Source organism: Citrus clementina, unplaced genomic scaffold, assembly GCF_000493195.1.
Source record: "Citrus clementina cultivar Clemenules unplaced genomic scaffold, Citrus_clementina_v1.0 scaffold_8, whole genome shotgun sequence".
NCBI lineage: Eukaryota > Viridiplantae > Streptophyta > Magnoliopsida > Sapindales > Rutaceae > Citrus > Citrus x clementina.
Genome location: NW_006262022.1, coordinates 4,243,055 through 4,362,341, shown reverse-complemented (window position 1 = coordinate 4,362,341; position 119,287 = coordinate 4,243,055). Strand labels below are relative to the sequence as shown.

Sequence of the window (119,287 nt, the reverse complement as noted above, 5' to 3'; positions counted from 1 at the left end):
TTTATAATTATTATTTTTAATAAATATGATATTATTTATTTTATTAAATATTATTTTAATTATGAGGGTAAAAAGGGAAGATGGGGAAGTGGATTCCCACTCCCACCTCCCCCCATGGGAGTGGGAATCCCACTCCCCCCTTAAAAATGATAAGTAAACACTGGAGTGAGAGAAATCCACACTCTACACTCCCACTCCAGAAAGTAAACACAATAGAGAATTTTATTTTTATTAAAATTAACTTTGATATGAACAATATTTAAATCTTAAATTTTATTGTATATGTTTTCCTTTTAATACGAAGTCAAAAATAGAAACATTTTTTTTCTTTTTTTAAAATTTTAAAGTATATATGCGTCTTTTATATACATACATACATCTTCAATCAAATGCACCCAAATTTAAGTCGTCAACTTATTAAGACTCGAACGCATCCGCAGCAGACTGGAGTCCCATCACTAAAATGGTCGTAGCAAAAACGCAGATTCCAAAGCTCATGGTCACAATAATTCATGCTTGGCTATAACTGTTGGAAAAAGTAATAATATTTTAGTATTGTTGAAATTTGAACCGAAACAAATTAATTTTAGGAAAATGAAACTTAGACCCCACCAGTCTTGTCCAAATGTGCTATTAGATTTCTGATATTCCAGAATGGATACATAGAGCTCACTGTTAAGTACTTTCATTTGTTCGGAATATCCAACATTTTAAATTTTTTAAAGTTTGCATGATGGCATGATCAGTTTCACAAAATGAGAATGGACAAGCACCATGCGCGGCGTCAACTATTGTGGATCAAATTTGAGAGGATTGATCATTGATGTATCTATTTTTAAAATTTGAGAGTATTGGTGTCATTTTCCCTTGCATTTAACATGTTATATATATATACTTACCTCCTTATTGCAAACATCACAATCTATTGTACTAGAGCTTCTAGATGTGAACAAATAATACTCTTCCATGCGTAAGGTAACCTTTTAATTTCGAGGACGAAATTTTTGTTAGGAGGGGAGAAATTGTAACGCCACAAATTTCCATAATATTAAATTATGGAAATTGGGCTTTCATTGATAATTATGGGTGGCCTATAACTCTTATTAAGAAAGGGATACTAAATTATAAATAGAGGTTATTTATGAGATAGTTTTGAAAAAGGGTTATTTTTTTCTTATTAAATAGGGTTTCTCAAGACTCCTTATAAATGCATACTTTTTCCCCTTCCATAACCCTAAGTCCACGACGTTTATTCTTTTTCTCTACTGCTCTTTACACTCCTACCCAAATCCTAGGATTCAAACATTTGTTTAGGAGAGAATCAAAGCGACGGGTAAGTTATTCTCCCTATTCTCAACAGATTTCTAATCACTCTATCTAGGGTTTATATTGGCATGATTCTAGATGGTTATAGATCATAATGCATGATTTAGAATGTATTTAGGTGTTGTTTAGGGTTTTTTTTTTATTATGAGTTTAGTTAATCAATCCTTAACGTATTAAGCACAGGATAATTCTGGACAACATGAGTATCTTGAATTTAAACATATATTTTCTGAACGATTTTTCTTATAACATTTATATTTCTGGAAACTAGACATGTAGGGCTTCTTGAGAAAATTTTATTTCATTAAATTCGACTTCGTTTTCAATTTTATATGTATTTTCGAAATAGAAACCACTACATTGGAAAACTGCGATTCCAGCATTGCGATCGGATTCACAAGATTATTTGTACCACCAAATGAACTCGGAAAATTCTGAAAGTTTATATGTAGGTTAAAATATGTGTCTGGGATATTCCCAGTTTTAATTTCATAATTTTCTGATTAGTACTTTATTTTATAAAAATCACAAAACCCGTTCTGTTTGGTTTAGATTATGTGAAAACAATTTCGAATTTGTTGAGAAATAAATAGTTTTGAAAATGCTTTTGATATCGAATCCTCTTGCAAATTTTACATGGGGTACTCATGGATGTCCAGAATAGTTTCATAGAATATTATATCATTCTGAGTTTTAGATTAAGAGTTAAAATTCTGAGAATCAGACTTGTACAGGTATGAATTAGAAAATCAGATTCTTAGAATAAGTTATTAATTGTCATATCTTGTATTTGTTTAAGGTATTGAAGGTGATTGAGGCTCTTAGAAGCTTAGAGATGTGTTTATTCAAATTCATTTGTCGAGGTAAGTAACTTCATTCCTAGTATACTGGATATGTATAAGTATTTTGATATTATTATTATAAGTATAAATGTTTTTATACTACTTAAAGGATTAATGTTTTTATTATAAGTATAACCCTTGTTCATAATAATTTAATATTATGGAAATTTATGGCGTTACAATTTTTTGTGGCGTTACAATTTCTCCCCTCCTAAAATAAAATAAAATCTTAACTTTATCTATTTCCTTTCAATTTTTTCAAAAGAACGACATAGAACTCAATAAAATCCGTGAAGATGTGAACAAAGGACACAAGAATTGTGAATTGTGAATTTCTTCCATACAATTTAATACTAATTTACACACATTTTATAAATTAGTATTAGACGTGTGAATTTGTGGATTTTTTTTAATAAGAATTGGAGGTATTTCAGTTTGAAACTTATGAGTAAAGATTATGATTTGTTAGTAACTTCCTTCTTCACGTGCTCCGCATGTGTTAGATTTGCGGTGTTACAATTGTCCCTCGTCATTACTTTTTGCAGATTAAGTCTCTTTTGAGAGGTGCGCTTAGCTTTGAAGTAGTAATTTGCCGTTTCCGTTTGCCATTTGAATAAGAGGAGGAATAGACTCGTGTTTCTATTTAGTTATTTATATTATGAACGTGTAATTTGGAGTTTGAGACTTTTGTTATTATTTTTATGTCTTCGGGAGAGATTATTTAGTATTAGACGTGTGAATTTGTGGATTTTTAAAAAAATAAGAATTAGAGGTATTTCAGTTTAAAACTTATGAGTAAAGATTATGATTTGTTAGTAACCTCCTTCTTCACGTGCTCCGCACGTGTTAGATTTGTGATTTTGGGGATGGATTGGTTAGGACCTTACCATGACGGGTTCTGTGATTTTTATAAAATAAAATACTAATCAGAAAATTATGAAATTAAAACTGGGAATCCTAGACACATATTTAAACCTATATTTTCGATAAACCCTAAATAGAGTGATTAGAAATCTGTTGAGAATAGGGAGAATAACTTACCTGTCGCTTTGATTCTCTCCTAAACAAAGGTTTGAATCCTAGGATTTGGGTAGGAGTGTAAAGAGCAGTAGAGAAGAAGAATAAACGTCGTGGACTTAGGGTTATGGAAGGGGAAAAAGTATGCATTTATAGGGAGTCTTAAGAAACCCTATTTAATAAGAAAAAAATAACCTTTTTTCAAAACTATCTCATAAATAACCTCTATTTATAATTTAGTATCCCTTTCTTAATAAGGGTTATAGGCCACCCATAATTATCAATGAAAGCCCAATTTCCATAATTTAATATTATGGAAATTTGTGGCGTTACAATTTTTTGTGGCGTTACAATTTCTCCCCTCCTAAAATAAAATCAAATCCTTAACTTTATCTATTTCCCTTCAATTTTTTCAAAAGAACGACATAGAACTCAATAAAATCCGTGAAGATGTGAACAAAGGACATAAGCCCGGATTTAGACTTGATAATGGGGATGCATTATGGTTGGGGCAAAGGCTATGCGTGCCAGCAGACGAAGAGTTGAAGGGAGAAATCTTAAGAGAAGCGCATGAATCATCTTACAGTATGCATCCTGGTAGTACTAAGATGTATCGTGATCTAAAGCAGAGTTTTTGGTGGAGGAATATGAAGAGAGATATTGCTGCTTTTGTGTCTCGATGTTTAGTCTGCCAACAAGTTAAGATCGAACATCAAAGACCAGCATGAACTTTACAAACGCTTCCTATTCCTCAGTGGAAATGGGAACACATAACAATGGATTTCGTCTCTGGATTACCTCGTTCTAGGAGGGGATGTGATTGCATTTGGGTAATTGTCGATCGATTGACGAAATCGGCTCATTTCGTGGCAAAGAAGAGTACAGACAATGTAGGGCAACTAGCTAAGTTATTCATTAAATAGATAGTAAGGCTTCATAGAGTTCCAGTCTTAATAGTGTCTGATAGGGATCCACTATTCACTTCAAGATTTTGGGCTAGCTTACATAAAGAGTTGGGGACGAAATTGAGATTTAGCACTACTTTCCATCCACAGACAGATGGACAATCCGAAAGGACTACTCAAACCCTTGAGGATATGCTTCGAGCTTGTGTACTAGACTTGAGTAGTGGTTGGGAAGAGCACCTAACGTTGATCGAATTTGCTTATAACAATAGCTTCCATTCGAGTATTGGCATGGCACCATTTGAGGCATTATATGGAAGAAAGTGTAGGTCCCCAATTTGCTGGGATGAGGTTGGTGAAAGAAAACTTTTGGGTCCAGAATTAGTACAGATTACTGTTGATAAAATCAAGTTGATTAGAGAACATCTTCAAACAGCTCAGAGCAGATAGAAGAGTTATGCAGATCGTCGTAGACGTGAGTTGGAATTTGAAAAAGGAGATTTTGTTTTCTTGAAAGTATCGCCATGGAAAGGGGTGTTTCGGTTCGGGAAGAAAGGGAAGCTTAGCCCTAGATTTATTGGACCGTTTGAGATTTTAGAGAGAATTTGTCCGGTGGCCTATCGCATAGCTTTACCACCAAGTCTGTCTAGGCTTCACAATGTATTTCATGTGTCTGTGTTAAGAAAGTACATTGCAGACCCTTCACATGTGCTAGACTATCAACCGATTCAGATAATTGAAGACATGTCGTATGAGGAACAACCCATTGAGATTGTCGATCGAAACGAACAAGTATTAAGGAATAGAGTTATTCCCCTAGTGAAGGTACGATGGATGAATCTTTCTATTGCGGAAGCCACATGGGAGCGAGAAACAGAAATGTTGGAGAAGTATCCTTAACTCTTCCATGCGTAAGGTAACCTTTTAATTTCAAGGATGAAATTTTTGTTAGGAGGGGAGAAATTGTAACGCCACAAAAAATTGTAACGCCACAAATTTCCATAATATTAAATTATGGAAATTGGGCTTTTATTGATAATTATGGGTGGCCTATAACCCTTATTAAGAAAGGGATACTAAATTATAAATAGAGGTTATTTATGAGATAGTTTTGAAAAAGGGTTATTTTTTTCTTATTAAATAGGGTTTCTTAAGACTCCCTATAAATGCATACTTTTTCCCCTTCCATAACCCTAAGTCCACGACGTTTATTCTGCTTCTCTACTGCTCTTTACACTCCTACCCAAATCCTAGGATTCAAACATTTGTTTAGGAGAGAATCAAAGCGACGGGTAAGTTATTCTCCCTATTCTCAACAGATTTCTAATCACTCTATCTAGGGTTTATATTGGCACGATTCTAGATGGTTATAGATCATAATGCATGATTTAGAATGTATTTAGGTGTTGTTTAGGGTTTTGTTTTATTATGAGTTTAGTTAATCAATCCTTGACGTATTAAGCACAGGATAATTCTGGACAGCGTGAGTATCTTGAATTTAAACCTATATTTTCTGAACGAGTTTTCTTATAAAATTTATATTTCTGGAAACTAGACATGTAGGGCTTCTTGAGAAAATTTTATTTCATTAAATTCGACTTCGTTTTCAATTTTATATGTATTTACGAAATAGAAACCACTGCACTGGAAAACTGCAATTCTAGCATTGCGATCGGATTCACAAGATTATTTGTACCACCAAATGAACTCGGAAAATTCTGAAAGTTTATATGTAGGTTAAAATATTTGTCTAGGATTCCCAGTTTTAATTTCATAATTTTCTGATTAGTATTTTATTTTATAAAAATCACAGAAACCGTCATGGGAAGGTCCTAACCAATCCATCCCCAAAATCACAAATCTAACACGTGCGGAGCACGTGAAGAAGGAGGTTACTAACAAATCATAATCTTTGGGGTGTTACAATTGGCTCTTGAGATGTTTCGGGATCACGAAATGGTCTCCGGATTGCTCAAATTTCAGCCGGACAGCAAATTGGTGCAGAGGAGTAGAAACCAGGCGGCTAGCCGCTTGAAATCTGCTCAAACTCGAGAGCAAGCGGCTAGCCGCTTGCCCCCAAGCGGTTAGCTGCTTGGTCACGGGTTTAAGAGATTTTCCCCCTCTTTTTCATGTGTTCTTCAACCTCTCTCCATTCTCTCTCAAAGCCGAACATATCCCCTGCATTTCCACTTAATATTTCTTCATTTCTCACTCTTTTTCATGGCAAGATCAAATCTTTAAAACCATTGCCCATGTATTTAACCTCTCATTAAACACTTCCCAATCATCATTTCTTCACTTGTTCTTCATCATTTCATCATCATCTCTCACGCGTGAACAATACTTCTCCATTTGTCTCTCAAATTTCTTCATCTTTTACTCATTTTCTTGTTAAAATCAATCATCCAAATCATTATTTATTCATCACTCCTTCAATTTTCGTTCTTAAAACTTTATTTCATCAACTCTCCACATAAAACCCAAAATAAAAAACCTTACTCTACCCGTTTCTCTCTCTTCATTTTCAAGCTTCCTTTAGCCCATTTTTTATCCAATCTACATCATATATTAGCTTCATTCATCTCTAGGATCGATTTTCTTGGCTCAAACAAATCCATTTCACTCAATTTTTTGTAAACCCGAAATTGGATCTTTAAGCTTGTTTTTGTTCCAACAATGGTGGGTGGTGAAAAATCCAAGAGCAAACAAGTTGCCAAGAGACGCAAGGACGATTATGGAGATAATACGGAGTTCATATCAACCCACTTTCAGCATCTACTTCTTTGGAAACGGCTTCACGACAATTTTATGTCGAGGTCGGTTATCGCTCCCTATTTTGTTAATCTTCGTAATTTGAAAATTTTAAAAATTTGTGACAAATCTCTTAGTTATTTTCTCATCGCTATGGGCTGGAAAAATGTTTTAGTTATTAAGGAGCAATACTATGAAAATTTAGTTAAGGTATTTTATTCGAATATGATTATGGGATCCTTGGATAAACTTGTTTCAAGTGTTAGGGGAATTCATATTGAATTTGATGATTGATGATTATATGTGTGTCGCTTGAAGAATTGATGGAGTTGTTGGTTTGTTATAATTGTTTAAGTTTATATGAAAGTATTTTTAACTAACTATGGCCAATGGGCCGTGCCGTGCCTACATTTTTTTCAATTGAGCCCGGCACGGCCCACGGCACGAGCCCGCTCGTGCTGTGCTCATGCCGTGCCGTGGGCTGTGCCCAAAAAAAGCCCACCAACTTTTTCTTTTTTTTAGCGTGCTTTAAAAAGCCCACATGCCTAGCGTGCTTTATTCAAGCCCACGTGCCTGACGTGCTTTTTTAAGCCCACCAACATAATCATAATAATAATAATAATAATAATAATAATAATAATAATAATAATAATAATAATAATAATAATAATAATAATAATATTCACAATCATAATCATATTAATTTTTATTAAGAGAGCAATTAACATTTTATTATTAGTTTATCACAATTTCACAACTATATATTTTATTTCACAATAATCAATCATAATTCATAACACAACAATACATAAATTTAATAATTCCATAGATCATAATAATAATTAATTAAAATTAAAAATACAATCCTCGAATAATCATTACAATAAGTCATAACTACGAAATATTAATATAACAAATCATTTATTTAAACTAAGATTTAATGATTTAAATTAATTTTTAAAAGTCTATGCTAAAAAATATATTAAAACATTTAATTTCATAACATTTTATATTTACTTTTTGTTAAAAAAATTTACTTAGATATATTTTGGCCCACGTGCTATTAATGGCTCACGGGCCGCGTGCTAGCCCACTAATGAACCGTGCTTATTACGTGCTTTTTCGCGTGCCGTGCTTTGGCCCATCTCTAATCGTGCCGTGCTTTAAGGCTCGCGTGCCTAAAATTCTAGGCCCGGTACGGCCCACGTGCGTGCCGTGCCGTGCCTCGTGCCTTACCGAAACGTGCTCGTGCCGTGCCGTGCCCGTGCCGTGCCACGTGCCGCCCGGCCCATTGGCCACCTTTATTTTTAACCATGTTGTGTATTTGAGGATTTGTTTATTTTTAAGGGGAGACTCTGCCGAAATTTTTGCTCGCACAAAATGGGTAATATCTTCATTGAATTATTTTTGATGATCTTGTTTCAAATTGCATATATCTATCTTTTATTTTTCTTATAAAGGGGGAGATAAATATGAAAAGGTTTTGGATAATATCATTTTGGTTAAAATTTTTAATTGGCCATATATTCATGTTTCTCGATTATCCATTAACATATTATCGGTCTTAGCATTAATTTCTAGTAATTTTGATGATGAAAGGGGAGAGATCATGTATTTTGAATATGAAGACATATAATATGTATTTTGATCTTAAAGTATTTGTGCACGGTTATGAAATATTAATGGGGAGTTTACAAATTGTTATAGATAATATATTTAGGGGGAGTTTGTTCTTAAATTTTATTTATAAGTTGAAGTCATGTATGCCATGTATTAAGGGGGAGTTTAATGTCAAAATACATGAGATGTTTGTCATCATCAAAAAGGGGGAGATTGTTAGCCTAAAGGGCTACACATAATGTAATTTTGATGATAACAAACATGTGTCTTAAGTAAAAATAATAAATATTGTATTTCACATTTTCACTAGTTTTTTAAGGATAATATTTATGCAATTGAATCAAGTGAAATCAAGATTGAAGACACTCAACGGACAACGGCAACATCAAGAATATAGTTTAGAGCTCAACGAACAAATTAGTGCGATAAATTCTTGTAAAACTGGTATGATTTAATTGATGCATGATTTAGCATTTGAGAAGCTCAAGAGATTAATTTAATTAAATACTTTTCATAAACTAAAAGACTTTATTTTTATAAAGTAAAGTATTTTGTAAATTTGAGTAATTTGGACTTAAATGCTAAGTTTTTGAAATCTTTGATTTTAATAAGTATTATTATTAAATTTCGAAGTTGGACATTTTTACAAACATTTGAAATTTTTTGGGCCATACTATAATTTATGAATATTTTAGACTAAAGTGAAAGGTTTTGAGAACTTTGAAAAATATGGATATTTGTTGAATAAGACCTTTTTGCGAAATAATAATATCTTTGGGGTCATATCATAATTGCATAAAGTTTTGGTAAAAGAATTATTTTTAAGAATTTCTGAAATTGGACCTATTTAAAAAGTTTTATGACGTTTTGGGCCGTATTATAATTATAGAAAGTTTTAGGCCGAAATATAATTTTAGTGAACAGTGATACTGTAGTAAATTCAAAAATAACGGTAATATCACTGTTCCTGAGCGGCTAACCGGATAAATCAAGCGGCTAACCGCTTGGGCGCGGGAATTTGCCCATAACGGCTAGTTTTCGGGCTTTAACTATAAAAACTCAACTCAAACTTCATTCTCAGAACTAATACAAGCAAATATAAGATCATATAACATATATTGAGCTTCCAAAACGTAAATCATCATTGATTGAATCATTGTTGAGCTATTATTTGTATATCCACTCTTAAAGAGAGTTTTTGTTATAATTTTCATTACTTATCAAATTGTGAGTGTATAAGTGTGAGAAACACTTGGGGTAAAGAGATTGGGGAGATAATCTCTTGATTGTAAAGGTTCATTGACACCTTGGAAGTCAATTGTAAGAACTTGAAGTCTTGGGAGGCTTGGATAGTGAAATAATCGAGCTTGGTTGGCTTGGAGGCGTGGACATAGGCGGGGATTGCCGAACCACGTACAAATCCGTGTGTTTGTTTTTCTCTTCCCTTACTCTTTTATTTTTATGCTTGTTTGAATTTATTGTTTTCTATTTCATTAAGGCGTTAGATTGATTTGTTGTGCGAATTGTATTGCATAATTTTTAAAAACCCAATTCACCCCCCCTCTTGGGTTGCGTTACTTGCATTTCACTATATACGCTAAAAATCCTTCACACCCTTTCTTTAGCATTTTCATTGCCTTAACCATAGAAATCAAACCTTTATGACTTCTATGATTCCCTTGAAAATGAAATTATTCCTCGTCAAGTAGGCGGAAAATAATTTCCTTAGCAAAATAATCTATTGAAACATGGTAAGGTCCTAACCAATCCATCTCCAAAATCAAATCAAAATCGTGCATCTCTAAAGGTTGGAGATCCACAAGGAATTCTCTATCACACAATCTGATCACACATGACTTATAGACATGATCTATTAACTGGCAATCCCCCATAGGGGTACTAATTGTCACGTGAACATCTAGTGGTGTGATAGGCACATCGGCATAACGGGCAAACACACAAGATACAAATGAAATCAATTCTATTAGACAATCTAATTAAACTTTCAAAGAAAGTCTACATAATCCTATCCTAGCGCTCTGATACCACAATTGTAACACCCCAAATCTAACACGTGCGGAGCACGTGAAGAAGGAGGTTATTAACAAATCATAATCTTTACTCATAAATTTCAAACTGAAATACCCCCAATTCTTATTCAAAAAAAAAATCCACAAATTCACACATCTAATACTAAATAATCTCTCCCGAGGACATAAAAATAATAACAAAAGTCTCAAACTCCAAATTACACGTTCATAATAGAAATAACTAAATAGAAACACGAGTTCATTCCTCCTCTTATTCAAATGGCAAACGGAAACAGAAAATTACTACTTCAAAGCTAAGTGCACCTCTCAAAAGAGACTTAATCTGCAAAAGTAATGACGAGGGGTGAGCCGTCAACTCGGTAAGTAACTTCATTCCTAGTATACTGGATATGTATAAGTATTTTGATATTATTATTATAAGTATAAATGTTTTTATACTACTTAAAGGATTAATTGATTTTGATAACAAAATTAGTTTTATGTAAATGTTTTCAAACCTAAATTCTTTTTAACAAAGTATTTTATAAATGCTTTTTAATATGTAAATTATTTTATGACATGACAACTTTTTATGATTTTATCTTTAAAATATTATGCAAGCCTAAATTATTGATATGGACTTTTATGAATTTGATACGAATGTTTTGTACCCATGTTTGATTTCAATTATTGATGATTGTATGAGATTCCTAATGTTTTGGCCCATTGTCCATAGTTATTCTGATTCTGATTCTGATCGTAATATATGATATATCTGTCTGGACCAATACTGGGTCTCTGTTCTGAGTGTGCACACGATATTCTGATTCTGTTTCTGGCCGGGTCACCGGGACTATAGGTGACACTATGTGACGTGAGCTAACATTTTATTTTCTGTATACGTATTATATGATTTGCTTCGTAAGTAAATATGCTTTTGAATATTCTGAATTATTAAGAATTTATGTTATATTATCGTGATATATCGTTTTATGAAAATTATGGATTATAATATATGTTTTAATTAAAAGAAGGCTTGCAATATTTTTGGTATTGATAGGCCTAGTGTGTTAGAAATGGTTTTACTTACCGAGTTGACGGCTCACCCCTCGTCATTACTTTTTGCAGATTAAGTCTCTTTTGAGAGGTGCGCTTAGCTTTGAAGTAGTAATTTTCCGTTTCCGTTTGCCATTTGAATAAGAGGAGGAATAGACTCGTGTTTCTATTTAGTTATTTCTATTATGAACGTGTAATTTGGAGTTTGAGACTTTTGTTATTATTTTTATGTCCTCGGGAGAGATTATTTAGTATTAGACTTGTGAATTTGTGGATTTTTTTTTTGAATAAGAATTGGGGGTATTTCAGTTTGAAATTTATGAGTAAAGATTATGATTTGTTAGTAACCTCCTTCTTCACGTGCTCAGCACGTGTTAGATTTGGGGTGTTACAGTTAAGTACTTTTCATTTGTTCGGAATATCCAACATATTAAATTTTTTAAAGTTTGCATGGTGGCATGATCAGTTTCACAAAATGAGAATGGACAAGCACCATGCGCGGCGTCAACTATTGTGGATCAAATTTGAGAGGATTGATCATTGATGTATCTATTTTTAAAATTTGAGAGTATTGGTGTCATTTTCCCTTGCATTTAACATGTTATATATATATACTTACCTCCTTATTGCAAACATCACAATCTATTGTACTAGAGCTTCTAGACGTGAACCAAGGAGTGGAACAATCAATTAATGTGAAGTCATTTATTCAAAAATTTCATGTAAAATTAACTTTTAGTTAATAATTAATTGTGAAAAATTCTTCAATTTATCAAAAAATTTAACTTAATTTTCCGATGAATCACTGCCTTTTGAATTTTAAGATGATTTTGAGGCTTTCTTTGATAGCTCTAGCAAGTTCTTCATCTTCATTCTGCAACTGCATGTATATATATAATGATTAATTGATTAGCTGATGTTTTCATTAGCTAATAAAAATATTAATTAGCAAAAAAAAAAAAAAGTGATTGGTTAGCAACTTCTCCATGCTTTTTTCCGTGCACATTGAGATCAAGAGCAGAAAGTTGTGTAGCCAATTCGATATCATTGATTTCGGGTCTGTTTGGAATTGAGATTGGACAATTGTAACTTAAAAACTACAGCATTAAAGTGTTTAGTAAACATTAGCTACTGTATATTGAAAGTTATCTTAATATGATTTTTCACTTGTATGATATAAAATCTATTATATCTTTAATAATTTTGTTAAAATTATTATTTAAATATTTTACTACATACTACTAATTTTTACTTCATAATTACATTTTTTTTCTATAGTAACAAAATTTTAAAAGTTACAATACGTCAATTTCAAACAGAATCTTCATATGATTCCTACGATCGAGTTTCAACGGAGAAAAAAAAATTAAGATATTTGAAATCGCACAATTAATCAGCAAATTAAAAGAAGCTAAATCATGAATCGGATCAAATTTTACCACTTCCTAGTGAACAAATTTTATCGCACAATTAATCAGCAAACTAAATGAAGCTAATTAAATTATGAATTGGATCAAATTTTACCACTTACTAGTGAACAAATTTTATCCCACAATTAATCAGCAAACTAAAAGAAACTAATTAAATTATGAATCGGATCAAAATTTACCACTTACTAGTAAACAAATTTGGCCCTGGAAAAAAAATGTTTATCGACATTTTAAAGACTTTGTTAAGTAATAATAATCCAACAGAAAAGGCAAAAATCAATAATAGTGGCGCAGATAAACGTCACGGTAATGGGGAAATTAAATCATAGAGTTAATTTTTTGTCATTGATGTGAATAAACTTTAATCTAGAAAATTTGATTTGCATGTGCATGGAATTAAAAGCAATATCACGTTAAAGAGATTTTTATAAGTTCACAAATATGTAAAGATACATATACAGGCAGTATTTTTTTTCTCATTGAATCTTAAGATTTTTATCATTCATGATTGCAATTGAAAACATTAACTAAACCAAAATGTAAACTCTGCCTAAGGAGAAAACTTAATTAACACGTGTCATATGAAATAGAATGGGATTATAGAGCACATAACTTATAAAAGAAAAAAAATAAAGCAATGTTCACAAATGCAATAACAAAAAATAAAAATAGTTATCCCAATGACAGAATATTAAAAAAACTGGTCGAAAAAATTCATTAGCCCTCATTTCAACTTTGGGCACCAACATTGGACACGTGTTCAATTGTTTGTTCACTGAATGATCGATAGAAACAAATCAGGACATAGCTATCAGAATCCTGTAATAGGTTAATTTTGTGACGGGGTTGTCACGAGTAAGGTTTCCAGGCCTTTTTAATAATAATAGTAAAACAAGATCTTGGATGAGAGAAACCATTGGGCCTAATTCATTTTAGGTAAGAGAGCTGCTATTAGCACCCCCGTGTAATGTTTTTAAAGTCCCAGTTCTAGATATATTGACATTTTTACCCTCGAAAATTCCATTACAAAACAGTGAACGTCCCGTTTTTATTTTTTTAAGATTTCCGTTGATTAAAGGAAAAGGATAAAAAAAAGAAAAGAAAAAAGACTTAGGTGGATGAGATGCCAAAAATAAGATTATGCAAGGAAAGTAGGGCCTCACAATTTCTATCTGTTCAAATATATCCAATATGAAATTCATTAGTATGAATAATAGTATAAGTGAGGATTAATTATTGATGATTATTTCTAAAAATATTATGTGCAAGGAAAGAGAATCAAAATCATTTTCACCGGTCGACATAAGAATGAAGGATATTTGTAGAATAAAAATGCGTATATTTATGAGTGAGTTACTTATGTAACGTTAATGAAATACACTTAGGCCTTGTTTGGTTTAAAGATTGGGTAGAAATAACTTAAAAATTACAGTACTTACTATCGTAGCTTAAAAATAAAGTTGATTTGTTCCACTACTTATATGATGAAAAATCTATAATATTTTTATTATTTTTTATCAAAATTATTACTTAAAAATTATATTTACGATACAATATTAACTTTTATTTTCAAGTTATAGTTTTTTCACAATAGTTATAGTTTAATAGGTCTTAACGGAAGAATTTTATAAGGAATTCAAAGGGTATCAAAAGTCTCACTCTGTAGGAAAATCTTAAAATTGATTTTGGGCACCCATCATCTAATAGTCTAAGAAACCTATAGAAATATTTGCTCAAACAATTGTTAAAAGAAAATGGAGTGAATTTTGTAACCCACGTAGGATTTAAGAGAGTAAGAGACATTGGTTTTAGCCACTTTGATTATCATGAAATTATTATACAATTTTAAAATTGACACGTACCTCTAACTTTGCTGCGCTATTGAGGCATGGCCATGTCCCCATCGAAAATGGTATATTTAATTAACTTCATCTTAAAGGCTAAAGCCCGCAGGAAAGAGACATATGAACTTGAATACTTGATCGCTATATACAACAAAATGTGTGCGCCGTTGAAAATCAAAACAAAACCAACAATTGATCATGTCCTTTATAAACCCCATCCAGCCATCAAAATCTTGATATCTCAAAACATCTTACATTCAAAAACATTAATTCAAGATATCTTCTTCTAAAGATCTAATCAGCAACAACAACGTCTGCGCTTGTGGATATATGGACAAGTGAGCTAGCCAAGCTGCGGGAAAAGGGTCTAACAATTTGGGGAAATAATAACGACTCTAGCCACGGCAATTTTATTAGTGCTTTTGAGTGAGGCAGCAGCAGCAGCAGCCAGGTCGTTTAAGCTAAAGAACACAGCAATAAGTAATTTGGGGCTGGGAAACTCTCTGCTTTTATACAAGAAACGAAATCTCATTCACTTGTATTGCCTTACTCTGAAGCTTAATTTTCCATGCTTATTGACTTCTTTAGCGCTTCAAGATTAAACATTAGTTACTGTAATTTCTTAGCCAGTCCCTATCTACTTCTGCATCCTGTTTCTTTTTTCTTTGTAAAGCATCAGAACTCCTAATAAGATTTTAGTTCAGTGTTGCCATGTGATTGTGATTATAAGAAACCAAAACACTCACAAACAGATCTATATCATAACATGCATGAATCATGTATGCATGAAGTCATTTATATCAATGCTAGGGGTGTTCGCGGATCGGATTTTACGGATTAGACATCAATCCATATCCGATCCACAATTTTACGGATTATAATTTTTTAATCCAATCCAATCCACGGATTGATTAAACTCAATCCAAATCCAATCCACACATCTGCGGATCGGATGCAGATTTGACTCAATCCATATCCAATCCATACGTATGCGAATCGGATGCGGATTTAACTTAATTCATATCCAATCCACCATTTTGCGCATTAGTTTCCGAATTAAAAATTTTTAGTTCTCCCCAATCCATGAACAAATGAAATTAAAAAAAAATCTAATATAAAAATAATTTTACTACCAATTAAATTTAAAATTGAATAAAATTTAAACAAATTAATTGTTTAAATAAAACTAAAATAATACCATTCAAAGTTTCAAAATATAGTACATCGAGATTAATTGTTCAAATAAAGCTACAATAATACGTTTAAAGTTTCAAAATATAACACACTAAGATTAATTATTCAAATAAAGTTACAATAATACATTAACATAACACCGAAATTAATTGTTCAAATAAAGCCACAATTAATTGAAATGGCGAAGTTTCTGAAACCAAACACAATCTGATCCTTCACCAGAGCTATTGCACTTGTCGAAAAGTGGTAATTACGGAGCCGTCAACGATGGGAACCAGGAGAAGTACGGGTGACGATCTTGAAGGTTGTGATAGTGCAATTGTTTGGCTGGAACCAGTGATTGTGAAGTGGCTCGATGGACTCGGGAAAGAAGATGGCTTGCTCTCGCTGGAATCACGCGGCCAACGTCCTTCAAAACGGTGTGAGAGTGTATCGAACTAGTATTGGGTGTTGCTAGTGCGTGTGACGACGGGGAAGCTTAGGGTTTTTTATTTGCAAATTGTTGGTGACTTGGCGTTACGTTACTTTGCTTTTGGGTGACTTTGCAAATTGTTGGTAACTTGGCGTTATGTTACTTTGCTTTTGCCAGTGCGTGTGACTTTGCTTTTATTTTGTTTTACAATTTTTACAAGTTATATTTGTATATTTGATTATTTAATTATTTTTTATTTAATATTATTATTGGGTAATGGCTAAGATATGTTATAGTGCTTTTTTTTTTTATATTAATCACGAGGTATCCTGGGGAGGGCCCCAACTGTGGGAGGCACCTTTAAGCCCGTACCACAACCCAGACTAGAAGTCCCCGCTCGAACCGGGAGGCACAGGTTCTCCCAACAAAGGCTTATGTAACTATGTAATGTCACATTTATAATATTCTTTAATTAAATTTATAATAAATTTTTAACTAAATAAATAAATATATATATATATATATATTGTGGATTCACGGATTTTTACGGATTTACAGAAGTAAATCCATATCCAATCCATCAACTGCGGATTTTTAAATTTTCAATTCATATCCAATCCACGGATCGGATTTTCACGGATCAGATGGATTGAGCGGATCGGATTGAATTATGAACACCCCTAATCAATGCAGGAATCCAAAATATCATGCATGAAGTCACGTTTGCATGCAAAGGGCAATATCATGCATGAAGTCATGTATGCATGCTTGCATGCGGGGGCTTGAACGATAATCACAGGGGTTTTTATATCATATCATGCTGGCTAGAAATTGCAATCACTAACATCATATTACACAAAAACTAAAAATTTCAGATCACATGGGCACTAAGAAAAGACTCAGAAGAGGGCTGTGTTTATAATTTTACAATATCTAATTGTAGAATCACATTGAAATTTATTGATAATATGTACGTTTGGACCTCAGTTTACGCCAATTGCAAGGCTTCTTCACGCTCGATCTCGAACACCTTTTTAAGGACATTTTCAACTGCCTGGATAAAACACAGAGAGGAAAATTATAACAATCTTTAAGTTAAACAGCTAGAAAATTTACCATGAGCAGACGAAAATGATGTAATTAGTTGTGGCATGGTAAATTAGACGTCAAGAATGAAAAAATAAAGTCAAAGTAAGCAAAAATATATTTAGAAATTTTATGCGTCAGAAATTACCTTATCTGGGATGGAGGCACCGGCTGTTACACCGATTGTGATCTGTCCTTTCGGCAGCCAATTTTCTTTCTCCACCAGCTCGCCATGCTATAATAACATAGCACAGGAAATTAATAAAGAAATTCGAAACTTAAAATTACTCTGTTGATGCAAGTGAAATTCAATATGTTCACCCGTACCATTAATTTATGTGCTATTTTGTTTCCGGGACCTATTCTTTTCGCACTGTCGATCCAGTATGAGGAGATTCCACGGTCTTCTGCAATCTTTTGAAGACTTGAGGTAGTGCTCGAGTTCCACCCACCAACAAGCAAAATAAGATCGATTTTTTCCTCAACCAACTTATACATTGCATCTTGCCGCTCCTGCAAAAATTGAAACCAAAATCTTTAGCTTAAATTTTACTTAACACAACTGAATGTTACACAACTAGCTGTTTAACTAGTGGCTGAGTATTGCACTCTTGCGGGCGGAGCAGTTCGGTCAGTGAAAACAAATGGTCAAGTATGTTGTTAGGTTTGGCATATCGAGGTTCAAAATTCTGGGTTTTATAAAGATCGTTAAAAGACATGCGGTGGACAGGAAGTTCTATGACACACAAAATTATAAAAATCTGAAAAGGAAAAGCCATGAGTTAGAAGAAGAAATTACTTGTGCAGCATAAAAAATTGTGTTGAAGCTTATGAAGTGTTCATTGACATTTTCAACTCCAAATTTACGCATCATGGTCTTCTCTACTAATTTTCCTGTAACAATGAAAAATTTCTCAAATACCAGAAGCCAAACTTTCTTGGAAACAGGTGGGGTGACATCAGCATTATGGTGCAACTAACCAATCTCTTCTGTTTCACCGTTGAGCATTGTAGTTTGGTTTGCAATGCCAACTTTTACCAAGTCAACATCTGGATCAAACCCTTTTGAAACAGATTTCTTGAATTTCTGTAGGCAAGCAAATAACTATATCAATATCTGCAAAACTCTCCAAAAATTGTCAACATTCACGGTCAAGTAAGCGACAAAACTCATACCTCAAGGAATGCTTCTTTTGTTGAGCTAGAGCCATTAAGTTCACCCCCAAGAATGTAATCACACACATATTCAGCCTGGATTAAATCATAATTGGAAAAAACATTCCAATGAATATCTCCTAATATCGCTCTACAGTTTCTCCAGAAAATAGAATATAATCCGCCTTCTGAACATACCTCTTTCATATCCTTGACTATGATATACTTCCCTGCAAAAGATGCAGTTGCTACAGTTTCCTCATGAGAATATTTACCGTGAATAATTGAAGTGTAGTCTCCCTTCTTGTGCTTCTCAACCGTGGTCCAGACCTTCACAAAAAAATTTTAAAATTGTATATATTATGTAACATGAAGAGGGAATGAGGGATTGAAGATATAACCAGCAAATGAATAATCATAGTAACAGCTGATCCGTCTCAGCCAAAGGTACCTTTGACACCCAAGGGCAAGTTGTATCAACAATCTGCACATTCTTGTCATTCAGAGTCACCATTTCTTCAACCGGAGCCCCATATGGAGGCAAAACCACAACATCACCCTTATTTACCACATTAAATTTCTTCTTTCCTTCCTCAACAGGTATATTTTTAACTTCCATCTCCTCCAACCGCTGCCATGTATGACTTAAGAGCCTCAGTAATATTTTAGTAGAATATAGTAATAAAAGAATCAAATCATGACTACAGATCTACTCTTTGCAATCCATAACCATGAAAATGAGTAAACGAGCAACTAACTTAACAAACAGCAGGGCAGCAAAAATATTTAAATTGAAAATATTATAAAAGAAGAATTGGTTTTTTTTTTTTAAGACCTAATTAATAGATGGACTGTGAAGGATTATTTCATTGGTAATCCAGATCTTCTCATCGGGAAACTGTTTTCTTGCTTCATAACCAATCTGCACAGCACGCTCAACTCCCCAGCAAAAGCCATATGCTTCGGCCAGCTTCACCGTAACATTTCCCCAAGTATATTCGTTTCCATTCTCCTTCAATTTCTTTATAATATCACCTGAAAGAATTTTCAACGAAATCAACAAAAGTAAAAATCATCACCGCATAACACTAACTCCAAATAGAAACACTAAGATTTAAAAAAAGTCTCTTTTAACATGTGTTAATCACAAAGTGATGATGAGTTCATAAAAAGATAAATCATTGATTGATCCAGCTTTCTTAAATAAAATTGTTAAAAGAAAAAGTTCATTCAATAAAATTGTAAAAAAAAAATACACGAATTTCTTTATTTTTTAATTTTTATTATTTAATATATCCATTTAGGAAGTATAAATTAAGCTGAATAATGAATCACTTGGGAGTGTCACATAGAAAGTGTGAAAGTAATAAGATTTCAAGCTCCCCAAATTAGAGATGCTTTACTTGAATTTGCAGAAGTTAGTGAATATCCCAAAATAAAAAGTGGAGCTAAATGCTTAGCAACATATAAATTGAAAATTTTTGAATTTTGTTAGGTATGACTATTTGGTATGCAAATTGATGTTACCATAAATTAGCTAAATACAAAGTGTTGGCTTCCACTGGCAATGGAGTCCCCTTAAGTGGCTTGACTGGGTTTGCTCCCCAGTTCGAGTCGCAGGGAAGTCGCCTTTGTTGGGAGAACCTGTGCCTCCCGGTTCGAGCGGGGACTTCTAGTCTGGGTTGTGGTACGGGCTTAAAGGTGCCTCCCACAGTTAGGGCCCTCCCCAAGATACCTCGTGGATAAGACCAAAAAAAAAAAAAAAAAATCAACTAAAAGGTCTTACATCTTTTTTTGAAAACTATAGACAAAATGGTTTTGTATCTGCTATGATTTCAGCTAAAGAGATTGCAAATGAAATGGAAATAGAACCAAAATTTCATGAAAAACATATAATTCACAGAAAAAATAAATTTGGTGAGAATAATAGTGAAGAGAAAATTTTGTTTCCTGAAGATTCTTTTAGAATTGATTTCTTATATATAGTAGACCAAGCTATTTCTTCAATCACCAATAGATGAGCAGTTTCAATTCTATGAAAATATTTTTGGATTTTTATTTATTTTTGAAAAATTAAAATCATTAAATGATGAAAGTCTAAAAAATTGTTGTATTAATCTTGAAAATGCCTTGAAATATGATATGTTTTCTGATATTGATGGATTAGATTTATTTTTGAAGTTAAAAGTCTTAAAAGAAGTCTTACATATTGAAAGAAATACTCTATTTGATATGCTTAATTATATTTTAAAAAAATAGATTTTTTTCCAAATGCATTTGTTGCTTGTAGAATATTATTAATAGTACCTATAATTGCTACTTCTGCTGAGATAAGTTTTTCTAAATTAAAGTTATTAAAATCTTATTTAAGAACAATAACGTCACAAGAAAGATTAAATGAATGAACTATATTAGCTATTGAGAAAGATTTGTTAGATAAATTAGAATATAAGATTTTAATTAATAATTTTACATCTCAGAAAGCAAGAAGAATAAAATTTAATTGATTAGTAATTTGCATCATTGATGGCTTGCAACAAGGATCATAGTAGGTAGGAACAATGATTTAAAGTTCATGAACGGGAGAGACTATAGTTGTGGCTGAAGAAGGTTTAGAGTATTTTAAGGAGATGGAATTTGTGGAAGACAAAACTAGTTAATATTATAGTGGAAATAATTAGATATCATTCCTACTATTTTTTCTTTTTTATTTTTGGATCTTGTTGATAATTGTTGTGTAATTCAAGATATTATTGAATGTAATTGAATTTTGAGTTATTTGATGTTTCTATGAGAGTTTTTCGAGATATTTGATATTTTTGTGAGAGTTAATATTTTAATGAAAGAAGGCTTAAAATAAAATTTAACCTAAGGCTTCCAATTGGCTAAAGCCAGTTCTATGAGTCAAAATAAAGAAATTTAAGTAAAAATAATTTCATTTCCTACTGAATAAACAAAAGAAAATCCAGTAGCAAAAAATTAATTTAAACCAAAAGAATGAAAATCTTACTTGTGTATTGTTGATTCATGAGCTCCATAGTCTCTTCTTTGTGGCCAAATCCTCTCCGATTATAATTATCACTTCTCATCAGGTTATGCCGAAATAGTTTCGCGTCAAATTCGGCACCAACAGCCACCGCTGAGCTCGGCAATTCTTGACCGGAGCATCTGACGATCACAGGCTTCCAGCGGCGGAGAGCCAGCCCTCCGGCGCGATTATTATGGCGGGAAGCTATGTCAGTTCGCGTGCATAGACGGCAGAATTGCAGAGTCGTCGCCGTGACAGATTGAAAGAAAAAGAGACGACGCAAGAAATGATAGAGGAATCGAATTTAATTGCTACTAAGCTTATAAATATTAATAATAATTATAAGGCTGACCTTGAATTCCAAAACATGCACGCATCATTTCATTAGCTAAACCCCTAGTTGCTACGAAGCTAATAATAATATTATTAAGGCTGACCTTGAATTCCAAACCGTGCATGCATCATTTCAAAATTAAATGATACACCTGTAAGTTGATTTTCAAAATTAAAATTATGGAATGATTTTCAAAATTAAAATTATGAAATATAGATGTCAGCATGAGACATATAAATGCATATATATCTATATGGTTTTGCATCGAGTTACTTCACAATCCTCTTCCTCCAAAACAATTTGTATTCTCCTTAGTGATGAGCTTTTGACCAATAAATGCTTTTACACACACACATATAATTAGCAGACTAGCTGTAAAAAAAATTATATTTTAATGTTGTTGTAAGGAGAAATGTAACAAGTCAAATAATGTGAACATGAAGACTAGAAACTAACTAGAAACTCCACTGTGCATGGATTAGAAAAATGCATTTAGGTCACAAAAAAACACTAATGGGTAATGGGGTTTTATCGCCATTCTAGAGGTCCCATCATGCCAGCTCTGTCTCGCAAAACAAAATGACCTCATTCAACATCATCTCTGCCCGCTGCAGCAAGAGCTAGTCCCAACAAAATACGACACACCGCACTCTGTCTCTCTGTTTCTTGTTTTCATAAAATTAGGAGCCGAAATTTGACTCACAAAGGGCTTTGCTGCAATGTCTCATTACTCGTTCTTGAACGATCAGCTCTCTAAGAGAACCTCTATTAAGGAAGCACATCTCAGCTTCTTAGTCAAAGATCAGTCAATGCAAAGAGTGATCAAAGAAGCCGAGTCAGTAGAGTAATTGAGAGTGTGCCAGGTCATTGACAGCTCAGCCTCACTAGTGACACTTGTCTATTGTGCTCTGCATCTTTTATTCTGTTGTTTCTGTTTTAGTTCTGCAGTTAGTTAAGCTCACGAGCTGATATAAAAACCGATTGTATTTTCTATTTTTAATACAATAAAAATATTGATGAAATTCAGTTAAGAAATATTTTCTTTTCTCTGTACATTTTCTTTCCATCCAAACAGAGTAAGGTTTTCCTTTATGGTATCAGAGCCAGATCAATATGACTAGCTCCAACAATCCAATCGTAAACACAAACACTAATTCAACAAATTTTTCATTCAACAATCCAGTGAAGCTAGATCGAGCCAATTACTTAATTTGGCGATCTCAAGTATTAGCTTCCATAAGAGGCAACAGGCTTGAAGGTTTCATTAATGGAACAAAATCTGAACCAGAGCAGTATCTCACTCGAAGAACAGCTGATGGATCTACACAGGTGATTGAGAATCCAGAATTTATCACCTGGAAATCACAAGATCAAACACTTCTTGGCTGGCTCTTATCTTCAATAAGTGAAGGTACACTTGGTCTCGTTATTACTCTTGATAGTTCATATGCTGTATGGAAAACACTTGAGAAAAAATTTGGAGTACAATCTAAAGCTAAGGTACTTCAGATCAAGTATGAAATAAACACTTTAAAGAAAGAATCAATGAATGTTGAAGATTATTGCATGAAAATGAAAGCATTAGCTGATAAACTTGCTTGTGCTGGGAGTCCTTTGAATGATAGAGAATTGTTGATGTACATTCTTAATGGTCTCGGATCAGGCTTCCTAGATATAGCTTCTTTTATCACTGCTTGTAAAATGGATTTTGATGATGCATATGCATTGTTGCTCACTCATGAGTCTAGAATTGAGCAACAAGAGCAAGATGCTAAAACTGTTTTCAATGCTAATTTGGCACAAGGCATGTTTAATGCTAATTTTGCACAAACAAAGGGAAACCATAGAAGAGGTGGTTATACAGGAGGTTTTCAAGGCAATTATTTTGGTGGGAGAGGATCTGGTACTGGTAGAGGTTTTCCTTCAAGAAATTTTTCTGGATTTAATGGTTTCAATGGAGGATATTCTGGTTTTAGTGGTTATGGCAGAGGTCAAAACATGTATCAAATGAAAGGAAAACCAATCTTCAATGGCATGTCTCCTACTATGCCATCCAATTTTTTTGGAAATTCACATCAAAATTCTGCTAGTATTTCTGAAGAAGTGATAATATGTCAGATTTGTTCTAAACCTGGACATAGTGCTGATGTTTGCTGGTATAGATTTAATGAAGATTTTATTCCAGCTTCATCTAGAGTCAATAACAAAGGAAAAATTCCAAAGTCTGCTTATATGACTAATCTGGAATCAGCTAATTACATGCCATCTTATATGCCTAATTTTGATGAATATTCTGCTGGAATGTCTCCTGTATATATGCCGGGTTTTCATGCTTCATATTCCCCTGGAGCTGCATATATGGCCAACTTTGAAGGGCCTGCTGATGAAGGCTGGTATTTGGATAGTGGAGCTACACATCATCTCACAAACAACATGGCCAATATGCACATTAGAGAAGAATTCAAAGGTAATGATCAACTCATCATAGGAAATGGTCAAGGCCTACCTATCACTCATGTTGGTAATGCTTCTCTTCGATCTGGTCATACAACTACCTGCATTTTGTTAAAAGATATGCTGCTTGTGCCTTCTATAACAAAAAATCTTTTAAGCATATCCAAACTAACCTCAGATAATAACATCTCTGTTGAATTTTGTGGTAATGTTTGTTTTGTGAAGGACAAAATGAAGGGGCAAGTTCTTCTGCAGGGGCTTGCTGAGAAAGGACTCTACAAGCTGCAACTTAAACCAAGTTCACCCAGCTCACCTAATACTCAAACTCATGAGTCATATATGTCAGTTGTTCATTCAAATAAGCCTTTGTCCATGTTGTCTTTTGTTGATAGAAACAATCAGACCTCAAATAAATCTGATTCTTTTGCCAAGGCTTGTTTCAGTTCTGTTTCATCAAATTGTACTCAAACAGTTGATCAATTAACTTTGTTGCATAGAAAGTTTGGTCATCCGAATTTGAATGTTCTTATACACTTGCTGAAGTTTTATAATTGTGCTAAAGTCTCTCTGAAGTTACTTAGAAATTCCAGTCATAGTGTGTGTGAAGCATGCCAATTGGGAAAATCTCATAGATTACACTTTGCAACTACAGAGATAAAAACTACTCATGTTCTGGAACTTATACACACAGATCTTTGGGGGCCTTCACCAGTTTTGTCTAGGAATGGATATAAGTACTATATTAGCTTTGTTGATGATTATAGCAGATATACATGGATCTATCCCCTCAAGCTTAAATCAGAAGCTTTAGAAGTCTTTAAGCTATTCAAACTTCAAGTTGAAAATCAGTTCAGCACATCTATCAAGATGTTGCAATCAGATTGGGGGGGAGAATATAAAGTGTTTACAGATTTTCTAAATCAAAATGGCATTCTCTTTAGACACTCATGTCCTTATACACATCATCAAAATGGATCAGTGGAAAGAAAACATAGACATATAGTTGAACTTGGTTTAACCTTGTTAGCTCAAGCAAATTTATGTCTTCAATATTGGTGGGATGCTTTTCATACTGCAGTATTTCACATTAATAGGTTACCTACTCCAGTGCTCAAAAATCAAACACCATATGAGAAGTTGTTTAACCACAAAGCAGATTATAGTTTTCTTAAGTGTTTTGGCTGCTTATGTTATCCATTCCTGAGAGACTATAATAGACATAAGTTTGATTTTCATTCCAGCAAGTGTATATTCATTGGGTACAGTCCATCCCACAAAGGCTATAAATGTCTTCATCCTTCAGGTCAAGTATACATTGTCAGACATGTTACATTTGATGAAACTTGTTTTCCTTCAACTACCATTGATAATAAAACCAATACCTCATCTTCTGATCCTGAGTCTGTCAAAACACTGAACCAACAGCAAGTATCTCAATTGTCTACCTTGCCATATATTCCTGACAACAGTTCTGAAGAGTCTTTCTCAGCAGGAACCAGCAGTAACATAACTGAATCTTCATCAGGTTCTGATCATACAATCTCTGTTCAACAAAATCAACAACTTGATTTACTTGAATCTTCAGGCTACACACAAACACCAACTACAAACACTTCACCTGCATCAGCTCAAACTCTCCAACCAGAACCTCAAAATCCAATTTTGCCACATGACATATTAACCAACACACATTCACAAAACCAACAAACTATCCATCATCCTACACACAAAATGATCACTAGAGCTAAATCAGGTATATTCAAACCAAAGGTGTTTTGTGCTGTTCTGTCAAATAGAGAACCAGATACAGTAGAAGAAACATTAGAAGATCAAAGATGGTGTCAGGCAATGAAAGATGAGTATGATGCATTAATGAAGAACAATACTTGGATTCTGGTACCTAACACCTCTGAACAGAAGGTTGTTGATAATAAATGGGTATTTAGAGTCAAGTATAATATTGATGGGAGTGTTGCCAAGCATAAAGCAAGACTTGTTGCCAAGGGATTTCAACAAGTAGCAGGAGTTGATTATTTTGAGACTTTCAGTCCAGTAGTTAAACCAGCTACAGTTCGAGTGGTATTAAGCTTGGCTGCAATGAATGGCTGGAAAATAAGGCAAGTAGATATTAATAATGCATTCTTGAATGGTGATTTAGTTGAAGATGTTTTTATGAAACAACCTGAGGGTTTTATCAATGTTCATAAACCTGGTCATATTTGCAAGTTGAATAAGGCACTTTATGGGTTGAAGCAGGCTCATAGAGCATGGTTTGATAAGCTCAATGAAACTTTGATTAAATGGGGATTTCAGAATTCAAGAGCAGATACATCACTATTTCTGAAGAAAGAAAAATGATCTATGATTATGATATTAATCTATGTGGATGATATACTAATTACAGGTCCCAACAGCAAAGCTCTTGAGGATTTTATCTCTTATTTCAGTTCAGTTTTTGCCTTAAAGGATCTAGGGAGTTTGTCTTATTTTCTAGGAATTGAAGTCTCTTACTACAATGGAAGTATTTTCTTGTCTCAAAGAAAATATATCAGAGACTTACTGGAAAAAGCAGAGCTGCTAAGTTGTAAAGGATGTGATACACCAATGACTACTGGAACAAAACTTCATAAACAAGTTGATGGTTCACTTGGTCAATTTATTGATGATCCTTCAGCATATAGAAGTTTTGTTGGTGGCTTACAATATGTGATACTTACAAGGCCTGAGATAGCATTTGCAGTACATAAGCTTAGTCAATATGTTGCTATGCCAACTTTACAGCATCTAATGGCATGCAAGAGGGTGTTAAGATACTTAAAGGAAACTCAGGACTATGGACTGAAATTTGGAGTTGAAGGGGAGCTGACACTAACTGGATACACAGATGCAGATTGGGCTTGTGACATTGATGACAGGAAATCAGTTGGTGCATACTGTATTTACTTGGGAAACAATCTAATCTCATGGTCTTCTAAGAAGCAATCAGTTGTGACTAGATCTAGTGCTGAAAGTGAATATAGATCTCTTGCTGCAGCTTGTGCAGAGATTACTTGGCTTCAATAATTGTTCAGTGAAATGAATCTGCAGTGCACTTCAACTCCAGTGATATGGTGTGATAACAAGAGTGCTACTGAGCTTGCAAAGAATCCAGTTTATCATTCAAGAACCAAACACATTGAACTGGACATGCACTTCATTAGAGATAAAGTTGTTGCCAAGGAATTGCAGATTAATTACATACCCAGTGAAGAACAAATTGCAGATGTCTTAACAAAACCCTTAACCTTCAATCATTTTAATTTCTTTAGAAGCAAACTCAATGTGCAACCTTGCCCGTTGAGTTTGAAGGGGGCTATTAAGGAAGCACATCTCAGCTTCTTAGTCAAAGATCAGTCAATGCAAAGAGTGATCAAAGAAGCCGAGTCAGCAGAGTAATTGAGAGTATGCCAGGTCATTGACAGCTCAGCCTCACTAGTGACACTTGTCTATTGTGCTCTGCATCTTTTATTCTGTTGTTTCTGTTTTAGTTCTGCAGTTAGTTAAGCTCACGAGCTGATATAAAAACCGATTGTATTTTCTATTTTTAATACAATAAAAATATTAATGAAATTCAGTTAAGAAATATTTTCTTTTCTCTGTACATTTTCTTTCCATCCAAACAGAGTAAGGTTTTCCTTTAACCTCAATTTTCGGGTTACGTATATGGGTTGTTCTCGGTATTTGCGTAGGAGCTGGAATAGTTTTAGTTCTCTTCCTCATATCTCTTTGGTTCACTTCAAAACGCAATAGCAACAACTCAAAACGACAGCTCAACGCTACCAAGTCGTCCTCTCTCTGCAACAACTACAACAGCAGCAGCGGCAACCCAACAATTCCAAACATCTCCAAAGAAATTCAAGAAATCCGAATCGACCTGGACTCCAAATCGATCTCCAACTGCAAACCTCATTCCGCGCCAAATCCTGAGCCGTTACCCGAACCGGAGCCAATTTTGGTTGAAGACAGCCCCGTTAGGGGCCGCAACAGAATTCACATCGAAATAGGCAAAGACCACCGGATTGCTTACCGCCGGGTCGCATCACGGGTCCGGTGATCAGACGATGGCTGCGGCAATTGCGCCGGAGGTTTCACACCTGGGATGGGGCCATTGGTATACTTTGAGAGAGCTTGAGGTGTCCACTAATGGGTTTGCTGATGAGAATGTGATTGGTGAAGGTGGTTATGGAATTGTTTACCGTGGCGTGTTAGAGGATAACACCAATGTTGCTGTTAAGAATTTGCTTAACAACAGGGGACAAGCTGAGAAGGAGTTTAAGGTTGAAGTGGAAGCAATTGGACGTGTCCGACATAAGAATTTGGTGAGATTGGTAGGTTATTGTGCTGAAGGAGCTCATAGGATGCTTGTTAATGAATACGTTGACAATGGCAACTTGGAACAATGGCTTCATGGAGATGTGGGGCCTCACAGCCCTCTTACATGGGAGATTCGGATGAATATAATACTTGGAACGGCCAAAGGGCTGACATACCTGCATGAGGGGCTTGAACCAAAGGTTGTTCTCCGTGATATCAAGTCAAGCAACATTTTTGCTTGATAAGCAGTGGAATCCGAAATTATCCGACTTTGGCCTAGCAAAGCTTTTGGGCGCAGAGAGGAGCTACGTGACAACTCGTGTGATGGGAACATTTGGGTATGTGGCTCCAGAATATGCTAGCACTGGGATGTTGAATGAAACAAGCGATGTATACAGTTTTGGTATCCTTATCATGGAAGTAATTTCTGGTAGAAATCCAGTGGATTACAGCCGCCCTCCAGGGGAGTTCCAATTTCAGGTGAATTTGTTTGAGTGGCTTAAAACAATGGTCACAAATGGCAATGCAGAGGGTGTTTTGGATCCTAGGTTGCAAGAGAAGCCTTCTTCAAGGGCATTGAAGCGTGCTCTTTTAGTAGCTTTACGCTGTGTGGACCCAAATGCTCACAAGAGGCCAAAGATGGGGCATGTGATACATATGCTTGAAGCTGAAGAGTTCCCTTTCCGAGATGAACGTAGAGCTGGAAGGGAACATGGACGCTCGCCGCATTATGGTATTAAGGGTAGGTTGATGGAGAAGGGTGTAAGCGAATCAGGTGATAGCAGCGGATATGAAAGTGGTGTCAAAACCAATAAGCCATTATGGAGAAAGCTAGAACCTGAAGAGCAGTAGCCTTCCCACATTCTGTATATGGTGAATTGACACACCTTGGTTTCCCCCTTAGCCAGGTTTAGTTGGCTTATGCTAATATTATTCTGCCTGTATATGTAATTCACATTTGTGAGCTCGTCTGTTTCTCGATTCTGTGGTATTCCGTGTCCTGCTTTTTGGCATTCTAGTTGATCCCTGATCTTTCTTGCTAATTTCAATGTCTGGAAATTCCGAAGAATGTGATATTGCTGAAATCTTTTTGTTAGTAAAAATAAATAAATAAATAATGTGAATATGAGATCATGAAAGTATGGGAGCATGAGACTATGTAAGATCTGTAAGATCGGTAAGGAGTTTAATAAGTCAATTATGCTCAACTAAATGAGAGTATGAGAGTATGTGAACATGTAAGTATGAGAACATGAGAGTGAAAAATTATTTTTAATATATTTTTAATATAGTCCTTTATTTAATTTTCTGGTTGACTAAAATCCACGTCAACAATTATAATTTTTTATGATATATATATATATATCGCACGGAATGTGTACTTGAACTTTAATTAAACCAAAGCAACATTTTTTTTTTTAAAGTAACCTCGACAAAATGAGAGAGCTTTGTTAAATGTAAGAGGAGTTAATCCAAAGCATCATTTGATTGTTACAAAATAACGTTGTTTTGTTATGGTTTCACTTCAAGTTTGTTTACAAACATTTGAATAAGATGACATCTACATATGTATATCATATTCAAGAAATTGAAGAAAAAATAAAAAGATAAAGTTACGCTTCGGAGATTGACACTACCATATGGAAGTCTATGAGTTAGTCCAAATACAATGACACCTGGATGAACAGAGTATTTGCACAAGTAGTAGATAATAGTTTAAATAAAATTTATGATGATAGATCCCACAAACACACATGAGAAGTAAATTTCGAGAATGTTTCCTTCATTAAAAATATACAAACATATGCATGTACTAGCTCCAAATCTCTAAATATTAATTCAATTTGGTCTTTTGTAAATAGAGTAAGAAGTCAATACATATGTAATTCAGTTTTAAATAGATACTTTAATTTGGAATGGAATCCAATAGGATGCTAAAAATGAAAAGAAAGAATAGTCTTGGCTCCAATATTTTAATCATAAATCATTTATAAGCAGTAAAAACCAAAAAAGAAAAAAAAATCTCGTTCTAGTTAATGTATAAATGTATTACACCTCAATAATTCTTATAGTAGTTTGTTGTTTTGGCATAATTGAAGTAATATAATCACTTTAATTAACTCCTTCCACGTAAAATAATGCAAAAAGAAATAAATAAAATCATTAATATATATTGAAATAGGTACCCCAGGCTTGTTCCTTGGCTTGTATGTTTCCTCATCTCAATTCTTGTTAGTTGTTACCAAGAAAACGGGAACTTGCTCCTCAATTTCCATGCCTTTTTTTTTTTTTTTGAAAAATTGCAACACATTATTTAGAAGAGGTTCAATTTGTTGTGTGCATTTGATCGATGTAGAATAACAATCAGGACAGATTGCTCGACTACCGTTGAGATCAAAATATTCTAAGTTCAATCGCTACACAAAGTAGAAAATTTTATTTTTGTTAAAACTAACTCTGGTGTGAACGAGATTCGAATCTTAGATTTTTTTGTATAGATTTTAGTTTAATATGAAGTCAAAAATAAAAACTTTTTAATTTGTTTTAATTTTTGAAGAGTAGATATATATATTTTTTATGGATCTTGCTAAGTTACAATTAATTTAACTTACAGTTAACTTAAAACAATGCAAAAATCAAGGGGATCCTACTATCATGTTACTCGTTCATGCATGTTTTAGAAGGACCGTAAATTACATTAATTATAATTCAGTAAAAACTTGTTTTTATATATACATATACCTTCAATCTAACGCATCAACAGCAAACTGAAGTCCCATCACTGAAATGGTTTGTAGCAAAAATGCTGATTCCAAAACTCAGGGTTACAATGATTCATACTTGGTGATAACTGTTTGAAAATGTAATAATATTTCTGTATTAACGAAATTTGAACCGAAGCTAATTAATTTAAGAAAAATGACACTTAGACCCCCCAAGTCTGGCCCAAATGCACTATTAGATTTCTAATATTTCTGAAATGGACACATAAAAATCATTGTTAAGTATTTTTCATTTGTTTGGGATATCCAACATATTATATTTTTTTTAAAATTTACATGATGGCATGATTGGTTTCGCAAAATGTGAATGGACAAGGATCATGCGTAGCATCAACTATTGTGACCAAATTTGAGAGAGTTTATTTATGTATTTATTTTTAAAATTTGAGAGTCTTCAGGTCATTTTCCCCTCCATTTAACATGTTATATACTCTATACTTATCTCCTTAGTGCAAATATCACAATCTATTGTACTCGAGCTTCCTCTAGACGTGAACCAAGACCTGGAATAATCAATTAATGTGAAGTCATATATTAAAAAATCTCAAGTAAAATTAACTTTTAGTTAATAATTAGTTGTGAAAAAATCTTCAATTTTAACTTGATTTTCCGATAACTCACTCTGTGTTTTGAATTTGAAGAAGATTTGAGGCTTTGAATTTGAAGAAGATTTGAGGCTTTCTTTAATAGCTCTAGCAAGTTCTTCATCTTCATCTGCAACTGCATAGATATATAATGATTAATTAATTAATTAGCTGATGTTTTCATTTGCCAAAAAGAATAGTGATCAGTTAGCAACTTCACCATGCCCTTTTCCCTTTACATTGAGATCAAGAAGATAAAGCTGTGTGGCCAATTCAAAATCATTGATTTCATCTGGTTCCTACAATCGAGTTTCAATGGAGGAAAAAAAAATTGAGACAACTGAAATCACATAATTAATCAGCAATAAAGCAAGCTAAACCATGAATTAGATCAAATTTTACCATTTGCTAGTGAACAAATTTTGCCCTGGAGAAAAATGTTCATTCGAATTTTAAAGAATTTGTTAAGTAATAATAATCTGATAGAAAGGGCAAAAATCAATAATAATGGCACAGATAAACATCATGGTAATGGGGAAATTAAACCATAGGGTTAATTTTTTGTCACTGATGTGAATAAACTTTAATCTAGAAAATTTGATTTGCATGATAGCAAGATTGCATGTGCATGGAAATAAAAAGCAATATCACGTTAAAGAGATTTTTGTAAGCTCACAAATATGTGAAGATATACATATACAGGCAGTATTTTTTTTCTCATTGAATCATAAGATTTTTATCATTAATGGTTTTAATTGAAAATATTAACTAAACCAAAATCTAAACTCTACCTAGGGAGACATTTTAATTAACAAGTGTCATATGAAATAAAATGGGATTTTCATGAATAAGCTAAATGAAAAAATTTTTTAATGGTGTCAATTAAAATTTAATGGTTTAAATTATAAAAACCAGTGAGTTAGGTTTTAAATCTTGAACAGTTTGCTCACACAGTATCTGCATTTTGCATTGTGGTAAATCAATCATCATACAAATTTAGATAACAAAAGTTTAAGTACCATATTATTACACCAGTTATTGCCTGAAGAATCATCTTGTAGTACAATGGCAGATTTTAAATACATGCATGCAAGTATCCAAGGTAGGCAAAAACTGGTTAGGGTTCATCTCTCAGCCAATTGTTTCCTATAATTCATTCTAAAGCAACATATATTTGCTTTTCAACAGATCAATTGATGTTAACTCGAAAGCAATAGGGACTAATTAAAATGTTCTCATTTTTTTTAACTAAATTTTTGTGCATTGATGTGAATGTGGAGACGCATGATTATCAATATCATATTATTACACCAGTTGTTGCCTGAAATTTAATTTTATTGTTTTCAGGATTTAAACAAGATTTGTTTCGTTGCTTTTGTTATTATAATTTATTCAGACAATAGTTATTAAAATATAATCCGTGTTAGAAAAGCGACATTATTGGCACTGCAACTATTTTAAAGTTTAATTAACAGTTGTTTTCTATTTTTCCTACGTTTCAAAACTTTTGAAGCTGTTCGGGTGCAAAGTGGTGGTTTTTTTTTAAAACAAAAAAAAATATTGTCACTTTCTAAAGTACAGTGATATATTGATATTTTTTGCATTAACAGTAAATGTTGCTAGTGACAAGATTTTTTATTCTGGATAATAAGGTAATTTCAAAAATTTCTAGTGTCATTTATGATCACTTACGTATATTAGGTTGTTACCAATCAGCTTAATAATAGTAAAGCAAGAATATTTGATATAAGGATTATTTTGTTGTAAATAATAACTAAAAGGGGTCAAAAATAATGAAAGCTACTTTAAAGGCTTAATTTGAAAAAGGCATAGGAGTCCTTTTATACTTAATGACTATTAACGGTGGCCAAAGTATAGCTATTCTGATATGGAGGTTACATCAATAAAAATGCATAATCTTTTAATACTTGTGTAATTTAAAAAAAGGGTCAAATTATGTTGGAATTACTCTATTGTGAAGTATTGATGATGATCATACAATTATAAAGATAAATATTATACATGCACTTATTGCTATAATTTGACGGTCATTATCAGTGTTCTATGGTGGAGTAATTCCACAAGAGTAGTGCTAGGTGTAGAGAAAGATGAGAGAATTTGCCTTCTCTCTCTCTACCCACCCACTATCACTCTTCCCTTTTCTTCTTTATTTCTCTCATCTTTCTCTACACTAAGAATTTTCCATTCCACAATATCCACTACCTTTTAAAAAAAAGTTTATGTCCCAATATGTTTTGTGTATTACAATTCTCTAGTGTTGTATCAAATCAAGATATATTATCTATTTAAATTTTTAAGTCAAGTGCTTTATCTTATGTTAATTATCAAATTTATTATTATTATTTTACTTTTTTAAAAAGCATAAAATAATAAATGAGCGTAAATTGTATGGGATATAACACTTTAGATCTATATCATAACAGAACTTTATATTTTACACTATACTACTATTTTTATTGCTATGACATCAGTATGATATAATAATTTTAGTAAAGTTGTAACAAAAGCTGTTTGGGACTTTCTTACCTCTTGGAGATGTTAATTCTTCTAATGTCAAGAGAATGTATGTATTTCTTTCACACCTACCTTTTAGGCAAGGATTCAGTACTTTTCTTTCCTCTAAAATTTTGAAGTTCAGTAAGCGCTTAGTTTGTTCTTCCATCTTGTTAAATTTTAGATCAATGCTTGCTCGTGATCTGCAATCAATAGTCATATATGATCAAGAAGGGAAATTTGCAGGAGTCAGACGACCTAACTCTAAGCTTCCAATTGACATTGATGGCACAAAAATTGTTATTGTTGATGCTATCGGGAGTACTGGTCTTGACCTGAAGGTAACTTTGATTTAATGCATACAGATCAATTTGTAATCGGTATCTATTTTATAAATTAAGTACATTACAATTAATGCATGTTAATTACTTACAGACTGACCCTGGAGTGCCGATCGGGTGTGCTGGTTTTGGTGCCCTAATGCTCACAACTTGCATCAGTTTCTTATCTCATACACAGGTGAAGTTGCAATTTTTGGAAGTATAATTCATTATTGGTTTTATAGCACAAGAGCACAAGCCGTTTTTATTGTCTATACTACGATGCCTTGTGCTATACAATTCACCAATTTCGTTCTTATCGGTGCATCCAGTAGTATAGATTTGAGACAATATGATATAATTCTGAAATAACAATAACCATGGGTAATCAAATGACCAACTTCACAACAGTTCTAATGTATGACTAACATGTCAATTTTCTGGCATTTGCACTCTATAGAACACAAGGCTTTAAAATGATAACTTCTAATGATGTTACTATCAAATGTTATTTGCACCGTGATTCTGATGCATTACGTGATATTTAATGTTCATTTGTTGTCATCTCTTGTCAATCTAAAGATATGGGCCTTACAAGATGGAACTTCAGTGATTATCGGAGGAAAGACTAACCGAGCCAAGGCTGAATTTCCGGACGATATGAATCGTTTGCTTGATCGGGTTCCAGAACTAGTCGAATCATCTCGGTCCAAGCAATCTGATGGCATCAGTGGCTAGTTTTCCAAGGCCATATTTGTCCAACATAATGGATAAGCTCTTAGTTCAGATATTGACATCAAACCAAGATTTTGTCCACCTTGACAAACAAGCAAGAAGCAATGCCAACGCAACTCAATTCATCAGCAGAATCAATAGTATGACGCGGGAGTTGAAATTATACTTGTAAGCATAAAAATGCTTGTTCTGGATTCAAATTCCTAGTGTTTGAGATTATATGTTTTGTACTCTTTATTTCCAGTTTTATTATTCATCAAATATTGTACTGACTATACATTATACTTTGAAATTCAAGACTGAAAGATTAATAGAATACTATACCATTCTTTATGATTACATCTGTCTTTTTGCTTCATTCTTAACACAATTATTCCCTAATCATCAACTTGAGTAACAATTTCATTCTTAACACTATTATTTAATAATAATATATACTTATCTCTATAGTCTTAAAACGTCCAACATTTAAAATATAGATTTAAAATTATATTAGTTTTGTTAATCAAAGTATATAGTTCTGAAGAACTTAATTGAATGGTTTTCAAATAATTTTATTTTTTACTTATTATTTTAACTTGTTTAATAGACCAAAATGCAATCTTAACTTATAAAATTTATGATTTGACCTAATAATTTTGAAAATTATACATTTTACTCCAAATACTTTTTTACTTAATAACAATTTTATTTTTTTAAAAGTAAAGAGGTGGAAAAAAATTTAAATCAATTTTCATATGATTCAAACTGGAATAGTCAATCAAATAAAATTACTTGTAAATCATTCAACAGGCCACACTTCCTGATAATAGAATCCGTGGACAGCCAATCAAAAAATAGTTGTAACAATATTAAGTCGATTTCCGATGTAGTTGAAGAAAAAGAAGGAAGATTTTGATGAGATTCTGCTTAGAAAATGAGTCTATTTTTCGCGCCCATCTATAATTGTTGTGGGTCCCTCACTTTCATTTTTTTTTTTATATTAGTCATGAGGTATCCTGGGGAGGGCCCCAACTGTGGGAGACACCTTTAAGCCCGTACCACAACCCAGACTAGAAGTCCTCGCTCGAACTGGGAGGCACAGGTTCTCCCAACAAAGGCGACTTCCCTGCGACTCGAACTGGGGAGCAAACCCAGTCAAGCCACTTAAGGGGACTCCATTGCCAGTGGAGCCAACACTTTGTTGGTGGTCCCTCACTTTCATTATATTAACGTAGGTTCGCTCGCGAAATTGCAGTAGTTGTAATTTGTGGCTAATTAGGGGAAAATAACTTAAACATATGTGAATAAAATTTAACATCATTGGGAAAAAAAATATACAAATGAGTGAATAAAATTTAAAATCATTGGGAAAAAAAAAATACAAATGAGGAGGTTACAGATGCAATGTACGTGTGTTCACTAAACTCTTCATATATATATATATATATATATATATATTCAGTATATTAAACCATCTGGTATTTGAATTCCAATTAATTCAGATTCGAGTCGGGTAGAACTATTAGGGCGGTAAAATTCTCCCAACAAGTATTTAACGCAGCTTTATTTCCAAGCCTCAAACCGAGAACTGTGATTAAGTTAGAACAACCTCGTTTCAGCTGATCTATGCGCTTGTTGGTAAACTCTTTCACAAATAGTAGCTGCAAACAGTTAAAATTGTTTATTGAGTGTTTGGCAAGTGAGAAAATTGAGAGAAAGGCTAAGAGAATGAAAGAATGGATTGAGAAAGTTCTGGAATCATTATTCAACCAATCTGAATTTTTTTACAGAATGAGAATACATTGCTATTTATATACTCAGCTGAAGTAACAGCTCATTATGTAACTAATTACTAATTAACAATTGCTAATTATAACAAATTAAGCTAGTCTTCACGTGTGCTTGTAACTACGTAACCACCAGGTGCCAGCTGGACGTCCAGATCATCAACTTTCAACCGTATGCTATTCTTGCTGTAATCCTCTGCTTTATCTTCTGCTTTACTTATTGTACAGCAAGCATGATGAGCTTTTTTAACACAAACAAATCCTCACACTCATTAAAAGAAAGAGTACAGGCCGAGAGCAAGGGTGAGAGGTGTTTGATGGAAGAAAATGAGGAAGAGACAGCAGCATTAATGGCGGAGAAGCGCCAGACATTTGAGATAGAGGCAAAGACAAGGGAACAAGATGATGACTTGGGGAGTCACAAAAACTTCAGAGAAAGAAGCTGGAATGAATCAAAGAAGATATGGGAAATTGCTGGCCCTGTGATTTTAGCCTCAGGATCTGAATTCTCAATCACCTTTGTAACCGCTGCCTTTGTTGGTCATCTGGATGAAGTTGAATTTGCGCCACAGCTTTGTATCTAATGCCTTTTTATATCTTTGCAACACCATCTTTAAAGCTACTAAGCCAAGAAAAGGAAATTTCAGAAGTTAATCTAAATGGATAGTTCCGCAACTGTTTGCTCATGCTATAAACCCTTCAATACAGAAATTTCTACAATTGCAAAGCAGAGTTTGGGTCACGACTGTGATTTCGATGGCAGCATTAATAGTTCACGTGTTTTTAAATTGGATTCTGGTGGCAAAGCTCAATTACGGCATTGTTGGTGCAGCCATTAATTGCTGGGGATATTTCTTTATGGCTTACGGTCGTAGGACTAGTAGTTTATGTAACTTCTGGATGTTTTCCCACATGCATGGACTGGCTTTTCTTTGAGGGCTTTCAAGTCATTGGCCAGTTTTGTGAAACTCTCACTTGCATCAGCTGTAATGTTATGGTAATTAATACTTTGAGTTGAGATATTTAGTGAACATTTCACTTGATCATCAAGGGGAATCCAAAATATGCATGGGCTTCGCAACGTGCCATCAAGAGGAATCCAAAATATCTGCATGAAGTCACGTGTGCAAACAAAGGACAATATCATGCATGAAGTCACGTATGCATGCTTGCATGCAAAGGCTTGAAGGATAATCACACGGGTTTTTATCATATCGTGCTGGTTAGAAATTGCAATCACTAACTTCATATTACGCAAAAACTGTAAATTTCGGACACTAAGAAAAGACCCAGCAGAGGCTGTGTTTATTTTAAAATATCTAGTTATCCAATCACGTTGAAATTTATTGATAATATGTATGTTTGGACCTCAGTTTACGGTAATTGCAAGGCTTCTTCACGCTTGATCTCGAATACCTTTTTAAGGACACCTTCAATAGCCTGGATAAGACACAGGGAGGAAAATTATAACAATCTTTAAGTTAAACAGCTTTAAAATTTACAGTCAGCTTACGAAAATGATGTAATTAGCTGTGGCATGGTAAATTAGGAATACAAGAATGAGAAAATAAGGTCAAGGTAAGCAAGAATCTATTTAGAAATTTCCTGCGTAAGAAATTACCTTATCTGGGGTGGAGGCACCGGCTGTCACCCCGATTGTGATCTGTCCTTTCGGCAGCCAATTTTCTTTCTCCACCAGCTCGCCATGCTACATACGGGATAACAAACACAGATAATTAATAACGAAATTTTGAAACTTAAAAATTACTCTGTTGATGCAAGTAAAATTCAATACGTACCATCAATTTATATGCCATTTTGTTTCCGGGACCTATCCTCTTCTCACTGTCGATCCAGTATGAGGGAATTCCACGGTCTTCTGCAATCACTTGAAGGCTTGATGTATTGCTCGAGTTCCACCCACCAACAACCAAAATAAGATCGATCTTTTCCTCAACCAACTTATACACTGCATCTTGTCGCTCCTGCAAAAATTGAGACCAAAATCATTAGCTTAAATTTTACTGAACACAACAGAATGGTACACAACTTGCAGATTAACTAGCGGCTGAGTATTGCTGGCGGAGCAGTTCGGTCATTGAAAACAAACTGTCAACTACGTTGTTAGGTTTAGCATATCGAAGTTGAACATTCTGGGTTTTATTAAGTGCGTTAAAAGACATGCAGTGGACAGGAAGATCTATGACACAAAATTATAAAAATCTGAAAGGGAAAAACCATGACGGAGAAGAAATTACTTGTGCAGCATGACAAATTGTGTTGAAGCTTATGAAGTGTTCATTGACATTTTCAACTCCAAATTTACGCATCATGGTCTTCTCCACTAATTTTCCTGTAACAATGAAAAATTGCTCAAATATCAGAAGCCAATACTTTCTTGGAAACAGATGGGTTGACATCAGCATTAGTGCAACTAACCAATCTCTTCTGTTTCACCCTTGATCATTGTAGTTTGGTTTGCAATGCCAACTTTTACCAGGTCAATGTCTGGATCAAACCCTTTTGAAACAGATTTCTTGAATTTCTGTAGGCAAGCAAATAACTATATCAATATCTGCAAAACTCGTCAAAAATTGTCAACATTCACGGTCAAGTAAGCGACAAAACTCATACCTCAAGGAATGCTTCTTTTGTTGAGCTAGATCCATTAAGTTCACCCCCAAGAATGTAATCACACACGTACTCAGCCTGGATTAAATAATAACAATTGAAAAGAAAAAAACATTCTAATGAATATCTCCTAATAGTGCTCTACAGATTCTCCAGAAAATATAATATAATCCACCTTCCGAACCTACCTCTTTCATATCCTTGACTATGATATACTTTCCTGCAAAAGATGCAGTTGCTACAGTTTCCTCATGAGAATATTTACCGTGAATAATTGAAGTATAGTCTCCCTTCTTGTGCTTCTCAACAGTAGTCCAGACCTTAACAAAAATTTTAAACTTATATACAATATGTAACATGAAGAGGGATTGAAGATATAATCAGGCAAATGAATAATTATAATAACAGCTGATCTGTCTCAGCTAAAGGTACCTTCGACACCCAAGGGCAAGTTGTATCAACGATCTGTACATTCTTGTCATTCAGAGTCACCATTTCTTCGACTGCAGCCCCAAATGCAGGCAAAACCACAACATCACCCTTATTTACCACATCAAATTGCTTCTTTCCTTCCTCAACAGGTATATTTTTAACTTCCATCTCCTCCAACCGCTGCCATGTATGACTTAAGAGCCTCAGTAATCATTTTAGTAGGATATAGTAATGAAAGAATCAAATCATGATTGAAACAAAGAGCGTAACAGTTTCATCAATACAGATCTACTCTTTACAATCCATAACCATGAAAATGAGTAAATGATCAACTTAACAAACAGCAGGGCGCAAAAATATTTAAATTAAAAATATTATAAAAGAAGTATTGGTTTTGTTTTTTAAAGACCTTATTGATGGGTGGACTGTGAAGGATTTCACTGGTGATCCAGATCTTCTCATCGGGAAACTGTTTTCTTGCTTCATAAGCAATCTGCACAGCACGCTCAACTCCCCAGCAAAAGCCATATGCTTCGGCCAGCTTCACCGTAGCATTTCCCCACGTATACTCGTATCCATTCTCCTTCAATTTCTTTATAATATCACCTGAAAGAATTTTCAATGAAATCAATAAAATAATCATCACCACAATAACACCAACGCCAAATAGAAACACTTGATTTCACCAAATCTCTCTAAACATTTGTTATTCACAAACTGATGATGAGTCCAACAAAAGATAAATCATTGATTGATCCAGCTTTCTTAAATGAAATGGTAAAAACCAAAAAAAAAAGGTCATTGAATAGCAAGCAGAGGAAGTAAAAATCACACAAATTTCTTTGATTTTTTATTTTTATTTTTATTCCTGAATCTATCCATTTAAAACTAAGCTGAATAATTAGCTAAAATAAAGAAATTTAAGTAACAACAATTTCATGTCCTACTGAATAAACAAAAGAAAATCCAGTAAAAAAATTGATTTAAACAGAAAAAAATGAAAATCTTACTTGCGTACTGTTGATTCATGAGCTCCGTAGTCTCTTCTTTGTGGCCAAATCCTCTCCGATTATACTTATCACTTCTCATCAGGTTATGACGAAATTGTTTCGCGTCAAATTGGGCACCAACAGCCACCGCCGAGCTCGGCAATTCTTGACCGGAGCTTCTGACGTTCACAGGCTGCCGGCGCCGGAGAGCCAGCACTCTGGCGCGATTATTATGGCGCGAAGCTGTGTCAGTACGCGTGCATAGACGGCAGAATTGCAGAGTCGTCGACATGATGAGAGATTCACAGATTGAGAGAGAAAGAGTCGGGGCAAGTAATGATAGAGAGGAATCGAATTTAATGGTTACTAAGCTAATAAATGTTAATAATAATTATAAGGCTGACCTTGACTTCCAAACCATGCATGCATCATTTCATTAGCTTAAACCCTACGAAGCTAATAATAATATTTTTAAGGCTAACCTTGAATTCCAAACCATGCATGCATCATTTTTTCATTAGCATAAACCCTAGTTGCTATGAAGCTAATAATAATATTATTAAGGCTGACCTTCACTTATTCCAAACCATGAATGCATCATTTTGTTAGATAAACCCCTAGTTGCTATGAAACTAATAATATTTTTAAGGCTAACTTTGAATTCCAAACCATGCACGCATCTTTCATTAGCTTAAACCCTAGTTGCTATGAAGCTAATAATAATATTTTTAAGGCTAATCTTGAATTCCAAAACATGCATGCATCATTTTTTCATTAGCTTAAACCCTAGATGCTATGAAGCGAATAATAATATTATTAAGGCTGACCTTGGATTATTCCAAACCATGAATGCATCATTTCGTTAGATAAACCCCTAGTTGCTATGAAGCTAATAATAATATTATTAAGGCTGACCTTAAATTCCAAACCATGCATGCATCATTTCATTATGATGTAGGAAGCATATAGGAATTGGTGGAATCGGTGGATTTAATGGATGACAGAGGAAGGATTTGTGTATGTAGTTGATGATCATGAAAGCGCAGCTTGACATAGAGAAAGGCCCTGATGCCACTTGTCTGAAACCGACATTGGATATCGTTCTATTATACGTTTTTGAAACTCAAGAAATAATAGCTCTCAAAGAGAGAAAACGTTGAATTAACGAAAAAGATAAACTCAAGGAGAATAATCTAAAATATTTCTTGATGAAAAGCTTAAAAATGTTACAATAAACTATTAATAACAAGCCTATATATTTTTATTGCTAACTTCATCCCAATACTTCTCAAATGAAAGAAATAATCTAAAATTCTAATTAGACTAGAATTACAAATATGACTCAAATAAGCTTATTAAAATAAGATAAATCCTAATAAAATAGAAAATTGACACAAAATCTAGAATTCCTATATTCTATCCTATATGCTTTCTATGTCATATTAGCTGAACCCCTAGTTGCTATGAAGTTAATAATAATATTATTAAGTCTGACCTTGAATTCCAAACCATGCATGCATCATTTCATGAGCCAAAACCCCGCCGGTCATGTACCTGTAAGTTTGATTCTCAAAAATTAAAATAATGAAATATCGAGTACATTTTACAAACATTCAATTAATTAATTGTCTGTACGATGACAATTATATATACACTTCAAAAAAACTTAGTTAAGGTTAAATTAGTAAAGTTAAGACGGATATAGTATTTACATGGGCAAACCATATAGAGCCATTGTTGTCGCGCTTTGCGTCCAGTTACTTGATAATCCTTTTCCTCCAAAATAACTTGTCTTCCCCTTAGTGAAGAGCTTGTGTGTGTGTGTGTGTGTGTCTTCCCCTAGTGAAGAATTTTATGTATATATATGCATACACACACTCACATATATATATAGTAGTTTCCTAGTCCAGAATTTAAAATGCGAGAAAGTACGAGAAAATTTTAAAATCGCACGGTTTTAAAACATTATGAAATTAACACTTTAAAACCGCAGGATTTTAAAGATTTCTCTTACTTTCCCACATTTTAACGCATGTGAAATTATTCCGGTGACGTTAGGATTGCGGTGCTAATATTAATCTAGCGGTTATCTTATAATAAGAATTGTCCACATCTTTTAAAATACGGATTCAATTAAAATAAAATAAAAATTATATTTTAATATTGTTCTAAGAAGAAATGTAACCAGTCAAATAATGTGAGCATGAGACTATGAGAGCAAGTGAGCATGGGAGCAGGAGAGCTCAATAGAAAACTTAATAAGTCAATTAAGCTCAACTACATGAAAGCATGAGAGCATATAAGCATGCTAGCATTAGAGCATGAAAGCATGAGACCATGAGAGATGCAAGCTCAATAGGAAGCTTAATAAGTCAATTAAACTGAGCTTCATGAGAGTACGAGAGTATGAGAGCATGTGAGCATGCGAGCACATGAGCATAAGAGCATGTGAGAATGGGAGCATGCAAGCTCAATAGGAAGCTTAAAAAGTCAATTAAGCTCGGGTACATGATAGCATGAGAGATCAACTATGGGAGGTGAGTATAATTAAAAAAATGCCTAGCTACTGAATCCAACAATTAGGATTAGGTAGTTGGAAGCATTATCTAAGACTAGTAAAAGAATCTACAAGCTCCTGAAACCTAAACCCAATTAAAAAGGGAGAAAGTGCTGAAAATAAGTATTAATATTAGATAAAGCTCAAGTTTAGATGGAGATAATACTGATATTGGACGATACTCTAAATTAAGTAATAAAAGCCGATCAAAACAAGGAATCGTGGAGAACTCAGGAAATTGGAATTGTATTATAAATAAAGAACACTTGATGCATAAGGGGGCACGAGCAAGTAGTTAGACCAAAAAAAAAAATACTTTGTTATAATTTTAATTCAATAGTGAAAAATTACTCTTTTTATAGTACTCATGGACATAAACCAAGTGCTAAATCACGTAAATTCTCTGTCTCATTTTTTTATATCATCCTTTTATTTAATTCTTTGCTAAACCCACGTAACATTTTTTCAAAAAAAAAGTTACCTCGACAAAATGAGGGAGCATTATTAAATGCAAGAAAAGTTAATCCAAAGCATCATTTGATTGTTATCAAGTAACATTGTTTTTTTTTTTTTTTTATGGTTTCAATTCAAGTTCGTTTACAAGCATTTGAATAAGATGACATCTACATATGTATACCATTTTCAAGAAATTAAAGAAAAAATAAATTGATAAAGTTACTTGCGCTTCGGAGATCGACACTACCATATGGAAGTACATGAGTTAGTCCAAATACAATGGCATTTGGATGAATAGGCTGTTTCCACAAGTAGTAGATAATGGTTTAAGTAAATTTCGAAAATATTTCCTTCATTTAGAGCAAAATATATACAAACATATGCAAGTATTAGCTCCAAATATCGAAATACTAATTCAATTTTTTTTCTCTTTTAATGAAAGTAAGAGGTCAATACATATATAATTCAGTTTTAAATAAATACTTTAATTCGGAATAGAATCCACAAGGATGCTAAACAAGAAAAGAAAGAATAGTATTGACTGCAACATTAATCATAAATCATTTATATGCGGTAAAGACCAAAAAAGAAAAAAATCTAGTTAACCTGTAAAAGTATTACACCTCAATAATAGATTTTTATTTTGGCATAATTGAATTAATATAATGACTTTAAATTCTTTCCACGTAAAATAATGCAAAAAGAAATGAATAAAATCATTGATATATATTGAAATAGTTACCCCAAGCCTTGACTTGCATGTCTCCTCATCTTAATTCTTGTAACCGAGAAAACGGGAACTTGCTCCTCAATTTTCATGCCTTTTTCATCGCAGCACATTATTTAGAAGAGGTTCAATTGGTTGTGTGTATTTGATCGATGTAGAATAACAACCAGTCCTGATTGTTCGACCATCACCTAGATAAAAATATTGTAAATTCGATCGCTACACTACTTAGAGAATTTTATTTTTATTAAAATTAACTTTGGTATGAACAAGATTTAAATCTTAAATTTTATTGTATATGTTTTGCTTTTAATACGAAGTCAAAAATAGAAACATTTTTTATTTTTAAAAATTTTTGAAGTGTATATGCGTCTTTTATATACATACATACATACATACATCTTCAATCAAATGCACCCAAATTTAAGTCGTCAACTTATTAAGACTCAAATGCATCCGCAGCAGACATGAGTCCCATCGAGTGCTGCTAAATATCAAGAAGAACGAGAGAAAGACGAGAGAAACTACAATCCAAGCTGCCGTTTTGCCTCCTCTCTCTCTCTTCTGTCAGCTTTTTCTCTCTCTCTCTTCTCTCAGCACATGCTTCATTCTCTCGTCTTTCTCTTGTTCTTCTTGAGACTCAGCATTTTCCATCACTAAAATGGTCGTAGCAAAAACGCAGATTCCAAAGCTCATGGTCACAATAATTCATGCTTGGCTATAACTGTTTGAAAACGTAATAATATTTTAGGGGTCCAGCTATGTTGCAACAGTGGTACAGTATCATTGTTGCTTTCAGCCATTGGATCTTGCTAATACAATTGTACAACTATAAATCCAATGGCTGGTTGCAACTGTGGTACCATACTACTGTTGCAACATAATTTTGCCCATATTTTAGTATTGTTGAAATTTGAACCGAAACAAATTAATTTTAGGAAAATGACACTTAGACCCCACCAGTCTTTGTTATATATGTACTTACCTCCTTATTGCAAACATCACAATCTATTGTACCTGAGCTTCTCTAGACGTGAACCAAGACGTGGAATAATCAATTAATGTGAAGTCATACATTCAAAAATTTCATGTAAAATTAACTTTTAGTTAATAATTAATTGTGAAAAATTCTTCAATTTATCAAAAAATTTATCTTAATTTTCCAATAATCCACTGCCTTTTGAATTTGAAGATGATTTTGAGGCTTTCTATGATAGCTCTAGCAAGTTCTTCATTTCATCTGTGACTGCATGTATATATATAATGATTAATTAATTAGCTAATGTTTTCATTAGCTAAAAAAAATATTAATTAGCAAAAAAAAGTTATTAGTTAGCAACTTCTCCATGCTTTTTTCCGTCCACATTGAGATCAAGAGCAGAAAGCTGTGTAGCCAATTTGATATCATTGATTTCGGATCCGTTTGAAATTAAGGTTGGGCAATTGTAGCTTAAAAGTTACAGCATTAAAGTGTTTGATAAACATTAGCTGCTTTAGATTTGAAGATATGTTAATATGATTTTTCACTTAATATGATTTTTTACTTGTATGATAGAAAATCTATTATATCTTTAATAATTTTTTCAAAATTATTATTTAAAGTTTATGTTTACTATATACTACTAATTTTTATTTCATAGTTTCAGCTTTTTTTCCTTAACAGTTGTAACTTAAAAGTTACAGTATCTCAATCTCAAACAGAATCTTCATCTGATTCCTACGATGGAGTTTCAATGGAGAAAAAAAAAAATTAACATCGTTGAAATCGCACAATTAATCAGCAAACTAAAAGAAGCTAAATCATGAATCAAATTAAATTTTACCACTTACTAGTGAACAAATTTTGCCCTGGTGAAAAATGTATATCGACATTTTAAAGACTTTGTTAAGTAATAATAATCCGATAGAAAAGATAAACATCATGGTAATGGGGAAATTAAATCATAGAGTTAATTTTTTGTCATTGATGTGAATAAACTTTAATCTAGAAAATTTGATTTGCATGGAATTAAAAGCAATATCACGTTAAAGAGATTTTTATGAGTTCACAAATATGTGAAGATATATATACAGGCAGTATTTTTTTCGCATTGAATCTTAAGATTTTTATCATTAATGATTTTAATTGAAAACATTAACTAAACCAAAATCTAAACTCTGCCTAAGGAGAAAATTTAATTAACACGTGTCATATGAAATAGAATGGGATTATAGAGCACATAACTTATAAGAAAAAAAAATAAAGCAATGTTCACAAATGCAATAACAATAAATAAATATAGTTATCCCAATGAAAGAATATTAAAAAAACTGATAAAAAGAAAATTCATTAGCCCTCATTTCAACTTTGGGCACCAACATTGGACACGTGTTCAATTATTTGTTCACTGAATGATCGATAGAAAACAAATCAGGACGTAGCTAGCAGAATCCTGTAATAGGGTAATTTTGTGACGGGGTTGTCACGGGTAAGGTTTCCAGGCCTTTTTAATAATAATAAAACAAGATCTTGGATGAGAGAAACCATTGGGCCTAATTCATTTTAGGTAAGAGTGGTGCTATTACCACCCCTCTATAATCCTTTTAAAGTCCCAATTCTAGATATATTGATATTTTTACCCTCGAAAATTGCTTTACAAAACAGTGAACGTCCCGTTTTTCTTTTTTTAAAATTTCCGTTGATTAAAGGAAAAGGATAGAAAAAGAAAAAAAAGACTTAGGTAGATGAGATGCCAAAAATCAGATAATGCAAGGAAAGGAGGGCCTCACAATTTCGATTGGTTCAAATATAGTGTAAGTGAGGATTGATTGACGACTATTTCTAAAAATATTACATGGATGGAGAGAGAATCAGAATCATTTTCACCTGTTGACATAAGAATGAAGGATATTTGCAGAATAAAAATGGGTATATTTATGAGTGGGTTACTTATGTAACGTTAATGGAACACACTTAGGCCTTATTTGGTTTAGAGATTAGGGGGCAATAGCTTAAAAATTACAGCACTTACTATTGTAGCTTAAAAATAAAGTTGATTTGATTCACTATTTGTGAATCATATTTACGATACAATATTAACTTTTATTTTTAAGTTATAATTTTTTTACAATAATTATAGTTTAAAAAATATAACACTTTAATACTAAATAAGGTTTTAATAGAAGAGTTTTATAAGGATTTCAAAAGATATCAAAAGTTTCACTCTATAGGCAAAACTTGAAATTGATTTTGGGTGCCCATCATGTAATAGTCTAAGAAACCTTTTGAAATATTTTCGCTAACAATTATATTAAAAGAAAATGGAGTGAATTTTGTAACCCACATAGGATTTAAGAGAGTGATTGACATTGGTTTTAGCCACTTTGATTATCTTGAAATTATTATACAATTTTAAAATTGACACATACCACTAACTTTGCTGCGGTATTGAGGCATGCCCATGTCCCCATCGAAAATGATATATTTAAAGGCTAATGCTAAGTTACATGTATGTACCTTACAACCCTCTCACATGAATAGTATCTCACTCACTATTTATGTGAGAGGGTTGTAAGGTACATGCATGTAACTTAGAGGGATCCATATTTAAATTACTACTTCATCTTAAAGGCTAATGCCCACAGGAAAGAGACGTGTGAACTTGATCGCTCTATACAACAAAATTTGTGCGCCGTTGAAAATCGAAACAAAACCAACAATTGATCATAGCCTTTATAAACCCCATTCAGCCATCAAAATCTTGATATCTCAAAACATCTTACAATCAAAAACATTAACTCAAGATATCTTCTTCAAAATTTAATTAGCAACAATAATGTCTGCACTTGTGGATATATGGACAAGTGAGTTAGCCAAGCTGCGTGAAAAGGGTCTAACCATTTGGGGAAATGATAATGGCTCCAGCCACCACAATATTATTAATGTTGTTGAATCAAGCAGCAGTAGTAGCAGCAGCAGCCAGGCCGTTGAAGCTAAAGAACACAGCAATAACTTTCTTGACGCTGGGAAAGTCTCTGCTTTCATACAAGCAATGAAATCTCATTCACTTGTGTTGCCTCACTCTGAAGCTTCAGTTTCCATGCTTATCGACTTCTTTAATGCTTGAAGATTATTCATTAGCTGCTGCAATTTATTAGCTAGTCTCTGTCTACTTTTGCTTTTGCTTATTTAACTTGCTTCTGTTTCTTTTTTTTTCTTTTTTTTTGTAAAGGCATCAGAATTCTTAATAACATTTTGGTTCAATATTGTTATGTGCTTGTAAATATAAGAAATCAATACAATCACAAATAGATTTAAACAATTAAAAGTCATTTCAGAAAAATTGATGGTAACTATTAGAATAACATTTATGGTATCTCTGGGAAATTAGTTGACAACATGGCAAAATAAACAAAAAATAAAAAGGCAACAAAAGAAATTGCTACTAAGCTTATAAATATTAATAATAATTATAAGGCTGACCTTGAATTCCAAAACATGCACGCATCATTTCATTAGCTCATAAACCTCTTTGATCACAGGATTGCATACAGCTTCCACCTCCTTCAGCTTCTCATCAAAATCATCCTTCTCGGCATTCTGATTGTCATCCAACCATTCAAGAGCTTCCTTCAGTGTGCTCTCGATCTTCTCCTTATCATCAGAATCGATCTTGTCAGCAAGCTTATTATTATCTTTTTCGTTGATGGTGCTCCTCATGTTGTAGATGTAACTTTCCAACTTGTTCCTGGAATCAATCCTCTCCCTCGCATTCTTATCCTCCTCCGCGTATTCCTCAGCCTCCTTCACCATCCTTTGAATCTCTTCCTCGCTGAAACGGCCCTTATCATTGGTTATGGTGATGGATTGCTTGTTCTTCGCTGCCTTGTCTTCAGCTGTCACATGTAGGATACCATTGGCATCAACATCAAATGTGACCTGAATTTGAGGAACTCCCCTGTAACAACATTTAGAACATGTTAAGTATCCAGATCAATCTTCAACCAATCGAATGCATATATTGAAATGTAATTTACCTTGGAGCAGGTGGAATGCCAGATAGATCGAATCGTCCAAGCTCGTGACAACCCTTTGTCAAGCTTCTTTCACCTTCGTACACCTGAATTTTAATTTTTATGTTAGTCCAAAAGTAGAAAGAATGAATGTGCAGCATCAGTTTAGCCACGTATGTAATCATGCTCATCACTTGTTATACCTTAATAGTCACTGTGCTTTGCTGGTCTTGGTAAGTGGAAAAAACCTGAGATTTCTTAGTGGGGATACCAGTGTTCCGGGGAATCAGCGTGGTCATGACACCACCCACAGTTTCAATACCAAGACTCAAGGAGGTCGCATCGAGCAAAAGCAGGTCTGTAACAAACAAAAAGCTTTTTATACTTTGCTATTCTAATTATTCAATTGCATCCTGATAAAAGAAAAGATTAAAAAAAGAATAGTGGATGTTTTACCTTTACCCCCTTCGCCGCTAAGAATCCCACCTTGAACTGTTGCGCCATATGCAACAGCTTCATCTGGATTGACTCCCTTGTTAGGCTCCTTCCCATCAAACAAGTCCTTCAACAATTGCTGAATCTTGGGGATACGAGTACTTCCTCCGACAAGTACAATCTCGTCAATGTCAGTTTTCTTCAATCGAGCATCTTCCAATGCCTTCTTCACAGGACCCATTGTCTTCTTAAACAAGTCCACGTTCAACTCTTCAAATCTTGCTCTTGTCAATGGCTCCGAGAAATCAACACCGTCAACGAGTGACTCTATCTCCACTCTCACTTGGTGCTGGCTGCTCAGAGCTCTCTTGGCCCTCTCACATTCCCTTCGAAGCTTCCCAAGAGCCTTGTTGTCCTTGCTTATATCTCTGCTGTACTTTTTCTTTATCAACTTAATGAAATGGTCCATGACTCGGTGATCGAAGTCCTCTCCTCCCAAGTGAGTGTCTCCGCGAGTGGCACGAACCTCAAACACACCATCGTCAATATTCAAGATACTAACGTCAAATGTACCACCACCAAGATCATAGACCAAAATGTTCTTCTCTCCCTCTTTCTTGTCGAGACCATAGGCAATAGCCGCGGCTGTGGGCTCATTGATTATCCGAGCAACATTGAGCCCGGCTATGACCCCTGCATCCTTCGTTGCCTGCCTTTGCGCGTCATTGAAATAAGCTAAATCAACAATCAAAAAAAACACCCATTAGACTACAATACAAGATATGCAAACAGTACAGAACAAGAACGGTAATATGTATATGTACCTGGAACGGTAACGACAGCGTCTTTAATTTTCTTCCCCAAGAATGCCTCAGCTGTTTCCTTCATCTTTTGAAGCACCATAGCACTGATCTCCTCAGGGCTAAAGACCTTGGTCTCTCCTTTCACTTTCACTTGAATATAAGGCTTGCCACCTTTGTTCACAACCTTATAAGGCAAGAACTTTATATCTCTTTGCACCTCAGGATCATCAAACCTACAGCATCAAAAGCAAACAAGCGAGTTTAAAAGTGCTTTTTTAGAGAATTACTTAAAAACAGCTTTAACTCTATTACCAGACAAGCACAAAATCGCCTCCAAACACACACCAACAATAAACTATCGTAAACTAAAACAGGGAGTGTGACTGCTTACTTTCCCCCGATGAGGCGCTTAACATCAAAGATCGTACGCTCTGGGTTGAGGGCCGCTTGATTTTTGGCGGCTTCCCCAATCAGACGTTCAGTATCAGTGAATGCAACCCATGACGGGGTGATTCTGTTGCCTTGGTCGTTCGCTATAATCTCTACATGATCGTTTCTGTATACACCCACACAAGAATACGTAGTCCCTAGATCAATGCCAATCACCGTCTTTAGCTTCGTTGTAGTATCATCCGCTGCAGCTAAACCTGACGAGAAATCTGAAAAAAAAAAAAAAAAAAAAAGAGTAAAATTCGGCCAAAAGAACAGAGCATAAACAAAACCAAATACGATGATAAAGGTTTCTTCTAGCAGAACAGAAAGAGGAAAGTTCTTACGCAAAGCAAAGAGAAAAAAGATAGCTAATGCTTTGTTCTTGATCTTCATTGTTTTGCTTGCTTTTGCGCGTGCTTTCTCTCTGGATTTGTTTTTTGGCTGCTTTTATGAAGCGTTTCCTCTGCTTTCTCTGTTTTCAAGTGGAGCGAAACGAGCTTGAAGGGGCGAGCTATTTATAGTGTTTGTGTCCTTTGTTCTTTGCTATAGTAGTCGAGCCAATGATGATGAAACACGTTGCTTTTGCTTGCCGGCCGCAGCATTCAAGGACTAGGATTCCTTATCTATATTAAATCCTAAGACATACTTAACATGATGAGTTCTTTCGTCAAATCTCACAAGAACTCAAAATTAGAATCGGACTTTAATCAAACACGTAGAGTAGCCAATTGTAGGTCGCCACGTTGGAGGGATTTTCCCGCGAGATCCAAAGTTCGTTAAACGTTAAAAAGAGAGAAATAAGTTTAGGGGCTTTTTTTGGGATTAGCAACATTTGTATCCTCCAATAACAATAACGTATCAAATGTTTGAATCTTGTTGGGTTAAATATTCCGCTTTTTATGATTATGATACAACACATTTAATTGCATGAAGATTCATATTCGATATTATTGTTCTTAAAAATTATCAAAACTGACACGTATTCAATTACACTGTAAATTTTTTTTTTTTTTAAGAACTAGCTTATACTGCAACATAACTGATCATAAAGCATTCGTAAATTTATATTTTACTACTAAAAATAAAATTTTTTTTTTTTTATCTAAAACACTTTCGCTTCGGCTCAGCCTTTTACCCACCCCAAATATATATAGGTGCCAATAATTTAGTTGGCAAAATTTCTTGAGTGGAAACAAAATATATTGAATTTATACCTGCTCACATTAGTGGAAAAAGAAACTAGATTGACTTGGAGAAAATAGATGCACTTGGAACTGCCGATATAAACCTCATCTCAGTTCCATGCATGGCCTATAAAGAAAATTCCTGAAAGCTTTCATATCCTATTGTGTTAAAAGCATTATGGGGGTTATTCTCATCTCACTTCAATTGCATGCATGCAATTGTTTTGCTCTCATTGTTTTATCTTATTAGTTATTATCGTGCTCATTTGCACCGACAGTGCCGTAATGATGAGCGTTCTGCCTTATTGCAATTCAAACAAAGCCTTGTGATTGATAACTTTGTTTCTGCTTATCCTTAAGCTTATACCAAGGTTGAATCCTGGTGCCAGGAGGAAGGAAATGTTACTGACTGTTGGTCATGGGATGGCATCGAATGTGATCATTAGGACACTGGTCATGTGATCATGCTAAACTCACTAGTAGTTGCCTCTATGGTTCTATCAATTTTACATTCCTTCTATGTAAAATTCCATCTCAAATCCTGAAACTTTCGAAGCTAACATCTCTGGATCTCTCTCTGTCTTTCTTTTTAGGTCAAGTACCAACAGAGTTGCTAGAGCTCTCCAAGATGGAGGTCCAAAAGCCAGGTCTAACAAAATCTAGCTAAGAAGTTGACCAACATGAGTGCACTTTACCTTATCGATATCGATATTTCTTCTGCAGTTACTCCAGCAATGGCAAATTTATCTTCTTTGATTTACTTATCTCTCAGTGAATGTTCTTTGCAAGGTGAATTTCCTGAAGAGATTTTTCAATTGCTCAACCTTCAATGTCTTGATCTTATGTTCAATGTAGATCACTCTGTATACTTGCCAGAATTTCAGAAAGGGATTTTGCTTGGAGATTGGGACTTTCATTTACCAAGTTTTCAAGTAAAATTCCTTAAATATAAATTATTGGATCATTATCCTACTTGGATATAAGATTCTCCTCTTTTTAAGGAAAAATTCCATGTTCACTTGGAAGTTAAACTTACCAAGCTCAATGATCTATACCTTTTTTGTAATGGATTTTTGGGTGAGTTACTAACTTCTTTTGAGAAATCTAGATTCTTTGAAAACACTTGATATCAGTTCATGAAATTTCTGAGGAAAAACTCTAACTTCATTATTTTGATAAGTTAATGGGAAGAGCTGGTCTCCTCACCATTTTGATGGCTTAATGGCAAGGTCTCATTAATCTGATGGGTTAATGGGCAGAGTTGGACTTATATTTGTTAGAAAAAATAGCACAAGGTAGCTACTCTGAGACCAATTTTGAGAAAATAAATATTAAACAAATATAGTTACATGGATAATTCGAAATCTTCTCTGTGAAGTTTTCAACAAATCATATATGCTCAAATTGGTGTTTGAGTGAATCAGAAATTGAATCTTAAAAAGCACTTATCTTAAAAAGCACTTATTGGTTTGGGGAAATGCAAAAAAATCCCACATAGAATTTTAACTAACTAAAGTTGTCCTTTGAAACCTATATATATTGGCTTTTGTGTTCACTTGCAAAATACACCAAAAATCCAAGTGATTCTTATTCTTCTCTCTTAAGCAAATAATTTCTAGTTTTGGACTTCAGTGTGACAGAATTCAAATATTTGTTGAAAGTTCGCTAGAATAGTGGCGTTATGTTGTCAACACTATTTAGATCCATTGTATTTTGGGACACATACACCAATCTAATTAAACGCCATTGCGAAAGTGACGAATCTTTTTTAAGGACACTATATCTTTATAGGCATTGTTGATTTATATGTTATATATTTGCTATTTCAATTTAATTTATTATTAATATTATAAAATTGTGATAGGTGTGTAAGAGACTTATTAGTAATCTTAAGTACATTAGAAAAGTTTTATCATCAAGGCTATATAGATTACCCAAGGAGTTTGGCTTTTAAGCGGAACCACTATCATCCCTCTAGTTTTTTCTAAGAACCTAACTAGTATATTTTTGCATACAAAGTGGGTAGTCTTATATTGCTTGCTAATTAATAATAACACACACAATAATCTTATAATAGATTTTATTTGTTGAAATGGCAACTAATATGGGCTAGCAAACGAGAAATTTTGACCCTCTTCCTACTATCTCGTGTGCTAGTGTTGGCACTGGTGCTGTTGTCTCTGTAGTTATTCTTCATGCAAAAAACCTAAGAAATTCACTAAAAGAACTTCAAATGGTAACAATAAAAAATTTTCTTTTACTTGACCACCTTAAATCTTGGAAGATTCTTATTACTGCAATAAATGCTTGGAATCATTCCAATTTTCTTTGTAGAAATTATATGTTGAATGGCTTTGAGCAATTCTTTACATAGTGTGTATGTTGGAAAGAAAAAAGCCACTGAGCTATAGGAGTCGTTAGAGCGAAAATATAAACTGAGGATGCTAGTACTAAGAAATTTGTCATGTCATAGGCTGCTTCCTAGATTATTAGATAATGGGCTTCAAAATTGTTACAAATCAAGTTCAAGACAAGCAAATTATTCTAGCAGAAATTTATCCCAAAGGGATGGATTTCAATGAAACTTTTAAGTGGCTGCTCTCACTGCCTCCAACATGAAAAAATTTCAAGAGTTATCTAAAGCATAAAAGAAAGGAAATGAATTTTAAATATCTAATTATCAAACTTTAAGCTGAAGAAGCAACTGAAAAAAAAAAATTTGTCATTTCTATGGTTAAGGCCAATGCTATAGAATGTAGTCAAAGTACTAGGAATAGAAAGGCCAACAAGAACAAGCTAGGTGCGAAAGGATGGATTTCCAATAAGCAAACCAAATTTCAAAGGAAATGCTTCAACTATGATAAAATGAATCACAAGGCTTTGGAATGTGGATTGCCAAAGAAAAAGGGACATCGAGAAACTAATTTGGTAGAGGACATGTCAAAAGATATGTTAGACATTAATCTTTCTAGAGTAGTTTTTGAAGTAGATCTGGTGCACTTCAATCTAAGAGATAGTGGATTGACACTGTTGCCATTTGACATGTATGCTCAGATAAAAGAAATGTTTATTTTCTTTGAATGTAATAGAAAAGGTGAAAAGCTATATATAGAGAATTCAACCACGCTTGAGATAGAAGGTCAAAGACAAATGATTCTAAAGATGACTTCTAGAAAAGAGGTAATTCTAAACAATGTTTTGTACGTGCTAGAAATTCACAAGAATCTCGTATCTGGATTGCTTTTAAACAAGTATGGATTCCGAATGGTGTTCGAGTCAGATAAAATAATTTTGCCTAAAAATGGATTGTATATGGGAAAATGATACGTACTTGATGGGCTGTTCAAATTGAATGTAATAGTTGTAAAAACAAAGAATAATAAAGCTATTTCTTTTGCTTATTTTCTTGAGTTTTCTAATTTATGGCATGATAGATTAGGATATGTTAATTATAATGCCTTGCATAAGTTAATTAACATGAATCATATACCCACTTTCCGAATTGGTACGAAACATAAGTGTGACTTTTCTATTGAAACAAAATGAATAAGGTTATCATTTCAAGGAATTGAAACTTGGCTTAATACATAGTGATTATGATTTTAAATCCATAGAATCGAGGTGCGGTAATAAATATTTTATTACCTATATATAAAAAGCAAGAACAAAGCTATAGAGAAATTTATGCTCTATAAAAATGAAGTTGAGAATAAACTATATAAGGAAATTAAGGAGTTGAGAATTGATAGAGGTGGTGAGTATATTATTCTATTTAAGTCACTTTCTGAGTAATATGGAATCATACATCAAACTACAGCTCCTTAGTCGCCTTAATTTAATGAGATTACTAAACGAAAAAATCATACCTTCAAAAAAATTATGAATGCAATATTAATAAGTTTTGGGATACCTAAGAATATGTGGGGAGAAGTTGTTTTATCCTTTTAAAAAGGTACCCTAAAAAGAAGCAAAAAAGACTCGTATGAACTATAGAAGAGTAGAGTATTTTCCTACAAATACTTGCAAGTGTAGGGGTGTCTTGCTAAAGTTGTCATTCCTTCATAAAAAGAGAAAAAAAGACATAAATAAAGACTGTTGATTGCATTTTCATAAGTTATTCACATAATAGTAGTGCATATCACACTAGATATTTATAAGAATACAATAATAAAATCCAAAATTGCATCATTCTTTGAGCATGTGTTTCCATGTAAATTCAAGAAAGATTCAAGTTTGATTAAACAAACACATGAGGCTATCAACGAAGATAGTGAGGACCAAGAACAAGAAGAAATTCAAGATAGTGAACAAGAGGCTCATTTTATATATATATATATATATATGAAATAAAGCGCTTAAACCGTACGATTTATATATTTTCTCGGACGTTCCTACACTTTAAAATTCTAGATTTGAACATTTATAATGTATGTATATATATATATATATATATATATACATCAAAAAGGTAGAAAATGGCTATGTCATTTTATGTCTTTACGTTGATGAAATGTTAATTGTTGGGAGTGATGACAAAATGATCATATTTACCAATAATATGTTGAAGTCTAGTTTTGACATGAAAAACACGGCTCTAGCAAATGTCATTTTGGGAATAAAAATTTGAAAGACGTCTAAAAAACTTATTCTGAATCAATCACATTATATGGATAAAATTCTTAGAAAATTCAACAAAGAAGATTATGTTGGGCCAAGAACACCTCTGGATACAAGTTTGCATCTATCTACGAATAGAGGTGAAGGTTCTCTCAAGTGGAAGAATGTAGAGTGATAAACAGTCTGATGTACCTAACAAGTTGTATAAGGCCAAACTTAGTTTATACAGTAAGCAAACTTACTAGCTATATGAGTAATCCAATTGCCGATCACTGGAAAGCTATAGTAAGAGTACTCATATGCTTACACTATACTCGTAAATATGAGCTACATTATACTATTATCTAGTTATACCAGAAGGGTACAATGATGCAAACTGGATATTTGATGTGAAAGACTCAAAGTCTACCAGTGGCTACGTGTTTAAACTAGCAGGTGTTGTCGTTTCATGAAAATCATCCAAATAAACAATGATAGCCAAGTCAATAATGGAATATGAATTCATCGCATTAGAAAAATGTGGTAAAGAGGCAGAATGGCTAGGGAATTTTTTAAATGATATTCCAAAATGGGTAAAGCTTGTACCAGCAATTTGCATATATTGTGATAGTTAATCCATAATTGGAAGGGAACGTAGCAATATGTATAACGATAAGTCTAGATATATACGTCATAGACATAACACCATTAGATAACTACTCTATACTAGAGTTATTTCTATTGACTATATAAAGTCAAAGGATAACATTGCAGATCCACTAACCAAAGTGTTAAATAGATAGTTAGTAGAAAAAAACATTGAGGGGAATGAGACTAAAGCCTGAAGAATAAAATGTTTATTTTATGAAAGAAAACCCAACTTAACTGACTGGAGATACCGAGAACTAGGTTCAAAGGGACAATTTAATTATAAAATACCTTGTTGGATCACTGCAGGGATTAGCCTCATGTCCATCCCTATGATGAAAATAATGATGCCTGTAGAAAGAAAAGGTATGCTATCCTTTTAATGGCTTCTTATGTGTTGGGAATCCAAGCAAAGTAAAGGCTACTTTTGATTTAAAAAATCACAAATATAAGAGAGAAGTGAGGCAACTTCAAAGGGAATTGTTTATGGCTCAATTCTTATAAATTCTTGTGGAACCAAGTAGATGTTCATCACCAAAATGAACGTAACCATGAGAACTCAAAAGTATTAGGAAAAACTTATGTGTGAAATATACTATTATTTACATAAACGACATGATAGTTCAAAGATATCGCATCTACTAATTAGTTAGTAAAGTAAATATATTTCACAAGAGAATGTTCAAAGGTTAAGACCTAGCTATCCTACGCAGGTTTTGATCCGTTGAATTCTATCACTTGAGGCAAAATAATGGGATTATCACTCATGGCCTGCAGTTACATTACACAAATCACCCTGATTAAGGTTGCAAAAAGGTCTGGTTATTCTACCAAAATCCTTTGCTACAATGGAAATGATTTGGATAAGCTTTCTGTTGACACAACTCTGTAATTTATGCGGATAGAGTTTTTTACATTCTACCGAGGCAATCTGAAAAGTAGGAATTTTCAAGTACTCTTCCGAGACCATCTCTTCAAGATTTGGGTGTTATTCTAATGGATGCAGGATATGAGATTATCATTTTGCATCCTTTCTTACTTTTCGGTGTTATTCTAATGGGTGCAGGATATGAGGTTGTCATTTTGCATCCTTTCTTTTTTTGTTTTCTTTCATCTGTTCTTACTCTTTAAAACTTAAAATTGTCTTAGTTGCCAAACTTTTTATGTATAGACCAATTCAGTGCAAAAATAATATTTGATGTTCTTTTTCTGGGTAGACTTGCTTTTTTAACAGCATTATTCATTGACACTCATGAAATTGAGATTTCACTTGTTAATACTTGTAAAGTCTAAGTTCCTTGGAGATTAAATAGTATTTGAGTCATCAACAGGTACTGACAAACTTATTTTAGGTACCAGCAGTCATCATGACAGACCAATTTATGTTTGAACAAAATCAATTATATTCCTAATGTCTCACTTAAATGCATAGTGCATTGACTGTAACTTTTTTTTTTCAATAATAAGCACTCATATCATTTTTGTTCCTCGTACATTGCTGCATTATATGCAAGATTTCCTGCTGATTATGCTTGCCTTTTGCGATTACAGGTACTCTTGAAAGGACCGTCCTTGTATGCCTTTAAAGCACTCGTTGGTCGGTTTTGCCCCTATTGGAGTACATTTGGCGATGCTGCTGACAATGGTAGGTGGAACTCCTACTGCAATTGGGAGCTTCAGGAGTTCCGTTACGATTCCAGAAGTGCTGAATTTTGTCGTGGGTGAGTGTTAGGCCCAAATGGATTTCTTTCTACTCCTACTGATGCTTTCAGCACTGAGGTTCATGTCAATAAATTCTACATGGATCACTACGATAGTGGAGAGGTGAGTTTCAATTTTCTTGTCTAGTAACTAGCATAAAGGAAGGGGGACCTTATAAGGAGTTCTAGGTACGTATTGTGCATTATAAGCATGGTCTGATCAAGATCTTCATAAAGATTTGCTGCTAACTATCATTTCTTTTTTTATCCAACTTGTGAAACTCCAAAAATTCTTTGGTTCAAATGTGATGTTTTACTTTCATTTTAAGTTTTTCTTCCGGTTTACTGGTGAAGCAGTTTCGCAGTGATCTTTCTCTATTTGACATTGAGGGGAAGGAGGTGATGAAGAAAACAATAAGTGTAATTGCCCCTTCAAGGTATGGTGGGATCACGATATATCAGACGGTTTGGAGTTTTTCGGCACTGCAGGTACTTAAGAATGATGAAGGACCTTTCAATTTGGCAATGGCACCTCTAAAAGTCAATGGAGACAAAAAGCTGTTTGGGACTTTCTTACCTCTTGGAGATGTTAATTCTTCTAATGTGGAGGGAAGGTATGTATTTCTTTCACACTTACATTTTAGGCAAGAATTCAGTACTTACTTTTCCTTCCTCTATAATTTTGAAGTTCAGTGAGCGCGTAGTTTGTTCTTCCATCTTGTTTAATTTTAGATCAATGCTTGCTCGTGATCTGCAATCATTAGTCATATATGAACAAGAAGGGAAATTCGCAGGAGTCAGACGACCTAACTCTAAGCTTGCAATTGACATTGATGGCACAAAAATTGTTATTGTAGATGCTATCGGGAGTACTGGTCTTGACCTGAAGTTAACTTTTAATTTAATGCATACAATACAATTTGTAATTGTATCTATTTTATAAATTAATTACACTAGAATGAATCCTTGTTGGTTGCTTTCAGACTGACCCTTGAGTACCAATCGTGTATGCTGGTTTTGGTGCTCTAATGCTCACAACTTGCATCAGTTTTTTATCTCATACACAGGTGAAGTTGCGATTTTTGGAAGTATAATTCATTATTGGTTCTATGAGAAACAAGCAAGAAGCACTGCGATCGCAACTCAATTCATCAACAGAATCAACAGTATGGCAGAGGAGTTGAAATTATACTTGCAAGCATAAAATATCTGGTTGTTTATGAGTTCAAAAATCCTAGTGTTGAGATTATATGATTTGTATTCCTTATTTCCAGCTTTATTATTATTCATCAAATATTATACTGACCATACATTATTCTTTGAACTTCAAGACAGAAAGATTAATAGAATACTATACCATTCTTTATGATTACGTTTCTCTTTTTGCTTTATTCTTATCACGATTATTCCTTCATCACCAACTTGAGTAACAATTTCATAAGGGCAAATCCCACTATGTTACAATGAATCAAATAACAGTTGGCCAAGACTTGAAAAAAAATGCTTCAGCCATCTCTCATTCTCTGTTGAAATAACTTTTGCTTTTAAAATTTTTCATTCTTGATACCTTAAGTTTTCATTTGACATTCTCACTTTTTTTTTATGCTGGGTTAATAAAGGAACGAAAACATTAAAAAAATTAAAATAAAATAAAATAAAAACTTAAGTTTTTACAATGAGAAGTGGATATAGCTTAGAAAAGCTCTGTATCCAACAATGTTGCACCGAAAAAGAAAGTAACCAACCGATTTCAAGTACCCACTTAATAAATTCACTGTTTGTTATAAAATTGAATTCACAGCTTACCAAGTTTGAATTTTCAAATCAAGGAGCTTTTAATGATACCAACTTATAGATACCTGTCATTGTCCTTGATAAATTTCTACCAACCATCTTTTCATAAACTAAACACCTCCAAATATGTTTATTAAACGTACGCACATTTTAAGATATAAATTTAAAATTAGATTACATTTATTAATTAAGGTATAGTGGTCCCAAATAATTTAACTAGATGATTTTTAAATGATTTTATTGATTATATATATTTATAATTTTACTCCTAATATAGTTTTACTCACTAACAATTTAATTTTTCAAAAGAATCGAAGTGTGAGCGATGTCTAAATCAATTTTTTGTAGGATTTAAACTAAAACGGTTAACCAAACAAAATTATTTAGCTGGGCCACGATTCTTGATAATAGAATTTGTGGACAGCCAATGAAAAATGGTCATAATAAATTTAAGTTGTTTTCATAAGTAATTGAAGATAAAGATGAAAGATTTCGTGAGACTCTACTTGGAAAATATGGATTACGAAATCGTAATAATTATAATTTGAGGGCTAGTTAGGGGTAAATAACTTTATACATTTGTATATGGAAAATTTGTCAAATTTTCTCATACTGTAATTAATATATACCATTTATCCTTATTATTTTTATAATAACCAATAATTCACTGACAGTATAAGTTTACAATATTATCCTTATTTTTAAATACACTTTTTTTGTATTTATTATATATTAAATAAATCACATAAATGGAAATTAAAATAAAAAATTAAGTATTAAAAGCAAGAAATCTATATTTTGTTATGAACCAAAAAAATTAATAATAAACTTTTTCTCGTACTTTTTTATTTTGTAAATATTTTCTTATAATAAATATTTTATAATATTTTAAAATTGAATGTAAAAAGTACAAGAAAAATATTTTATTATTAATTTTTTTACATCAAAACATATATTTCTTATTTTTAATACTTAATTTTTTTATTTTCATTTCCATTCTTGTGATTTATTTAATTTATAATAAATATAAATAAAAGTGTATTTAAAAATAAGAACAAGGGAAAAGGACAAACACACCCCCAACGTTTAGACAAAAGGACAAAAAACCCCCTTAACATTTCGAAAAAGACATGTACGCCCCAATTTATTATAATTTTACCATTATACCCTTCTAGCATATAAAAAAAAATTATTAGATTATCCAATTTGTCTATATATTGTTAATACAATTATAAATATACCCTCATTACCTCATTCTTCTATTTAAATTTTTATCAATAACCAATTTTCAAAAAAGACATCTACACACTTAAAAAAAATTGTAAATAAAATTGGTTATTAATACCATAATAAATAACATAGAAAATTAGTTATAAATATACAAGTTTAAATGATTGATATGTGGAGAATTGTTAAATATACAAGTTTAAAGTTTAAATAAAATTGGTTATTAATAACCAATTTTATTTTTAAAATTATAATTTATTTACAATTTTTTTAGGTGTATAGATTTAAAAAAAATGGTTATTGATAAAAATTTAAATAGAGGAATTGGGCAATGGGGGTATATTTATAATTTTTTTATAATATCCAACTTGTCTATTTATAGTTTTATTAACAATATATAGATAAATTGGATAATCTAATAATTTTTTTTATATGTTAAAAGGGTATAATGGTAAAATTATAATAAATTGGGGTGTAAATGTCTTTTTTGAAACGTTAGAGGAATTTTTATCCCTTTGCCTAAACGTTGGGGGTGTGTTTATCCATTTCCCTAAGAACAATAGTGGAAATTGGCAATCTCCCTTTGTATATGTGGAATAAAAATTAAAATCATTGTGAAAAAAATGTACAAATGAGGAAGTTGCGCATGCAACGTACGTGTGTTTATTAAACTCTTCACACAAATAATAGCTGCAAACAAATCCTCACACTCATTAAAAGAAAGACTACAGGCTGTGAGCGAGGGTGAGAGGTGTTTGATGGAAGAAACAGAGGAAGAGACAGCAGCATTAATGGCGGAGAAGAGCCAGACATTTGAGATAGAGACAAAGACAAGGGAACAAGATGATGACTTGGGCAGTCACAAAAACTTCAGAGAAAGAAGCTGGAATGAATCAAAGAAGATATGGGAAATTGCTGGCCCCGTGATTTTAGCCTCAGGATCTGAATTCTCTATCACCTTCGTTACCGCTGCCTTTGTTGGTCATTTGGGTGAAGTTGAATTTGCAGCCGTCTCCGTTGTTCAAAATGTCATTGAAGGCTTTGTTTATGGAATCATGGTGAGTAGCTAATCATTTACTTCAAATTCTGTATAGATGATTTTTTTTCCCTTTTTTTTGGGGCGATGTGAATGCGTATGAAGTAAAACTTACAACACTCGTCTCGTCACACATGTTCTGTGAAATCTTGTACTTATAACATTGAATGTAAAACTTGTAATGAGAGTGTGAATTGTGATAGATAAGTGGTGTTTATATGTCTGTGTTGGTATGAGATAAAGGTCTGGCCACTAGTTGGTGTAGATTTTGAGCTATGCTCTTGGGTTGTGATAGAAATGTATGAATTCAGACTCCTAATAGACTCAGGATTGTAATATCTAAAAATTCTGACAAATTGTAGTAATAATTTTGATTGATAGTCATACTTGAGATGAAATGTGAGATTGAAAGGTTATCAACTGAAGAATTGATTGCTAGAAAGCTAATACTCTGTTCTAAGAAATGGTAAATTTCATTTGAATTTGAACTGATTTCGGTATTGTTCTGTTTTTGGGTGTAATTTGTGTTAATTAGCTGGGGATGGGCAGTGCTCTGGAGACCCTATCTGGTCAGGCTGTCGGTGCTGGACGATTTGATATGCTTGGAATTTATTTGCAAAGATCATTCATTGTTACCGGCGCCACAGCTTTGTGCCTAATGCCTTTTTATATCTTTGCAACGCCATTTTTAAAGCTTCTAAGCCAAGACAAGGAAATTTCAGAGCTTGCAGGGAAGTATTCTAAATGGATAGTTCCGCAACTGTTTGCTTATGCTATAAACTCTCCAATACAGAAATTTCTGCAATCGCAAAGCAGAGTTTGGGTCATGACTATGATTTCGATGGCAGCATTGATATTTCATGTGTTTTTAAATTGGATTCTGGTGGCAAAGCTCAATTACGGAATTGTTGGTGCAGCCATTGCTGGGGATATTTCTTTGTGGCTTATGGTCGTGGGACTAGTAGTCTATGTAACTTCTGGATGTTTCCCAGATGCTTGGACAGGCTTTTCTTTGAGGGCTTTCAAGTCATTGGCTAGTTTTGTGAAACTCTCACTTGCATCAGCTGTAATGTTATGGTAATTAATTATTCGAATTGAGTTATTTAGTGAGCTTTAGGATATTCCACGTTATTGACATGACACACACAACATGTTTGTGCAAACAGCTTGGAGCTTTGGTATTACACAGCAGTTATTCTCATGGTAGGATGGCTAAACAATCCAGAAATTGCAGTAGATGCCATTTCGATTTGGTGAGTTTTCTTATGTTTCTATGTATTAAGCCTGCTAAATCCTCTTTCATTTTTCCTCCTCATGGTTTGAATTGGCAGCATGAACTTGCAACAATGGACTTTGATGATAAGTTTAGGTTTCCATACAGCAATAAGGTCAGTCACTGCTTCTTTGGAATAATTTTAAGTGATTTATAACTTTTTAACTGAATGACACCGTAGAACAAATGACAATTGAGTAGTAGAAGAAAATTTGATTCCATTGTTTTAGAAAGTAGTTTTGCGATTGAAATCATTGAAGGCATGAGAATGTGCGTAATTTGTTACCCAAAAGAAGGCATAACTTTATCATCCATTCTCTTATGTATTTATCTAGCTGCTTTCATTAAAGTACATCCTGATTTCTCTTGAAGCGTGCGGGTGTCTAATGAACTTGGAGCTGGACATCCAAAAGCTGCAAAATTCTCAATCGCGGTGTCAGTAATAACATCTGCAGCATTTGGAATTTTATTTACTCTTTTGGTTCTGGCATTCGAGAACCAGTTTCCCAAATTGTTCACAGACAAACCAATTCTCATAAGGGAGACGTCAAAGCTTGCATATTTTCTAGCTGCAACAATCTTCCTCAACAGCATCCAAGCGGTTCTCCTTGGTAACTGCTACTACGCTCGACAGATTCTCAGTCTAAGCATTTCAGTTCAGAAAAATGTTGTACAAGATTTGCGTCTAAAATCATATTTGCGTAAAATCTTTAACATTGCAGGGGTGGCCGTAGGCGCAGGCTGGCAGTTTTTAGTTGCATTGATAAGCATAGCGTGTTATTATGTCTTCGGACTTCCTGCGGGTGCCTTGCTGGGCTACGGATTTAAACTTGGCATCAATGGCATATGGTCAGGATTGTTGCTCGGTTGCCTATTTCAAACAACTGTTCTTGTGATTCGGATGCTTCAAACTAACTGGCAGAAAGAGGTAAATTAAGTTTCTCTTACAAAAGCTCTAAGGTTCTGTAATTCAATGTACAATTCTGCAGGACTCAGTACCAAGAATGACATTAGCTTCTGAATTTTAATCAAAGTTAATCTGTTGATAAACTTGTTAAATGATGCCAGGCTTTGGAAGCTGAGGATCGTCTGAAAACGATGGAGGGTCCTCCAGATCCGCAACTACTTGAATAAAAGTTAAAAGTAGATGATTGATAAATTTCATTACCAGAAGAAACACAAATCATTGATGATTCGAATCAGGAGGTTTACTGCAGGGGGATGACGTTGGTACACAAAATTCTTTCAATTGATTGATACAGGAGGCATGCTTAATTTTTCAATGAAGCGTGCTACTCTTTTTCCTCCTTTTGTTCTGAAGCGTGCTATTCTTTTTACTCTCCTTTTGTTCAACAAGACAGTAATTGTCCAATCTTGTCTGTGATTTCATTGGAGTTTTACAATAAATATCCTGCTGGTTAGAAATTGCAATCTCTAGCTTCATATTACACAAAAATATAAATTTCAGATTAGATGGGCACTAATAAAAGACCCGACAGAGGGCTGTGTTTATAATTTTACAATATCTAGTGATACAATCACATCGAAATTTATTGATAATGTGTATGTTTGGACCTCAGTTTACGCTAATTGCAAGGCTTCTTCACGCTTGATCTCGAATACCTTTTTAAGGACCTCTTCAACAGCCTGGATAAAACACAGAGGAAAATAATAACAATCTTATCAAACAGCTTATAAAATTCACCACCAGCGGATGAAAATGATGTAATTAGTTATGGCATGGTAAATTAGAAGTCAAGAATGAAAAAATCAGATCAAGGTAAGCAAGAATCTATTTAGAAATTTTATGCAGAAGAAATTACCTTATCTGGGGTGGAGGCACCGGATGTTATACCGATTGTGATCTGGCCGTTCGGCAGCCAATTTTCTTTCTCCACCAGCTCACCATGCTATTTACAAGATAACGATGCGCAGATAATTAATAAAGAAACTTTGAAACTTGAAAATTACTCTGTTGATGCAAGTAAAATTCAATATGTTCACACATACCATCAATTTATATGCTATTTTGTTTCCGGGGCCTATTCTCTTCTCACTATCGATCCAGTATGAGGGAATTCCACGGTCTTCTGCAATCTCTTGAAGGTGTGAGGTATTGCTCGAGTTCCACCCACCAACAACCAAGATAAGATCGACCTTTTCCTCAACCATCTTATACATTGCATCTTGTCGCTCCTGCAAAAATTGAATCCAAAATCATTAGGTTATATTTTACTGAACACAACAAAATGGTACACAACTTGCAGTTTAACCAGTGGCTGAATATTGCTGGCGGAGCAGTTTGGTCATCGAAAACAAATGGTCAACCATGTTGTTAGCTTTAGCATTCGTAGTTCAACATTCCAGGTTTTTATTAGGAGTATTAAGACACATGCAGTGGACAGGAAGTGCTATCACTCACAAAATTATAAAAATCTGAAAAGGAAAAACGATGAGTTAGGAAAAGAAATTACTTGTGTAGCATCACAAATTGTGTTGAAGCTTATGAAGTGTTCATTGACATTTTCAACCCCAAATTTACGCATCATGGTCTTCTCGACTAGTTTTCCTGGAACAATGAAAATTGCTTAAATATCAGAAGCCAAAACTTTCTTGGAAACAGATGGGTTGACATCAGCATTAGTGCAACTAACCAATCTCTTCTGTTTCACCCTTGAGCATTGTAGTTTGGTTTGCAATGCCAACTTTTACCAGGTCAACATCTGGATCAAACCCTTTTGAAACAGCTTTCTTGAATTTCTGTAGGCCAGCAAATAACTATATCAATATCTGCAAAACTCCCCAAAAATTGTCAACATTCACAGTCAAATAAGCGACAAAACTCATACCTCAAGGAATGCTTCTTTTGTTGAGCTAGATCCATTAAGTTCACCCCCAAGAATGTAATCACACACGTACTCAGCCTGGATTAAATCACAATTGAAAAAAAACATTCGAATGAATATCTCCTAATATTGCTCTACAGATTCTCCGCAAAAGAGAATATAATCCACCTTCTGAACATACCTCTTTCATATTCTTGACTATGATATACTTTCCTGCAAACGATGCAGTTGCTACAGTTTCCTCATGAGAATATTTACCGTGAATAATTGAAGTGTAGTCTCCCTTCTTGTGCTTCTCCACAGAAGTCCAGACCTTCACAAAAATTTTAAAACTTATATATAATATGTAACATGAAGAGGGATTGAAGATATAAACAGGCAAATGAATAATCATAATAGCAGCTGATCTGTCTCAGCTAAGGGTACCTTAGACACCCAAGGGCAAGTTGTATCAACAATCTGTACATTCTTGTTATTCAGAGTCACCATTTCTTCAACTGCAGCCCCAAATGCAGGCAAAACCACAACATCACCCTTATTTACCACATCAAATTGCTTCTTTCCTTCCTCAACAGGTATATTTTGAACTGCCATCTCCTCCAACCGCTGCCATGTATACTTAAGAGCCTCAGTAATCATTTTACTAGAATATAATAATGAAAGGATCAAATCATGATTGAAGCAAAGAGCATAACAGTTTCATCAATACAGATTTACTCTTTACAATCCATAACCACGAAAAAGAACAAATGAACAACTTAACAAACAACAGGGCAAAAAAAATTATCTAAATTGAAAATATTAGAGAAGCAGTATTCATTTTAATTTTTTTTAAGACCTTATTAACAGTTGGATTGTGTATGATTTCATTGGTAATCCAGATCTTCTCCTCAGGAAACTGTTTTCTTGCTTCATAAGCAATCTGCACAGCACGCTCAACTCCCCAGCAAAAGCCATATGATTCGGCCAGCTTCACCTTAACATTTCCCCAAGTATACTCAAATCCATTCTCCTTCAATTTCTTTATAATATCACCTAAAAGAATTCTCAACGAAATCAATAAAACATCATCGCCACCACATTAACACTAACTACAAATAGAAACACTAAGATTTTAACAAATCTCTCTTAAAATTTGTTAATCACAAACTGATGATGAGTTCATAAAAACATAAATCACCGATTGGTCTGGCTGTCCGAAATAAAATTTAAAAAATAAAAATAAAAATTTTCATAGATTAAAAAAAATGAAAAGTAAAAATCACACAAATTTCTTTGATTTTTTTTAGTTTTTATTACTTAACGTATCCATTTCAAAAATATAAACTAAGGTGAATTATTAGCTAAAATAAAGAAATTTTAAGTAACAATAATTTCATTTCCTACTGAATAAACAAGAGGAAATCCAGTAACAAAAAAATTTTAATTTGAAAAAGAAAAATGAAAATCTTACTTGTGTACTCCTGATTCATGAGCTCCAAAGTCTCTTCCTTGTGGCCAAATCCTCTCCGATTGTAATTATCACTTCTCGTCAAGTTATGCCGAAACAGTTTCGCGTCAAATTCGGCACCAATAGCCGCCGCCGAGCTCGGCGATTTTTCACCGGAGCACCTGACGATCACAGGCCTCCGGCGCGGCGGAGCCAGCGCTCCGGAGCGATTATTACTGCGCGAACCTATGTCAGTTCGCGCGCAAACACGGCAGAATTGCAGAGTCGTCGCCATGATGAGGGAGATTCACGGATTCAGCGAGAAAGAGACGGCGCAAAAGTTAGCGGACGGCGTGGAGTCTGAGAATGAACTATGAACCGTGCTCGGCAGGTGTGCGTATTATATCCTCACATTTTATCGTGTCTCGCATGATTTTTTTAATGTTTTTTTTTCTCACCCCCCGAATTGAGGGATTATTTGTCGTTTTGTTTACTAGGATCGTCGTACTTGGTGTGCTTTGAAATATTATCCTCCTTCACAAAATTAAATGGTTGGTGAATTATTGTAAATTTAGTCGAATTAACATAAAATCTGAAGACTATAATTAAATTAAAATTAAAATTGTTATTATTATCAGGTGTAAGATTTATATTAGTATTTAAAAATATTATAATTGAATTTGGAAAAAAAAAAAAAGTTAGTTATGCTCGTTGCTCAAAAAAAAAAGAAAAAAAAAACGATGACATTATGCACTCAGTGTTCAATATTGACTCATGACTATTTGACCTTTTACCCGAAGGTAGGTAGGTTAGCCAAATAGTCTTTCCGATCCGCCAACTTGGAATCTTAAAGTGACAGATGCGTTTTGATGATTCACTCGACTCTCGAGTACGGGACAGTTTCAAATGGAGGAGGTTCCGTGGCCTCTAAAAATAGTGAAACTGTTAATAAAAAAAAATATGAGTAATAATACAGTCATAAATTTTTGTATAAATTTATTTTATATAAATTGACGTGTAATTAATTTATTGGTTGAATGAAAATATAAAATAATAAAAATAAATTATGTGAGCCAAGTGATATTTAATTTAATTAATTTTATCATGCCACATCAGTTTGTACAAAATAAATTTATACAAGAGTTTGTGGTTATATCATTACTTAAAAAATATTTAGGGTGCGTTCGGACTACAGTGGATGTTAATTTTTTTTTAAGTCTAAAAAGGTTTGAATATAATTTTTTAAATAATATATTTATTTTTAGTTTTTAATATATGAATATTAGTGGTATTTTTTTTTATAAATAAAAAAATATTTTAAACATGATAATTTGATATTTATGTAAACATAAATCAAAATAAAGAAAAAAAATGATGTTTTATAGTGTAGAAAATAAATATTCTTAAAGAGATATTTTTAGAGTATAATATTTATTTTTTATTGAGATCTTTTTTCATTCATATAAAAAACTTACTCAAATATAAATGTTTAAAAATCAGATAAGATATAAAAACAAATAAATAAATTTAAAAGAAAATTTGAAGTTAATAAAATTTAAACGTTTAACAAATAAATCTTTAGTGTTGAATAAACTCAATAAAAGTCTCATTCGGCAGAATTGCGACATGACACAGCCAAAAAGGCTAATTTCCATCACAAATTTTTTTTTTAACTCGATCACCAGTCATTGTGTTTGGTAGTAGATAGCCCAACCACAACATAATAAATCCCAAACGATGCCTAACTATGGACATAAAAAGGTGATGATGTTGAATATAATTTTTAATAAAAATATATATATTACAAGGGTTGAATTATGATACCACAAAAAATCATAGCCACATAATTAACTGGGTATCCGACGGTACTTATTAGACTTTAGAATACGATATATATAATGGATTTAATTTATTTACAAATAAAGACTAATTTACTTAGGACATTGACGTCTGAGGCCAAATCCAATAAAATAGGGTTGCCATCAAGATCAATGATGTCTAATTTCCTCATCTGAAACACATTGATTCAAACTTGGCATACTTTCGAGTCTTCACACCATATATGCATGCATGCCCACTTCTACCTACTTCGCTTTCACCTTCTGAATGTGTGAATACAATTTAGCTTCTGGAGCATACTCTTTTAGATTTTCTCATTTCCATCACAAAAAAATTAACCCCATTGATAACCTTTTTCTTTCTTTCTTTTTTTTTCTTTTTTTTCTCTTTTTCCCTTTCCCTAATTTTTAATACCATGATTTAAGGTTATTCTAAGATCTCATTCTACTTACAGGAATAATTTATGTAACATTCTTTTTAATATGAAAGCAATATTTAAAAGAGAGAAAATATCTCATATTAGTTTAATAGCATTTTATGCCTTTATGTTTATGGGCTAATAATATAGCATAAATTAGGTTTATGGATTTTTATATGGTATTAGTTATGTATGAATAGTCCACACTATACTTTCACTTATAAAGATCGGTTAAAAAAAAATTGGTTTTCATGTGACAATGGGTGATAGAAAAAAAAAAAAATCTCATATGAATTAATCTTTTGAATATGAGTTCGGCTTATGTGCTTTTATGATATCAATATTGCATTATTAATTTATTACATAATTTACTTTTGAACTCCTATCAATTCACATTGTATTGTATACATAATAGGGAAATCCGGAAATAAATATATCAATTATTCATGTATAGTTCAAATTAATTAATTAGGAAGAGTTCTATATCTTCTTATATGATTAATAACATTACGAAGGCCATATTTAGCAACAGAGTGCTTAGCATCTCTGAATCCATCACCATAAGCACGAGAAGAATCGACTTCTACAAGGTGCTTGTAAGCTTTCTTCAAGTTCCTCGCATATTGAGCCTCTTCAATAGAGCTGTATGAGCCCTGAGGGTCTTTAGATTCAAACCAGTCCAACCACTCATGCCCCATTACTTGGCATATTCCTTCCGCAATTTTTGGCTCCAATCGCCGAATCCCTACAATATTAATTTAAATAAGCCTGTAACAACTAATTTAGTTGGTAAAATCTTATATACAAAAAATAAGACATCCGAGATTTGAATCCTGCTCACATAATCAAAAGGAGTCGAATTTAGTTGCTACTAAACTAATAAATAACAATATTAAGGCTGACCTTGAATTCCAAGCCATGCATGCATCATTTCATGAGCTAAAACCCCACCAGTCATACACCTGCAAAAAATAATATAATGAAATACAGAGTATGTTTTACAAACGCTCAATTAATTAATTGTCTGTAATGATGACAATTATATACTTAAAAGAAAAAAAACTTTAATTGAGGTTAAATTTGTATATTTAAGATGGATATAGTAAGTACGTACATGGGCAAACCATATAGAACCATTATTGTCGCTTTGCATCCAGTTACTTCATAATCCTTTTCCTCCAAAATAACTTGTCTTCCCCTTAGTGAAGAGCTTGTGACCTATACATGTATATATATTAGCAGACTAGCGGGTTATCTTATAAGAAGAATTGTTCGCATCTTATAAAATGAGAATTAAAATTAAAATAAATAAATAAAATTATATTTTAATATCTCTGTGTGTGTGCGCGCCACACAAAATGTGAACTTGAACTTTAATTAATCCAAAGCATCATTTTTTTTTATTACATGAGACTATTGTTCAAACTACAACTCATATTACATGAGACTATAACTGATATTTACAAATCAAACTATTGCTGGGACCAACTTACATCAATACTAATGGAGCTCTGCCCAGCTTTTAACCCTCATAAATATTCGAGAGATGTCTACTCCTCACTTTTGGATAAGAAAAAAGACTACCTTCACTCAATTTTAATTGAAGAAGAAAATATCTCCACAATGCATTTGTGGGGGTTCGAATTGTTGTCCTCCATCCAAAGCATCATTTGATTGTTACAAAATGATGTTGTTTTGTTATGGTTTTACTTCAAGTTCGTTTACAAACGTTTGAATAAGATGACATCTACTTATGTACATCATATTCGACAAATTGAAGAAAAAAATAAATTGATAAAGTTACTTACACTTCGGAGATCGATACTGCCATATGGAAGCACATGAGTTAACCCAAATATAGTGGCATTTGGATGAACATGCTGTTTGCACAAGTAGTAGGGAATAGTTTAAGTAACATTTAAATGATGATAGATCAAAAGCACACACATGAAATGTAAATTTCGAAAATGTTTCCTTCATTTGGAGCAAAATATATACAAACATTTTTTAGTATTAGCCCAATTCTCTAAACATTAATTCAATTTGATGATCTCTTGTAATGAAAGTAAGAGGTCAGTACATATACAATTCAGTTTAAATAGATACTTTAATTTGGAATGGAATCCAATAGGATGCTAAAAAAGACAACATAGAATGGTATTGGCTCCGGTATTAATCATAAATCACTTATATGTAGTGAAAACCAAAAAAAAAAAAAAATGTATATTTTTATAGTCAACCTATAAAAGTATTACACCTCGATAATTCTTATAGTAGTTTGTTATTTTGGCATAATTGAAGTAATATAACGAGTTTAAATTCTTTCCACGCAAAATTAAAGAAATAAATAAATAAAATCATTAATATAAATATTGAAAAAGTTACCCCAAGGCTTGTTCCTTGACTTGTATGTCTACTCATCTCCATTCTTGTGACCAAGAAAACGGGAACTTGCTCCTGAATTTCCATGCCTTTTTCTTTGAAAAATTGCAGCACATTATTTAGAAGAGGTTCAATTTGTTGTGTGCATTTGATCGATGTAGAATAACAATCACCACATATTGTTCGACCATCACCGAGATCAAAATATTCTAAGTCCGATCGCTACACAAAGTAAAGAATTCATTTTATTGTATGATTTTTTTTTTTTTCAATATGAAGCCAAAAAATAAAGACATTTTTAATTTGTTTTAATTTTTGAAGAATAGACATATACATATTTTTTTTTTCTTTTATATATATACCTTCAATCTAACGCATCCACAGCAGACTGGAGTCCCATCACTGAAATGGTTGTAGCAAAATCGCTGATTCCAAAATTCAGGGTTACAATAATTCATGCCTGGTGATAACTGTTTGAGAATGTAATAATATTTAGCATTAATGAAATTTGAACCAAAACTCATTAATTTTAGGAAAATGACACTTGCCCAAATGTCCAATTAGATTTCTGATATTCCAGAAATGGACATAAACAGCTCATTGTTTAGTCCTTTTCATTTGTTTGGGATATACAACAAAACATATTTTTCAAAATTTACACGATGGCGTGATTGGTTTTGCAAAATGAGAGTGGACAAGCATCATGTGTAGTGTCAACAATTATGGACCAAATTTGAGAGAATTTATATATATTTGTTTTTAAAATTTGAGAGTCTTTGTATCATTTTTTCAGGAAAATTTGTGGTGCAACTGTGGTACCGTGCCACAGTTGCATCCAGCCGTTGGATGTCAGTAGACCCCACTCATTTAAGTGCATCCAACATATGGATGCAATTATAATACGGTACCACAATTGCACCGTAATCAGACCCCATTTTTCCCCTCAATTTATCATGTTATACATATGCTTACCGCCTTATTGCAAACATCACAATCTATTGTACTTGAGCTTCCTATAGACGTGGACCAAGACCTGGAATAATCAATTCATGTGAAGTCATATATTCAAAAATTTCATGTAAATTAGCTTTTGGTTAACAATTAATTGTGAAAATTTCTTCAATTTATCAAAAATTTTAATTTGATTTTCCGATAAGTCACCTAATTTGTTTTGAATTTGAAGAAGATCTGAGGCTTTCTTTGATAGCTCTAGCAAGTTCTTCGTCTTCATCTGCAACTGCATGTATATATAATAATGATTAATTAATTAGCAGCTGATATCTTCATTAGCTAATAAAAATATTAATTAGCAAAAAGAAAATAGTGATCATTTACAAACTTCACCATGCTTTTTTCCCTTTACATTGAGATCAAGAAGAGAAAGCTGTGTGGCCAATTCGATATCATTGATTTCATCTGGTTCCTACAATCGAGTTTCAATGGAGGAAAAAAAAATTAAGACACTTGAAATCACATAACAAATAATCAAACCAAAAGCAAGCCAAACCATGAATTGGATCAAATTTTACCATTTACTAGTGAACAAATTTTTGCCCCGGAGAAAAATGTTCATCCAAATTTTAAAGCATTTGTTAATTAATAATAATCTGATAGAAAGTGCAAAAATTAATAATAATGGCGCAGATAAAGATCATGGTAATGGGGGAATTAAATCATAGAGTTAATTTTTTGTCATTGATGTGAATCCATTTTAATCTAGAAAATTTGATTTGCGTGCATGAAAGCAAGATTGCATGTGCATTGGACATTAAAAGCAATAGCATGATAAAAGAGATTTTTATAAGTTCACAAATATGTGAAGAGAGAGGTTTTTTTTTCCTTTCCGATTGAATCATAAGATTTTTATCATTAATGATTTAATTGAAAAACAATAACTACAGCAAAATCTAAACTCTACCTAAGGAGAAAATTTAATTAACAGGTGTCATATGAAATAAAATGGGATTATAGAGCACATAAGAGAAATGTTCACAAATATAATAATAATACTACTAATAACGAATAGAAGTAGTTATCCCAATGAAAGTAATTAAATAATTAAGAGAGTCCCGTTAACTCCGCACATTTGGGGTCTTTAATTAAAAAAATAAATTAAAAAAATGGTCTAAAAAGCTCGCCGTCCCTCGTTTCAACTTTGGCCACCAACATATTGGACATGTGTTCAATTATTTGTGCACTGAATGATCGATAGAAAACAAGTCGGGGCATAACTGGCAGAATCCAGTAATTGCTGAATTTTGTGATGGCATTGTCAAGGTCTCAAGGATAAGGTTTCCAGGCCTTATCTTTGGTTGAGACTAACGATTGGGCCTAATTCATTTTAGGAAAGAGTGGTGCTATTAGCACCCCTCTAAAATCCATATAAAATCCCAGCTCTAGATATTGACATTTTCACCCTTGAAAATTGCATTCCGTAACAATGGATACCCGTTTCTTCTTTTTTCAGATTTTTGTTGATCAAAGAAAAGGGGGGAAGAAAACAAAAGGCCTTACGTAGATGAGATGCCAAAAATCAGATTATGCGAGGAATGGAGGGCATCATGATTTTGATGGGTTCAAAATATATCCAATATTTTATTCATTAGTTTGAATAGGATAAGTTATTGATGATATTTATGAATATATTATGCAGAAGAAGAGAATCATAATCATTTTCATGCGTTGATATATAAATGAAGGATATGTGTAGAATAAAAATAGGTATGTTTTGGGGTGAATTACTTGTGTAACGTTAATGGAATGCACTTATACCTTATTTGGTCTAAAGACTGAACTGTTAGAGTTTAAAAATTACAACACTAAAATACCTAATAAATGCTAATTGTTATATTTTTAAAGATAAGTTGATTTGATATGCTACTTGTATGATGAAAAAAATTATAATATCTTTATTATTTTTGTCAAAATTTTTATTTAAAAGTTATATTTAAGACACAATATTAATTTATATTTTACAGTTACAATTTTTTTTTTTCTAAAAAACTATATTTTGAAAAATACAACACCTCAATACTAATCAAGATCTTTATGAAAAGAGTTTTACAAAGATTTCAAAAGTTGTCAAAAGTCTCACTCTTGAGGTAAATCTTGAAATTGATTTTGGGCGCCCACGGTCTAAAATTTTTTTCATTAACAATTATGTTTAATAAAAGAAAATAGAGTGAGTTTTGTAACCCACTTGGGATTTAAGACAGCAATAGACATTGATCTTAGCCACTTTGATTATTATCATGAAATTGTTATACAATTTTAAAATTGACACATGCCACTAACCTTGCTGCGGTATTGGGGCATGTCCATGTCCCCACCGAAAATGATATATTTAATTTACTCGATATTGAAGGCTAAAAGCCCACAGGAGAGACATATGAACTTGATCGCTATATACAACAAAATGTGTGCGCCGTAGAAAATCAAAACTAAAACCAACAATCAATCATGTCATTTATAAACCCCATTCAGCCATCAAAATCTTGATTTACAGAATTATTTGTGTTAATACCAGCATATTAATCAGCCATCCCTCTTATTTAATTTCCTTTTCTCTCTCTCTCTCTCTCTCTCTCTCTCTCTCTCTCTCTATATATATATATATATATATATATATATATATATATACTTAAAAGTAAAATTATCTTTCCTCTTTTTTAAATTTTTTTATTTACTTTAATCGGAAGTCATTCTTTGGCTAAGCATACCACTATATCATTGCAGCGGTATTGAGCCGTACCACAGAGAGAAAGGGGCCCATTGAAAATTATATTGTTTACTTCATCTCATAGCCCACAGAGAGATGCAACAAAATTTACATGTGCGCGCCGTTGAAAATTAAACAAAACCATCAATGATTCATCCTTTATAAACCCGAACCCCTCCCCAGTCAGCCATCAAGATCTTGATATCTCGAAACATCTTACATTCCAAATATCTTCTTCAAAAGTTTAATTAGCAACAACAATGTCTGCACTTGTGGATATATGGACAAGTGAGTTAGCCAAGCTGCGTGAAAAGGGCCTAACCATTTGGGGAACAAGCAGCAGCAGCAGCAGCCAGGCCGTTGAAGCTAAAGAACACAGCAATAACTTTCCTAACGCTGGGGAAGTCTCTGCTTTTATACGAGAAATGAAATCTCGTTCGCTTGTGTTGCCTTACTCTGAAGCTTCAGTTTCCATGCTTATTGACTTCTTTAGCGCTTGAAGATTAAGCATTAGTTACTGTAATTATTAGCTACTCTCTATCTACTTCTGCTTTTGCTTATTTAACTTGCTTCTGTTTCTTGTTTCTTTGTAAAGGCATCAGAATTCCTAATGATATTCAGTTCAGTGTTGTTATTTGATTGTAATTATAAGAAACCAATACTCTCTCAAAACTGATTTAAAAAATTAAATGTCATTTAAGAAAAATTGATGGTGGTAACTATCAGAATAACATTTATGTTATCTTTGGGAAATTAGTCGACAACACTGCAAAATAAACACAAAAAAAAAAAAAAAAATGGCAACAAAAGAAAATTGAATTCTCAAGCTTTTTACAAATCATCATCTGGTTCCTCATCTTCCGAGTAATCAGCAGCTGATGAACTTTCCCCCCCCTTCTCATAAACCTCTTTGATCACGGGATTGCATACAGCTTCCACCTCCTTCAGCTTCTCATCAAAATCATCCTTCCCGGCATTCTGATTGTCATCCAACCATTCAAGAGCTTCCTTCAATGTGCTCTCAATCTTCTCCTTATCATCAGAATCGATCTTGTCAGCGAGCTTATTATTATCATTGTCGTTGATGGTGCTCCTCATGTTGTAGATGTAACTTTCCAACTTGTTCCTGGAATCAATCCTCTCCCTCGCATTCTTATCCTTCTCCGCGTATTCCTCAGCCTCCTTCACCATCCTTTGAATCTCTTCCTCGCTGAAACGCCCCTTGTCATTGGTTATGGTGATGGATTGTTTGTTCTTCGCCGCCTTGTCTTCAGCTGTCACATGTAGGATGCCATTGGCATCAACATCAAATGTGACCTGAATTTGAGGAACTCCCCTGTAACAACAATCAGAACAGCTTAAGTATCCAGAACAATCTTCAACAAATCAAATACATATGTTGAAATGCAATTTACCTTGGAGCAGGTGGAATGCCAGATAGATCGAATCGTCCAAGCTCGTGACAATCCTTTGTCAAGCTTCTTTCACCTTCGTACACCTGAATTTTAATTTCAATTTTCAAGTGCACGTTAGTCCACTAGTAGACAGAATGATTGTGCAGCATCAGTTTAGCTACGTATGCAATCATGCACATCACTTGTTATACCTTAATAGTCACTGTGCTTTGCTGGTCTTGGTAAGTGGAAAAAACCTGAGATTTCTTAGTGGGGATACCAGTGTTCCGGGGAATTAGCGTGGTCATAACACCACCCACTGTTTCAATACCAAGACTCAAGGAAGTCACATCCAGCAAAAGAAGGTCTGCAGCAAACAAAAAGCTTTGTATACTTAGCTATTCTAATTAATCAATTGCATCCTGATAAAAGAGAAGATTAAAAAAAAAAAATAGTGGATCCTTTACCTTTACCCCCTTCGCCGCTAAGAATCCCACCTTGAACTGTTGCGCCATATGCAACAGCTTCATCTGGATTGACGCCCTTGTTAGGCTCCTTCCCATCAAACAAGTCCTTCAACAATTGCTGAACCTTGGGGATTCGAGTACTTCCTCCGACAAGTACAATCTCATCAATGTCAGTTTTCTTCAACCGGGCATCTTCCAATGCCTTCTTCACAGGCCCCATTGTCTTCTTGAACAGGTCCAAGTTCAACTCTTCGAATCTTGCTCTTGTCAATGGCTCCGAGAAATCAACACCGTCAAAGAGTGACTCAATCTCCACTCTGACTTGATGCTGGCTGCTCAGAGCTCTCTTGGCCCTCTCACATTCCCTTCGAAGCTTCCCAAGAGCCTTGTTATCATTGCTTATATCTCTGCTGTACTTTTTCTTAATCAACTTAATGAAATAGTCCATGACTCTGTGATCGAAGTCCTCTCCTCCCAAGTGAGTGTCTCCGCGTGTGGCACGAACCTCAAACACACCATCGTCAATATTCAAGATACTAACGTCAAATGTACCACCACCGAGATCATAGACCAAAATATTCTTCTCTCCCTCTTTCTTGTCGAGACCATAGGCAATAGCCGCGGCTGTGGGCTCATTGATTATCCGAGCCACATTGAGCCCGGCTATGACCCCTGCATCCTTCGTTGCCTGCCTTTGCGCGTCATTGAAATAAGCTAAAATCAACAACCAAAAAGACACCCATTAGACTACAATACAAGATATGCAAAGGGTACAGAACAAGAATGTTAAATCCTCATACATGTATACATACCTGGAACGGTAACGACAGCATCTTTAATTTTCTTCCCCAAGAATGCCTCGGCTGTCTCCTTCATCTTTTGAAGCACCATTGCACTGATCTCCTCAGGGCTAAAGACCTTGGTCTCTCCTTTCACTTTCACTTGAATATAAGGCTTGCCATCTTTGTTCACAACCTTATAAGGCAAGAACTTTATATCTCTTTGCACCTCAGGATCATCAAACCTACAGCATCAAAAGCATACAAGGGAGTTTAAAAGCGCTTTTCTAGAAAAGTACTTAAAAAAAAGCTTTAACTCTATTACAACACGATCACAAAATCACTTCCAAACACACATCAAACTATAAACTATCATAAACAAAAACAGAGAGAGTGACTGTCTTACTTTCTTCCGATGAGGCGCTTAACATCAAAGATTGTACGCTCTGGGTTGAAGGCCGCTTGATTTTTTGCGGCTTCTCCGATCAGACGTTCAGTATCAGTGAATGCAACCCATGATGGGGTGATTCTGTTGCCTTGGTCGTTCGCTATAATCTCCACGTGATCATTTCTGTAAACACCCACACAAGAATACGTAGTCCCCAGATCAATGCCAATCACTGTTCCTAGCTTCGTTGTAGTATCATCCGCTGCAGCTAAACCCAACGAGAATTCTAATAGGAAAAAGATTTTAAAAAAAAACAGGTTTTAACAAAATTCAGCCAAAAGAAAACAGAGCATAAACAAAACGAAATAGGGTAATAAAGGTTTCTTTAGCAAAAGAGAAAGAAGAAAGCACTTACGTAAAGCAAAGAGGAGCAAAATAGCTAATGCTTTGTTCTTCATCTTCATTGTTTTGCTTTTGCGCTTGCTCTCTCTCTCTGTATTTGTTTTTCGTTACTTTCGTGTAAGGTTTCCTCTGCTTTCTCTGTTTTCAAGTGGAGCGAAAAGAGCTTGAAGTGGGGGGGGGGGGGGGGGGGGGGGGTGCTACTTATAGTGTTTGTATCCTTGTTCTTTGCTATAGTGTCGTAACCAGTGATGATAAAACACGTTGCTTTTGCTTGCTGGCCGCAGCTTTCAAGGACTAGGATTCCTTTGCTGTATTAAATCCTAAGACGCGCTTAACTTGAGTTCTTTCAAATCTACTCAAAATTTGAATACGATTTTACTCAAACACGTATAGTAACCGATTGTGGTTCGCCATGTTGTAGCGATTTTCCCGCGAGATCACTAAAGTTCGTTAAATGTTAAAAGAGTACGGACAAAAAAAAAGGAGAAATAAGTTTTAGGGATCTTTTTGGTATTGTGGGAGAAAGATTCAGGGTATTTCCTCCAAAAACAATAACGTACCAAATGTTTAAATTTTGTGGGGTTTAGATATCCACTTTTCATGATTATGATACAATACACAGAGTTGCATGAAGACTCATATTCGATATTATTGTTTTAAAAATATTATCAAAATTGACACGTATTCAATTGCACTATAATAATTTTTTTTTTTCAAGAACTGGCTTATGCTGTAAGATAACTGATGTAGGCACACTTGGCTCCGATTGTAAAACATTGGAAATATGTATTTTAATATTTTAAAAAATTGGTTTAAGACACTTTCACTCGTGTGGTTCGTTTTTTTACCCACCCCAACTATATATGGATGCCAATTAGTTTAGTTGGTAAAATTTTTTGAGGGAAAACAAAAGATTTTGAATTTATGCCAACTCACATTAGTGGAAAAAAGAAATTAGGTTGCCCTTAATTTGAAGAAAATTCCTCAAATTCTTTCTATCCTATTGTTTGGGTGATAAAATAAGACGACCATAATAAGGCTTATTCAAAGTCTTATTGTGCTGGTCTCATCATTTAGCACAGTCAGAGAAAAATCAACGAACAAGATTTTGGCGTTGAGACGGTTAGACTAGAGATTCACCTAGCCAAATTTACTCACCCTATCCTCTCTGAAAATTTAGTGTTGAACCCCATCCTTAAAACCCATAATTCCATAATCCAAGGGGGAGAGGGAGAGTGGAACTCTATCCTCAAAGCCCACAATGCCATAATTCATATGAGAGAAGTTAGATCCCTATAAAACTCCCAATAGTGCCAATAGTTGGAGACTTTAGAAAAAAACTTTGTCCCGTCTCTCTTTCTCTACACTATCTCTGGAGATTAAATTTTGAACTTCCTTCCTTCCTTATCAATCTTGATTCCTCTTTATCCTTATATTTTCATATTCACAAGGAGAGTTTCTTCTTACATTTTTCTTTTTGGGTTCATTCTTTTTTAGATAAAATCATACACCCTGTTTGTAGATGCTCGCCAAGCTTCGATTCATGGTCGCCAAGTTAGGGCAAAAAACCATCCCTCCATACAAAAAAAAAAAAAAATCAAATGGTGGCACTAGAATCTGGTTGGTAGACCACACACTGACACGACTAGATTTTAGCGTCAACACTTATTATATTAAAAATATTATGGAGTTATTCACATCTTGCTTTAATTGCATGCATGCACTTGTTTTGCTCTTAGTGTTTGATCTTATTAGTTATTATCTTACTCATTTACACCCATAGTGCCATAATGATGAGAGTTCTGCCTTATTGCAATTCAAGCAAAGCCTTATAATTGATAAGTTTACTTTTGCAAATCCTTGCACTTATCCTAAGGTTGAATCCTAGAGCCAGGAGGAAGAAAATATTATTGATTGCTGCTCATGGGATAACATCAAATGTGATTAGGACACTTATCATGTGATCATGCTCCGTCTCACTAATAGTTACCTCTATAGTCCTATCAATTCTACTAGCACTCTCTTTCACCTTCTCCATCTTTAAATAATTAGCCTCTTCAATAACCACTTCAATTTCTTTGAAATTCTATCTTAAATCTTAAAATTTCCAAGCTAACATCTTTGGATCTCTCTCGGTCATTCTTTTCAAGTCAAATATCAGCAGAGTTGCTAGAGCTCTCCAGCTTGGAGTCCTTGATCTCTCATATAATCACTTTGCCTTCAAACTCCAAAAGTCAGGTTTATCAAATCTAGCCAAGAAGTTAACCAACTTGATAGAAATTTACCTTATTGATGTTGATACTTCTTCTGCAGTTTCTCCTACATTGACAAATTTATCTTCTTTGATTTACTTATCTATTAGTGAATGTTCTTCACAAGGTGAATTCTCTGTAGAGATTTTTCAACTACCCAACCTTTGATATCTTGATCTCGTGTACAATCTAGATCTCTTCGGATACTTGCCAAAATCTCAAAAAGGAAGCCTCCTCGAAGATTTGAGACTTTCATTTACCAAATTTTTAGGTAAGATTATAGATTAAATACAAAATATTGAATCATTATCTTACTTGGATATAAGATTCCCCTCTTTATCAGGAAAAATTCCTCCTTCACTTGGAAACCTTACCAACCTCGAGGATCGATACCTTTCTGATAATGGGTTTTCAGGGGAGTTACCAACTTCCTTGGGAAAACTAAATTCTTTGAAAACATTTGATATCAGTTCATGCAATATCTTAGGCAAAATTCCAACTTCATTGTTGATAAGGTAATTGATGACTGATACCACTTCAAAGGGGTAAAAATCTCCAAGGAGGAAAATCAGATCCCTCAAAGACAATGATGAAATCTGTCAAGTGGGAACTCCGGAACCCTTCAGATGAGAAATATGGAAACCTTGATTTAAACAGTGATTGGGTCAAAACTTGCAAACCAACAAGGCTAAAATATTGGGATGATGCTTATCACCAAGAAAGAATTACAGAAATACCGCAAAAATGGTTAAAGAAGTTGGCTAAAAAGCCACTACTCCTACAATACCCCCCAAAAATAGGGCAATCACCCCTCACTCCGAAAATCATTCTTCATTTTCTTCTCCATTAAGGTATTTTTAAGGGAAAATTGCCAGAAAAAATGTATGATCACTGAAGCACACAAAAATTACTCAGATTTCAACTCCGAAAGCACTATATTGACTTAGGTATTGGAGTGGGCACGCCGGAGACCACCACCTCCGACCTCATTTCACCATTTTCTTCTTTGTTAACGTGTATGCAGGTTACCTCCATCTGTTGCACTTAGTTTGACCCCAGGTGGGAAAAAATCTCAACATTCATCATTATTTTGATATATTAATAGCCAAAGACAGTCTCCCTTTATTTAGATGGCTTAATGGCAGATCTTATTATTTTGATGGGTTAGTGGGCAGGTTCGGACTTATATTTGTTAAGAAAAATAGCGTAAGGTGGCTATTTGGCTATTTTGATTCGCATTGTGAAGAGAATTAGTTAAACTTTTAGTAAAATTTATTTCTAAAAGTGCTGTAAATTTTAAAAACAATTGTATGTGTTTAATTAATAGATCTTACTTTTGAGTAGACATACTTATATATACATTTATAAACATGTATATATAATTTTTTATCGTGTATATGTAATAATTGATAACTAAAATAATTTCTTTTTATTATCTCAATGTAATTGGTAATTGTAAAACTCCCTTTAAATTTAATAATTTTATTTCCTAATTGAATAAGGTTTATTTTTTATTTTTCCAATATATGTGAGTATATACATGGAATTAAATTAAGTATAAAATTAATGCTTAAAATCATATTTTGAAAAATTACTTCTTCTTTGTTTTCCAAAATCTAATGTAAGATGGTTCATTTTGCCTAAAGTGAGTTTTTAAAGATTTTACCAAGTACCAAATTAACTCTTAATTTTCCGAAATTAATTTTCAACCTCTCAAAAGCAATCCCAAATGGGCCCTAAGTGTTAATGAATTGGGTGAAATAGATTTTGATATGTAAACCCAAATCCAACCACCCTTTATAAAATGTGGTTTAGTGAGTTGACTCATTACTAACCCGACTAAATAAAAATCAATCCGACTAAGGCTCCATTTGGTACAGCTTTTTAAATATAACTTATTTAAGTACAACTTTTATTAGTAGAGTTTTTACTAATAAAATTTTAGTTGTCTGTTGTCAATAAGAGTTTTTATTAAAAATTTATGAAATTACTTTAATAGATTTTTAAAATTATGTTATGAAAATAATAAAATAAGATTGTTAAGTAGAAGGTATTTTAGATATTTTAATATTTAAAAAAAACTTTTCAACCTCTACTCCTAAAAGTCTAAAATTTTAGCTTTTGTTAGTAGAGGCAAAATAGCTTATTTAAGCCCTATTAGAAAAATAACCAAATAACAATAAAAATTTTTATAAGAGTTTATAGGATTAAATAAGCACTTATGGTCATTAAATAAGTCATACCAAACATGCACTAAGTCGTAAGAAATTTTGCCATGCCTAAAAGTATTTTCATCCATTTCACTAAGCCGATAACACAAAAATGTTATTGTACTTAATGGTATTTTTATGATGTGTTTACTTCTTAGATCGGAGAATTGGAATAAGGATCAAAATTAAACTCATGTTTACTTGCTGAAATAAGGAAAGGAATGCGATTCATTTTGGTGGACTCTGCACCATGTTAGGAATTAGTAATGGGAGTCTGATTCTCAGGGGATTGGGAATCATACTCCCATTCCCAGAACTCCCTGAAATACCCTAACTTAAAATGCATTATTACAACTATATCCTCTTAAATAATAAAAAATACAAAATACAAAAAATAATTGAAAACTACAACAACCAAAATCTAGATCTCATTGCACAACACGTTGGAAGATTTGAAGATTAAGGATAGATGAAGAAGAAGAAGAAGAAACGATAAAGAAGAGGAAAAAAAAACAAAAGTAAAAAAAAAAAAAAGACGAAACAAAGAGGAAGAAGACGAAGAAGGATAAGAGAAAAAAAAAAGAGTTTAAAGATGAAGAATAGAAGGAGAAGAAGAATAAACGATAAAGAAGAGAAAAATAAAATATAAAAATGAAAAAAAGAAGAGAAGAAGAAGTAACGAAGAATTAAGAGAAGAGGATGAGAAAAAAAAAAGGACAAAAGAGAGAGAAAATAGCGAAACTAACTATTATTATTATCATCAATAATTTTCCTAAAAAAATAATAATCATTATAAAATGTAGCCAATTCAGTATTTTGAAGAATTAAGGGGCATTTTATTTACTTAAAACAATTCATTCTAAAAAAAATTAAGATAAATTAAACACATTAATGGCAATACAACCCATTCTAATTTCGATTATTACATGTAAAGTAAACAATTTATTCTGAATGCTGTTCCAATTCCCTATTAGCAAACATATTATTTGTAGTGTTAAAAAATATTTCCAAACAACGCCAAACTCATCAAGACCAATGAAACTTAATTATGATATTTTTTAGCTACTTAAAACGGGAATAGCTGTTTAATGCAAGCCAATACTATCAAATAAAATACTTTCAATCCTTCAAGGAGATCTCAGACTGCTATTATAAAAACGTTATGGTGGTTTAAAGTAATTTTGATGCAGGTCAATAAAAATCACACCGAAGGTTTTGATCTTTCATGTGGCATGTGGAGAGTAAAAGAAATCACACCAAATCAAATTGAACGAATGAAAAAGACACCAATAAAACAAAATCAATTTGTACCATCTTTCTTTCCCTTTTACAAGTTACAAGCATCATAATACTGAATTCAACATCTTAAATTTAAATGACAGGAGTGAAAGTAGTTTGACACCATAAAAGTGTTAAATTAGCTGATGAAGTTGAACCAAACTCAACACACGTTGGAGTGCTAGCTGGAATCAAGCCAACTGTAAATTCAGTAGCTAATCTGGGAATGAAAGTGAAAGGTGCACGTGAGAAGTTGGAAAGTTCCAGATGGCAAAACTGTTATGAAGAGATTCCCATGCAGCTGGATTATGAAGCAATTAGTTAATAATTCAGCACTTGTTAATTGTATTGAAATTAGTTAGATTAGAGTTTGTTATTCTGCAGTTACATTGCTTAGCTGTAACAGAGTGCTCAGCAAGTATTTAGAACTATCTAGATTCCACTATAAATACTGAGCTGAGCTCATTTCTGTAATGTGAGATTCAATAACATGAGATGAACTACGATTCTCCATTTTCTCTCTTTTAATCTTTAAATTCCAACTTGGTATCAGAGCCAGTTGTTATAATGGCTAGCAATGAATTTCAAGCCACAAGCAATCGAGCTTCAAGCTCAACTGCAAATCCAATCACAAACTCAATCAACAACTCATAAGTTAATTCTCTAGTTTTCAATATTCCGATCAAGCTCACAAACAACAATTATCTGCTATGGCAAACTTAAGTTATTGCCACAATCAATGCAAACGAGCTTGAAGATCTAATCGACAACACCAAGAATCCTCCAAGTCGAATGATTGTCAATGTCGATAGCGATCAAACTGTGGTCACTGTGCCGAATCCACAATTTCAGATCTAGACGAAAGTTGATCAACAACTCATGAGCTGACTACTTTCAACTCTGAGTGAAGAAGTGCTAAGTGCTGTTGTTGGAGCAAGCTCATCTCTAGAGGTATGGCAAACACTTTCTGGACAGTTTGGTGTTAGGTCTCGTTCTAGAGTTTTTCATTTAAGGACTCAGATCCAAACAACTAGAAAGGGATCAATGAGTGTTCATGAATATTATACTAAGATGAAAATGAATTGGATTCTCTTAGAGCTGCTGGTAATCATATGAGTAATGTTGACTTTGTATTGTGTTTACTTGTTGGTCTTGGACCTGAGTATGACTTGATTGTTGCTATAATCAATGCCAAATCAGAAAGCATAACTCCATCAGAGGTTTATGGCTTGCTGTTGAGCCAAGAAAATAGAATTGAACATCATAACTCTATTAGTAGCATAAACTATTAGGCAAATATTGCTTATTACAGAGGAAACCAGAGGAGAAATTGGCAATCAAATTTCAACAACACTGGAAATGTTGCTAATCAGAGTGGAAGAAAATTTGGAAATAATTCTTGTGGTGGCAACTTTAATCCAATTCAGGAGAAAATGAAAGGAAAAGCTCCAACTGATGAAGAAGCACCTAAATGACCTTGTCAGATCTACTTCAGGAAGAATCATACTGCTGTAAACTGCTGGTATAGGTTTAAGAAAAACTATGTGCCTAATTTTGCAGGAAACAAAAAGAGTGCTTATGTGGCTGAAGGTGCAGAAACCAAAAGTGGAGGCTGGTATCTCGACAGCGGAGCAACAGATCATGTCACTAATGATCTTAACAAGTTAAGCATAAGCTCATAATACAAAAGGGAATCATCAGCTTGCAGTAGGTAATGGTTCTAAGCTTGAAATTGTTTCTGTTGGTTATACATTGCTTGGCACACTTGAACCTGATATCCAGAAATACATTAAACTAAACCACATTCTCTATGTACCACAAATAACCAAAAATCTAATCAGCATATCAAAACTATTAAATGATAACAATATATGCATTGAATTTGACAAAACACATTGTGTTGTTAAAGACAAGAGAAGGGGGATTGTTCTCATGAAAGGTGTGGCTAAAGATGGACTGTACAAGCTGCTGAACTTGCCTCTAAATCACTCTCAAGTCAAGTCTATTTTGTTGTCTTCAGTTTCATATTCCAGTCTACTTTCCGTTTGTAAGATAAATAAACCAGAGTCTATGATGTCAGTTGTTTCTAAAGAACATTGTACTAGCTGTAAAGATCAAAGAATCAACAAAACTCTTGATTGTTGGCATATGAGATTAGGTCATCCAAATGCTTCTGATCTTAGAAAAACCTTGTCAGCTTGTAATATCACATTTGGTAATAAAATCTTTGAGTTGTCTTTTTGCAAAGCTTGTCAATATGGAAAAATGCATAGATTATCCTTTAAAAGTAGTGAATCAAAATCATCTACTGCCCTTGAGATTATTCATAGTGATCTTTGGGGTCCTGCACCAACATTCTCAAATCAGGGGTTCAAATACTACATAGTTTTTATTGATGACAAAATAAATTACACTTGGATTTATGGGTTAGCTCATAAGTCTCAAGCACCGTCAGCTTTCATTACCTTTAAAAACCAAATTGAGAAAAGCTTCGAGCTGAAAATCAAAACAATTCAGTGTGATATGAAGGGAGAATATAGAGCCTTTGAACCTTATCTCAGAAATGAAGGGATAGCTATAAGATATTTCTGCCCTTATACACATCATCAAAATGGAAAGGCTAAAAGAAAATATAGACACCTTGTTGAAACTGGACTGACACTCCTTACTCAAGCTGATATACCTCTTAAGTTTTAGTGGGAAGCATTCTGTAATGCAACCTATCTTATCAACCGAATCAGTACACCTACATTGAATCACAAAACACTTTGTGAGACCCTTAATTCCAAGAAACCAAGTTACTCTCAAATCAAAATCTTTGGTTGTGAGTGCTACCCTTTCTTGAGACTATACAATAGTTATAAGCTTGATTTCCATACCTCAAAATGTGTTCATTTAGGTTTCAGTAACTTGCACAAGGGTTATATGTGTTTGAATCCAAATGCCAGAATTTATATTGTTGCACATGTTAACTTCAATGAAAATTCTTTCCCTTTCCAAAATGATCCAAACTTCATGGTTTCAAAATCCACTCATACATCAGAACCTGCAAACACATTCTGCAAGTTTATCTCTATATCATTTCCTTCTGAAACCCAAAATCATGAGGCAACATCAACAAGTACAAATTCATTAGAAGACACAACTAACTCAAATGATCATTCTAATGTACATAACCTTGACAACAAATTTGATCAAATAAATTCAATGCATGATAATGTAATCAGTACACATGAATCTCCTCAAACCTCATTTTCAAATCATTCTGAACCAAACACTCAAATATCATAAACATCTCAGCCTACATATCAACCCAAACCTTCACATCCTATGATAACTAGAGCCAAAAATGGCATATTCAAACCAAAACTATACAACACTGAAAAGTCCATGTCCCTTGACACACCTTCAAGTGTAGCTGAAGCTTTGAATAACCATAAATGGAAACAAGCAATGTAGGAAGAGTTCAATGCCTTAATGAGAAATCAGACTTGGTGTTTAGTTCCTCCAGAATAAAACATGAAGCTGGTGGGAACAAATGGATATATCGGGTGAAACAAAACTCAAATGGATCAATCAACAAATACAAAGCTCGTTTGGTAGCTAAGGGGTTTTTACAAACAGAAATGGTTTATTATCAAGAAACCTTCAGTCTTGTTGTTAAAGCAGCAACCATAAGAATTATACTAAGTCTTGTTGTCATAAACAACTGGAAGTTGAGACAAGTAGATATCAATAATGCATTTCTTAATGGGGAGCTTAGTGAAACTATTTACATGCCTCAGCCAGAAAGCTTTGAGAACTCAGAGCATCCAAATTATGTGTGTAAGCTGAAAAATGACCTCTATGGATTGAAGCATGCACCAAGAGTATGGTTTGATAAGCTCAGGTCAGTTCTTGAGTCTTGGCAATTCACTAGAACCAAATCAGACACATCTTTATTTTTTAAAAGAAGTGGGAGTAATATGATTATATTGTTGATTTAAGTTGATGATATAATCATGACTGGGAATAATAATGCTAAACTAGAACAACTTATCAGCAACCTCAGCAGTACTTTTGCTCTTAAAGACTTGGGGAATCTCAATTTCTTTCTCGGTATTGAAGTTATTACAAATGATGATACTTTGGTGTTGTCTCAGTCAAAGTATATAAAATATCTTCTTGCCAAGTTTGATTTGAAAGAGTGTAATGGAACTGATACTCCTCTGGCCACAACAGAAAAGCTTAGCAAAAACATGGGTGAAGATTTTACTGATGCAACTCAATACAGGAAAGCAATTGAAGGATTACAGTATGCAGTATTAACAAGGCTAGAAATTGCATATGCAGTGAATAAGTTAAGTCAATTCATGGCTAATCCTTTACAACCTCACTGGCTTGCCTGCGAACGAGTACTGAGGTATCTCAAGGAAACTATAGACTATGGCTTAACTTTCAGGAGATCTGATTTTCTGGATCTTGTAATATACACTGATGCAGATTGGGGTAATGATATTAATGACAAAAGGTCAACTAGTGGCTACTGTGTATACTTAGGTGAAAATTTAATCAGCTGGAGTTCAAAGAAGCAGAGCATAATTTCCAAATCATTAGCAGAGTCAGAATACAGAGCAATGACGTTGGCTTGTTCAGAATTAACCTGGATCTGCTCAATTCTTAAGGAACTGAACATTAAATTTTAGAGTACTCCACTGCTACTAAGTGATAGCACAAGTGCAGCTGCTATAGCTACAAATCCAGTAATGCATTCTAAGACCAAACACATTGAAATAGATATTCATTTTGTGAGAGACAAAGTTGAGAGGAAAGAAGTTGAAATTGCTTTTGTGTCTACCAATGACCAAGTTGCTGACATATTAACTAAACCTCTTACATATCCTAAGTTCAGCTTCTTCAGAAGCAAACTTAAAGTCTTTCCAAAAGACTTAAGTTTGAGAAGGGGTGTTAAATTAGCTGATGAAGCTGAACCAACTCAACACACGTTGGAGTGCCAGTTGGAATTAAGCCAACTATAAATTCAGTAGCTAATCTGGGAATGAAAGTGAAAGGTGCACGTGAGAAGTTGGAAAGTTCCAGATGGCAAAACTGTTATGAAGAGATTCCCATGCAACTGGATTATGAAGCAATTGGTTAATAATTCAGCACTTGTTAATTGTATTGAAATTAGTTAGATTAGAGTTTGTTATTCTGAAGTTACATTGCTTAGCTGTAAGAGAGTGCTCAGCAAGTATTTAGAACTATTTAGATTCCACTATAAATACTGAGTTGAGCTCATTTCTGTAATGTGAGATTCAATAACATGAGATGAACTACGATTCTTCATTTTCTCTCTTTTAATCTTCAAATTCCAACTAAAAGAATCCTAGTTAATTGAAGAAACTAAACTTGATAAAAGTTCAATCCAAATTACACTTCAGTTTCATTATTGAACTGTTAAAAATGGTTTAAAACTATCGTCAAAGATGACAAATAATGTAACAATATCAGACGGCTAATTGCTTTTTCTCCTCGGAAGATGCAGTTTTATACCCAGACTTACAAGGCTTGCCTCAAGGTGTAAGTGAACACCCTCCGTGGCTACCGCTACTTTTGCTTCACCCCTCACGTCCACCATGAGGATGATCGACTGGATTCATGGCGGTCTTTGACCCAACCCACGGCTCTGACCAGCCTTGCTAAGCTTCTTAGCTCCACGGCTGGGGATAGACACTGTTCCGATGGTCGCTCCACATCTAGTGTCAACCAGTTTCTCATTACCAGAAGGTAGCCTTACAAAACAGTACCTTGAGTTGGGTTCTTTCAAATTGTCTTGGCTGACGTCATTCTTTGCCTAAGCATACCACCATCTTTGCAGCGGTATTGAGCCATATCACAGAGAGAAGGAAAATTTACGAAAATAACCATAAATATTTTATTATTTTCACAACTAACCCTCTCAATTTTTTTCTATCAACATTAGCCAAACACAAGCCTTTCTCCCTAAATTACCCTTCTTTACAGACCAAAAGCAACAATCTTTCTCCCATATCGTCAAACCAAACGCAGCTTAATCATCAACCAACGGCGACGGCAAAAGACAACGGTAAAAGTGACATCCGATCATAATCTATCTGAATCCAACACTAATCGGCATCTCTCAGTGGTATGAGTTATTTTCTGAATTTGCTGAACTGAGTCGTGGGTGAATCCGAGTCGTGGGTGAATCTGGCGACAGGCTGCCTGTTACACCAAGTCTTGGAGATTTATTAAAACTGTATTAATTTAATCCGGATTTAAATAATTTTTTTTTATAATTTCAGGCTTAATGGATTCAGTTGTACTTGAATTGTGTTACGATGGTTGGTGGGAGACATTAGAAGATGGCCGTATGGAGTATGTGAATGGTAAAAATCGAGCTTTTTTGGTTGGGAAAAATTGTCTGTTTGATCAGTTATTGGCAAGAGTATACGAGGTGTTACAAATAAATCCTAATGAATATAGTATCACAATGAAGACAATTTTGAGGTCTAGTAACACATTATATCGTATTGTGCACTGCCCATGGATATATTTGATGATGAAATGGTGAGGGTTGTGTTGCATATGGCATCCGACGTAGCCAATTTTGGATGCATTCCTATATTCGTGACCACATCACCTCGAGTTCCGAGCGAAGGTATTGAGCCACATGTCGATACAGAAACTTCGTTTAGAGAAAATATGTCTGGCCCCGATAATGATGAAGAGGTGTTGCCAAGGACAATATCGCTGCAGCAATATTACTCTCCAATCCACGACAATTATGACAACATTGATGATAACGGCGTTACGTTAGAGGATGTTGGAGCAACGGTATTTCCAATAACGACGTCGTTGGAGCAACGGTATTCTCCGTATCACAACAATGATTTTCGGGACAATGATGATTTTCATCATGAGATAAAGGGGGATAATGTTTGTGCAGAACCTTCAAATAATATGAGGGGCACTCATTTCAATAATGATGGTGATGATGGAGGAGCCGGTCTTTCGAATATTCCGTCGTTTAAGCACGACGATGAGTGTGAAGACAATACTCCTGTGAATAACAGAGGCAATAGACCTAGTCCTTCTATGCTTCGATCGAGAAGGCGAATTGACCCCCTTACAAGTCTTGCTCCAACTTTGCCTTCGAATATGGTTACTCCAAGCTTTGTTACCAGTTGTGATTAAGATGATATCAGTGTGGGTAAGCTATTTGCTGAGAAAAATGAGTTTATATTACAACTACGCAAGGTTGCCTTTAGAGTTAAGTTTGATTTTAAGATTGCACGGTCTACTACGACACGTTTCGAGGCTCACTGTTGTTCAGAATCATGTAAATGGCGTATTCGAGCAACTAAATATTCGAACGAGCAAAATGTTCCTTGGGTGGTGAAGAGAATTGACAATGTACACACTTGTCATAATGAGGTATTGGTTGATGGACGTCATCAAGTAAGGAGCCGGGTTGTCGGTCATATTATCGCAGAAAAATACATTCAAGACAAGAGGATTTATACTCCGAATGACATAAGAGCATATATGCAACAGGAATACGGTGTTCAGTTAACATACCAGCAGGCATATCGGGCGAGAGAAGTTGGTCTTGAAATAGTTCGAGGCAACCCTGCAGAGTCATACAACTTGCTCCATAAATACTATCACGTACTAACTACAGCGAATGAGGGTACAGTCACTCACCTCGAGCAGGATGGAGATGGTAATTTCTTGTACTATTTTGTAGCACTCGGATCTTCCATCAAGGGTTTTATGCAGTACATTCAGCCTGTCATTGCTGTAGATGGTACTCATCTGAAGGGACTATATCGTGGAAGCATGTTCGTGGCAACATGTCTTGATGGTAACAATATCTGTTAGCCATTGGGATCATGGATTCAGAAAACAATGATGCTTGTGAATGGTTTATGATGAAGTTACACGGAGTGATTGCCGATAGACCTGAGTTGGTAATTATCTCTGATCGATGCACTGCCATAAGGAGAGCCGTTCTTAAAGTATTTCATAATGCAACTCATGGCGTTTGTTTTTACCACGTCAAAGGTAACATTAAGTCTCAGTTTAGAATGTCTAAAGCTCTTTGGGATCAATTTGAGCCTGCCTTTATTAATGCAGCAAAAGCATATGGCCACGAGGAATTTAAGAGACAACTTGAAGGGTTGTGGATGATTCACTCGGGTGCGGCTGATTACCTAGAAAATAATGTCGGTACGTATAATTGGGCAAGGTCTCAGTTTGAAGGTAGGAGGTACAGCATACTAACCACCAACATCGCGGAGAGTGTTAATTCTTTCATGCGGGAACCTCGAAAATTTCCTGTTACTCATCTTGTTGATCACTTTAGGAAAACAATGCAGCAATGGTTTTATGATAGAAAAATTGTGGCTGAATCAATAACTACTCGGCTAACAACATGGGCGGATGAAATAGTCACTGAGAGGAGAACTATAGCTGAAAGAATGATAGTTCGGCCGGTTTCTCCGAATCGATTTCAAGTTATAGGCGGTGAGCTTAAGGAAGGTTTGGTTGACTTGCAACAGAGAACTTGCACATGCAGAGTGTTTCAGCTTGATCAGCTTGTATGTGCTCATGCAATTGCGGCGTGTCTAACACACCGGGTGGATTTTATTAACCTTTGCTCGGACTTTTACACTACAGAATCGTTGGCGATGACTTATGCACAACCAGTAGAGCCAGTTGGTGATGTGGCTGATTGGGAAGTTCCAGGTGAAATTCAGGAGATGCAAGTATACCCACCAGTTGAGGCACCACCACCTGGCCGTAGTAAAGAGCTCAGAATATCCTCGGCTGGTGAGGACATTAACCGGCGGACTGTAAGATGCGGGCGGTGTCATGAACTTGGCCATAATCGTAAGCGATGTAAGAATCCCATTGCGTCGACTCGAAGTTAGTTGTTTTTGTGTTTCGTTGGTTAAAACTGTTATTATTTTTTGTGTATTGTATACTTATATGTCGTAAAACTTTATTTTATTTTAAATATTAAAATGTGAGCATTAAAATTATATAAACTTAAGTGTGCAAATTAAAATAAAAATTCAAGTTTCAACATTCAACTTACTACAACGGTTTACAATACAATATTGTCATTACATATGTCAACCGCAATCTTCTTTCTAAAGTACTCGACATGACTAGCGTTAAACTCTAATCCAAGCCCGAACATTAAATACATCGTAACCATCAATACAAAAACACCGCAATCGCCAGTTCCGGGCTCTTGTTGTGGCGCGCTCTTAACTGCGATAACTTTCCAGGGGTCTGCACTCCGCAACTCGGATCGGATGTTGTAGAAGCCAACATATTCCAACCATCGAGGGAATATAACTTTCAAGTGGCTTGAAGTTCAACTTGTACCTTTTGTCGTTGCGACATGTGAGTAATGAGTCATAAATCCAGACTTTGTTTTTCCGAAAGTCAACTCGTGCTAGTACCCAATGCGCGCCGTCCAAGTTAACAGGGATGAGTAACTATATATAAAAATTAAAAAACATGGTCGTTATATATGAAATTGAAATACAACAAAGAAAAAACGGCAACTCGTGATAGTACCATATCGACATCCGTCATTGATTTGGACATTGTGTGCTGTCGCCCACAAAGATAACTATTCAAGCAGTCATCGAATACTAATGAATCGACCGCACAATCCCCGTTGTTCCATAACTGATTCAAGAAAACCTAGTACATAGATAACCAAGAAATGCATAAATGAACAAAACTTAAAGGCAATAATTAAAAATCAAATTAAATAGTATTTATAAGTTTTGTCGGCACGTTACCCAAAAAAATGTGTCAGTATGTGTAACACGTTGGAGTAAGGCATTTGGATACTGCCGTTGTTTCTCGCTAATCAAGCGGAGATACTCGTGAATATGCTGTAGAGAAATAGATATATTACGATTTAAAAGAAAAATTTTGGTGAAACAAATCCACGACAGTATACATAACTTCGAAAATACCGAATACCTCATCGCCTAGCCATCCCATCGAAGCTGTACCTAAAATTATTTGAAAGAATGACCGCGGGTGCTGGACTCTCCGGCGGACTCTGCTATCACTAGTGAACCATCGATCAAACTCAGCAAACAGACTAGAGTCCTCCAATCCTCTCAGTGGATTTATATCCACACTCGTACTCATGTCAATCGCATGCTCCATGATTTGGGGTCGAGGTAAAGGCCGGACGTTCTGTCCTCGCCTGACCGGAGGAATCATGTAAGGACTGTTATAAACATATGACGGTATGTACGCGCGGCCGAACTTACTAACGCCCGGAGGCACCTCCGTGAACACCTGTACACTCTCCCCACTAACATCCCCGTAGAAACTATACAATGACGTGGGCGTAGACAAATTTTCATTGCCCACGTCAGTATACACTCCATAGTCATCCGGGGCCTGTCCATTCGCCAAGACGAACATATTAAACAACTATCAAATTAAAAGTTAAACGAACATAATTATTAAATTTAAATTTGCTCACCGCATACGAGCGTGCAGTGGGAGAATCCTTATTTGGACGTTTAGAAAATGTGTCAATGAAGCCAACAACGGTTTCTTTAAAATCTTTTAATTCTGACTTTATTTCATACACATTACGATCAATCTTATCCAGCCGTCGTTGTATTTAATCATTAAACTGCTTTGTCCTCGACTATTACAAAAGAAAAAAATAAAACTTTAGAATAACAAAAAAAAATTAATAATTTACAAAGAAAAAAGATCGTATATTATTTATAACCTCAGAATCCCGTGCGTCATCAGAGTTGTCTGTTTGCTGCTGGTGGTCATCAACAGCCACCTCATCCTCAGAAGTGTCATGACGCTGCTCTGGTATTGGGTTTGGTATGTTGTCATGATCGTCATGCTCGTCTGATTGCCTTGTAACCGACGGCATCGCGTTGATTGAGGGTTGGTGCTGTATAAAGTATCATTTAAAATTAGTAAATGAAAAGTCAAAAATTTCGATTAAAAAATTTTTAGTACTTAGAGTATACCGACCTTATGAACCCAGTCTGGAATGCTTGGCAAGTAATCCTTCACAGAGAGCCAATATTTTCTGCTACTCTCCTTTGAATTTGGCTCAAGAGTTTGTAAAACGTCCCCCTGCCATAAATTCAATTGAAAATTTTAAGTAAGTATACATAACTTAAATTTAGTAAAGTTAAAAAAATAAGTAATACATATTACTTACAAGACGAGATTCGTCGTTGAAGAACGAATAAACCTCCGCAAAGTTGATTCTTGAAGACGCCATGGGCTTCCATTGCAGAATGCGGGGAATCTTATTCTTCGTTTTGACGACCCATGTTGATGGCAACCCTCCGATTGCTTCGTAAATCCAAGCCTACAACAACCAAAGTGAAAAATCAAATAAAACAACTATCAAATATTTAATACTATAAAACTTATTAATAAACAAAAAAAAACGCACCTGAACCCCAGACGTAAAGCCGTAAAGCCGTAAAGATTGTATTTTTCAATATTATGATCTGAATTTTTCAACCGAGTCTTCTTAAATTTCTCGTCTTTCTCGAACAGTGCATTGTCAAGACTCTCGTAAATCATTTCCCACGACAATAGACCCCATGGACGCTTTCGGAAGTGTTGTATATCATCAACTTGGTCAAGCCAATCGAAATTGATTTGACAGTGATTTTTTCTTGCATTTAGTACTCTGTCCGCAAAATAAAACAGCGCAATCTTTAATGCGTCCATATCGTCCATTTCCTCGAATTTCAACTCCTTAAATACTGCATCGAATTGCTTCACATTAATCTTACGATGCACACCACCAAAATACGTATTCCGTAGCCTCTGCTCCATTTCATCATTTTTTTTATTGGTATCAACACCAAATGAAAGTCCAGTAACCAAGCACCATTCGAAAATTGACAAGCGAATCAAATGCTTACCAATTTGAAACCATAATTGATCCTCACGACTATCTTCTTCATGGGCCACTTGCCGCAGTAAAAGATTGTGCAAAATTACCCCACTAAATGGAAAACTTCGACACTCCAAGAAATGCCCAAATATATCTTTTTTGAACATACTCAACTGCCGATTTGTTAATTTTTCCTCGATGGCTTTTACGACCGAAGATAACATACACATGCTCGAAATTCGACCAGGAAAGTGATCGGCATAACGAAAATACATCTTGCCTACTTCGATATCCGGTGATTCTGATTTCGCCATGTATCTGTAATATTTATAAAATTATTACATTATATTTACAGAAAAAAAAATTGACTCGTTAAAAAAAAAAGACACTCTAATTTTTTGTGCGACAGCGGCCGCGCATAGCCGCGCGCGCGCCCTGCCCCCCTCCCTCCCCACCCCCAAAATTAAGCGCAATCACTCCAAAATCGAAAACAATACTCCCAAACACCACCAACCACCACAAACATCATCACCACCACTATTATTCTCAAGCTATAACTATTATTATTTTAAATCTCATTTTAAATTAATGAAAATAAGAAAAATGACTAACCTAGGTTTTGTTGAAGGTTGTAGATCGTAGATCGGATGCCGGTGAGAGATGGAGCAGCCGCCGACGAGGGTTGATGTCGCCGCCGATGATGGGAGTTGGATCGGTTTGGGAGAGATGAGTGAAAGGGAGTGTTGGGGGAGAGATGAGGGAGGGGTATTTTGGTCTCAAAGGTTGTTTTATGGCTAATGTTGATAGAAATATTTTTGGGGGGTTAAGATGAAAAAAAGTAAAACTTTTTTAGTTATTACTGTAAATTTCCCCAGAGAGAAAGGGACCCACCCACTGAAAATGATATTATTTAATTTATCTTTATCTTATAGCCCACAGAGATACAACAAAATTTTAATGTGTACGCCGTTGAAAATCAAACAAAACCATCACTGATCGATCCTTTATATACCCCCCCATCAGCCATCAAAATCTTGATATCTCAAAACATCTTAGATTCCAAATATCTTCTTCAAAATTTAGTCAGCAACAATAATGTCTGCACTTGTGGATATATGGACAGGTGAGTTAGCCAAGCTGCGGGAAAAGGGTCAAACCATTTGGGGAAATGATAATGGCTCCAGCCATGACAATATTATTAATGCTGTTAAATCAAGCAGCAGCAGCAGCATCAGCCAGGCCGTTGAAGCTAAAGAACACAGCAATAACTTTCCTAACGTTGGGAAAGTCTCTGCTTTTATACGAGAAATGAGGTCTCGTTCACTTGTGTTGCCTTACTTTGAAGCTTCAGTTTCCATGCTTATTGACTTCTTTAGCGCCTGAAGATTAAACATTAGTCACTGTAATTTATTAGCTAGTCCTATCGACTTCTGCTTTTGCTTATTTAATTTTGCTTCTGTTTCTTGTTTCTTTGTAAAGGCATCAGCATTCCTACTAAGATTTTAGTTCAATGTTGTAATGTGACTGTAAATATAAGAAACCAATACACTCACAAATAGATTTAAAAAATTAAATAATATTTAAGAAAAATAGATGGTAACAATTAGAACAAAATTTGTGGTCTCTTTGGGAAATTAGTTGACAACACTGAAAAATAAACCCAAAAAAAAAAAATTGGCAGCAAAAGAAAATTGAATTCTCAATCTTTTTACAACTCATCATCTGGTTCTTCATCTTCTGAGTAATCAGCAGCTGATGAACTTCCCCCACTCTTCTCATAAAACTCTTTGATCACGGGATTGCATACAGCTTCCACCTCCTTCAGCTTCTTATCAAAATCATCCTTCCCGGCATTCTGATTGTCATCCAGCCATTCAAGAGCTTCCTTCAGTGTGCTCTCGATCTTCTCCTTATCATCAGAATCGATCTTGTTAGCGAGCTTATTATTATCATTGTCGTTGATGGTGCTCCTCATGTTGTAGATGTAACTTTCCAACTTGTTCCTGGAATCAATCCTCTCCCTCGCATTCTTATCCTTCTCCGCGTATTCCTCAGCCTCCTTCACCATCCTTTGAATCTCTTCCTCGCTGAAACGCCCCTTGTCATTGGTTATGGTGATGGATTGTTTGTTCTTCGCCGCCTTGTCTTCAGCTGTCACATGTAGGATGCCATTGGCATCAACATCAAATGTGACCTGAATTTGAGGAACTCCCCTGTAACAACAATCAGAACAGCTTAAGTATCCAGAACAATCTTCAACAAATCAAATACATATGTTGAAATGCAATTTACCTTGGAGCAGGTGGAATGCCAGATAGATCGAATCGTCCAAGCTCGTGACAATCCTTTGTCAAGCTTCTTTCACCTTCGTACACCTGAATTTTAATTTCAATTTTCAAGTGCACGTTAGTCCACTAGTAGACAGAATGATTGTGCAGCATCAGTTTAGCTACGTATGCAATCATGCACATCACTTGTTATACCTTAATAGTCACTGTGCTTTGCTGGTCTTGGTAAGTGGAAAAAACCTGAGATTTCTTAGTGGGGATACCAGTGTTCCGGGGAATTAGCGTGGTCATAACACCACCCACTGTTTCAATACCAAGACTCAAGGAAGTCACATCCAGCAAAAGAAGGTCTGCAGCAAACAAAAAGCTTTGTATACTTAGCTATTCTAATTAATCAATTGCATCCTGATAAAAGAGAAGATTAAAAAAAAAAAATAGTGGATCCTTTACCTTTACCCCCTTCGCCGCTAAGAATCCCACCTTGAACTGTTGCGCCATATGCAACAGCTTCATCTGGATTGACGCCCTTGTTAGGCTCCTTCCCATCAAACAAGTCCTTCAACAATTGCTGAACCTTGGGGATTCGAGTACTTCCTCCGACAAGTACAATCTCATCAATGTCAGTTTTCTTCAACCGGGCATCTTCCAATGCCTTCTTCACAGGCCCCATTGTCTTCTTGAACAGGTCCAAGTTCAACTCTTCGAATCTTGCTCTTGTCAATGGCTCCGAGAAATCAACACCGTCAAAGAGTGACTCAATCTCCACTCTGACTTGATGCTGGCTGCTCAGAGCTCTCTTGGCCCTCTCACATTCCCTTCGAAGCTTCCCAAGAGCCTTGTTATCATTGCTTATATCTCTGCTGTACTTTTTCTTAATCAACTTAATGAAATAGTCCATGACTCTGTGATCGAAGTCCTCTCCTCCCAAGTGAGTGTCTCCGCGTGTGGCACGAACCTCAAACACACCATCGTCAATATTCAAGATACTAACGTCAAATGTACCACCACCGAGATCATAGACCAAAATATTCTTCTCTCCCTCTTTCTTGTCGAGACCATAGGCAATAGCCGCGGCTGTGGGCTCATTGATTATCCGAGCCACATTGAGCCCGGCTATGACCCCTGCATCCTTCGTTGCCTGCCTTTGCGCGTCATTGAAATAAGCTAAAATCAACAACCAAAAAGACACCCATTAGACTACAATACAAGATATGCAAAGGGTACAGAACAAGAATGTTAAATCCTCATACATGTATACATACCTGGAACGGTAACGACAGCATCTTTAATTTTCTTCCCCAAGAATGCCTCGGCTGTCTCCTTCATCTTTTGAAGCACCATTGCACTGATCTCCTCAGGGCTAAAGACCTTGGTCTCTCCTTTCACTTTCACTTGAATATAAGGCTTGCCATCTTTGTTCACAACCTTATAAGGCAAGAACTTTATATCTCTTTGCACCTCAGGATCATCAAACCTACAGCATCAAAAGCATACAAGGGAGTTTAAAAGCGCTTTTCTAGAAAAGTACTTAAAAAAAAGCTTTAACTCTATTACAACACGATCACAAAATCACTTCCAATAACAGACCAAACTATAAACTATCATAAACAAAAACAGAGAGAGTGACTGTCTTACTTGTTGGGAAAATATGCTCTTTAAAAGCATATGTGTTTATTTAATTGTAATAAACAATTTTTCTGATTAATAAAATAAATGAGGTATTTTATTCAAATATCTTAATTGCATTAATATTTGTATTAAAGTCCATTTAATCATATTATATGTATTTATGTGATCACCATGTGGATTCACAGAAGACATAAATACAAGTTATCTTATGATTAAATAAATTTAGTTCGCAGTTGATAAATAAAGTTGGGCACTTTATTTAGGTATAGACTGTAATAAATTCATTGAATGATTTGTCTTAATCATGTATGAATTTATTGATGTAGTACGACTACATTGAACAGGATCACATATGAGATTTAATTAACTTTGTAATAACTGTCAGACTTATTAAATCTCATAGGCGTTGATTTTACTGTAATCTTAATCTTGAGTTAATTATGATTTCATGATTGTGATTGTTATTTCATTTGAGTTACCAATGGGCACGACACATCCTTGTGGTCAAGATTACCCGGTATCTTGGTGGGAGCAATTATGAGTATTGGAGTTATGGATTAACAATATAGAATTTGTACAACACATCTCTTGATAGGTTTTCGGTACTTGATCATAGAATTCTCTGGCCAGAGTGTGTCAACATATTTAGTATGTTGAAAATGATCATTAGAGAAAACCAGTAAGGATCAAGGAATAAGATGTTATTAAATTGATTGGACAGTTGAGATATCAATTTAATTAACGATGTGGTACAAAGGATTGTGCAGTAAAGAAATCAATGTGGCTTGGGACGAATTATTATTCGAGCATACAATTATGGAAGTCAGTTCCAATCTTTTAGTGGAGTAGATTTGGAATTAAATAATTGGGCTAGTTTAATTACAGGCCTAATTATTGTAGCCACTATTGTATGTTCCCAAATGATCCCCGGGTTAGCTCATTTAATTGACTGCACCACTACTGGACTAATAAGCAAGATAACTAGCTATTTGGGTCAAAAGCCTAAATATATCATTTAGTGGGAGGCTCCATTTAATAAGCTTATGTGTAAGGGGCCTTATGTTATTTTACATGGTGGGTCCCCTATTAAATGAAAAGTAACGTGAGTTTTATTTTGGGGGAATCCTTGGAGCCTAGGGTTTTCACTAAAGGGAGATATATAAGGCTTATTTTCCCAAAAAGGAAAAAGGGAAGCCACTTTATACAAATCAGAGAATAAGATTTTTCTCTCCATTGTTGAGAGAAAAATTTTCTCGTGCTAGTTGCTTTGGTAGTGATAAAGGCACCCACACGTCAAGTGCAGATCGAACCTGAGTCATAACCTGGAAGATCATTGGAGACAGTTCGTGATCTAACAAGCGTGGTGGTGACGGATCGTGATCTAACAGGAGTGGTGGTGGCGGATCGTGATCTAGGAGCCTAAATCACTTCAGCGGAAAAAGCAAACTCAGATTTACAAGGTACGATTTCTAGAATACGAATTCTTATATATTATATGAGAGCGATCTTCAAAAGGTTTTATAAAAATTTAAAAACCTGATTTTTCCCCAACAATTGGTATCAGAGCCATCTCATATTAATATATAAGAATTTCGTATGAAATTAATCTTGAAATTTATGTATTAGAGTGGCACAATTTATTCAGATGTATATTATTTATTTAATATATGAATAAAGCATGCTTATGGTTTGTCTTAATTCATGGTTAGATTTTCTTTTGTATTGTTCTTTGGATCTGTAACAAGAGGGGTGGTTTTTTATCACCATGTTTCCCTCTTGATTTATTTTACAGTTATAGAATTTTTGTAAGCCAAAATTGGTCTAGGAAATTTGTAAATTAATCTCAGATTTTCAAGATCGGAGCGACGGAGGCCGGAAATTATGACAGCGGCAGCAAACCAGGGCATGCTGCAGCAGCGTGTGCGGCCAGCAATGGCCAGCATCGCGCGCTGCGCTGTGCGCAGCAAAGCAGCGCGCGCGGCCAACATTGGCCAGCGGCGCGCGCGGCCAGCGTGGCCAGCAGCGCGCGCTGCATGTGCTGCAGCTGGAAGCAACGCTGCCGAGGCCAGCAGAAAGTTGCGCGCGGGTTTTGGCACGTTTTCCGGCCAGGCGGCAGCAGTTGGTTTGGCGTCGGCGTCGGCGTCGGAGGTCGGCTGGCGTCTGAACAGTGAAGGAGGATTTTGGAGATGGCGGCTGGGGAAGAAGAAAGAAAGAAAAATATGGATTTAGGGTTTCATGGCTTTTATCATGGAGGTCCCTATGGTTCCATAATTTTTCACTTGGGCAGTCAAGTTTTAATTTTTTGCATTTAAGTCTAAAAATAGTTTTGGGCTTAAAGAATCCTAGTTTTAGGCCCAATTGATATTTGGGCTTAATGGATTAAAAATGCATAGACAAAATTAAATACATTAAATTTATTTTTGGTCCAAAAGTTTTATTTTAATAAAAAAAAAAAAATAAAAAAAAATAATTTATTTATTTATTTCCTTTCAAAATTAAAATTGGACCAATTATAAATTTAAAAGCTCAATTTCCCCTAGTCCATTAACAAAAACAAGCTTATGGAAGATGGACATTGACAAGAAGCCCAATGAAGATTAGGCTTAGGGTTAATGTATTTTTCATTATTAGGAAAGCCATGAATTAAGATTATTTAATAGTTTTTCTATATGTTATGTTTTGGATGATAACATGCCATGATAACATGTCATATAGAATAGGTAGTGCCACTCTATGCATAATGATACATGTCATTCATTAATAATGAATTTCATTATATTGTTTGAAATTTGTATATGCTTAATAATATTTGATATCATCTAGATAATATTATAGGAAGCATGCAATTAACAATATGTATGTTTTAAAAAGGAAAAACCAATTTTAAAATATTGAGTGGGAGAGGGAAAATTCAAGATAATTTTCCCACGGGCTCCATTGTTAGTTCAATAATAAAATTATATATATACCTCGACTTCATGATACGGTGATGCTCCCTTCGGAGGGTATATATATTAGATATTTTATTTGATGAACTTCTTCAAAGATAAAATTGAAATATTTTTCAATCGATTGTTCACCCCAACGGTGACTATTGATATGAAAAATACGTAGATTGAAACAATGGTTATACACTCAACTAAAGTTTGTTATTAACCTTCCCAACGAAGCTCTGTTAACAAATTTAGGTCCAAAGGGATAACGATAATTATTTATCATGTCTCTACATGAAAGTAAATAATCCAATGGATAATTGGGTCTAGTAAGTGTAGACATGACTTCCCCAACGGATAGCTTGTCAAAGCGGTACTAGATTATCGTTACAATAAATTAAAATGCATTTATGGTTTTTTGCATTTTTGTCATTTATTGTGAATATTGTTTCAAAGTATTTATGCATGTGTATTTTGTTTTTTCAGAAAATGTCTTCCATCAACCCATTATTATTTATCCTTGTTAAAAATGAACTCACTGGCGAAAATTATTTAGATTGGAAACGCAATCTATTTAATATTCTCACTGCTAAGGGAAGCAAATATGTGTTGACCCAGCCTTGCCCTCCTGAACCATCGTTATACGATTATAGAAATCAGAGGGAGCCTTATGAGAAATGGTGCGAAGCTAACAAAATGGCTAAGCGCTATATATTGGCTTCGATTTCTGTGGAACTGCATAAGAAACATCGGAGCATGGAAACAGCTACTGAAATAATGGCTAGTCTTCATCAGATGTTTGGGCAAAATACCCATTTTGCCAGAGAAGCAGCATTAAAACGTATTACGGATACTCAGATGGAAGAGGGCACAAAAGTTCGTGATCATGTCCTCAAAATGATGGACTATTTGAATGAGGTAGAGATTCATGGTGTTCAAATCAATGATAAATCAAAGATTAACATGGTGATTGAATCTTTACCTGATACATTCAAAGAGTTTAAGGTCAGCTATATCTTAAACAATAAAGATATGACCTTAATTGAATTAATGCACGAACTACATGCTATAGAAGAATTTTATCATAGCAGAAAACTTCCTGAAAAAGGATTCTCTTCAAGGCTTAAGTCAAAAGACAAGAATGAGCAAGCAAGAGTTGGGATCGGCAAACTGTCCATTAAAAGAAGTGGCAAGCCAAAAGGCAAGTGTTACAAATGTGGACAGAAGGGTCACTGGAAGAAAGATTGTCCTAAGATTATTAAAATCAGGTATAGGAAATCTTTAAGCTTCCTAATTAGTTTAGATTTCTATTGATTCATACAATAATGAATTCTGAGATAACTAATCTTATTTGTAATTCATTTATTTGGTTTTCAGGAAACCAAGAGATTAAGTGAAGAAAGCATCAAACAGCAGTTGAGGACATGCTAGTTTATATCAATTGAAAGACTAGATCAATTTTACAAGACTTTAGTTTTGATATTTGTCTTTATATTAGAGGAATTTAATTTCGGTGGCTTGTTTTAATAAACAGGAGTACACTGTTATTTTTTGGATCCTCTATTTATTATTTATTTTGGTTATTTATAAAGACAATTTATATCATAAAAGTACATTGATCTATTCAAAGTAAGATATAATGATTAAAAGTATATGCATTTATCTAAGAAAAGAAATGTTTCTTCTAACCAAAAATCACCTCTGATATTTATGCCTAAGTCATATAAACTATAATAAGATTTTAAGAAAATGATTAATGATAGACTTGTTGGCCTATTAAGATTGATCATTGTAACTCTATAAATCTTATTTAGAAAAGTAATATGACAAGGATGCTCTTTTTGAGCTAAAAGCATAACTATGTATTTGATGATTTAGCGCATACAAATGTATACGGACTAATCAGTTTACATGTTATAAGGGGTTATGAGTATTCTATCAATCTTGTTGATGAATATTCATTTTATTTATGTTTGTCTAAATGCGTCATGATTCCATTGCTTTTGAAATTCAAAAGAGTACGTGAATAAGACAGAAGCAATTAGACAGGAACATAAAAGAATTTCGATATGATCGAAACAAAGAATATCTCTATGGAGAATTCAAGCACTATTTGGTTGTCAATGAACACTATGATACAATAGTGTAATTAAATAGAGAAACAAGATTCTTTTGGATAAGACAAGATATATACTAAGTGGTTTATCATTTACCTTTTTGATTCCAGATACTAGTATTTGAAACTACAAAGTTTATTGAACTTAGTTTCATCTATCTCGGTGTCCACTACTCCAAGAAATTATGAAAAAGTCACAAACATGGTTTGAGACACATTCGTATTTGGAGTTTACTAGTATTTCTACTAGAATCAGAGATAGAGAAGATGGATTCGTGTTCAGAAGCTTGCATGTTTTAGGTATCTTAAAGGAATAAGGGAAAGTCTGAATTATAGTCCTCAAGATAGGAATGTATTTATAGAAATATTTTTTACTTTCTTTGAGGAAGACTATATAATGACTTATAACCTAAGAGTAAGGTAAAACTAGAGAAATAAAAGAGATCAGGTTGATGCTCAGCTTTCAACACCTGTTATAGAACAGGAAGAACAGCAACAACCAGCTGATCAGCACAGGATTATCCTTGAACAACCATCACTTTTAGAACCTCGTCGTAGTGGGAGGGTAACTAGGTTACCTGCAAGATACATGTTTTTGGGAGAAACCTATAAGGCTATCTCAGATGAACATGTACAAGATCCCACTAGTTACAACGAAGCTCTAATAGATAGAGATGATGAATTTTGAAAAAGGCCATGAATCAAGAAATGGAATCTATGTATTCCAATAAAGTCTGGGAACTTGTAGAGGCACCAAATGAGGTAAAACCTATAGGGTGCAAGTGGATCTACAAGAGAAAAAGAGGAGTAGACGGAAGGGTGGAAACATTTAAAGCAAGATTAGTAGCCGAAGGGTTTACTCAGAAAGAAGGAATCAATTATGAGGAAACCTTTTCTCCGGTTGCTATGCTTAAATCCATCAGGATTCTGCTCTCCATTGCTGCAGTGCTAGATTATGAAATTTGGCAAATGGATGTCAAGACTGCCTTTCTTAACAGGCATCTTGAAGAAAACATCTACATACAGCAACCAGATGGATTTATACAAAAAAGGCCAAGAACACATGGTATGTAAGTTGCAGAGATCTATTTATGGATTGAAGCAAGCATCCCAGTCATGGAACATCAGATTTGATCAAGCGATTAAATCACTTGGATTCATTCAGAACATTGATGAACCATGTGTGTACAAGAAAATTCAGGGAAAATTTGTAGCCTTCCTAGTTCTTTGTGTAGACAATATTCTCCTGATTGGAAACGATATAGGAGTATTGACTACAATAAAGATTTGGTTAGCAAAACAATTTGATATGAAAGACCTGGGATAGACAAGTTATATTCTTGGTATCAAGTTACTATGAGACCGGAAGAATAAAACTTTAGCCTTGTCTCAAGCGGTCTATATCGATAAGATATTGGCTAGATTTAGTATGGAAAATTCCAAGACTGGTTTATTACCATTCAGACATGGAATTACATTCTCTAAGGATCAATCACCTAAAACATCTGAAGAGATAGAGAGAATGAGACGAGTTCCCTATGCAGAAGCTGTGGGAAGTCTCATGAATGCCATGCTTTGCACTAGGCCAGACATCTGTTTTGCGGTAGGGATGGTTAGTAGATATCAATCTAATCCTGGACCTGAACACTGGACTGCGGTCAAGCATATAATGAAGTATCTGAAAAGAACTTAAAATTATATGCTTGTGTATTCTGGTGATGAACTTATTCTAGTGGGTTATACTAATTCTGATTTTTTGTCAGATAAGGATTTTAGAAAATCAACTTCCGGCTATGTGTTTACATTGGGAAGTGGAGCTACTAGTTGGATGAGTGTGAAACAATCTTGTATCACAGACTCAACAACTAAAGCTGAATATGTGGCTACATCTGAAGCTGCAAAAGAAGCTATATGGCTCTGCAAGTTCCTACGAAATCTTGAGGTGGTACCTGTTGTAACTGCACCCCTTAAACTATTTTGTGATAATGGTGGTGCGGTAGCTCAATCTAAGGAACCAAGGAACCACAAGAAACAAAACATATTGAAAGGAAGTATCATCTTATAAGGGAATAGTGTAGAAAGGTTATATGACAATACCCCAAATGGCATTAGATGCTAAATGGCAGATCTTATTACAATGGCCATTAGTGGGAAACCTTTATAACCTGCACTTAGAGCCCTAGAGCATGTGCAATATGCCAGATATGCTTTGAGAGCTAGTGGGAGATTGTTGGGAAAATATGCTCTTTAAAAGCATATGTGTTTATTTAATTGTAATAAATAATTTTTCTGATTAATAAAATAAATGAGGTATTTTATTCAAATATCTTAATTGCATTAATATTTGTATTAAAGTCCATTTAATCATATTATATGTATTTATGTGATCACCATGTGGATTCACAGAAGACATAAATACAAGTTATCTTATGATTAAATAAATTTAGTTCGCAGTTGATAAATAAAGTTGGGCACTTTATTTAGGTATAGACTGTAATAAATTCATTGAATGATTTGTCTTAATCATGTATGAATTTATTGATGTAGTACGACTACATTGAACAGGATCACATATGAGATTTAATTAACTTTGTAATAACTGTCAGACTTATTAAATCTCATAGGCGTTGATTTTACTGTAATCTTAATCTTGAGTTAATTATGATTTCATGATTGTGATTGTTATTTCATTTGAGTTACCAATGGGCACGACACATCCTTGTGGTCAAGATTACCCGGTATCTTGGTGGGAGCAATTATGAGTATTGGAGTTATGGATTAACAATATAGAATTTGTACAACACATCTCTTGATAGGTTTTCGGTACTTGATCATAGAATTCTCTGGCCAGAGTGTGTCAACATATTTAGTATGTTGAAAATGATCATTAGAGAAAACCAGTAAGGATCAAGGAATAAGATGTTATTAAATTGATTGGACAGTTGAGATATCAATTTAATTAACGATGTGGTACAAAGGATTGTGCAGTAAAGAAATCAATGTGGCTTGGGACGAATTATTATTCGAGCATACAATTATGGAAGTCAGTTCCAATCTTTTAGTGGAGTAGATTTGGAATTAAATAATTGGGCTAGTTTAATTACAGGCCTAATTATTGTAGCCACTATTGTATGTTCCCAAATGATCCCCGGGTTAGCTCATTTAATTGACTGCACCACTACTGGACTAATAAGCAAGATAACTAGCTATTTGGGTCAAAAGCCTAAATATATCATTTAGTGGGAGGCTCCATTTAATAAGCTTATGTGTAAGGGGCCTTATGTTATTTTACATGGTGGGTCCCCTATTAAATGAAAAGTAACGTGAGTTTTATTTTGGGGGAATCCTTGGAGCCTAGGGTTTTCACTAAAGGGAGATATATAAGGCTTATTTTCCCAAAAAGGAAAAAGGGAAGCCACTTTATACAAATCAGAGAATAAGATTTTTCTCTCCATTGTTGAGAGAAAAATTTTCTCGTGCTAGTTGCTTTGGTAGTGATAAAGGCACCCACACGTCAAGTGCAGATCGAACCTGAGTCATAACCTGGAAGATCATTGGAGACAGTTCGTGATCTAACAAGCGTGGTGGTGACGGATCGTGATCTAACAGGAGTGGTGGTGGCGGATCGTGATCTAGGAGCCTAAATCACTTCAGCGGAAAAAGCAAACTCAGATTTACAAGGTACGATTTCTAGAATACGAATTCTTATATATTATATGAGAGCGATCTTCAAAAGGTTTTATAAAAATTTAAAAACCTGATTTTTCCCCAACATTACTTTCTTCCGATGAGGCGCTTAACATCAAAGATTGTACGCTCTGGGTTGAAGGCCGCTTGATTTTTTGCGGCTTCTCCGATCAGATGTATATTATTTATTTAATATATGAATAAAGCATGCTTATGGTTTGTCTTAATTCATGGTTAGATTTTCTTTTGTATTGTTCTTTGGATCTGTAACAAGAGGGGTGGTTTTTTATCACCATGTTTCCCTCTTGATTTATTTTACAGTTATAGAATTTTTGTAAGCCAAAATTGGTCTAGGAAATTTGTAAATTAATCTCAGATTTTCAAGATCGGAGCGACGGAGGCCGGAAATTATGACAGCGGCAGCAAACCAGGGCATGCTGCAGCAGCGTGTGCGGCCAGCAATGGCCAGCATCGCGCGCTGCGCTGTGCGCAGCAAAGCAGCGCGCGCGGCCAACATTGGCCAGCGGCGCGCGCGGCCAGCGTGGCCAGCAGCGCGCGCTGCATGTGCTGCAGCTGGAAGCAACGCTGCCGAGGCCAGCAGAAAGTTGCGCGCGGGTTTTGGCACGTTTTCCGGCCAGGCGGCAGCAGTTGGTTTGGCGTCGGCGTCGGCGTCGGAGGTCGGCTGGCGTCTGAACAGTGAAGGAGGATTTTGGAGATGGCGGCTGGGGAAGAAGAAAGAAAGAAAAATATGGATTTAGGGTTTCATGGCTTTTATCATGGAGGTCCCTATGGTTCCATAATTTTTCACTTGGGCAGTCAAGTTTTAATTTTTTGCATTTAAGTCTAAAAATAGTTTTGGGCTTAAAGAATCCTAGTTTTAGGCCCAATTGATATTTGGGCTTAATGGATTAAAAATGCATAGACAAAATTAAATACATTAAATTTATTTTTGGTCCAAAAGTTTTATTTTAATAAAAAAAAAAAAATAAAAAAAAATAATTTATTTATTTATTTCCTTTCAAAATTAAAATTGGACCAATTATAAATTTAAAAGCTCAATTTCCCCTAGTCCATTAACAAAAACAAGCTTATGGAAGATGGACATTGACAAGAAGCCCAATGAAGATTAGGCTTAGGGTTAATGTATTTTTCATTATTAGGAAAGCCATGAATTAAGATTATTTAATAGTTTTTCTATATGTTATGTTTTGGATGATAACATGCCATGATAACATGTCATATAGAATAGGTAGTGCCACTCTATGCATAATGATACATGTCATTCATTAATAATGAATTTCATTATATTGTTTGAAATTTGTATATGCTTAATAATATTTGATATCATCTAGATAATATTATAGGAAGCATGCAATTAACAATATGTATGTTTTAAAAAGGAAAAACCAATTTTAAAATATTGAGTGGGAGAGGGAAAATTCAAGATAATTTTCCCACGGGCTCCATTGTTAGTTCAATAATAAAATTATATATATACCTCGACTTCATGATACGGTGATGCTCCCTTCGGAGGGTATATATATTAGATATTTTATTTGATGAACTTCTTCAAAGATAAAATTGAAATATTTTTCAATCGATTGTTCACCCCAACGGTGACTATTGATATGAAAAATACGTAGATTGAAACAATGGTTATACACTCAACTAAAGTTTGTTATTAACCTTCCCAACGAAGCTCTGTTAACAAATTTAGGTCCAAAGGGATAACGATAATTATTTATCATGTCTCTACATGAAAGTAAATAATCCAATGGATAATTGGGTCTAGTAAGTGTAGACATGACTTCCCCAACGGATAGCTTGTCAAAGCGGTACTAGATTATCGTTACAATAAATTAAAATGCATTTATGGTTTTTTGCATTTTTGTCATTTATTGTGAATATTGTTTCAAAGTATTTATGCATGTGTATTTTGTTTTTTCAGAAAATGTCTTCCATCAACCCATTATTATTTATCCTTGTTAAAAATGAACTCACTGGCGAAAATTATTTAGATTGGAAACGCAATCTATTTAATATTCTCACTGCTAAGGGAAGCAAATATGTGTTGACCCAGCCTTGCCCTCCTGAACCATCGTTATACGATTATAGAAATCAGAGGGAGCCTTATGAGAAATGGTGCGAAGCTAACAAAATGGCTAAGCGCTATATATTGGCTTCGATTTCTGTGGAACTGCATAAGAAACATCGGAGCATGGAAACAGCTACTGAAATAATGGCTAGTCTTCATCAGATGTTTGGGCAAAATACCCATTTTGCCAGAGAAGCAGCATTAAAACGTATTACGGATACTCAGATGGAAGAGGGCACAAAAGTTCGTGATCATGTCCTCAAAATGATGGACTATTTGAATGAGGTAGAGATTCATGGTGTTCAAATCAATGATAAATCAAAGATTAACATGGTGATTGAATCTTTACCTGATACATTCAAAGAGTTTAAGGTCAGCTATATCTTAAACAATAAAGATATGACCTTAATTGAATTAATGCACGAACTACATGCTATAGAAGAATTTTATCATAGCAGAAAACTTCCTGAAAAAGGATTCTCTTCAAGGCTTAAGTCAAAAGACAAGAATGAGCAAGCAAGAGTTGGGATCGGCAAACTGTCCATTAAAAGAAGTGGCAAGCCAAAAGGCAAGTGTTACAAATGTGGACAGAAGGGTCACTGGAAGAAAGATTGTCCTAAGATTATTAAAATCAGGTATAGGAAATCTTTAAGCTTCCTAATTAGTTTAGATTTCTATTGATTCATACAATAATGAATTCTGAGATAACTAATCTTATTTGTAATTCATTTATTTGGTTTTCAGGAAACCAAGAGATTAAGTGAAGAAAGCTTCAAATAGCAGTTGAGGATGTGCTAGTTTATATCAATTGAAAGACTAGATCAATTTTACAAGACTTTAGTTTTGATATTTGTCTTTATTTTTCCAAATATTAGAGGAATTTAATTTCAGTGGCTTGTTTTAATAAACAGGAGTACACTGTTATTTTTGGATCCTCTGTTTATTACTTATTTTGGTTATTTATAAAGACAATTTATATCATAAAAGTACATTGATCTATTCAAAGTAAGATATAATGATTAAAAGTATATGCATTTATCTAAGAAAAGAAATGTTTCTTCTAACCAAAAATCACCTCTGATAGTTATGCTTAAGTCATATAAGCTATAATAAGATTTTAAGAAAATGATTAATGATAGACTTGTTGGCCTATTAAGATTGATCATTGTAACTCTATAAATCTTATTTAGAAAAGTAATATGACAAGGATACTCTTTATGAGCTAAAAGCATAACATTGTATTTGATGATTTAGCGCATACAAATGTATACGGACTAATCAGTTTACATGTTATAAGAGGTTATGAGTATTCTATCAATCTAGTTGATGAATATTCATTTTATGTTTGTCTAAATGAGTCATGATTCCATTGCTTTTGAAATTCAAAAGAGTACGTGAATAAGACAGAAGCAATTAGACAGGAACATAAAAGAATTTCGATATGATCGAAACAAAGAATATCTCTATGGAGAATTCAAGCACTATTTGGTTGTCAATGAACACTATGATACAATAGTGTAATTAAATAGAGAAACAAGATTCTTTTGGATAAGACAAGATATATACTAAGTGGTTTATCATTTACCTTTTTGATTCCAGATACTAGTATTTGAAACTACAAAGTTTATTGAACTTAGTTTCATCTATCTCGGTGTCCACTACTCCAAGAAATTATGAAAAAGTCACAAACATGGTTTGAGACACATTCGTATTTGGAGTTTACTAGTATTTCTACTAGAATCAGAGATAGAGAAGATGGATTCGTGTTCAGAAGCTTGCATGTTTTAGGTATCTTAAAGGAATAAGGGAAAGTCTGAATTATAGTCCTCAAGATAGGAATGTATTTATAGAAATATTTTTTACTTTCTTTGAGGAAGACTATATAATGACTTATAACCTAAGAGTAAGGTAAAACTAGAGAAATAAAAGAGATCAGGTTGATGCTCAGCTTTCAACACCTGTTATAGAACAGGAAGAACAGCAACAACCAGCTGATCAGCACAGGATTATCCTTGAACAACCATCACTTTTAGAACCTCGTCGTAGTGGGAGGGTAACTAGGTTACCTGCGAGATACATGCTTTTGGGAGAAACCTATACAGCTATCTCATATGAACATGTACAAGATCCCACTAGTTACAACGAAGCTCTAATAGATAGAGATGTTGAATTTTAGAAAAAAGCCATGAATCAAGAAATGGAATCTATGTATTCCAATAAAGTCTGGGAACTTGTAGAGGCACCAAATGGGGTAAAACCTATAGGGTGCAAGTAGATCTACAAGAGAAAAAGAGGAGTAGTCGGAAGGGTGGAAACATTTAAAGCAAGATTAGTAGCCGAAGGGTTTACTCAGAAAGAATGAATCGATTATGAGGAAACCTTTTCTCCGGTTGCTATGCTTAAATCCATCAGGATTCTGCTCTCCTTTGCTGCAGTGCTAGATTATGAAATTTGGCAAATGGATGTCAAGACTGCCTTTCTTAACAGGCATCTTGAAGAAAACATCTACATACAGCAACCAGATGGATTTATACAAAAAAGGCCAAGAACACATGGTATGTAAGTTGCAGAGATCTATTTATGGATTGAAGCAAGCATCCCAGTCATGGAACATCAGATTTGATCAAGCGATTAAATCACTTGGATTCATTCAGAACATTGATGAACCATGTGTGTACAAGAAAATTCAGGGAAAATTTGTAGCCTTCCTAGTTCTTTGTGTAGACAATATTCTCCTGATTGGAAACGATATAGGAGTATTGACTACAATAAAGATTTGGTTAGCAAAACAATTTGATATGAAAGACCTGGGAGAGACAAGTTATATTCTTGGTATCAAGTTACTATGAGACCGGAAGAATAAAACTTTAGCCTTGTCTCAAGCGGTCTATATCGATAAGATATTGGCTAGATTTAGTATGGAAAATTCCAAGACTGGTTTATTACCATTCAGACATGGAATTACATTCTCTAAGGATCAATCACCTAAAACATCTGAAGAGATAGAGAGAATGAGACGAGTTCCCTATGCAGAAGCTGTGGGAAGTCTCATGAATGCCATGCTTTGCACTAGGCCAGACATCTGTTTTGCGGTAGGGATGGTTAGTAGATATCAATCTAATCCTGGACCTGAACACTGGACTGCGGTCAAGCATATAATGAAGTATCTGAAAAGAACTTAAAATTATATGCTTGTGTATTCTGGTGATGAACTTATTCTAGTGGGTTATACTAATTCTGATTTTTTGTCAGATAAGGATTTTAGAAAATCAACTTCCGGCTATGTGTTTACATTGGGAAGTGGAGCTACTAGTTGGATGAGTGTGAAACAATCTTGTATCACAGACTCAACAACTAAAGCTGAATATGTGGCTACATCTGAAGCTGCAAAAGAAGCTATATGGCTCTGCAAGTTCCTACGAAATCTTGAGGTGGTACCTGTTGTAACTGCACCCCTTAAACTATTTTGTGATAATGGTGGTGCGGTAGCTCAATCTAAGGAACCAAGGAACCACAAGAAACAAAACATATTGAAAGGAAGTATCATCTTATAAGGGAATAGTGTAGAAAGGTTATATGACAATACCCCAAATGGCATTAGATGCTAAATGGCAGATCTTATTACAATGGCCATTAGTGGGAAACCTTTATAACCTGCACTTAGAGCCCTAGAGCATGTGCAATATGCCAGATATGCTTTGAGAGCTAGTGGGAGATTGTTGGGAAAATATGCTCTTTAAAAGCATATGTGTTTATTTAATTGTAATAAATAATTTTTCTGATTAATAAAATAAATGAGGTATTTTATTCAAATATCTTAATTGCATTAATATTTGTATTAAAGTCCATTTAATCATATTATATGTATTTATGTGATCACCATGTGGATTCACAGAAGACATAAATACAAGTTATCTTATGATTAAATAAATTTAGTTCGCAGTTGATAAATAAAGTTGGGCACTTTATTTAGGTATAGACTGTAATAAATTCATTGAATGATTTGTCTTAATCATGTATGAATTTATTGATGTAGTACGACTACATTGAACAGGATCACATATGAGATTTAATTAACTTTGTAATAACTGTCAGACTTATTAAATCTCATAGGCGTTGATTTTACTGTAATCTTAATCTTGAGTTAATTATGATTTCATGATTGTGATTGTTATTTCATTTGAGTTACCAATGGGCACGACACATCCTTGTGGTCAAGATTACCCGGTATCTTGGTGGGAGCAATTATGAGTATTGGAGTTATGGATTAACAATATAGAATTTGTACAACACATCTCTTGATAGGTTTTCGGTACTTGATCATAGAATTCTCTGGCCAGAGTGTGTCAACATATTTAGTATGTTGAAAATGATCATTAGAGAAAACCAGTAAGGATCAAGGAATAAGATGTTATTAAATTGATTGGACAGTTGAGATATCAATTTAATTAACGATGTGGTACAAAGGATTGTGCAGTAAAGAAATCAATGTGGCTTGGGGCGAATTATTATTCGAGCATACAATTATGGAAGTCAGTTCCAATCTTTTAGTGGAGTAGATTTGGAATTAAATAATTGGGCTAGTTTAATTAAAGGCCTAATTATTGTAGCCACTATTGTATGTTCCCAAATGATCCCCGGGTTAGCTCATTTAATTGACTGCACCACTACTGGACTAATAAGTAAGATAACTAGCTATTTGGGTCAAAAGCCTAAATATATCATTTAGTGGGAGGCTCCATTTAATTAGCTTTTGTATAAGGGGCCTTATGTTATTTTACAAGGTGGGTCCCCTATTGAAAAAGAAAATAACGTGAGTTTTATTTATGGCATTTTTTGGAGCCTAGGGTTTTCACTAAAGGGTGATATAAAAGGCTTATTTTTCCCTAAAGGAAAAAGGGAAGCCACTTTATACAAATCAGAGAATAAGATTTTTCTCTCCATTGTTGAGAGAAAAATTTTCTCGTGCTAGTTGCTTTGGTAGTGATAAAGGCACCCACACGTCAAGTGCAGATCGAACCTGAGTCATAACCTGGAAGATCATTGGAGACAGTTCGTGATCTAACAAGCGTGGTGGTGACGGATCGTGATCTAACAGGAGTGGTGGTGGCGGATCGTGATCTAGGAGCCTAAATCACTTCAGCGGAAAAAGCAAACTCAGATTTACAAGGTACGATTTCTAGAATACGAATTCTTATATATTATATGAGAGCGATCTTCAAAAGGTTTTATAAAAATTTAAAAACCTGATTTTTCCCCAACATTACTTTCTTCCGATGAGGCGCTTAACATCAAAGATTGTACGCTCTGGGTTGAAGGCCGCTTGATTTTTTGCGGCTTCTCCGATCAGACGT

The 119,287-nt window shown here is 34.2% G+C and overlaps 11 protein-coding genes, 1 long non-coding RNA gene and 2 pseudogenes across 14 annotated transcripts; 5 read left to right on the top strand and 9 right to left on the bottom strand.

Moving 5' to 3' along the window:
* Positions 1 to 17,371: 17,371 nt before the first annotated feature.
* Positions 17,372 to 20,214, bottom strand: LOC18034296 (4-hydroxy-3-methylbut-2-enyl diphosphate reductase, chloroplastic). Its single transcript, XM_024178722.1, has 10 exons — positions 20,196 to 20,214; positions 19,504 to 19,703; positions 19,120 to 19,299; positions 18,867 to 18,998; positions 18,690 to 18,764; positions 18,495 to 18,600; positions 18,313 to 18,407; positions 17,841 to 18,026; positions 17,662 to 17,748; positions 17,372 to 17,481 (listed from the first exon to the last, which is right to left on the bottom strand). The coding sequence occupies exons 3-10, from the start codon at positions 19,285 to 19,287 to the stop codon at positions 17,416 to 17,418; spliced, it is 915 nt and encodes a 304-aa protein (XP_024034490.1). The 5' UTR covers positions 19,288 to 19,299; positions 19,504 to 19,703; positions 20,196 to 20,214; the 3' UTR covers positions 17,372 to 17,415.
* A 6,637-nt stretch (positions 20,215 to 26,851) lies between these two features.
* LOC112096267 (uncharacterized mitochondrial protein AtMg00810-like) lies at positions 26,852 to 27,547 on the top strand. The gene has a single exon (XM_024179689.1). It carries the CDS (start codon positions 26,852 to 26,854, stop codon positions 27,545 to 27,547), a length of 696 nt encoding a protein of 231 aa, XP_024035457.1.
* Positions 27,548 to 27,559: 12 nt separating this feature from the next.
* Positions 27,560 to 29,700, top strand: LOC18033679 (annotated as a pseudogene).
* A 7,959-nt stretch (positions 29,701 to 37,659) lies between these two features.
* On the bottom strand, positions 37,660 to 43,428 carry LOC18033729 (4-hydroxy-3-methylbut-2-enyl diphosphate reductase, chloroplastic). 3 transcript variants are annotated; one of them, XM_024178719.1, is made up of 13 exons: positions 43,307 to 43,428; positions 43,090 to 43,148; positions 41,616 to 41,837; positions 41,015 to 41,211; positions 40,606 to 40,785; positions 40,362 to 40,493; positions 40,177 to 40,251; positions 39,982 to 40,087; positions 39,801 to 39,895; positions 39,342 to 39,527; positions 39,164 to 39,250; positions 38,911 to 38,982; positions 37,660 to 38,650 (listed from the first exon to the last, which is right to left on the bottom strand). In XM_024178719.1, exons 1-12 carry the CDS (start codon positions 43,327 to 43,329, stop codon positions 38,917 to 38,919), a joined length of 1,428 nt encoding a protein of 475 aa, XP_024034487.1. In that variant the 5' UTR covers positions 43,330 to 43,428; the 3' UTR covers positions 37,660 to 38,650; positions 38,911 to 38,916. The 3 variants fall into 3 exon arrangements, with proteins under 3 accessions (XP_024034487.1, XP_024034489.1, XP_006423187.1); XM_024178721.1 differs by lacking the exons at positions 43,090 to 43,148; positions 43,307 to 43,428 and adding an exon at positions 42,077 to 42,132; XM_006423124.2 differs by lacking the exons at positions 43,090 to 43,148; positions 43,307 to 43,428 and having other exon boundaries at positions 41,616 to 42,061.
* Positions 43,429 to 49,820: 6,392 nt separating this feature from the next.
* LOC18035508 (luminal-binding protein 5) lies at positions 49,821 to 52,418 on the bottom strand. Its single transcript, XM_024179688.1, has 7 exons — positions 52,341 to 52,418; positions 51,956 to 52,223; positions 51,586 to 51,797; positions 50,783 to 51,496; positions 50,530 to 50,684; positions 50,351 to 50,433; positions 49,821 to 50,271 (listed from the first exon to the last, which is right to left on the bottom strand). The coding sequence occupies exons 1-7, from the start codon at positions 52,387 to 52,389 to the stop codon at positions 49,821 to 49,823; spliced, it is 1,932 nt and encodes a 643-aa protein (XP_024035456.1). The 5' UTR covers positions 52,390 to 52,418.
* A 3,627-nt stretch (positions 52,419 to 56,045) lies between these two features.
* On the top strand, positions 56,046 to 61,218 carry LOC112096266 (annotated as a pseudogene).
* Positions 61,219 to 63,819: 2,601 nt separating this feature from the next.
* LOC18035224 (protein DETOXIFICATION 33) lies at positions 63,820 to 66,599 on the top strand. Its single transcript, XM_006423120.2, has 7 exons — positions 63,820 to 64,203; positions 64,717 to 65,258; positions 65,348 to 65,434; positions 65,513 to 65,569; positions 65,827 to 66,065; positions 66,177 to 66,382; positions 66,523 to 66,599. Exons 1-7 carry the CDS (start codon positions 63,904 to 63,906, stop codon positions 66,586 to 66,588), a joined length of 1,497 nt encoding a protein of 498 aa, XP_006423183.1. The 5' UTR covers positions 63,820 to 63,903; the 3' UTR covers positions 66,589 to 66,599.
* A 62-nt stretch (positions 66,600 to 66,661) lies between these two features.
* LOC18035222 (4-hydroxy-3-methylbut-2-enyl diphosphate reductase, chloroplastic) lies at positions 66,662 to 70,236 on the bottom strand. Its single transcript, XM_006423119.2, has 10 exons — positions 69,754 to 70,236; positions 69,139 to 69,335; positions 68,727 to 68,906; positions 68,482 to 68,613; positions 68,304 to 68,378; positions 68,109 to 68,214; positions 67,929 to 68,023; positions 67,465 to 67,650; positions 67,278 to 67,364; positions 66,662 to 67,101 (listed from the first exon to the last, which is right to left on the bottom strand). The coding sequence occupies exons 1-10, from the start codon at positions 70,022 to 70,024 to the stop codon at positions 67,036 to 67,038; spliced, it is 1,395 nt and encodes a 464-aa protein (XP_006423182.1). The 5' UTR covers positions 70,025 to 70,236; the 3' UTR covers positions 66,662 to 67,035.
* A 2,214-nt stretch (positions 70,237 to 72,450) lies between these two features.
* LOC18035226 (protein DA1) lies at positions 72,451 to 74,455 on the bottom strand. The gene is made up of 5 exons (XM_024179687.1): positions 74,372 to 74,455; positions 73,795 to 73,866; positions 73,101 to 73,204; positions 72,890 to 72,948; positions 72,451 to 72,731 (listed from the first exon to the last, which is right to left on the bottom strand). Exons 1-5 carry the CDS (start codon positions 74,453 to 74,455, stop codon positions 72,451 to 72,453), a joined length of 600 nt encoding a protein of 199 aa, XP_024035455.1.
* A 4,446-nt stretch (positions 74,456 to 78,901) lies between these two features.
* Positions 78,902 to 81,578, bottom strand: LOC18034627 (luminal-binding protein 5). The gene is made up of 7 exons (XM_024179466.1): positions 81,530 to 81,578; positions 81,133 to 81,400; positions 80,760 to 80,971; positions 79,948 to 80,661; positions 79,693 to 79,847; positions 79,502 to 79,584; positions 78,902 to 79,422 (listed from the first exon to the last, which is right to left on the bottom strand). Exons 1-7 carry the CDS (start codon positions 81,576 to 81,578, stop codon positions 78,918 to 78,920), a joined length of 1,986 nt encoding a protein of 661 aa, XP_024035234.1. The 3' UTR covers positions 78,902 to 78,917.
* Positions 81,579 to 95,148: 13,570 nt separating this feature from the next.
* On the top strand, positions 95,149 to 96,189 carry LOC112096265. Its single transcript, XM_024179686.1, has one exon. It carries the CDS (start codon positions 95,149 to 95,151, stop codon positions 96,187 to 96,189), a length of 1,041 nt encoding a protein of 346 aa, XP_024035454.1.
* Positions 96,190 to 98,171: 1,982 nt separating this feature from the next.
* LOC112095879 lies at positions 98,172 to 98,530 on the bottom strand. Its single transcript, XR_002904021.1, has 3 exons — positions 98,493 to 98,530; positions 98,300 to 98,404; positions 98,172 to 98,216 (listed from the first exon to the last, which is right to left on the bottom strand). It is a non-coding gene; the product is annotated as an uncharacterized LOC112095879 (long non-coding RNA).
* Positions 98,531 to 98,583: 53 nt separating this feature from the next.
* On the bottom strand, positions 98,584 to 99,499 carry LOC112096264. The gene is made up of 2 exons (XM_024179685.1): positions 98,746 to 99,499; positions 98,584 to 98,645 (listed from the first exon to the last, which is right to left on the bottom strand). The coding sequence occupies exons 1-2, from the start codon at positions 99,497 to 99,499 to the stop codon at positions 98,584 to 98,586; spliced, it is 816 nt and encodes a 271-aa protein (XP_024035453.1).
* A 1,375-nt stretch (positions 99,500 to 100,874) lies between these two features.
* On the bottom strand, positions 100,875 to 112,000 carry LOC18034388 (luminal-binding protein 5). Its single transcript, XM_024178902.1, has 6 exons — positions 111,930 to 112,000; positions 102,736 to 102,947; positions 101,924 to 102,637; positions 101,669 to 101,823; positions 101,478 to 101,560; positions 100,875 to 101,398 (listed from the first exon to the last, which is right to left on the bottom strand). The coding sequence occupies exons 2-6, from the start codon at positions 102,812 to 102,814 to the stop codon at positions 100,894 to 100,896; spliced, it is 1,536 nt and encodes a 511-aa protein (XP_024034670.1). The 5' UTR covers positions 102,815 to 102,947; positions 111,930 to 112,000; the 3' UTR covers positions 100,875 to 100,893.
* Between the last annotated feature and the right edge of the window lie 7,287 nt (positions 112,001 to 119,287).

Excerpts from the sequence above, each read along its gene's own strand:
- LOC112096264 (XM_024179685.1), bottom strand. The coding sequence starts at position 99,499 with ATGGCGAAATCAGAATCACCGGATATCGAAGTAGGCAAGATGTATTTT. Across the intron at positions 98,646-98,745 it reads TTACGGCTTTACGGCTTTAC|GCTTGGATTTACGAAGCAAT; the intron begins GTCTGGGGTTCA and ends TGGTTGTTGTAG.
- LOC18035224 (XM_006423120.2), top strand. The coding sequence starts at position 63,904 with ATGGAAGAAACAGAGGAAGAGACAGCAGCATTAATGGCGGAGAAGAGC. Across the intron at positions 64,204-64,716 it reads GCTTTGTTTATGGAATCATG|CTGGGGATGGGCAGTGCTCT; the intron begins GTGAGTAGCTAA and ends TGTGTTAATTAG. Across the intron at positions 65,259-65,347 it reads GCATCAGCTGTAATGTTATG|CTTGGAGCTTTGGTATTACA; the intron begins GTAATTAATTAT and ends TTGTGCAAACAG.
- LOC18034296 (XM_024178722.1), bottom strand. The coding sequence starts at position 19,287 with ATGGAAGTTAAAAATATACCTGTTGAGGAAGGAAAGAAGAAATTTAAT. Across the intron at positions 18,408-18,494 it reads CGGTGAAACAGAAGAGATTG|GAAAATTAGTAGAGAAGACC; the intron begins GTTAGTTGCACC and ends TCATTGTTACAG. Across the intron at positions 17,482-17,661 it reads GTGCCTCCATCCCAGATAAG|GCAGTTGAAAATGTCCTTAA; the intron begins GTAATTTCTGAC and ends TGTTTTATCCAG.
- LOC18034388 (XM_024178902.1), bottom strand. The coding sequence starts at position 102,814 with ATGGTGCTTCAAAAGATGAAGGAGACAGCCGAGGCATTCTTGGGGAAG. Across the intron at positions 101,824-101,923 it reads TAGCGGCGAAGGGGGTAAAG|ACCTTCTTTTGCTGGATGTG; the intron begins GTAAAGGATCCA and ends TGTTTGCTGCAG. Across the intron at positions 101,399-101,477 it reads GGCATTCCACCTGCTCCAAG|GGGAGTTCCTCAAATTCAGG; the intron begins GTAAATTGCATT and ends TTGTTGTTACAG.
- LOC112096265 (XM_024179686.1), top strand. The coding sequence starts at position 95,149 with ATGGATTCAGAAAACAATGATGCTTGTGAATGGTTTATGATGAAGTTA.
- LOC18035222 (XM_006423119.2), bottom strand. The coding sequence starts at position 70,024 with ATGGCGACGACTCTGCAATTCTGCCGTGTTTGCGCGCGAACTGACATA. Across the intron at positions 69,336-69,753 it reads CATGAATCAGGAGTACACAA|GTGATATTATAAAGAAATTG; the intron begins GTAAGATTTTCA and ends GAATTCTTTTAG. Across the intron at positions 68,907-69,138 it reads ACAATCCAACTGTTAATAAG|CGGTTGGAGGAGATGGCAGT; the intron begins GTCTTAAAAAAA and ends TATACATGGCAG.
- LOC18034627 (XM_024179466.1), bottom strand. The coding sequence starts at position 81,578 with ATGAAGATGAAGAACAAAGCATTAGCTATTTTGCTCCTCTTTGCTTTA. Across the intron at positions 80,972-81,132 it reads AAGCGCCTCATCGGAAGAAA|GTTTGATGATCCTGAGGTGC; the intron begins GTAAGACAGTCA and ends TTGATGCTGTAG. Across the intron at positions 80,662-80,759 it reads TGCTGTCGTTACCGTTCCAG|CTTATTTCAATGACGCGCAA; the intron begins GTATGTATACAT and ends TGTTGATTTTAG.
- LOC18035508 (XM_024179688.1), bottom strand. The coding sequence starts at position 52,389 with ATGAAGATCAAGAACAAAGCATTAGCTATCTTTTTTCTCTTTGCTTTG. Across the intron at positions 52,224-52,340 it reads CTTTTTTCTCTTTGCTTTGC|ATTTCTCGTCAGGTTTAGCT; the intron begins GTAAGAACTTTC and ends TTTTTTTTTCAG. Across the intron at positions 50,434-50,529 it reads AAAGCACAGTGACTATTAAG|GTGTACGAAGGTGAAAGAAG; the intron begins GTATAACAAGTG and ends ATTAAAATTCAG.
- LOC112096267 (XM_024179689.1), top strand. The coding sequence starts at position 26,852 with ATGATATTAATCTATGTGGATGATATACTAATTACAGGTCCCAACAGC.
- LOC18035226 (XM_024179687.1), bottom strand. The coding sequence starts at position 74,455 with ATGGAAATTCAGGAGCAAGTTCCCGTTTTCTTGGTCACAAGAATGGAG. Across the intron at positions 72,949-73,100 it reads GTTCTATATGGTTTGCCCAT|GTGTATGACTGGTGGGGTTT; the intron begins GTACGTACTTAC and ends TATTTTTTGCAG. Across the intron at positions 72,732-72,889 it reads TGCATGGCTTGGAATTCAAG|GGATTCGGCGATTGGAGCCA; the intron begins GTCAGCCTTAAT and ends TTAATATTGTAG.
- LOC18033729 (XM_024178719.1), bottom strand. The coding sequence starts at position 43,329 with ATGGCTCTATATGGTTTGCCCAT. Across the intron at positions 40,088-40,176 it reads CAAAAGAAGCATTCCTTGAG|AAATTCAAGAAATCTGTTTC; the intron begins GTATGAGTTTTG and ends GCTTGCCTACAG. Across the intron at positions 39,896-39,981 it reads GGGTGAAACAGAAGAGATTG|GAAAATTAGTGGAGAAGACC; the intron begins GTTAGTTGCACT and ends TCATTGTTACAG.